Raw genomic sequence first — 139883 nt, 5'->3', positions numbered from 1 at the left:
TTAGTATCTAAACCTGAGGAACGTCCAATCGTTTCCGACATTTACTTGAAACTAATGACTTTCTGATCACTAGATGCAAAGTGTGCCCCTGAACAAACCTCTGACACCCGCCTTATCTCATGACGCAGTAGCAGATCAGGGATTGTTTTCTCTCTCTCTCGCTGTCTCTCTTTCTCTCTCTCTTCTCTCTCTCTCTTCTCCCCCTCTCTTTCTCTCTCTATCTGTCTCTCTCTCTCCCCCTCTCTCGCTCCCCTCTCCCTCTCTCTACCCCCTCTCTCTTTCTCTCTGTCTATTTCTCTCTCTCTCCCTCCCCTCTCTCTCCCTCTCTCTCTCTCTCCTCCCCCTCTCTCTCACTCTCTCCCCCCCCCCCTCTCTCTCTGTCTCTCGTTGGGAAGTCGTCGTACTGATTAAGGTATCTTACCTGAACTGAACATTTTTGACAAACTCTATCCCACTGGCCCTGTTTGCAGTAGGCGACTCAGTCAATAGGTGGAAAGCTGAAATCATCTGCTATCACAATATTATATTTCCTGCAACTGTCTGCGATCTCTCAACAGATGTGTTCCTTCTAATCCAGCGGACTTTTGGCTGGTCTACAATATAGTCCCACTGTCATGGTCATACATTTCTTGTTCCTCATTTCCTCATTTCCATTGGTGAAGGAAGAGCAGTATATGTAGTGTACTGTACATGGACTTCAGCCAGACATTTGATGCGGTTCCCCATACAAGGCTTATTGAGAAAGTACGGAGGCATGGGATCAAAGGGGACATTCCCTTGTGGATCCAGACCTACTTGCCCACAGATGGCAATGAACGGTTGTAGACGGGACATATTCTGCATGGAGGGCGGTGACCAGAATGGTTCCTCAGTGATCCGGTCTGGGACCCTTACTCTTCGTGATTTTTATAAATGACCTGGGAAAATAAGTGGGGGATGGGTGAGTAAATTTGGTGAAGACACAATGTTTAGTGGTGTTGTGAATAGTGTGGAGGGCTGTCACAGGTTACACCGGGACATTGATAGGATGTAAAACCAGGCTGAGAACTGGTAGATGGAGTTCAACTCAGGTAAGTGGTTCATTTTGGTAGGTCAAATATAATGGCAAAATATAACATTATTTGTAAGACCCTTGACAGTGTGGAGGATCAGAGGGATCTTCGGACACGAGTCCATAAGATGCTCAAAGCAGCTGCGCAGTTTCACTCTGGGGTTAAGAGGCCATACGGTGTATTTGCCTTCATCAAACATGGAAATGAATTTAGGAGTCGAGGGATAATGTTAGAGCTACATAGGGCACTAGTCAGACCCCACTTGGAGTATGTACTCATTTCTGGTCGCCTCACAACAGGAAGGATGCGGAGGCCATAGATAGGGTACAGAGGAGATCCACAAGGAAATTGCGATTGGGGATCATGCCTTATGAAAAGAGTTTAAGTTAAATTGGCCTTTTCTCCTTGGAGCGACGGAGGATGAGAGTTGACCTGTTAGCGGTGTATTAGATGATAAGAGACTTCGATCGTGTAGATAGTCAGAGGCTTTTACCCAGGGCTGAAATGGTTGCCACAAGAGGACACGTTTAAGTTGCTGTGGAGTAGGTATATAGGAGATGTCAGGGGTAGGTGTTTTACGCAGAGATTGGTGAGTACGTGGAATGGGCTGCCGGCAAAGGTGGTGGAGCGGATATATTAACATATTTTAAGTGATTTCGGATAGATACATGGAGCTTGGAAAAATAGAGGGCTTTGGGTAAGCCTAGTAATTTCTAAGGCAGGGAAATGTCGGGCACAACTTTGTGGGCCGAAGGGCCTGTATTGTGCTGTAAGTTTTCTATGTTTCTATATTTCCACCCATAAAGCTTCACTTAGACAAGTTGTCTTGTCTGTTCTGACTGTGTTTTGTGGTGACATTTGCTCATCACTGCAATGTCACCCCTGCTCCTTTAATTCTTCCGTTTTCTCACGTCTGAAAATAGGGAAACCCGAAATATCGTGCTGTCCTGCTTGCTCCTCCTACACCCAATTCTCAATAATGGCTGTAGAATCATATTCACTGTGTTGATTCATGCCCTGAGCTCAACTGCGCTTCTTAGAAGTTTCCTGCATTGAAATATTCGGAGATCAGGGGACCAGTCGCATGATGCACAACCTTTTGATTCCTGACTTGTTCTGAGGTCTTAACAGTATCTGTCTCCATATCGACTCCGCTATCTGCTCTCGATCTATGAATCCCTTCCCCGCTGCAAATCGAGTTCAACTACTCTCCCAAAAACTCTCATGCACAGTCCTGACAAAACTTCCCGCTAGGATATCAGCTCCACTCCAGTTTATGTGTAAACCGTCCTCCATCTCCTCTGTTGACATCCCACGTTCCTTGGAATAAACACATCGAATTTTGAAACCCTCCCACCTGCACCGTAGCTTGAGCCACGTGCTGAACTGTATGGTCTTCTTTGGTCTGGGCACACTGGGACGGGTGGTGGTCCTGTCCTTTAATTTAATAGCTAAATCCCTGACCTCACTCTGCAGAACCACCTCCCCATACATATCGATTTCATTGGAACATATATGGACCAGGAAGTCCAGCTGCTCACTCACCCACTTAAGAATCACAGAATCGTTTTGCAATTGCAGTTAAGCCTCTTTCTGTTGCACTTAAGTCAACTACATTATTTCAAGGTGTTAGGAGAGGGGTCACAGAACATTGCCATTGAAATCCTTTCAATTCACATCTGACCCTGTCGTGCGCTCCACCGTCAAAAATTTTAAATCAATTTCACTACCACTATACGTTCACATTAGTTCAGTTTTGGGTCCCATTCATAGAAACCATCTATTTCTTCCCTCCACACTCGATTCTGTTTTTAGACAATGGGGTTTGAACGGTCTTATGCGCATTAAAGATTTGTGCACTGATAATATATTTAATAATTTTGATAACCTGTGCAGTAAATATGGCCTTCCGTATAATCATTTTTTTCAATACCAGCAAGATTCTCCACTTTGTCAAGGAAAACTTAACTCCTTTCCTGATCTACCACCTGCTATGTTGTGGGACAAACTCACTCCCCGCTTTAATATTGAAGCTATAAAGCTTTAATAATAAAGCTCTGTACTATACTCTCAGCTGATGTCTTTGGGAGTTCAGGATCTGAACGAAACTACGACTGCCTGGGAGGATGACCTTGGTGTGGATCTGGCTGAGGGATATTGGGCAAAAGCACTGAATAAGGTTCATTCCTCGTCATCATGTGCTAGACTCGGGCTCATACAACTTAAAGTTTTACACTGTACATTTAAGTAAAGCCAGACGTGCTGACATATATCCTGGGACAGACGCTAGCTATGACAGGTGTTCCTTCTCTCCGCCTGGTTTAGTGCATGCATTTTGGTCTTGCTCTCGGCTTGATGGCTACTGGGCACTGGTTTTTAAAATTATCAGTGAGGTTTTGGGGTGACACTGAGACCTTGCCCGCTTATAGCTGTATTTGGTGTGGCAGATGATGTTTTGGGTTTAAATGCAAAGCAATCGGATATCATTTCACTTACATCGGTTTTGGCCCGCAGGAGAATCTTGCTGGTCTGGAAATCTGCCACTCCCCCATCTGCTGCTGCTTGGTTAGAGGACGGAATGGGGTTTTTTTCTGAAATTAGAAACGATTAAATTCACTCTGGGGGAGTCTGTGAAGAAGTTCTATTCGAAATGGGGACCTTCCTTGTCGTATTTTGGGAGTCTTAAGGAATTACCTACTAGTTGAGGGCATTTGATTGTACTTGGGAAGTTGCATCCCTTTTAACACGCATATGGTTTACCTCACAGGGTGGTTGATGAATTGTAATATGAGTGTATTCTGGATCATCTGAGATGTTGTAGATGTGTGTGGGATTTCGTCTTCAATTAATGTGGGGGTATGGCTGTGAAATGTCCGTACTTGTATTTGTGAAGTGTTGTATTGTAAATACATTAGCTGTCATTGTATGTTCCTGGAGGGCGGGTGAGGGGAGGTTTGTTCAGGGGTAAGATACAAAAGCAAAATGGAGGAAAATATAATCCATTATGTATTCTATATTGTACCGTTCCTTCAGTAAAATATATTATAAAGAAAGAATCATAGAGAACGGATGGTGTGCTGTGAAAAGAGAAAGGAAGGCGCGGACAGTGGCGCCACAGAAAGGGTGTTCAGTTTGCAGCCGTTGGAGCAGAACGTGTCAGGCACCATTTTCTTGCTCCCTGTCTTTGTTTGGAGTCTGTTTAAACGCCGAAATCCACTAAACCATGGCCAGGAATCACAGACAGAGCGAGAATCCCTCCATACAATCCCATCACACCCTCCTGGAAACATACACTGAGTAACGCTCTGTCCGCAACGATCCATCACACACCCCCGCGATCATACACAGAGTGAAACTCCCTCCATATTGTTTCAACACACACTCCGGTATCAGACACAGAGTGAAGCTCCGTCCACACCGTCCAAACACGCAGTTCCTGGGTCTGATAACCAGCGAATCCCCCTAAATATTATCCCATCACACTCCCGGGGTCGGACATGTGAAGTACCTCCCGGACCATCGCAGCACACCCTAACGGAGTCAGCAAAAGTACGAAACCCTCTCCCTCCTCCGTTCTCCCCACTCACCAATACCCAGATTTTCGGCTTTACAGTAGTCTTGAATTGTGTGTGTCTCTCGGAGATGGTGTGTGTCTGTGAGCGGATTCTGTGCTGCCGTTAGAGGAAGGAAGGGGAGGAGAGAGGAGGCCAGGGAAAGGGTGGTGAGAATGCAAACACTGACGCAAGTGGTGTGGAACACGTGACCGGCCTGTGCATGCAGAGTTGTGGAGAGATTCAGATCCTGGCGATCAATATCCATGGTACGGGGGGAGGTGAAACACCAGCCATTATCTCTCCCTCATACTCCGCACAATTGCCTGTGTCACAGAGTGGGAGGAGAGTGGAGGGACGACGTACTTGGGGTGCGTTTAGCGTGTGGAGTGTATCACGGAGACAGGGAGATGGGTACGTACGGGATGATAGAGACAGCGAAGTGTGCAGGAGAGTGTGTGGGTGACGGAGACGGGAGTGGTGTACTGCAATCTGTGTGACGGTGACTGGGAATAGTGTAGGAGTAGGGTGACGGAGTCGGGGAGTGGTTTTGCAGATGGAGGGTGTTATGCATATGGGGGGAGGTTTGTATTCGGGTTACAGTGCAGGGCCTGACTCTGTGTTGGTATCGTTGAGTGGTGAGATCCTGCTGTGGTGCAGAACCTGTCAGTGTGTCAGTGTCACGATGAGGGGCGTGTTCATGTCAGATGTGGGTTGTGTCGGTGACACCGAAACACATTCAGTGTCCCATTGAAGAACATCTCCGTGTCACAGTGAGGGTTGTGTGCCCCGTTCATAGCTTATGCAAACGGTACTGTCCCGCCTGCAATCAAGTCTCACTAATATCTGCCGTGTCAGGCTTAGAGACGTTGACCCCTGACCTGAGCGCATCTGCCCTTCAAACAATACTTCCTGCACTGAAGCGTACGCAACTCAGACCATGAGTCCCAGCAGGCTCAACCTTTTGCTTCTCGACTCAATTCCCGGGGTCAGACATTATTGCAGTTCCCTGCAGACGTCCCAGCACAAGCTCCCGGGCTCAGATACAGAGCGAATCTCCCTCCACACCATCCCCTCACACACTCACGGGGAAAGACACAAATTGAATCTCCCTCCAGACCGTCCCATCACACACTCCCGATGTCAGACACTGAGTGAACCTCCCCCAACACCGTCCCAGCACATACTCCCGGGCTCAGATACAGAGCGAATCTCCCTCCACACCGTCCCATCACACACCCACGGGGACAGGCACAGAGTGAATATCCGTCCACATTCCCATCACTCACTCCCCGGGGTCAGGCACCGAGTAAATCTCCATCCACATCGCCCATCACACGTTCCCGCGGTCAGACACAGAGTGAAGCTCCCTCCACACAGTCCCATCACACTCCTCCCTGGTTAAAAAGATATTTAAACTCCTTCCCTCCGTCTCTGTCCTACTCTCCTCTCGATGGAGACGGTGAATACGGTTTTACGATCTGCATTTTCTTTTAAATCTCGCTGTCGTCCATCCTGTCGAGGATCCACTGCGTCTTGAGCTCAGCGAGACAAACAACCACCAGATGAGCAGCTGATAAAGAGAGGAGCCGAGAGCAGGGGGAGGAACTGCTAGGGTAGAGGGGATTGAGGGTGTGAGAGGGGTTGGTCTGGAGAGATGAATGTTGCGGGGGGGGATGTAGTGAGAGTGGGGAGAAACAGAGGGAAGGGGAGTAACGGGAAGGTTAAGTTTTGGCGGGTAGAGAATCGTGAGTGACACGGGTCAGAAAGGGTATCACTGAATGAAGGGGTTGTCAAGAAGTGGGAGAGAATGGAGAGAGGGGTAGAAATGGAGAGGGTGGATTGTTGGAGAGTATTAATTTGGCCTCTCTCTCGAGCTCTCTCTTTATTTTCTTCCATTCCCTCTGTCGGGCGGATATGCTGCCTTTACTGTCCGAGTGGTTTACAACCAACACCCCATCGCCTGCCGCAACATTCTGTTCATTCAGGCTCTCTGTGCTCTAGAAACCACAGCCCCGGGACAAACCAGAAACACCCACCGAAGTAACCGAGTCACCGAGACTAGCAACAGATTGTCCTTTTCACACCGTGTAGAACTTATCAAAGAATGCAAATATTTAGATATTGAAGTTTACAGGAAACTAACACACGCTGCGCGGTGTCTGACATTTGACTCTCTTCACCCATTGGAACATAAGCTGGGGGTTGTCAGTATTTCAGAGAAGTATTGAAAGCGTGCGGCTACACTGACTGGGCCGGCATACAGACAGGAAAATAAAAATAAAAATAGCAGTGGCGTCGGCCCAGCAGACGGAGTTCAGCAGCTCTCTCAAAAAACCTCCATCACCTTGTGTCTAGTCACTTTCTCTCTCTGTCCCACATCACCCCTCACTATCCCCCTATTTCATCCAATGAAGGACTCTAACCCGAATCAATTTCACTCCTCTCTACAGCTCTATCCTTTTCCCTCTGCTCCCTCCATCTCCTCTGTCTTTCTATCTCACTGCCCTCCCCTCTAAGCCTTCTCTTTCTGTCTCCCCTCCCTCTCTACCGCACTTTCTCTCTTCCCACTCTCTCCCGCTCAGAGTGAAAGTTCACCGGACTGACATTTGACCGTACCGTTTCCATGAAAGGGGCTGCTCACTGGACAGTGGGGATTAGTTACATTCTCCACGCCAGATAAGGGGGGACGTGAAATGAAATGGGGGTGAGGGTAGTAGATAAAGTGGTGGTGGTGCCGGACATGTGCAGTAGCGGCTATGTGTGTGTCTGGATGAAAGAAAGAGACAGAGAGAGAGGGGTGGCGGGGAGGTGGAGAGAGAGCGCCTCGGCACCGACGGGACAAGCACGCCCGGGATTAGACATTAGTGCAGATCCCTCCACATCGTCCCATCACACACTTTCTAGGTCAGACACAGAGTGACTCTCCCTCCTCACCGTCCCATCACACACTCCCGGGATCAGACACTGAGTGAATCTCCCTCCACACCGTCCCATCACACAATCCGGGAGTCAGACACAGAGTGAATCACCCACCACAATGCCCCCTCACACACTCCCGGGGTCAGACACAGAGTGAATCTCCCTCCACACCGTCCCGTCACACACGAACGGCCTCTACTCACAAGACGGAGAGAAGCTGAGAAGCGAGAAATCGATATCCGGTGGAAGTGAGCAGAAATAACTCCAACCGTGTGCAGGGAGTTGAGCATGTGTCTGACCACGGGAGTGTATGATTGGACGATATAGAACATAGAACAGAAAACAACTCCGCTCATTACAGGCCCTTCGGCCTACAATGTTGTGCCGACACTTATAATCTGCCTCCGATATAAACCAACAACGTAAATTCCTCCATATAGCTGTTTATTAGTCTCTTAAATTTCATTAGTATAGCTACCTCCACCACTGACTCAGGCAGTGCAGTCCACGCACCAAGCAATCTCTGAGTAAAATACCTTCCTCTAATACACCCTTGATCTTAGCTCCCCTTACCTTAAACCTACGTCCTCTTGCAATAGTGGTGCCCTGTCCACTCTATCCATTTCTCTTAATATCTTGTATACCTCTAGCAGGTCTCCTCTCATCCTTCATCTCTCCAGAGATCAAACCCCTAGCTCCCTTAATCTCTGAACACAATCGATACTCTCTAAAGCAAGCAGCATACTGGTAAATCTCCTCTGTACCCTTTACAATGCTTCCACATCCTCCCTATAGGGAAGCGACCAGTTGTGCAATAACCCGCGACTCTGAAACTCTATCCCTCGACTTACGAAAGCTAACACTCTGGACATGTACCCGCAGATCCCTCTGCTCCTCCACACTACCAAGTATCCTGCCATTTACATTGTACACTGCCTTGGGGTTTGTCCTTCCAAAAGTGTACCACTTCACACTTCTCCGGGTTGATCTTCATCTACCAATTCTCAACCCACTTCTGCATCCTATCAATGTCTCTCTGCGACCTTCGGAAATCCTCTACACTGTCTACAACACCGCCAAACTTTGAAAGTATGCAATATAAAGCGAGAATATTGTCAGATCTTTCTCCTTTGATAATGACAATGATAATGATAGATAAAGAGGAATCGATTTATAGATGGAGATTTAATTTAATGTTATTAAATCATCAAGATTTTTGTGATTTCATGAAAAAGCCGATTCAGTTTTTTAGATACAAATTCACATTCAGTTGATTGTATATTCATATTGTGGGAAGCAATGAAGACATATTTAAGAGCCCAGATAATAAGATACACTTCTAAAATTAAGAAGGAATATTTGATAGAAATAGTTCAATTGGAAAAAGAGATTACAAAAATAGAAAAAGAATCTCAAAGATATATGACAGAAGTAAAATGAAGACAACTTGTTAACAAGAAGTTACATTATAATACACTTCAGACATATCGAACAGAAAAATCAATTATGAGAACTAAACAGAGATATTATGAACTAGGTGAAAGATCACATAAAGTTCTTGCTTGGCAGTTAAAAACAGACCAGATTTCTAAAACGATCAATGCAATTAGAACAACAGTAAATAAAATTACTGACAAATCTTTAGAAATTAATGAAACTTTTAAGTTTTTTTTATTCCGAACTGTATCAATCAGAATCACAAAATGATAATGTCAAGACAGAAAGATTTTTATCACAAATAACTCTTCCCAAATTGACCTCGGAAGAACAGAAGGGATTAGATATGCCTTTTTCATTAAAAGAGATCGAAGAAGCTCTAGGATTACTTCAAAGTAATAAATCCCCAGGAGAAGATGGTTTTCCGCTCGAATTTTACAAAAAGTTTAAAGAGTTACTAATTCCTCCTTTTATGGAGTTAATATTTCAAGCGGAAAGAACACATAAACTTCCAGAATCTTTTTTCGACAGCTATCTTAATAGTATTGCCAAAAAAAGATAGAGATCTTTTAAAGCCAACATCTTATAGACCTATTTCTTTGTTAAACACTGACTATAAAATAATAGCAAACATTTTATCTAGCAGATTATATAAATACTTACCAAAATTAATACATATGGATCAGACAGGAATTATCAAAAACAGACAATCGGCAGATAATGTAACCCGTTTACTTAGTATTATTCATTTGGCACAAACGAGGGAGGGAATGAGTGTGGCAGTTGCGTTAGATGCAGGAAAAGCATTTGATAGATTGGAATGGGATTTTTTTTAATTTAAGGTATTGGAAAAATATGGATTAGGAGTATCATTTATAAAATGGATTAAAACCTTAAATAATAAGCCCAAAGCTAAAGTAGTGACAAATGGTCAAATTTCAACACCATTTCAGTTAACAAGGTCAACTTGGCAAGGTTGTCCATTATCACCTGCTTTATTTGTGTTGGCGATAGAACCATGAGCTGAATTAATTAGAATGGACCCAGATATTAGGGGTTTCAGAGTTAACCAGGAGGAATACAAGATTAACTTATTTGCTGACGATATTCTGCTTTATTTAACAAACCCATTTAACTCGCTGCGTAAATTATCTTCTAGATTGGAAGAATATGGGAAAATGTCAGGCTACAAATTAAATTGGGATAAAAGTGAAATTCTACCTCTTACTAAAGAAGATTATAGTCAATGTCGATCAATAACTCAATTTAGATGGCCGATAAATGGTATAACATATTTGGGTATAAGGGTTGATAATGATATCAAGAACTTATATCATATAAAACTTATATGCCCTAGATTACAATACTTATTCCAAAATCTACCAATACAACTACCACAGAAGTTTTTTCAAGAGCTAAATAAATATGTGAGGAAGTTCCTTTGGAAAGGTAAGATGTCAAGAATATCGTTGGAAAAATTGACATGGAAATTTATCTAAGAGGGTTACAACTTCCAAACTTTGAGAATTATTATAAAGCAAATCAACTTAGATTTATTGCATCTTTTTTTTTGATCAAGATAAACCGGCATGGATTAGAATAGAACGGGATAAAATAGGAGAAAATACATCAGAGTATTTTATATATAAATGGGAATCTAAGTGGATACGGGAAAAGAAATAATCCCCTATATTAAAACATTTGATTGATGTATGGAATAAAATAAGTGTTGATGATGAGATAAGGAAATCTTTATCAGCAAAGAGACCTTTAATTCAAAATAAACTTATTCCTTTTACAATGGATAATCAACTTTTATACAACTGGTTTCAAATAGAGATTAGATATATAGGAGATTGTTTTGAAGGAGGTAAATTAATGTCATTTCATCAATTAAAGAATAAATACAAAATATCAACCAATACTCTTTTTTGTTATTTTCAATTAAGGACTTATTGAAGAGAAAAATTGGGTCAAACAATGTTATTGCCGAAATCTAATGAAATAAAAACTTTAATTCAAAAAGGAAAAATTAAAAACAATATTTTTTGTATTGATAGTTTGATTCAAAAACAAGCAATTAAACAAGGAATTCATAAGTCAAGATAAAAATGGGAAACTGACTTGAATATTAAAATTGAAGAAACAAATTAGTCAAGACTATGTCTTGATAGTATGACAAATACAACAAAGGTCCGGTTAAGATTAGTGCAATATAATTTTTTACATCAATTGTATATTACGCCACAAAAAATAAATAAATTACACCCAAATTTATCTGATCAATGTTTCCGATGTAATCAAGAAATTGGTACTTTTTTACATGCTACTTGGTCTTGTTCTAAAATTCAACCTTTTTGGACAAATTTGAGAGTTTTACTGGAACAAATTATTGGAACACAATTTCCACATAATTCAGCATTATTTCTAGTGTTAGGGTTCCTCCCTGCCTCTTACCACTCTCTTCCCTCCTTGCCAGTCTTCCCAAGGTGTTTCCTGCTCACCGACCATGCCACAGCAATCCCTACTCTCGCACCACCAACCCCCCCCCCCCCACCCACCACACAGCACTCCCTCCTCAGTTCCCCCAGTTTAAACCCGTCTCACGGTACTCCCACCACACAAAAAATCTCATGGTGTTCTCTGCACCGACCCCACCCAGAGCAACTCCCCATCCCGTTCCTCAGCCCTCCCTCTATACTGCCCCGCCTTTTGCTTAGCCTCTGCCCCGACCCTTCCCAGACCTCTCCCTCCTCACCGACCCTCCCACAGAGCTCGTATCTCATCCACTTTCGCATGAGATGCCTCTGACTTATTGTCTAACAGGGAATAAATAGGATTAATAATGCGCTTGCGATGAGATTTTTCGACAGGAAGAGACACATCAGCTGAACAGAGTCAAACCAACAAAGTGAAACTGACTTCCATTCGTCCGGACCCGGGGAACAGAGAGGGTCTTGAAATGAAGTTCCACATACGATACTTCAGGGTCATCTGTAGACAGAACAGTGAGAGTCAGAAACAGGGTGAGGCTTCCCCATACCGTCCCATCACACAATCCCGGGGTCAGACACAGGGTGAATCTCCCTCCACACCGTCCCATCGCACACTCCCGTGGTCAGACACAGAGTGAATCTCCCTCCACACTGTCCCATCGCACACTCCCGGGGTCAGACACAGAGTGAATCTCCCTCCACACCGTCCCATCACATACCCCTGGGGTCAGACACAGAGTGTATCTCCCCCCACACCGTCCCATCACACATTGCCGGGGTTAGACACAGAGTGAATCTCCCTCCACACCGATCCCATCACACACTCCCGGGGTCCGTCACAGTGTGAATCTCCCTCCACACCGTCCCATCACACTCTTCCCTGGTTAGAAAGAGATTGAAACTCTTTCTCTCCATCTCTGTCCTACTCACCTCTCGGTGTAGACGGTGAGTCCGGTTTTACGATCTGCATTTTCATGTAAGTCTCGCTGTCGTCCATCCTGTCGTGGATCCTCTGCGTCTCTGATCTCAGCAAGGGGAAGTAACCGTTGTCAGAGAAAGCCCGTGTCGACAAGTAGATCCGAGCGACACAACCACCGGATGAACAGCTGATAAGGAGAGGAGCCGAGAGCCGGGGGAGGAAGTGCTGGGGGAGTGAGAGGAGGGTGGTCTGGAGGGATGAGAATGGCTGGGGGGGGAAGTAGTGAGAGTGGGGAGAAACAGAGGGAGGGAGAGTGAGGGGATGGTTAGGGTTAGGCGGAGAGAGAATCGTGAGTGACGGGTCAGAAAGGGGTATCACTGAAAGAAGGGGAGGGCTAGAAGTAGAAGACAATGTAGAGAGAGGGGTAGAAATGGAGAGGGTGTATTGTTGGAGGGAATCAATTTGGCTTCTCTCTCGAGCACTCTCTTTTTTTCTATTCACTCTCTCGGGCGGATAAGTTGCATTTACTGTCCGAAAGGTTTAGAACTAACACCTCATCCCCTACCGCAACATCCTGTTTATTCAGACCTTCTGTGCATATATTTAGACATTGAAGTTTACAGGAAACCAACACACGCTGAGCGGTGTTTGAGGTTTGACTCTCTTCACCCATTGGAACATAAGTTGGGGGTTTTCAGTATTTCAGAGAAGTATTGAAAGCGTGCGGCTACACTGACCTGTCCGGCATACAGACAGCAAAAAATAAAAATAGCAGTGACGTCAGCCCCGCAGACGGAGTTCTGGAGCTCTCTCAAAAACCCTCCATCGCCTTCTGCCTATCATCTTCTCTCTCTCTGCGTCCCTCACTTTCCCCTCACTATCTCCCTATTTCTAACGCATGAATGCGTAAGCGATCTTGAAGTAAAGGAGCCATTAGGAGTTAGTGACCATAATATGATAAGTTTGTATCTGCAGTTTGAGAAGGATAAGGGCAGATCGGAGGTGTCAGTGTTGCAGTTGAACAAAGGAAACTATGGAGCCATGAGGGAGGAGCTGGCCAAAGTTAACTGGACGGATATCCAAGTAGAAATGACAGTGGAACAGCAATGGCAGGTATTCGTGGGAATAATGCACACGGTGCAAAATCAGTGCAGCCCCCGGAAAAGGAAGGGGGCAAAGGGGGGAAAGGGGGCCACAGTGATTGACAAAGGAAGTCAGAGATTGCATAGCATTAAAAAAAATAGTATGACAGAGCAAAGGCAAGGGGGAAGACAGATGACTGGGAAATGTTTAAGGAACAACAACACTTAACTAAAAAGGCAATACGGGGAGAAAAAAATGAGGTACGAACGCAAGCTAGCCAGGAATATAAAGGAGGATAGCAAAAGCTTTTTTAGGTATGTGAAGAGAAAGAAGATAGTTAAGAACAATATTGGGCCCTTGAAGAATGTATTGAGTGAAATTGTTATGGGAAACAGAGAAATGGCAGAATAATCTAATAAGTACTTTAGATCTGTCTTCACTAGGGAAGACACAAGCAATCTCCCAGATGTATGGATGGGCCAAGGACATACGGTAACAGAGGAAATGAAACAGATTGACATTCGGAATGAAACGGTGATGAGAAGACTGATAGGACTGAAGGCTATCAAATCCCCAGGTCTTGATGGTCTGCATCCTAGGGTAGTAAAGGAGGTGGCTCTGGAAATTGCGGATGCATTGGTAATCATTTTCCAATGTTCCTTAGATTCAGGATCAGTTCCTGAGGATTGGAGAATGGCTAATGTTATCCCACGTTTTAAGAAAGGAGTCAGGGAGAAAACAGAGAAATTTAGTCCTGTCAGCCTAACATCAGTAGTGGGGAAGATGCTAGAGTCTATTATTAAAGATGAAATAGTGGCATATCTAGATAGCAGTGATAGGATTGGGCCGAGCCAGCATGGATTTACCAAGGGCAAATCATGCTTGATTAATCTATTGTTTTTCGAGGATGTAACCAGGAAGTTAGACAAGAGAGATCCAGTGAATGTAGTGTACCTCGATTTTCAGAAGGCATTTGATAAGGTCCCACATAGGTGATTGTTGGGTAAAATCATGGCATTAGGGGGAAGATATTGGCATGGATAGAAAACTGGTTGGCAGATAGAAAGCAAAGGGTAACGGTGAATGGGTGTTTCTCGGAATGGCAGGTGGTGACTAGTGGGGTGCCACAGGGCTCGGTATTGGGACCACAGCTGTTTACGATTTGCATCAGCTATTTAGATGAAGGCATTGAGAATAACATCAACAAGTTTGCTGATGATACTAAGCTGGGTGGCAGTGTGACATGTGATGAGGATGTTAGGAGAATGCAGGGTGACTTGGATAGGCTGAGTGAGTTGGCAGATACTTGACAGATGAAGTTTAATGTGAATAAATGTGTGGTTATCCACTTTGGGAGTAAGAACAGGAAGGCAGATTATTATCTGAACGGTGTAGAGTTAGGTAAGGGAGAAATACAAAGAGATCTAGGAGTACTTGTTCATCAGTCACTGAAGGTGAATGAGCAACTGCAGCAGGCATTGAAGAAGGCTCATGGAATGTTGGCCTTTATTACAAATGGAATTGAGTACAAGAGCAAGGAAATCCTCTTGCATTTGTACAGAGCCCTGGTGAGACCACACCTGGAGTATTGTGTACAGTTTTGGTCTCCAGGGTTAAGGAAGGACATCCTGGCTGTAGAGGAAGTGCAGCGTAGATTCATAAGGTTAATTCCTGGGATGTCCGGACTGTCTTACGCAGAGGTTAGAGAGATTGGGCTTGTACACGCTGGAATTAAGGAGATTGTGAGGGGATCTGATTGAAACATATAAGATTATTAAGGGATTGGACAAGATAGAGGCAGGAAATATGTTCCAGATGCTGGGAGAGTCCAGTACCAGAGGGCATGGTTTGAGAATAAAAGGTAGTTCATTTAGGACAGAGTTAAGGAAAAACTTCTTCTCCCAGAGAGTTGTGGGGGTGTGGAATGCACTGCCTCGGAAGGTAGTGGAGGCCAGTTCTCTGGATGCTTCAAGAAGTAGCTAGATAGGTATTTTATGGATAGGGGAATCAAGGGATATGGGGACAAGGCAGAAACCGGGTATTGATAGTAGATGATCAGCCATGATCTCAGAAGGGCGGTGCAGACTCGAAGGGCCGAACGGTCAACTTCTGCACCTATAGTCTATTGCCTATTTTCTATTGAATGCCTCTAACCTGCTTCAATTTCGCTCCTCTCTCATCCTCTCTCAATTTTCCTCAACTCCCTCTCTCTCCTCCGCCTTTCTATCTCACTGCCCTCCTTACTAAGCCTTCTCTTTCTGTCTCCCCACCCTTTCTACCCCACCTTCTCCCTTCCCATTCTCTCCCGCTCATAGTGAAAGTTCAATGGACTGAAATGTGACCGGGCCGTCTCTACCGTTTCCGTGAATGGCACCGCGTCACTGGACAGTGGGGATTAGTTATTTCCTCCACAGTAAGTAAGCGGGGAGGTGAAACGAAATGGGGGCCTCGTAAATGGGGGTGAGGGTAGTGGATAAAGTGGTGGCGGTGTGGGAGGAGATGTGCAGTCGCGGCTGTGACTGTGTCTAGATAAGAGAGAGAGAGAGAGAGAGAGAGAGAGAGAGAGAGAGAGAGAGAGAGAGAGAGAGAGAGAGAGAGAGAGAGAGAGAGAGAGAGAGAGAGAGACTAGCCAAATTAGTAAGCGCTGTGACTGTGTTTTGAAATCTTGACTCTGTGTCTGATCCCGAGAAAGTGTTTTGGGAGAATGTGTTGGGTCTTCTCTGAATGGCTGCAAACTGGACTATTTGATGGGAGAAGGCATAAGGTGCTTCACTCTGTCTCTAACCCGCCGAGACTGTTTGATCAGACGGTTCGTAGGGATCTTTACTTTACACCTGACGCCTGGAATGTCTGATGGGCCGGTGTGAAAGGATGGATCGAAGCAAAATTGTTTTAACTCTGTTTCCAAGCTACTTGAAATAAATTCAAAAGAGCAAGAGTACTGTGTGATATATCCACACGAGAGTGAAGCACCTTCCACTCCATCCCATTTCATATATCGGGGGTCAGACACACAGAGAAGCTCCGTCCGCACCGTCCTACCATTCTCTTGGGCTCAGTCACAGATTGAATCTCCCTCCACACCGTCCCCTCACACAGTCCCGGGGTCAGTCACAGAGAGAATCTCTCTCCACACCGTCCCATCTCAGACTCCCGGGTCAGACACAGAGTGAATCTCCCTCCACACCGTCCCCTCACACAGTCCCGGGGTCAGTCACAGAGAGAATCTCTCTCCACACCGTCCCATCTCACACTCCCGGGGACAGACACAGAGTGAATCTCCCTCCACACCGTCCCCTCAGACAGTCCCGGGGTCAGTCACAGAGAGAATCTCTCTCCACACCGTCCCATCTCACACTCCCGGGGACAGACACAGAGTGAATCTCCCTCCACACCGTCCCATCACACACTCCCGGGGTCAGACACAGTGTGTATCTCCCTCCACACCGTCCCATCACACACTCCCGGGGCCAGACACAGGGTGAATATCCCTCCACACCATCCCATCACACACTCCCGGCGTCAGACATAGAGTGAATCTCCAACTACACCGTCCCATCACGCACTCCCGGGGTCAGACACAGAGTGAATCTCCGTCCAGACGGTTCCATTACACACACGCGGTGTCAGACCTTGAGCAACGTTTGCGCCACACTGTCTCGTCGCACATTCCAGGAGTCAGACACAGAGTGAATCTCCCTCCACTCCGTCCCATTACACACTTGCAGGCTCAGACCCGGAGTGAGACTCACCTGCGCAAGGTCCCACCAACCTCCCCGGGATTGAAAACATAGTGAAGCTCCGTATACTGAGTCCCAGCTCACCGTCCTGGGGTCAGACACAGAGTTAATCCGACGCTTCACAGTACGATTACTCCCAGCCTCTCACCAGTCAGCAGTTTTCCAGCGTTTTGTACAGTGTGAACAGTCTTCAATAGTGTGTCTGTCTCACCGGTAATAAGTGTGTGTGCGACCAGAGGCAGAACAGTGTATGGACGGGGAGCTGAGGGAGGGCTGAGAAGGGGTGTTGAGTTTGCAGTCAATGGGAGAAAGGGGGGAGAAACCAAACGACCGGCCGGTACTTAAAGAGACTAAGAGAAGCTGAGAACAGAGAGATCGATATCCAGTTTATAGTGCAGAATTAACACCAAAGGTGTGGAGGGACCTTGACCATGTGTTTGACCCCGGGAGTGTGAGATGGGACGGTGTGCAGGGAGCTACACCCTGTGTCTGACCCCGGGAGTGTGTGATGGGACAATGTGGAGGGAGGTACATAGAACACTACAGCACAGTAAAGGACCTTCAGCCCTCCATGTTATGCCGACCCATCTAATCCTTAAAAAAATTACTAAACCTATAATGAGGTGACCAGAATTGAACACAATACTCTACGTGCGATCTCACCAGAGATTTGTAGAGTTGCAACACGACCTCTCTACTCTGAACTCAATCCCCCTATTAATGAAGCCTAGCATCCCATAGGAACGATGTGGAAGCTATGGAGAGGGTGCACAGGAGATATACCAGGATGTTGTCTGGATTGGAGAAGGAGTCATATGAAGCAAGGTTAGCAGAGCTGGGACTTTTCTATTTGAAGCGTAGAAGAATAAGAGGGGACTTGATAGAGGTCTACAAGATTATGAGAGGCATAGATAGGGTGGATAGTCAGTACCTGTTTCCCAAGGAACCAACAGCAACCACAACAGGGGATATGTACAAAGTTAAGGTAGGGAAGTTTAGGGGTGACGTCAGGGGTAAGTTTTTTACACAAAGAGTTGTGAGTGCCTGGAATCACTTGCCAGGTATGTTGGTGGAGGCTGAAACATTATGGGTCGTTAAGGGTTTCTTGGACAGGCACATGGATAAAAGAAAAATGGAGGGTTATTGGGTAGTGTGGGTTTAGTACTTCTTAACTACCCTATCAACCTGTGCAGCGACCTTAAAGGATGTACGGATTTGAACCCGAAGGTGCCTTTGTTCATCCACATTCTTAATTAACTGACCATTAATCCTGTACTCAGTCTTCTGGTTTGTCCTTCCAAATTGCATCACCACACACTTGTCTGGATTGAACTCAATCCGTTATTTTTCTGCCCAACTCTGCAGATGTCTATATCCTCTAGTAACTTTCGACAACCTGCAGCTCCATCCACAACTCCTCCAACCTTCATGTCATCCGTAAACTTACTCACCCATCCCTCCACCTCTACATCCAGGTCATTTATAATAATCACAAATAGCAGGGGTCCAAGGACAGATCCCTGCGACACTCCACTAGTCATGGAGCTCCAGGCAGAATACTTTCCTTCCACAACCACATTCTGCTTTCTTCCTTTAAGCCATTTAAAAAAAAAATCCAAACAGCCAAGTTTCGACTTATCCTATGTTTCACGACTTTTTGGAATGGTTTCCCGTGAGGGACCTTGCCAAGCAACATCTTCTGTTTTTGAGATTGTGTGATGGAACGTCTTGCAGGGAGTTTCACTCTGTGACTGACCCTGGGAGTACGTGATTGGATTTTGTGGAGGAGATTCATTCTGTGTCTGACCCCGGGAGTGCATGATGGGGCGGTCTGCAGGGAACTACTCTGTGTGTCTGATCCCCAAAGTATGTGATGGAATGGACTGGAGGGAGCTTCACGCTTGTGTGGATATATCACAAATACCTTTTCCTCTTTTGAGTTTATTTCCTGACGCTTTCTGACAGAGTTGCAACAATGCTGCTTCGTCCTATTGTCTATTCTGGAAAACAGGAGCAATGAACAGTGAATCCATCTCTCCACACCGTCCATTACATCCGCCTGTACTCATACACAGAATGGGTATCCTTTCACACCTGCCCATCACACATTCATGACGCTACTTGTAAAGGGAAGATCCCTCGGATCCGTCCGATCACAGAGACTCGGCGGTTCAGAGACAGAGTGAAGCTCCATCTTCACTCTCCCATCAAATAGTCATGTTGACAGCCTTAAAGTGAATTTCCTGAAACACTCAACCAAAACACATTGTCGTGTTTGTACATGACTGGCCTGTACAAACAGAGAGGTAGAGCAGAAGACAACGGACAGATCGATAACTGTGGAAGTGATCAGAAATAATACCAACGGTGTCTTTGCTCTGTGTCTGACTCCAGGATGTATGATGGGACGGTGCGGAGGGAGATTCACTCTGTGTCTGAACCTGCGAGTGTGTGATGGGACAGTGTGGAGGGAGAGCCAATCTGTGACTGACCCCGAGAAAATATGATAGGACGGTATGGAGGGAGATTCTCTATGTGTCTGTCCCCCGAGGTATGACCTGGGATTGAGTGGAGGGGGATTCACTCCGGTGTGGATATATCCCACATTTCTGTTCCTCTTTTAAATTTATTTCAAGACGCTTTGGAACACGGTTAGAACAATCTTGCCCCGCCCACGGTTTGTTCTGAAAAATAGTACCAGTAAACTGTGAATGTGACTTCACAGCGTCAATTACATCAGAGGGTAATCAGGCACAGATTGGTAATCCTTTCACACATCCCCATCACGCATTCCAGGCATCAGGTCAAAAGTGAGGATCCCTCCAATCCGCCCAATCACACAGACTCGGAGGTTTGGAGTCAGAGTGAAGCTCCTCACGCACAATCACATCAAATAGTCCTGTTGGCAGACATACAGAGAAGTTCTTAACACATTCTCTAAAACACATTGCAGGGAATAGACACAGAGTCAAGATTTCAATCTACTGTCCCAGCACATACTAACTGCGCTAGATACAGAGTAAAGTTGCTTCCACACCGTCCCATCACAATCCTGCGGTAAGACCCAGAGTGAATCTCCCTCCGTACCGTCCCATCACACACTCCCGGGGTTAGAAACAGAGTAAAGTTGCTTCCACACCGTCCCATCACTCAATCCCGTGGTCAGACACGGAGTGAACCTCGCTCCACACCGTTCCATCACACAATTGCGGTGTCAGACCCTGAGTGAAACTTCCTCTACACCGTTCCATCACACGCTCCCGGGGCCAGACACAGGGTAAATCTTCCGCATTACCGACCGATAATACAGTAACGGATTGAGAAACAGAGCGAAACTCCCTCTTCACTCAATTTGTCCCCTCTCACCAATCACCAGTTTTTCAGGGTTGCTGTAGTCTCCAGCAGTGTGTCTGTCTCAGAGATAATAATTGCCTGTGAGACCAGAGATAGAACAGAGGAGGGTGGGGGAGTGGAAAGAGGGCTGTGGACAGGTGGTGAGTTTCCAGTCACTGGGAGGAAATGGTGTGAAACCACACGATGGGCCTCTACGCACTGAGACGGACATAAGCTGAGAAGCGAGAAATCGATATCCGGTGAAAGTGAGCAGAAATAACAAAATCGGTGTGGTGGGAGCTTGACCATGTGTCGGGCCCCGAGAGTGTGTGATGGGACGGTATAGAACATAGAACAGAAAACAACACCGCACATTACCGGCCCTTCGGCCCACAATGTTGTGACGACCCTTATACCATGCCTCCCATATAAACCTCCAATATACCTCTTAAATTTATCTAGTGTATGGGGCTACACCATTGAGTCAGGCAGTGCATTCCACGCACCAACCACTATCTGAGTAAAAAACACCTTCCTCTAATATCTCCCTTGAACTTCCCACCCCTTACCTTAAAGCCGTGTCCTCTTGTACTGAGCAGTGGTGCCCTGGGGAAGAGGCAATGACTGTCTACTTTATCTATTCATCTTAATATCTTATATTCCTCTATCATGTCTCCTCTCATCCTATATCTCTCCAGTGAATAAACCCCTACCTCCCTTAATCTCTGCTCATAATGCATTCTCTCTAAACCAGGCAGCATACTGGTAAATCTCCTCTGTACCCTTTCCAAAGCTTCCACATCCTTCCTATAGGGAAGCGACCAGAACTGGAATAACCCGCGACCCTTAAACTCTATACCTCGACTTATGAAAGCTAACACTCCACTGGATTTCGTAACTACCCTATCTACTGTGAGGCAACTTTCAGGGATCTCTGGACATTTGCCCCCGATCTCTCTGCTGCTCCACACTCCCAAGTATCCTGCCATTTACTTTGTATTCTTCCTTGAGGTTTGTCTTTCCAAAGTGTACCACCTCACACTTCTCCGGGTTGAACTCCATCTGTCAGTTCTCAGCCCACTTCTGCATCCTATAAATCTTTCTCTGAAACGTTCGGGAATCCTCTACAGTGTCCACTACACTACCAAATTTTGTGCCGTCTGCAAACTTGCCAACCCACCCTTCTACCCCCACATTGAGGTCATTAATAAACATCGCGAGAAGTAGAGATCCCCGAACAGATCCTTGTGGGACACCACTAGTCACAACCCTCCAATCTGAATGTACTCCCTCCACCATAACTTTCCGCCTTCTGCAGGCAAGCCAATTCTGAATCCATCTGGACAAACTTCCCTGGATCCCATGCCTTCTGACTTTCTGACTAAGCCTACCGTGTGGAAGCTTGTCAAACGCCTTACTAAAATCTATGTAGAACACTTCCCCTGCATAACCCTCATCTATATGCCTGGTCACCTCCTCAAAGAAATCTATCAGGCTTGCTAAGCACGAACTGGCCTTCACAAAGCCATGCTGACTGTCCCTGATCAGACCATGACTCTCTAAATGCCTATAGATCTTATCTCTAAGAATCTTTTCCAACAGCGTTCCCACCACAGACGTATGTTACACTGGTCTATAATTACCCGGACTATTGCTACTACCTTTTTTGAACATTCGCCTCTCTCCAATCCTCCGGTACCATTCCTGTGGCCAATGAGGACATAAAGATCCTAGCCAGAGGTTCAGCAATCTCTTCCCTCTCCTCGTGGAGCAGCCAGGAGAATATTCCGTCAGACCCCGGGGACTTATCCGTCTTAATGTATTTTAACAACTCCAACACCTCCTCTCCCTTAATATCAACATGCTCCAGAAAATCAACCTCAGTTATATCGCCCTCACAGTCATCAAGATCCCTCTCATTGGTGAATACCGAAGGGAAGTATTCATTCAGGACCTCGCTCACTTCCGCAGCCTTCATGCACATCTTCCCAGTTTTATCTCTAATCGGTTCTACCTTTACTCCTGTCATCCTTTTGTTCTTCACATAATTGTAGAATGCCTTGGGGTTTTCTTTTACCCTATTCGCCAAGGCCTTCTCATGACCCCTTCTTGCTCTTCTCAGCCCCTTCTTAAGCTCCTTTCTTGCTATCCTATATTCCTCAATAGACCCATCTAATCCTTGCTTCCTAAACCTCATGTATGCTGCCTTCTTCCACCTGACCAGATTTTCCACTTCACTTGTCACCTATGGTTCCCTCACCCTACCATTCTTTATTTTCCTCACCGGGGCAAATTTATCCCGAACATCCTGCAAGATATCCCTCAGCATCGATCACAAGTAGATTGTACGTTTCCCTGCTAAAACATCATCACAATTAACACCCGCGAGTTCTAGCCTCATAACTTGCCCTTACCCAATTAAACATTTTCCTGTCCTGCTTGATTCTATCCTTTTCCATCATAATGCTAAAGGTCGGGAAGCGGTGATCACTGTCGCCCAGATGCTCACCGCTAACAGATCTGTGACCTGACCCAGTTTATTACCTAATTCAAGATCTAGTATGGCATTCCCCCTAGTCGGCTTGTCAACATATTGTGACAGGAATCCATCCTGGACACACTTAACAAACTCTGCCCCATCTAAACCCTTGGAACTAATCAAGTGTCAATCAATATCCGGGAAGTTAAAGTCACCCATGATAACAACCCTGTTATTTTTGTACCTTTCCAAAATCTGCTTCCAATCTGTTCCTCGGTATCTCTGCTGCTACCCGGGAACCTATAGAATCCCCCCAGTAGAGTAATTGCTCCCTTCCTGTTCTTGACTTCCACCCAATACTGACTCAAAAGAGGATCCTGCTACATTACCCACCTTTTCTGCAGCTGTAATAGTATCCCTGACTAGTAGTGGCACCCCTCCTCCCCTTGCCCCCCCTCTCTATCCCTTTTAAAGCACTGAACTCCAGAAATATTGAGAATTCATTCCAGCCCTGGTGGCAGCCAAGGCTCCATAATGGCCACTACATCATAATTTCATGTATGTATCCAAGCTCTCAGTCCATCACCTTTGTTCCTGATGCTTCTTGCATTGAAGCACACAGACATTAGCACTTCTACCTTACTACCTTTATACCCTTTATTCTGCTGCTCTTCCCCCAAAGCCTCTATGGCTTTACTCCATGTACTTTTTTCTCTGCTCTATCGTTCCGGGTTCCAACCCCCTTGCAAATTAGTTTAAACTCTCCCGAAAAGCCATTTCTTCTTGGACTGATCAGTGGCGCCCCGGGGAAGAGGCGCTGACACCGCACTCTATCTATTCGTCGTAATATCTTTTATACCTCTATCGTGTCTTCTCTCATCCTCCTTCTCTCCAAAGAGTAACGTCCTAGCTCCCTTAATCTCCGATCATAATCCATACTCTCTAAACCAGGCGGCATCCTGGTAAATCTCTTCCGTACCTTTTCCAATGCTTCCACATCTTTCCTGTAGTGAGGCGACCAGAACTGGACACAGTACTCCAAGTGTGGCCAAGCCAGAGTTTTATAGAGTTGCATCATTACATCGCGTCTCTTAAACTCTATCCCACGACTTTTGAAAGCTCACACTACATAAGCTTTCTTAAATACGCTATCTACCTGTGAGACAACTTGCAGGGATCTGTGGACATGAACCTAAAGATCCCTCTGCCCCTCACACTACCAGGTATTCTGCCTCTTACATGTACTCTGCCTTAGAGTTTGTCCTTCCAAAGGGCAGCACCTCACACTTCTCCGGGTTGAACTCCTTCTGCCATTTCTCAACCCACTTCTGCATCCTATCAATGTCTCTCTGCAAACTTCGACAATCCGCAACACTATCTACAACACCACCAACCTTTGTGTAGTCTGCAAACTTGCCAACCCATCCTTCTACCCCCATATCCAGGTCGTTAATAAAATCACGAAAAGAAGACCTTCCTGAACCGATCCTTCTGGACACCACTAGTTGGAACCCTGTAATCCGCAAAGTGCTCTCTCCACCATGACACAATGCTTTCTGCAGGCAAGCCAATTCTGAATCCACCTGGCCAGTCTTCCCGGGATCCCATGCCTTCTGACGTCCTGAATAAGCCGTCCGCGGAACCTTCCGAAATGCCTTGCTAAAATCTATGGAGATCACATCCACTGCACCACCCTCAACTATATGCCTGGTCACCTCCTCAAGGAACACTATCGAGCATGTATGACACGATCTGCCCTTCACGAAGTCATGCAGACTGGCTCTGATCAGACCATGATTCCCTGAATGCCCATACGTCATATCTCTAAGGATATTTCCAACATCTTTCCCACCAATGACTTAATGTTCTATAATTACCGGCTTGTCCCGACGAGCATTTTGGACAAGGGGACAACATTCGCTTCCCTCCAATTCTCCGGTACCATTCCCGTTGGCAACGAGGACATAACGATCCTAGCCAGAGGCTCAGCAAACTCTTCCCTCGCATCGAGGCGCTGACTGGGGAATATTCATACCGGCCCCGTGGACGAATACGTCGCAATGTATTTTAACAAATCCAACATCTCCTGTCCGTTAATATCAACATGCTCCAGAATATTTACCTCGCTGATATTGTCCTCACCGTCATCTAGTTCCCTCTCATTGGTGGATACCGAAGAGAAAAGTTTATTGAAGGCCTCGCTCACTTCCACATACTCCAGACAGATCTTCCCACTTTTATCTCTAATCGGTCCTATTTTCACTCCTGTCATCCTTTTGTTCTTCACATTATTGAAGAATGCCTTGGGGTTTACCTTTACCCTACTCGCCAAGGCCTTTTAATTGTCCCCTTCCTGCTCTCCTCAGCCCATTCTTAAGCTCTTTTCTTGCTACACTATATTCCTCAATAGACCCATCTGATCCCTGCTTCCTAACCCTCATGTATACTACTTTCTACCACCTGACTAGATTCTCCACCTCACTTGTCAACCATGGTTCCTTCACCCTACCCAACTTAATAATCCGTGCCGGGAGAATTTTATCTCTAACATCTTGCAAGAGATACCTAAACATCGACCACAAGTCAATAGTACATTTCCCATTAAAAAAAATCATCCCAATTCACACCAGCAAGTTCTAGCATTATAGGCTCATAGTTTGCCGTTCCCCAATTAAACATTTTCCTGACTTCTCTGATTCCATGAGGGAAATGAAGGGAGATAAACTGTCTATCTGACCCCGGGAGTGTGTGATGGACGGAGTGAAAGGAGATGCACTCTTTGTCTGACCCCTGGAGTGTGTGATGGGACGGTGTGGAGGGAGATTCACTCTGTGTCTGACGCCGGGAGTGTGTGATGGGACGGTGTGGAGGGAGATTCACTCTGTGTCTGACCCCTGGAGTGTGTGATGGGACGGTATTGAGGGAGATTCACTCTGTGTCTGACCCCTGGAGTGTGTGTGATGGGACGGTGTGGAGGGAGATTCACTCTGTGTCTGACCCCGGGAGTGTGTGATGGGACGGTGTGGAGGGAGATTCACTCTGTGTCTGATCTCGGGAGTGTGTGATGGGACGGTGTGGAGGGAGATTCACTCTGTGTCTGACCACTGGAGTGTGTGATGGGACGGTGTGGAGGGAGATTCACTCTGTGTCTGACCCCTGGAGTGTGTGATGGGACGGTGTGGAGGGAGATTCACTCTTTGTCTGACCCCTGGAGTGCGTGATGGGACGGTGTGGAGGGAGATTCACTCTTTGTCTGACCCCTGGAGTGTGTGATGGGACGGTGTGGAGGGAGATTCACTCTTTGTCTGACCCCTGGAGTGTGTGATGGGACGGTGTGGAGGGAGATTCACTCTGTGTCTGACCCCGGGAGTGTGTGATGGGACGGTGGGGAGGGAGATTCACTCTGTGTCTGACCCCGGGAGTGTGTGATGGGACGGTGTGGAGGGAGATTCACTCTGTGTCTGACCCCGGGAGTGTGTGATGGGACGGTGTGGAGGGAGATTCACTTTGTGTCTGACCCCGGGAGTGTGTGATGGGACGGTGTGGAGGGAGATTCACTCTGTGTCTGACCCCGGGAGTCTGTGATGGGACGGTGTGGAGGGAGATTCACTTTGTGTCTGACCCCTGAAGTATGTGATGGGACGATGTGAAAGGAGCTTATCGGTGCGACTGACCCCGGGAGTCTGTGATGGGAGGGTGAGAGAGAGAGAGAGAGAGAGAGAGAGAGAGAGAGAGAGAGAGAGAGAGGAGAGAGAGAGAGAGAGAGAGAGAGAGAGAGAGAGAGAGAGAGAGAGAGAGAGAGAGAGAGAGAGAGAGAGAGAGAGAGAGAGAGAGAGAGAGAGAGAGAGAGAGAGAGATCGCCTCGGCACCGTCCGGACCAACACTCGCGGGATCAGATATCAGATATTAGTGCAGCTTCCCTGGTCAGACACAGTGTGAAGCTGCCTCCACTCTGTCTCTGCACGCAGTCCTGTGGTCAGACACAGTGTGAAGCTCACACTACACCCTCCCGTTAAAGAACACGGGGTCAGATACAAGATTGACTTTCCCTCCACACCGCTTCATTAACCACTACCGCGGACAGACACTGGTGTGAATCTCCCTCCACACCGTCCCATCACACACTCCCGGGGTGAGACACAGAGAGTGAGGCTCCCTGAACGCCGTCCCATCAGACAATTCTGGGGTCAGACCCAGCGTTAAACTCCCATCCTCGGTCTGTGCCCCACTCACATCTCGATGGAGACCGCGAGTCCGGTTTTGCGATCTGCACATTTATGGATGTCTCGCTGTCGTCCATCCTGTCGAGGATCCTCTGCTTCTCTGAGCTCAGCGAGTCAAACAAACACCAGATGAGCAACTGATAAAGAGAGGAGCCGAGAACAGGGAGGAGTTAGTTCCGCAGAGGAGAGAGTTGAGATTGTGAGAGTGATTGTCTGGACTGATGAGAGTGGCGGGGGTAAGAGTCGTAAGAGTGGGGAGATACAGAGTTAGGGGAACGTTAGGTCGGCGGAAAGGGAGACGTGGGATACTGGGGTCGAAAAAGGGGAGCGGAATGAAAGAAGGAGATGGCGAGAAGTGTGGATACACCAGGGTCAAAATAGAGAGGGTGGATTCCTGTAGAGAAATTAGGGGAGAGTGTGAGAAAATATAGGGCGAGCTGACTAGGGAAAGCAGAAGGAAAATAGAGAGAAAGACAGGGAAACGGACAGGGAGGGGTTGAAGGAACAGAGGGAGAGAGGAAGCGCTACAGAGAGGGAGGAAGCGTGCAGGGAAGGGAAGATTGAGCGTGATGGAAATAGCAGTTGGACGGATATAGAAAGAGAAGAAGGGAGAGAGAAAGGAATGGAAGGGGGGGAAGAGTGAGTGCTGATGAGTGAACATGGATGGAAAGATGGACTGATGTCTTGTCACTTATTCAGAGACTTTATTGTTAGATAAATTTGCAATGAATACCCCAGCCGCCAGTTGATTCCTGGTTTGAGTGACAGCACTCCCGTTGCTCTGCTTATCGCCGGGGTTTCAGACACTCTGTGCTCTGGTAACCACGGCCCCGAGACCACCAGCAACAGGTTCCGAAGAAACCGAGCCCCCTCCCTCCGAGAAGACGTCAGAACAACAGATTGCCGTTTTTAGACAGTTTTGTACTTATCTAAGAAGGCACATATTTAGATACTGAAGTTCACAGGAAACCAGCACACGCTGCGCGGTATCTCAGCTTTGACTCTCTTCACCCATTGGAACTTAATCTGGGGGTTGTCAGTATTTCAGAGAAGTATTGAAAGCGTGCGTCTGCAATGACTGGGACGGCATACAGAAAACAAAAAATAAAAATAGCAGCGACGACAGCCGAGTACGTGCAATGTAGCAGCTCTCTCAAAAAACTCTCCATCACCATCTGTCTATCATTTACTCTCTCTGCGTCCCTCAATCTCCCTTGACTATCTCCATGTTTCTCACCCATGAATGCCTCTAACCGCTTCAATTTTGCTCCTCCCTCCAGCTCACTTCATTTCCCCTCCACTTCCTCTCTGTCCACTGCCTTTCTATTTCACTGTCCTCCTCACTAAGACTTCTCTTTCGCGATCCCCTCCCTCTCTACGCCACTTTCTCTCTTCCCACTCTCTCCCGCTCACAGTGAACGTTACCGGTTTGAAATGTGACCGGGCCGTCGGTCCCGCCCGCTCCCTCTCTACCCCACTTTCTCTCTTCCCACTCTCTCCCGCTCACAGTGAACGTTACCGGTTTGAAATGTGACCGGGCTGTCTGTCCCGCTCCCCTCCCACTCTACGCCACTTTCCCTCTTCCCACTCTCTCCCGCTCACAGTGAACGTTACCGGTTTGAAATGTGACCTGGCCGTCAGTCCCGCTACAAGGAAAGGCGCCGCCTAATGACCAGCTGAGAGTAGTTACATCCACCACAGTAAGTAAAGGAGTTGGGTGAAAGGGGGGCTTTGGAAATGGTTGGGGTATAGTGTGCTTCCCGGTGTCAGACATGTCCTGCTCACTCCACACCGTCCCTTCATACAGTCCCGGGGTCAGACACAGAATGAATCTCCCTCCAACACCCCCCCCCCCCCCCTTAACACGCTCCCGGGGACAGACAGAGAGTGAATTTCCTTCCACACCGTCCCATCACACACTCCCGGGGTGAAACACAGAGTGAAACTCCCTCCACCCCGTCCAATCACACTCTCCACTGGTTCAGACACAGAGTGAATCTCCCTCCACACCGTCCCATCACACACTACCGGGATCGGACACAGAGTGAATGTCCCTCCACACCGCCCCATCACACACTACCGGGATCAGACACAGAGTGAATCTCCCTCCACACCGTCCCATCACACAATCCCGGGGTCAGACACAGAGTGAAGCTCCCTCCACACCGTCCCATCACACAATACTGGGATCAGACACAGAGTGAATCTCCCTCCACACCGTCCCGTCACACACTCCCGGGGTGAGACACAGAGAGTGAGGCTCCCTGAAAGCCGTCCCAACACAATTATGGGGTCAGACCCAGAGTTAAACTCCCTTCCTCGGTCTGTGCCCCACTCACATCTCGATGGAGACCGCGAGTCCGGTTTTGCGATCTGCACATTTATGGAAGTCTCGCTGTCGTCCATCTTGTCGAGGATCCTCTGCGTCCCTGTTCTCAGTGAGGCAAACAAACACCAGATGAGCAGCTGATAAAGAGAGGAGCCGAGAACAGGAGGAGGTAGTTCCGGAGAGGAGAGAGTTGAGGGTGTGAGAGTGATTGTCTGGACTGATGAGAGTGGCGGGGGTAAGAGTAGTAAGAGTGGGGAGATTCAGAGTTAGGGGAAGGTTAGTTCGGCGGAAAGGGAGACGCGGGATACTGGGGTCGAAAAGGGGGAGCGGAATGAAAGAAGGAGATGGCGAGAAGTGTGGATAGACCAGGGTCAAAATAGAGAGGGTGGACTCCTGCAGAGAAATTAGGGGAGAGTGTGAGAAAATATAGGGCGAACTGACTAGGGAAAGCAGAAGGAAAATAGAGAGAAAGACAGGGAAACGGACAGGGAGGGATTGAAGGAACAGAGGGGGAGAGGAAGCGCTACAGAGAGGGAGGAAGCGTGCAGGGAAGGGAAGATTAAGCGAGATGGAAATGGCAGTTGGACGGATATAGAAAGAGAAGAAGGGAGAGATAAAGGAATGGAAGGGGGAAGAGTGAATGCTGATGAGTGTACATGGATGGAAAGATGGACTGATGTCTTGTCACTTATTCAGAGACTTTATTGTTAGATAAACTTGCAATGAATACCCCAGCCTCCAGTTGATTCCTGGTTTGAGCGTCAGCACTCCCGTTGCTCTGCTTATCGCCGGGGCTTCAGACCCTCTGTGCTCTGGTAACCACGGCCCCGAGACCACCAGCAACACCCTCCGAAGTAAGCGAGCCCCCTCCCTCCGAGAAGACGTCAGAACAATAGATTGCCGTTTTTAGACTGTTTAGTACTTATCTAAGAAGGCACATATTTAGATATTGAAGTTCACAGGAAACCAGCACACGCTGCGCGGTGTCAGAGGTTTGACTCTCTTCACCCATTGGAACATAAGCTGGGGGTTGTCAGTATTTCAGAGAAGTGTTGAAAGCGTGCGTCTGCACTGACTGGGACGGCATACAGACAGCAAAAAATAAAAATAGCAGCGACGACAGCCCAGTACGTGCAATTCAGCACCTCTCTCAAAAAACTCTCCATCACCTTCTGTCTATCAATTTTTTTTCTCTGCGTCCCTCACTCTCCTCTCGCTATCCTCATATTTCTCTCCCATGAATGCCTCTAACCGGTTCAATTTTGCTCCTCCCTCCAGCTCTCTCCATTTCCCCCACTCCCCCTCTGTCCACTGCCTTTCTATCTCATTGTCCTCCTCACTAAGACTTCTCTTTCCCGCTCCCCTCCCTCTCTAGCCACTTTCTCTATACCCACTCTCTCCCGCTCACAGTGAACGTTACCGGTTTGAAATGCTCCAAGGAAAGGCGCCGCCTAATGACCAGCTGGGAGTAGTTACATCCACCACAGTAAGTAAAGGAGGTGGGTGAAAGGGGGGCTTTGGAAATGGTTGTGGGATAGTGTGCTTCCCGGGGTCAGACAGGTCCTACTCTCTCCACACCGTCCAATCACACACTCCCGGGGTCAGACAGGTCCTGCTCCCTCCACACCGTCCCTTCACACACTCCCGGGGTCAGACACAGAGTGAAACTCCTTCCACACCGTCCCATCACACACTCCCGGAGTCAGACACAAAGTGAATCTCCAACGACACCGTCCCATCACACACTCCAGGGGTCAGACACAGAGTGAATCTCCCTCCACACTGTCCCGTCAAACAATCCAGGGGTCAGACACATAGTGAATCTCCCCCCACACCGTCCCATCACACACTCCCGGGGTCAGACACAGAGTGAATCTCCCTCCACACCAACCATCGCAAACTCCTGGGGTCAGACACAGAGTGAATATCCCTAAACACCGTCCCATCACACACCCCCTGTGTGAGACACTGAGTGAATCTCCCTCCACAGCGCCCCATCACACACTCCCGGGGTCTGACGCCAATGAATTTCCCTCCACACTGTCTCGTCAAACAATCCCGGGGTCACACACAAAGTGAATCTCCCTCCACACCGTCCGATCACACACTCCCGGGGTCATACACAGAGTGAATATCCCTCCACACCGTCCCATCACACACTCCCGGAGTCAGACACAAAGTGAATCTCAATCGACACCGTCCCATCACACACTCCCGGGGTCAGACACCAGTGAATCTCCCTCCACACCGTCGCATCACAGACTACCGGAAGGTAGAAACAGACTGAATCTGCCTCCACCCCGTCCCATCACACTCTCCCGGGCTCAGACACCAGTGAAATTCCCTCCACTCCGTCCCATCACACACCCCCTGTGTGAGACACAGAGTGAATCTCCCTCCACACCGTCCCATCACACAATACTGGGATCAGACACAGAGTGAATCTCCCTCCACACCGTCCCATCACACACACCCGGGGTCAGACACAGAGTGAATCTCCCTCCACACCGTCCCGTCACACACTCCCGGGGTGAGACACAGAGAGTGAGGCTCCCTGAAAGCCGTCCCAACACAATTATGGGGTCAGACCCAGAGTTAAACTCCCTTCCTCGGTCTGTGCCCCACTCACATCTCGATGGAGACCGCGAGTCCGGTTTTGCGATCTGCACATTTATGGAAGTCTCGCTGTCGTCTATCTTGTCGAGGATCCTCTGCGTCCCTGTTCTCAGTGAGGCAAACAAACACCAGATGAGCATCTGATAAAGAGAGGAGCCGAGAACAGGAGGAGGTAGTTCCGGAGAGGAGAGAGTTGAGGGTGTGAGAGTGATTGTCTGGACTGATGAGAGTGGCGGGGGTAAGAGTAGTAAGAGTGGGGAGATACAGAGTTAGGGGAAGGTTAGTTCGGCGGAAAGGGAGACGTGGGATACTGGGGTCGAAAAGGGGGAGCGGAATGAAAGAAGGAGATGGCGAGAAGTGTGGATAGACCAGGGTCAAAATAGAGAGGGTGGACTCCTGCAGAGAAATTAGGGGAGAGTGTGAGAAAATATAGGACGAGCTGACTAGGGAAAGCAGAAGGAAAATAGAGAGAGAGACAGGGAAACGGACAGGGAGGGGTTGAAGGAACAGAGGGGGAGAGGAAGCGCTACAGAGAGGGAGGAAGCGTGCAGGGAAGGGAAGATTAAGCGAGATGGAAATGGCAGTTGGACGGATATAGAAAGAGAAGAAGGGAGAGATAAAGGAATGGAAGGGGGAAGAGTGAATGCTGATGAGTGTACATGGATGGAAAGATGGACTGATGTCTTGTCACTTATTCAGAGACTTTATTGTTAGATAAACTTGCAATGAATACCCCAGCCTCCAGTTGATTCCTGGTTTGAGCGTCAGCACTCCCGTTGCTCTGCTTATCGCCGGGGCTTCAGACCCTCTGTGCTCTGGTAACCACGGCCCCGAGACCACCAGCAACACCCTCCGAAGTAAGCGAGCCCCCTCCCTCCGAGAAGACTTCAGAACAATAGATTGCCGTTTTTAGACTGTTTAGTACTTATCTAAGAAGGCACATATTTAGATATTGAAGTTCACAGGAAACCAGCACACGCTGCGCGGTGTCAGAGGTTTGACTCTCTTCACCCATTGGAACATAAGCTGGGGGTTGTCAATATTTCAGAGAAGTGTTGAAAGCTTGCGTCTGCACTGACTGGGACGGCATACAGACAGCAAAAAATAAAAATAGCAGCGACGACAGCCCAGTACGTGCAATTCAGCACCTCTCTCAAAAAACTCTCCATCACCTTCTGTCTATCAATTTTTTTTCTCTGCGTCCCTCACTCTCCTCTCGCTATCCTCATATTTCTCTCCCATGAATGCCTCTAACCGGTTCAATTTTGCTCCTCCCTCCAGCTCTCTCCATTTCCCCCACTCCCCCTCTGTCCACTGCCTTTCTATCTCATTGTCCTCCTCACTAAGACTTCTCTTTCCCGCTCCCCTCCCTCTCTAGCCACTTTCTCTATACCCACTCTCTCCCGCTCACAGTGAACGTTACCGGTTTGAAATGCTCCAAGGAAAGGCGCCGCCTAATGACCAGCTGGGAGTAGTTACATCCACCACAGTAAGTAAAGGAGGTGGGTGAAAGGGGGGCTTTGGAAATGGTTGTGGGATAGTGTGCTTCCCGGGGTCAGACAGGTCCTACTCCCGCCACACCGTCCAATCACACACTCCCGGGGTCAGACAGGTCCTGCTCCCTCCACACCGTCCCTTCACACACTCCCGGGGTCAGACACAGAGTGAAACTCCTTCCACACCGTCCCATCACACACTCCCGGAGTCAGACACAAAGTGAATCTCCAACGACACCGTCCCATCACACACTCCAGGGGTCAGACACAGATTGAATCTCCCTCCACACTGTCCCGTCAAACAATCCAGGGGTCACACACAAAGTGAATGTCCCTCCACACCGTCCGATCACACACTCCCGGGGTCAGACACAAAGTGAATTTCCATCGACACGTCCCATCACACACTACCGGGGTCAGACACATAGTGAATCTCCCCCCACACCGTCCCATCACACACTCCCGGGGTCAGACACAGAGTGAATCTCCCTCCACACCAACCATCGCAAACTCCTGGGGTCAGACACAGAGTGAATATCCCTAAACACCGTCCCATCACACAATCCCGGGCTCAGACACCAGCGAATTTCCCTGTACACCGTCCCATCACACACCCCCTGTGTGAGACACTGAGTGAATCTCCCACCACAGCGCCCCATCACACACTCCCGGTGTCTGACGCCAATGAATTTCCCTCCACACTGTCTCGCCAAACAATCCCGGGGTCACACACAAAGTGAATCTCCCTCCACACCGTCCGATCACACACTCCCGGGGTCATACACAGAGTGAATATCCCTCCACACCGTCCCATCACACACTCCCGGAGTCAGACACAAAGTGAATCTCAATCGACACCGTCCCATCACACACTCCCGGGGTCAGACACCAGTGAATCTCCCTCCACACTGTCGCATCACAGACTACCGGAAGGTAGAAACAGACTGAATCTGCCTCCACCCCGTCCCATCACACTCTCCCGGGGTCAGACACCAGTGAAATTCCCTCCACTCCGTCCCATCACACACCCCCTGTGTGAGACACTGAGAGAATCTCCCTCCACACGCCCCATCACACACTCCCGGGGTCAGACACCAGTGAATCTCCCTCCACACCGCCCCATCACACACTACCGGGATCAGACACAGAGTGAATCTCCCTCCACACCGTCCCATCACACTCTCCCGGGGTCAGACACCAGTGAAATTCCCTCCACTCCGTCCCATCACACACCCCCTGTGTGAGACACTGAGTGAATCTCCCTCCACACGCCCCATCACACACTCCCGGGGTCAGACACAAGTGAATCTCCCTCCACACCGCCCCATCACACACTACCGGGATCAGACACAGAGTGAATCTCCCTCCACACCGTCCCATCACACAATCCCGGGGTCAGACACAGAGTGAAGCTCCCTCCACACCGTCCCATCACACAATACTGGGATCAGACACAGAGTGAATCTCCCTCCACACCGTCCCATCACACACTCCCGGGGTTAGACACAGAGTGAATCTCCCTCCACACCGTCCCGTCACACACTCCCGGGGTGAGACACAGAGAGTGAGTCTCACTGAAAGCCGTCCCAACACAATTATGGGGTCAGACCCAGAGTTAAACTCCCTTCCTCGGTCTGTGCCCCACTCACATCTCGATGGAGACTGCGAGTCCGGTTTTGCGATCTGCACATTTATGGAAGTCTCGCTGTCGTCCATCTTGTCGAGGATCCTCTGCGTCCCTGTTCTCAGTGAGGCAAACAAACACCAGATGAGCAGCTGATAAAGAGAGGAGCCGAGAACAGGAGGAGGTAGTTCCGGAGAGGAGAGAGTTGAGGGTGTGAGAGTGATTGTCTGGACTGATGAGAGTGGCGGGGGTAAGAGTAGTAAGAGTGGGGAGATTCAGAGTTAGGGGAAGGTTAGTTCGGCGGAAAGGGAGACGCGGGATACTGGGGTCGAAAAGGGGGAGCGGAATGAAAGAAGGAGATGGCGAGAAGTGTGGATAGACCAGGGTCAAAATAGAGAGGGTGGACTCCTGCAGAGAAATTAGGGGAGAGTGTGAGAAAATATAGGGCGAACTGACTAGGGAAAGCAGAAGGAAAATAGAGAGAAAGACAGGGAAACGGACAGGGAGGGGTTGAAGGAACAGAGGGGGAGAGGAAGCGCTACAGAGAGGGAGGAAGCGTGCAGGGAAGGGAAGATTAAGCGAGATGGAAATGGCAGTTGGACGGATATAGAAAGAGAAGAAGGGAGAGATAAAGGAATGGAAGGGGGGAAGAGTGAATGCTGATGAGTGAACATGGATGGAAAGATGGAGTGATGTCTTGTCACTTATTCAGAGCCTTTATTGTTAGATAAACTTGCAATGAATACCCCAGCCTCCAGTTGATTCCTGGTTTGAGCGTCAGCACTCCCGTTGCTCTGCTTATCGCCGGGGTTTCAGACACTCTGTGCTCTGGTAACCACGGCCCCGAGACCACCAGCAACAGGTTCCGAAGTAACCGAGCCCCCTCCCTCCGAGAAGACGTCAGAACAACAGATTGCCGTTTTTAGACTGTTTAGTACTTATCTAAGAAGGCACATATTTAGATACTGAAGTTCACAGGAAACCAGCACACGCTGCGCGGTATCTGAGCCTTGACTCACTTCACCCATTGGAACTTAATCTGGGGGTTGTCAGTATTTCAGAGAAGTATTGAAAGCGTGCGTCTGCAATGACTGGGACGGCATACAGAAAGCAAAAAATAAAAATAGCAGCGACGACAGCCCAGTACGTGCAATTCAGCAGCTCTCTCAAAAAACTCTCCATCACCATCTGTCTATCATTTTCTCTCTCTGCGTCCCTCAATCTCCCTTGACTATCTCCATGTTTCTCACCCATGAATGCCTCTAACCGCTTCAATTTTGCTCCTCCCTCCAGCTCACTTCATTTCCCCTCCACTTCCTCTCTGTCCACTGCCTTTCTATTTCACTGTCCTCCTCACTAAGACTTCTCTTTCGCGATCCCCTCCCTCTCTACACCACTTTCCCTCTTCCCACTCTCTCCCGCTCACAGTGAACGTTACCGGTTTGAAATGTGACCGGGCCGTCGGTCCCGCCCCCGCCCTCTCTACGCCACTTTCCCTCTTCCCACTCTCTCCCGCTCACAGTGAACGTTACCGGTTTGAAATGTGACCGGGCCGTCTGTCCAGCTCCCCTCCCTCTCTACCCCACTTTCTCTCTTCCCACTCTCTCTCCCGCTCACAGTGAACGTTACCGGTTTGAAATGTGACCTGGCCGTCAGTCCCGCTACAAGGAAAGGCGCCGCCTAATGACCAGCTGAGAGTAGTTACATCCACCACAGTAAGTAAAGGAGTTGGGTGAAAGGGGGGCTTTGGAAATGGTTGGGGTATAGTGTGCTTCCCGGTGTCAGACATGTCCTGCTCACTCCACACCGTCCCTTCATACAGTCCCGGGGTCAGACACAGAATGAATCTCCCTCCAACACCCCCCCCCCCCCTTAACACGCTCCCGGGGACAGACAGAGAGTGAATTTCCTTCCACACCGTCCCATCACACACTCCCAGGGTGAAACACAGAGTGAAACTCCCTCCACCCCGTCCAATCACACTCTCCACTGGTTCAGACACAGAGTGAATCTCCCTCCACACCGTCCCATCACACACTACCGGGATCGGACACAGAGTGAATGTCCCTCCACACCGCCCCATCACACACTACCGGGATCAGACACAGAGTGAATCTCCCTCCACACCGTCCCATCACACAATCCCGGGGTCAGACACAGAGTGAAGCTCCCTCCACACCGTCCCATCACACAATACTGGGATCAGACACAGAGTGAATCTCCCTCCACATCGTCCCATCACACACTCCCGGGGTCAGACACAGAGTGAATCTCCCTCCACACCGTCCCGTCACACACTCCCGGGGTGAGACACAGAGAGTGAGGCTCCCTGAAAGCCGTCCCAACACAATTATGGGGTCAGACCCAGAGTTAAACTCCCTTCCTCGGTCTGTGCCCCACTCACATCTCGATGGAGACCGCGAGTCCGGTTTTGCGATCTGCACATTTATGGAAGTCTCGCTGTCGTCCATCTTGTCGAGGATCCTCTGCGTCCCTGTTCTCAGTGAGGCAAACAAACACCAGATGAGCAGCTGATAAAGAGAGGAGCCGAGAACAGGAGGAGGTAGTTCCGGAGAGGAGAGAGTTGAGGGTGTGAGAGTGATTGTCTGGACTGATGAGAGTGGCGGGGGTAAGAGTAGTAAGAGTGGGGAGATACAGAGTTAGGGGAAGGTTAGTTCGGCGGAAAGGGAGACGTGGGATACTGGGGTCGAAAAGGGGGAGCGGAATGAAAGAAGGAGATGGCGAGAAGTGTGGATAGACCAGGGTCAAAATAGAGAGGGTGGACCCCTGCAGAGAAATTAGGGGAGAGTGTGAGAAAATATAGGGCGAGCTGACTAGGGATAGCAGAAGGAAAATAGAGAGAAAGACAGGGAAACGGACAGGGAGGGGTTGAAGGAACAGAGGGGGAGAGGAAGCGCTACAGAGAGGGAGGAAGCGTGCAGGGAAGGGAAGATTAAGCGAGATGGAAATGGCAGTTGGACGGATATAGAAAGAGAAGAAGGGAGAGATAAAGGAATGGAAGGGGGAAGAGTGAATGCTGATGAGTGTACATGGATGGAAAGATGGACTGATGTCTTGTCACTTATTCAGAGACTTTATTGTTAGATAAACTTGCAATGAATACCCCAGCCTCCAGTTGATTCCTGGTTTGAGCGTCAGCACTCCCGTTGCTCTGCTTATCGCCGGGGCTACAGACCCTCTGTGCTCTGGTAACCACGGCCCCGAGACCACCAGCAACACCCTCCGAAGTAAGCGAGCCCCCTCCCTCCGAGAAGACGTCAGAACAATAGATTGCCGTTTTTAGACTGTTTAGTACTTATCTAAGAAGGCACATATTTAGATATTGAAGTTCACAGGAAACCAGCACACGCTGCGCGGTGTCAGAGGTTTGACTCACTTCACCCATTGGAACATAAGCTGGGGGTTGTCAGTATTTCAGAGAAGTATTGAAAGCGTGCGTCTGCACTGACTGGGACGGCATACAGACAGCAAAAAATAAAAATAGCAGCGACGACAGCCCAGTACGTGCAATTCAGCACCTCTCTCAAAAAACTCTCCATCACCTTCTGTCTATCAATTTTTTTTCTCTGCGTCCCTCACTCTCCTCTCGCTATCCTCATATTTCTCTCACATGAATGCCTCTAACCGGTTCAATTTTGCTCCTCCCTCCAGCTCTCTCCATTTCCCCCACTCCCCCTCTGTCCACTGCCTTTCTATCTCATTGTCCTCCTCACTAAGACTTCTCTTTCCCGCTCCCCTCCCTCTCTAGCCACTTTCTCTATACCCACTCTCTCCCGCTCACAGTGAACGTTACCGGTTTGAAATGCTCCAAGGAAAGGCGCCGCCTAATGTCCAGCTAGGAGTAGTTACATCCACCACAGTAAGTAAAGGAGGTGGGTGAAAGGGGGGCTTTGGAAATGGTTGTGGGATAGTGTGCTTCCCGGGGTCAGACAGGTCCTACTCCCTCCACACCGTCCAATCACACACTCCCGGGGTCAGACAGGTCCTGCTCCCTCCACACCGTCCCTTCACACACTCCCGGGGTCAGACACAGAGTGAAACTCCTTCCACACCGTCCCATCACACACTACCGGAGTCAGACACAAAGTGAATCTCCAACGACACCGTCCCATCACACACTCCAGGGGTCAGACACAGAGTGAATCTCCCTCCACACTGTCCCGTCAAACAATCCAGGGGTCACACACAAAGTGAATGTCCCTCCACACCGTCCGATCACACACTCCCGGGGTCAGACACAAAGTGAATCTCCATCGACACGTCCCATCACACACTACCGGGGTCAGACACATAGTGAATCTCCCCCCACACCGTCCCATCACACACTCCCGCGGTCAGACACAGAGTGAATCTCCCTCCACACCAACCATCGCAAACTCCTGGGGTCAGACACAGAGTGAATATCCCTAAACACCGTCCCATCACACACCCCCTGTGTGAGACACTGAGTGAATCTCCCTCCACAGCGCCACATCACACACTCCCGGGGTCTGACGCCAATGAATTTCCCTCCACACTGTCTCGTCAAACAATCCCGGGGTCACACACAAAGTGAATCTCCCTCCACACCGTCCGATCACACACTCCCGGGGTCATACACAGAGTGAATATCCCTCCACACCGTCCCATCACACACTCCCGGAGTCAGACACAAAGTGAATCTCAATCGACACCGTCCCATCACACACTCCCGGGGTTAGACACCAGTGAATCTCCCTCCACACCGTCGCATCACAGACTACCGGAAGGTAGAAACAGACTGAATCTGCCTCCACCCCGTCCCATCACACTCTCCCGGGCTCAGACACCAGTGAAATTCCCTCCACTCCGTCCCATCACACACCCGCTGTGTGAGACACTGAGTGAATCTCCCTCCACACGCCCCATCACACACTCCCGGGGTCAGACACCAGTGAATCTCCCTACACACCGCCCCATCACACACTACCGGGATCAGACACAGAGTGAATCTCCCTCCACACCGTCCCATCACACAATCCCGGGGTCAGACACAGAGTGAAGCTCCCTCCACACCGTCCCATCACACAATACTGGGATCAGACACAGAGTGAATCTCCCTCCACATCGTCCCATCACACACTCCCGGGGTCAGACACAGAGTGAATCTCCCTCCACACCGTCCCGTCACACACTCCCGGGGTGAGACACAGAGAGTGAGGCTCCCTGAAAGCCGTCCCAACACAATTATGGGGTCAGACCCAGAGTTAAACTCCCTTCCTCGGTCTGTGCCCCACTCACATCTCGATGGAGACCGCGAGTCCGGTTTTGCGATCTGCACATTTATGGAAGTCTCGCTGTCGTCCATCTTGTCGAGGATCCTCTGCGTCCCTGTTCTCAGTGAGGCAAACAAACACCAGATGAGCAGCTGATAAAGAGAGGAGCCGAGAACAGGGGGAGTTAGTTCCGGAGAGGAGAGAGTTGAGGGTGTGGGAGTGATTGTCTGGACTGATGAGAGTGGCGGGGGTAAGAGTAGTAAGAGTGGGGAGATACAGAGTTAGGGGAAGGTTAGTTCGGCGGAAAGGGAGACGTGGGATACTGGGGTCGAAAAGGGGGAGCGGAATGAAAGAAGGAGATGGCGAGAAGTGTGGATAGACCAGGGTCAAAATAGAGAGGGTGGACTCCTGCAGAGAAATTAGGGGAGAGTGTGAGAAAATATAGGGCGAGCTGACTAGGGATAGCAGAAGGAAAATAGAGAGAAAGACAGGGAAACGGACAGGGAGGGGTTGAAGGAACAGAGGGGGAGAGGAAGCGCTACAGAGAGGGAGGAAGCGTGCAGGGAAGGGAAGATTAAGCGAGATGGAAATGGCAGTTGGACGGATATAGAAAGAGAAGAAGGGAGAGATAAAGGAATGGAAGGGGGGGAAGAGTGAATGCTGATGAGTGAACATGGATGGAAAGATGGACTGATGTCTTGTCACTTATTCAGAGACTTTATTGTTAGATAAACTTGCAATGAATACCCCAGCCTCCAGTTGATTCCTGGTTTGAGCGTCAGCACTCCCGTTGCTCTGCTTATCGCCGGGGCTTCAGACCCTCTGTGCTCTGGTAACCACGGCCCCGAGACCACCAGCAACACCCTCCGAAGTAAGCGAGCCCCCTCCCTCCGAGAAGACGTCAGAACAATAGATTGCCGTTTTTAGACTGTTTAGTACTTATCTAAGAAGGCACATATTTAGATATTGAAGTTCACAGGAAACCAGCACACGCTGCGCGGTGTCAGAGGTTTGACTCTCTTCACCCATTGGAACATAAGCTGGGGGTTGTCAGTATTTCAGAGAAGTATTGAAAGCGTGCGTCTGCAATGACTGGGACGGCATACAGACAGCAAAAAATAAAAATAGCAGCGACGACAGCCCAGTACGTGCAATTCAGCACCTCTCTCAAAAAACTCTCCATCACCTTCTGTCTATCATTTTTTTTCTCTGCGTCCCTCACTCTCCCCTCACTATCCTCATATTTCTCTCCCATGAATGCCTCTAACCGGTTCAATTTTCTCTTCCCTCCAGCTCTCTCCATTTCCCCCCACTCCCTCTCTGTCCACTGCCTTTCTATCTCACTGGCCTCCTCACTAACACTTCTCTTTCCCGCTCCCCTCCCTCTCTACCCCACTTTCCCACTTCCCACTCTCTCCCGCTCACAGTGAACGTTACCGGTTTGAAATGCTCCAAGGAAAGGCGCCGCCTAATGACCAGCTGGGAGTAGTTACATCCACCACAGTAAGTAAAGGAGGTGGGTGAAAGGGGGGCTTTGGAAATGGTTGTGGGATAGTGTGCTTCCCGGGGTCAGACAGGTCCTGCTCCCTCCACACCGTCCAATCACACACTTCCGGGGTCAGACAGGACCTGCTCCCTCCACACCGTCCCTTCACACACTCCCGGGGTCAGACACAGAGTGAATCTCCTTCCACACCGTCCCATCACACACTCCGGGAGTCAGACACAAAGTGAATCTCCCTCCTCACCGTCCCATTACAAACTCCCGGGGTCATACACAGAGTGAATATCCCTCCACACCGTCCCATCACACACTCCAGGGGTCATACACAGAGTGAATCTCCCTCCACACCGTCCCATCACAGACGACCGGAAGGTAGAAACAGACTGAATCTGCCTTCATCCCGTCCCATCACACTCTCCCGGGCTCAGACACCAGTGAATTTCCCTCCACACCGTCCCATCACACACCCACTGTGTGAGACACTGAGTGAATCTCCCTACACACCGCCCCATCACACACTCCCGGCGTCAGACACCAGTGAATCTCCCTCCACACCGACCCATCACACACTCCCGGGATCAGACACTGAGTGAATCTCCCTCCACACTGTCCCGACAAACAATCCACGGGTCACACACAAAGTGAAGCTCCCTCCACACCGTCCCATCACACACTCCCGGGGTCAGACACAAAGTGAATCTCCATCGACACGTCCCATCACACACTACCGGGGTCAGACACAGAGTGAATCTCCCTCCACACCGTCCCATCACACACTCCCGGGGTCAGACACAGAGTGAATCTCCCTCCACACAGTCCCATCACACACTCCTGGGGTCAGACACAGAGTAAATATCCCTCCACACAGTCCCATCACACAACCCCGGTGTCAGAGACAGAGTGAATCTCCCTCCAAACCGTCCCATCACACACTCCGGGGGACAGGCACAGAGTGAATCTCCCTCCACACCATTCCATCACACAATCCCGGCCTCAGACAACAGCGAATTTCCCTCCACACCGTGCCATCACACACCCCCTGTGTGAGACACTGAGTGAATCTCAATCCACACCGCCCCATCACACACTCCCGGGGTCAGACACCAGTGAATTTCCCTCCACACTGTCCCGTCAAACAATCCCGGGGTCACACACAAAGTGAATCTCCCTCCACACCGTCCGATCACACACTCCCGGGGTCAGACACAAAGTGAATCTCCATCGTCACGTCCGATCACATACTCCCGGGGTCAGAAACAGAGTAAATCACCCTCCGCAACGTCCCAGCACACGCTCCCGGGGTCAGACACAGAGTGAATCTCCCTCCACACCAACCATCTCACAACCCCGGTGTCAGAGACAGAGTGAATCTCCCTTCACACCGTCCCATCACACACACCGGGGGACAGACACAGAGTGAATCTCCCTCCACACCATCCCGTCACACAATCCCGCCTCCCGACACGGAGTTAAGCTCACTCCACACCGTCACATCATACTCTCCCGGTGACAGACACAGAGTTAAGCTAACCCGCAAACAGTCCCATCACGCGTTCCCGGAAGGTAGAAACAGACTGAATCTCGCTCCACACCGTCACATCACACACACCCGTGGTCAGACACAGACTGAATCTCTCTCCACACCGCCCCATCAAACAATCCCGGGGACACACACAAAGTGAATCTCCCTGCACACCGTCCCATCACGCACTCCCGGGGTCAGACACAAAGTGAATCTCCATCGACACCGTCCCATCACACACTCCCGGGGTCAGTCACAGAGTGAATCTCCCTCCGCACCGTCCCATCACACACTCCCGGGGTCAGACACAGAGGAAATCTCCCTCCACACCGTCCAAATACAGACACCCGTGGAGAGACACAGAGTGAATCTTCCTCCACAACGTCTCATCATACACTCCCGGGGTTGGACATAGAGTGAATCTCCCCCCACACTGTCCCATTACACACACGCTGGGTCAGACACAGAGTGAATCTCCCTTCACACCGTCACATCACGAACTCCCGGGGTCAGACACAGAGTGAATCTTCATCCACAACGTCGCATCACACACTCCCGGGGTCAGACAAGGTGTGAATCTCCCTCCACACCGACCCATCACACACTCCCGGGGTCAGACACAGAATGAGTCTCCCTCCACACCGTCCCATCACACACTCCCGGGGTCGGACACAGAGTGAATCTCCCTCCACACCGTCCAAATACAGACACCCGTGGTGAGACACAGTGTGAATCTTCCTCCACAACGTCAAATCACACATTCCCGGGGTCGGACCCAGAGTGAATCTCCCCCCACACTGTCCCATCACACACCCCCGGTGTCAGACAGACAGTGAATCTACATCCACACCGTCCCATCACACACTCCCGGGTCAGACACACAGTGAATGTACCTCCACACCGTCCCATTACAAGCTCCCGGGGTCAGACACAGAGTGAATCTCCCTCCACACCGTCCCATCACACACTCCCGGGGTCAGACACAGAGTGAGTCTCCCTCCACACCGTCCCATCACACACTCCCGGGGTCGGACACAGAGTGAATCTCCCTCCACACCGTCCCATAGCGGACATCCGCGGTCAGACACAGAGTCAATCTCTCTCCACACCGTCCAAATACAGACACCCGTGGTGAGACACAGTGTGAATCTTCCTCCACAACGTCAGATCACACATTCCCGGGTTCGGACACAGAGGGAATCTCCCCCCACACTGTCCCATCACACACTCCCGGGTCAGACACACAGTGAATCTACCTCCACACCGTCCCATTACAAGCACCCGGGGTCAGACACAGAGTGAATCTTCCTCAACAACGTCAGATCACACACTCCCGGGGTCGGACACAGAATGAATCTCCCCACACACTGTCCCATCACACACTCCCGGTGTCAGACACAGATTGAATCTCCCTCCACTCCGTCCCATCACACACACCCGGGGTCAGACACAGAGTGAATCTCCCTTCTCACCATCCCATCACACACTCCGTGGGTCAGACACAGAACGTTTCTCCCTCTACACTGTCCCATCACACACTCCCGGTGTCAGACACAAAGTTAATCTCACTCCACACCGTCCCATCACACAGTCCCGGGGTCAGACGCAGAGTGAAGCTCCCTCCACACTGTCACATCACACGCTCCCGGGGTCAGACAAAAGTGAATTTCCCTCCACACCGTCCCATCACACACTCCCTTGGTCAGATACAGAGTGAATCTCCCTCCACAGTGTGGGGATTCTCCCTCCGCCCCGTTCAGTCACACAGTACAGAGGTCAGACACATGGTGAAACCCCTTCTGCACCGTAAAATCATACACTCTCAGGGATAGACATAGAGTGAAGCTCCCTCCACAACTTCCAAACACACACTCCGGGGGTCTGTCACACTGAGAATCTCCCCACACACCGTCCCATCACACACTCCCAGGCTTAGACACTAACGGAATCTCACTCCGCCTCGTCCCATCGTACACGCCGGGGTTCAGACACGGGGTGAAGCTCCCTCCACAACTTTCCATGAAACATTACCGGGATCAGACACAGAGGGAATCTACCTCCACACCGACCGATCACACACTCCGCTGCTCAGGCACTGCTGCCTCCATAGCGTCGCATCATACACTCCCGGGGTTAGACCGGGAGTGAAGCTCCCTCCACACCGTCCCATGACACAATCCTGTGGTCAGATAAGCTTTGAAACTCTCTCCTTACCGTCTGAAAACGTGTTCCTGGGGTCAAACACATTTTGAATCTCCCTTCACGCCGTCCGTTACACACCACCGGTTTCAGACAGAGCGTTTAACTGTCTCCATTTGCCTCATGGAAAAGAGTAAAAACAGAGAGGACACAGAATTTTTTAAGAGGGGAACGACAGATTATGGGGCTATAAGGTTAGAACACGCGTGTGTGAAATGGGATGATGTTTCAGCAGGGGAATGTTCGATGGACATTTGTTCGAAATTTCGGCATCTGTTGCAGGATTTTAGGGTTAAATTTGTCCAGGTGAGGAAGATAAACAATGGTAGAGTGACGGAGCCATGGTGACCGGTGCGTTGGAGAAACTAATCAGGTGGAAGTAGGCAGCATACATGAGGTTTAGGAAGCAGGGGTCAGATGGGTCTATTGGGTAGCAAGAATGGAGCTTAATAAGGGGCTGAGGAATGCAAGAAGGGGTTATAAGAAAGCCTTGGCGAGTAGGGTAAAGGAGAACCCCAAGGCATTCTTCAATTATGTTTAAGAGTCGCGGGGTAATGATGCAGCTTTGTAAAACGCTGGTTTGGACACACTTGGATTACTGTGACCTGTTCTGCTCGCTTCCCTGTAGGGAGGATGTGGAAGCATTGGGAAGGGTACAGAGGAGATTGAGCAGTATGCTGCCTGGTTTAGAGAGTACGCATTATGATCAGAGTTTAAGGGAGCTAGGTCTTTACTCTCTGGAGAGATGAAGGATGAGAGGAGACCTGGTAGAGGTATGCAAGATATTTAGAGAAATAGATAGAGTGGACAGGGCACCACAATTCACTGCAAGAGGACATAGCTTTAAGGTAATGGGAGCAAAGTTCAAGGGGGTATTAGAGGAAGGTATTTTACTCAGAGATTGCTTGGTGCATGGACTGCACTGCCTGAGTCAGTGCTGGAGGCACATACACTAATGAAATTTAAGAGGCTAAGGACAGCTATATGGAGGAATTTACGTTGTTGGTAAATATGGGAGGCAGAGTATAAGTGTCGGCACAACATTGTGGGCCGAAGGGCTGTAATGAGCGGTGTTTTTTTTCTGTTCTATGTTCTATGTCGTCCAATCATACACTCCGTGGTCAGACACATGGTCAGCTCCCTGCACACCGCTAGAGTTGTTTCTGCTCACTTCCACCGGATATCGATTTCTCGCTACTCAGCTTCTCTGCGTCTCTGTGTGTACAGGTCGTTGGTGTGGTTTCACACCACTTCCTCCCAGTGACTGGAAACTCACCACCTGTCCGCAGCCCGCTCTCCCCTCCCCCTCCCTCCTCAGTTCTACCTCTGGTCTCACACACACTTATTATCGCTGAGACAGACACAATGTTGGAGTCTACAGGAACGGTGAAGTGCTGGTGATTGGTGAGAAGGAGTGAATAAGGAAAGAGGGAGATACGCTCTGTTTCTGAATCCGTTACAGTATTATCGGACTGCGAGGCGGCAGATTCACTCTGTGTCAGGCCCCCGGAGGAGGTGATGGGACACTGTTGAGTGAGTTGCATTCTGTGTCTGACCCTGGGAATGAGTGATAGGACAGTGTGGAGGGAGCTTCTCTCTGTGTCTAACACCGGGATTGTGTGACGGGACGGTGTGGAGGGAGTTTCACTCAGGGTCTGACACCGCAATTGTGTGATGGAACGGTGTGGAGGGAGATTCACTCTGTGTCTGACCCCGGGGAGTGAGTTATGGAACGGTGTGGAGGGAGCTTCACTCTGTGTCTGAACCCGCGAGTGAGTGATAGGTCGGGGTGTAGAGACCCTCTCTCTGTGTCTAATCCCGGGTGTATGCGATGGGACAGTGTGTTTGGAGCTTTTCTCTGTGTCTGACCCCGGGAGTGTGTGATGGGACGGTATTGAGGGAGATTCAGTCTGGGTCTGACTCCGGGAGTGGGTGACGTGTGGGTGTGGAGGAAGATTCACATTGTGTCTTACCCCGGGATTGTGTGATGGGACGGTGTGCAAGCAACTTTGCTCAGTGTCTGGCATAGTTAGTATGCGCTGGAACTGTTTTTTGGGATCTTGACTCTATGTCTTATCCCGGGAATGTGTTTTGGGAGAATGTTTCAGGAACTTCTCTGTATGTCTACCAACAGTATTATTTAATGGGATAGTGCAGGGGGAGCTTAACTCTGTCTCTTACCCGGCGAGTCTGTGTGATTGGGCATATTAGAGGGATCTTCACTTTTGACCTGATGCCTGGAATGCGCGATGGGCATGTGTGAAAGGATTAACATTCTCTGTCTGATTACCCGCGGATGTAATTGACGCTGTGAAGTCACACTCACGGTTTACTGGCACTATCTTTCAGAACAGACGATGGGGTGAAGCAACATTGTATTAAATCTGTTTAAAAGAGGAACAGAGATGTGTGATATATCCACACCAGAATGAATCTCCCACCAGTTCATCCCATTACATACCTCGGGGGTAAGAGACACAGAGAAGCATCCTCGTCACCATCATAACACATTTTCTCGTGGTCAGTCACAGATTAAGCCTTTCTCCACAGCGTCCCATCACACACTCCCGGGGTCAGACACAGAGTGAATCTCCCTCCACACCGTCCCATCATGCACTCCCGGAGTCAGACACAGGGTGTAGCTCCCTCCACACCGTCCAATCACGCACTCCTGGAGTTAGACACACGGTGTAACTCCCTCCACACCGTCCCATCACACACTCCCGGGATCAGACACAGAGTGAGTCTCCCTCCACACGGTCCCGGAGTCAGACACAGAGTGAATCTCCTTTCACACCGTCCCATCACACACTCCCGGGATAAGGCACTGCGAGAAGCTCCCTCCTCACCGTCACATCTCACACACTCACGGGATCAGTCACAGAGTTAATCTCCCTCCATACCGTCCCAACGCACATTCCCGGGGACAGACAGAGTGAATCTCCCTCCACACCGTCCAATCACACACTCACGGGATCAGACACAGAGTGGATCTCCCTCCACACCGTCCCATCACACACTCCCGGGGTCAGACACAGAGTGAATCTCCCTCCACACCGTCCCATTACACACTCCCGGGGTCAGACACAGAGTGAATCTCCCTCCACACGGTCCCATCACACACTCCCGGGGTCAGACACAGAGTGAATCCCCCTCCACACCGTCCCATCACACACTCCCGGGGTCAGACACAGAGCGAATCTCCCTCCTCACAGTCCCATTACACACTCCCGGGGTCAGACACAGAGTGAATCTCCCTCCACACCGTCCCATCACACACTCCCGGGGTCAGACACAGAGCGAATCTCTCTCCACACCGTCCCGTCACACACTCCCGGGGTCAGACACAGAGCGAATCTCCCTCCTCACAGTCCCATTACACACTCCCGGGGTCAGACACAGAGTGAATCTCCCTCCACACGGTCCCATCACACACTCCCGGGGTCAGACACAGAGTGAATCCCCCTCCACACCGTCCCATCACACACTCCCGGGGTCAGACACAGAGCGAATCTCCCTCCTCACAGTCCCATTACACACTCCCGGGGTCAGACACAGAGTGAATCTCCCTCCACACCGTCCCATCACACACTCCCGGGGTCAGACAGAGAGCGAATCTCTCTCCACACCGTCCCATCACACACTCCCGGGGTCAGACACAGAGCGAATCTCCCTCCTCACAGTCCCATTACACACTCCCGGGGTCAGACACAGAGTGAATCTCCCTCCACACCGTCCCATCACACACTCCCGGGGTCAGACACAGAGCGAATCTCTCTCCACACCTTCCCGTCACACACTCCCGGGGTCAGACACAGAGTGAATCTCCCTCCACACCATCCCATCACACACTCACGGGGTCAGACACAGAGTGAATCTCCCCCCACACTGTCCCATCACACACTCCCGGGGTCAGACACAGAGCGAATCTCTCTCCACACCGTCCCGTCACACACTCCCGGGGTCAGACACAGAGTGAATCTCCCTCCACACCATCCCATCACACACTCACGGGGTCAGACACAGAGTGAATCTCCCCCCACACTGTCCCATCACACACTCCCGTGGTCAGACACAGAGCGAATCTCCCTCCTCACAGTCCCATTACACACTCCCGGGGTCAGACACAGAGTGAATCTCCCCCCACACCGTCTCATCACACACTCCCTCCGACGACATACACCAGGGGTCAGAATCATGGTCAAGTTCCCTCTACACCTTTGGTGTTAATTCTGCACTCTTAAACTAGCTATCGATATTTATGTTCTCAGTTTCTCTCAGTCTCTTTATGTACCGGCCGGTCGTGTGGTTTCACAACGCTTTCTCCCAGTTTCTGCAAACTCAACACCCCGCACTCTATGTCTCTCATCAGGAGTGTGTGATGGGACGGTGTGGAGGGAGATTCACTCTGTGTCTGACCCTGGATGTGTGTGATGGGACGGTGTTGAGGGAGATTCACTCTGTGTCTGACACCAGGAGTGTGTGATGGGGACGGTCTGGAGGGGGATTCACTCTGTGTCTGCCCGCGGGTGTGTGTGATGGTACTTTGTGTAGGGAGATTCACACTGTGTCTCTGCCCGGGAGTGTGTGATGGGACGGTGTGGAGGGAGGTTCCCTCTGTGTCTGACCACGGTAGTGTGTGCTGGAACGTGTGGAGTGATCTGCACTAATGTCTGATCGGTCGGTGCCGAAGCTCTCTCTCTCTCTCTCTCTCTCTCTCTCTCTCTCTCTCTCTCTCTCATCTCTCTCTCTCTCTCTCTCTCTCTCTCTCTCTGTCTCATCCACACACACACATAGCCGCTACTGCACATCTCCTCCAGCACCCTTTTATCCACTACACTCACCCCCATTTCGTTTCACCTCCCCCCTTACGTACAGTGGAGTATGTAACTAATCCCCACTGTCCAGTGATCGGCGCATTTCATGGAAACGGTACTGATGGCCCGGTCAAATTTCAGTCCGGTGAACTTTCACTCTGAGCGGGAGAGAGTGGGAAGAGAGAAAGTGGGGTAGAGAGGGTGGGGAGACAGAAAGAGAAGGTTTAGTGTGGAGGCAGTGAGATAGAATGGCAGAGGAGAGAGAGAGAGTAGAGGAAAAAGGAGAGAGCCGGAGAGAGGAGAGAAATTGATGCGGGTTAGCGGCATTCATGGCAGTGAAATAGGGTGTTAGTGAGGGGAGATGAGGGACAGAGAGAGAAAGTGACAGACACTAGGTGTTGGAGGGTTTTTGAGGGAGCTGCTGAACTCCGTCTGTTGGTCTCACATCGCTGCTATTTTTATTTTTGCTGTCTGTATGACGGCCCAGTCAGTGTAGCCGCACGCTTTCAATACTTCTCTAAAATACTGACAACCCCCAGCTTATGTTCCAATGGGTGAAGAGAGTCAAATCTCTGACACCGCGCAGCGTGAGTTAGTTTCCAGTAAACTTCAATATCTAAATATTTGCATTTTTTGATTATTTCTACACGGTGTGAAAAGGGCAATCTGTTGCTAGTCTCGGTGGCTCGGTTACTTCGGTGGGTGTTTCTGGTTTGTCCCGGGGCCGTGGTTTCTAGAGCACAGAGGGCCTGAATAAACAGAATGTTGCAGTAGTCGATGAGGTGTTGGTTGTAAACCACTCGGACAGTAAATGCAACATATCCGCCCGAGAGTGGGAATAGAAGAAAAATAGAGAGAGCTCGAGGGAGAAACCAAATTGATTCCCTCCAACAATCCACCCTTTCCATTTCACCCTCTCTCTCTCCATTCTCTCCCACTTCTTGACCTCCCCTTCTTTCAGTGATACCCCTTTCTGACCACTGTCGCTCACGATTCTCTTTCCGCCAAACCTTAACCTTCCCTCTGTTTCTCCCCACTCTCACTACATCCCCGCCCCCGCAACTTTCATCTCTCCAGACCTCCCCCTCTCACACCCTCAATCTCCCTCTTCTCCAGCACTTCCTCCTCCACCTCTCGGCTCCTCCCTTTATCAGCTGCTCATCTGGTGTTTCTTTGTCTCGCTGAGCTCAGAGACGCAGAGGATCCTCGACAGGATGGACGACAGCGAGACTTACATGAAAATGCAGATCGTAAAACCGGACTCACCGTCTCCATCGAGAGGTGAGTAGGACAGAGATGGAGGGAAGCAGTTTCAATCTCTTTATAAGCAGGGAAGAGTGTTATGGGACGGTGTGGAGGGAGCTTCACTCTGTGCCTGACCCCGGGAAGTTAGTGATGGGAATGTGGAGGGAGATTCACTCTGTGTCTGAGCCCGGGAGTGTGCTGAGGACGGTGTGGAGTGAGAATCACTCTGTGTCTGACCCCGGGAGTGTGTGATGTCACGTCTCTCAGTGGGAGAGCATTTTGGATGAAGTGATCACAATTCTATCTCCTTTACGATAGCATTGTTGAGAAATAGGGTCGGCCACGTTAGAAAAGCTTTACTTGGAGTAAGGGGAAATATGAAGCTGTCTGGCGGGAATTTGGAAGCATTAATTGGTGACAGTTGTTCCAAAGGAAATGTACGGCAAATGTTCAGGGGTTCTTTACGCGGCATTCTGCAGAGGTACGTTCCAAAGAGACAGGGGAAGGATGACAGGGGACAGGAACCGTGGTGTACAAAGGCTGCTCAAGATCTCGTCAAGAAGAACAGAAAAGCTTACGGAAGGTTCAGAAAACTAGGTAATAGTATCCAAGTCTCTGAACGGAGCACAATACTCCAAGTGGTGCCTGATCAGGTTCCTATACAGCTGTAACATTACCTCTCGGTTATTGAATTCAATTTCACGGTTGATGAAGGCCAATGTACCGAGTGCCCTCTCAATGACAGAGTCAACATGCGCAACAGCTTTGAGTTTCCTTTCGTCTCTAAACCCAGGAATCACTCTGATAATGGTTACACTCTTGGCAGTGTGGAGGGTCAGAGGGATATTCGGGTCCAAATCCACAATTCTATTTCCCTTAAAATAGCATTAGAAAGGGATCGGGACAGACACGTTAGGAAAGCGTTTAATTGGAGTGAGGGGAATTATGAAGCTATCGGGCAGGAAAATGGAAACATTAATTGGTAACACTTGTTCTCAGGGAAATGTACGGCAGGAATGCGGCAAATGAATCCTTGTGCAAGATACCCTAAAGGTTATCCTCCAGGTTGAGTCGGTGATGCACAAGCGGAATGCAATGTCTGCAATCAGTTCTAGAGTTACAGAGTATAAGGGCAGTGATGTGATGTTGGGGCTCCATAAGACACTCGTGACACCACAGCTGGAGTATTGTGTGCCGTTCTGTGCTCCTTATTTTTAAAAGGATATTCTGACATTGCCCAAAGTTCAGAGAGATTCACGAGAATGATTCCAGGAATGAAAGGGTTACCGTATGAGGAACGTCTGGCAGCTCTTGGGCTGTATTCCCTGGAGTTCAGGAGAATGAGGGGAGAGCTCGTGGAAACATTCCGAATGTTAATAGTCCTGAACAGATTAGATATGGCAAAGTTATTTCCCATGGTAGGGGAGTCTAGGACAAGAGGGCACAAATTCAGGATTGAAGGATGTCCATTTAGAACGGAGATGCAGAGAAATTACTTTAGTCAGACGGTGGTAAATCTGTGGAAATTGTTGCCACGAGCGGCTGTGGAGGACAATTCACTGAGTGCATTTAAAGCAGAGACAGATAGGTTCATGATTAGCCAGGGCATCAAAGGGCATGGGGAGAAGGCAGGGGAGCGGGAAAGACCGGACGAATTGGATTAGACCATGACTGTATGACGGAGTAGACTCGATGGGCCGAATGGTTTGTATCTTGGCCGAATGCTTCCATATCTTACGGCCTTATAGTCATATTGTCTCTCTACAGCTGCTCCTGAACAGGACCCGAAACAGGACATCGGAAATAGACCGGAACCGTCAGATCTGCCTGCTCTGCCTAGTCATGTCCGCCCTCATCTTGATTGTGATCGGACTCTCGGTCCATGGTGAGTGGAACGGTCTCCGAGTGGAGTCAGACCATAAATAAAGAGAAAGGAATTAACTGTTATTGTAAAACACCCCAGTGGACACCGACACGCCCCTTACCATAAACCCAACCAATCTAAGCTTTCTGCGCTCAACTCTAATCTGTCTGTTCTTAAAGGAATGCACAGCGATCTCCGTCACCAGTTCACTGAGATGGAAACAAAGTACAGATCTGTCACGAAACCAAGGCTCACATCTGTGAATTGTTGACCAGCAAAAGAGGGTGAGACATCATCCCCCCTCTTTCACCCGCTCCTCATCACAGGGCAGGCATGGAGAGGAGGAAGCGTCACTCTGTGCTTGAATCGGGAGTGTGTGAAGAGGTGGTATGGAGGATGATCCACTCTGTGTTTGACCCAGTGACTGTGTGATGGGGCAGCTTGGAGGAAGTTTCACTCTATCACTGAATCCAGGAGAATGTGGTGGGAAGTTGTGGAGGTGGATTCACACTGTGTCTGAACACGGGATTGTGTGATGGGACATTGTAGGGGGACGTTCATTCTATGTGCAACCGGATTGTGTGATTGGATATTGTGGAGGGGGTCTGACCCCGTGACTGTGCCATGGGATGTTGCGGGCTAAACTTCGCTTTGTGTGAGAACACATGGGTTGTGAAGGGACGTTTCAGAGAGGGATCTAAATTGTCTTCTCTGACCGAGGGAGTGTGTGATGTGGCGGTGTGGAGGAAGCTTCAGTCTGTGCCTGACCACGTGAGTTTGTGATGAGACAGTGTGGAAGGAGTTACACCCAGAATGTGACCCCGGAAGAATGTGACAGGATGGTGTGCAGGACCCCGGAAGAATGTGACAGGATGGTGTGCAGGAAACTTCACTCCACGTCTGACCGTTGCAAGGTTTGCTGAAGCCATGGAGAAAGAGATTCACAGAGTGTCTGACCCCGGGAGTGCGTGATGGGACGGTGTGGAGGGAGATTCACTCTATGTCTGACCCCGGGAGTGTGTGATGGGACGGTGTGGAGGGAGATTCACTCTGTGTCTGACCCCGGGAGTGCGTGATGGGACGGTGTGGAGGGAGGTTCACTCTGCGTCTGACTCCGGGTGTGTGTGATGGGACGGTGTGGAGGGAGATTCAATGTGGGTCTGACCCCGTGAGTGTGTGAAAGGGCGGTGTGGGGGGTTATTCACTTTTTCTTGTACCTGATTTGCAGATCGAAAGTGTTCCCTGGACTGGATCAGAAATGAAGACCGTTGTTATTTCATGTCTACTTTGGAAACATCTTACGATGAAGCGAAGGAACGTTGTTCCAAATTTGATGCAAGACTGCTGAAAATAAATTCAAAACAAGAGGAGGTAATTGTCACATCGAGAGAGGCGATATTTAAAACCATCAAAAACTCCCTGGGTCAGACACAGAGTGAACCTCCCTCCACACCGTCCCATCACACACTCCCGGGGTCAGACACAGAGTGAATCTCCCTCCACTCCGTCCCATCACACACTCCCGGGGTCAGACACAGAGTGAAGATCCCTCCACACAGTCCAATCACACACTCCCGTGGTAAGAAACAGTGTGACTCTCCCTCCACACCGTCCCATGATAGCCTCCCGGTGTCAGACACACTGTGAAGCACCGTCCACGCTATCGAATCACCGACTCACGTGGTAAGACGCAGAGCGAAGCTACTTTCACACACTCCGATGTTCTGAGAGAGATTGAAGCTCCCACCACAGCTTCCCATGATACACTCCTGGGGTCAGTCAGAATAAAGCCGGATTCGCCCAATCCCATCATGCACTCTGGGGTTCAGACGCAGAGTAAAACTCTCTCGGCACCGTCCCATCTCGCTAACCCTGCGTCAGATACAGAGTGAAGCTCCATCCACACCGACCCTTCACACAATCCTGGGGTCAGGCACAGAGTGAAGTTTCCTCTTTCTCGTCCATCCCATTCCAGTTTTCTGGGTTCAGACATTGAGAGAGTCTCCTTATTAACATTAATTGACAAAGCTTAATTTCGCAGAATGTTGTTTCCAACGCCGTCGTCCATCCATTCAGAACGTACTGGATTGGAAAATGCGAAGACGGGTGAGTTCGGATTGTTCCTGGATTGGGACTGAGTCAGTACGATTAGTTTGGAGACACACCGGGGATGTGGGAAGTGAGGGGACAACGATCGTAGATTAGATTCTGACACAGGGCTGTGGAGGAGAGTGCGGAGCTGTGACATCAGTTTGGGGAGTGATACAGTCTGTGAGGAGAAAGTGGGTCAGGGGGATTATTTTAAGGACGGACACGGGCTCTGTGGAAAGGGCGATGCGGTGGGATTAGTTTGGTGATGGTCTCGGGCGTCCCCCAGGAGCTATTCCCACCCTGTTGAAAGTGTTTATCCTTCTTTGATAGGGACGAGGCTTCTAGCCTTATGTACAGGGATTACACGGAAACGTCCTTCTGCGTTAACTGCGACTCGCACGAATGGAGGGACCTTTGCAATCGTCAACACCGTTTCATCTGCGAGAAACGTCCACATTTGGACAAGGAACTCTGCTAAGAGTCCCCGGGTCCAACTTGAATCACATTACAATCCGCTTTCCTCCTCCCGTCTCTCTTCCCCACTCTTAACCACCTCATCCTCACATCCCCGCTTCACCCACTCTGTCACTCCCCCAGCCATTCTCCTCCACAACTCGCATACCCTTCCCCCCAACACTCTCCTACATTCCTCTTTCCCCATCAATCTCCTTTCCACAGAACCAAAGAACATAGAACCATAAAACCATCGAACGGTACAGCACAGTACAGACTCTTCAACCCTCTATGTTGAGCCGACCCATATAATCCTTAATAAAATTACTAAACCCTCACTACCCCATAACCCTCCATTTTTTTCATCCATGTGCCTGTCCGAGAGGCTCTTAAATACCCCTAATGTTTTAGACTCCTCCACCGTCCCTGGCAAGTCATTCCGGGCACTCATAACCCTCTGTGTAAAAAACCCTACCCCTCATGTCTCCCCTAAACTTCCGTCCCTTAATTTTGTACATATGCCCTCTGGTGTTCGCTATTGGCGCCCTGGGAATCAGGTACTGACTATCCACCCTATCTCTGCCTCTCAGAATCTTGCAGACCTCTATCAAGTCCCCTCTCATTCTGTTACGCTCCAAACAGAAAGGTCCCAGCTCTGCCAACCGTGCTTCATATGAATTGTTCTCCAAACCAGACAACATCTATACCTCTCATAATCTTGTAGAACTCTATCAAGTAATCTTTCCCGCAATCTCTCCCATCCTTCTCTCCCCCTGCAGCTTTCTTCACCCCTCCTTCTCTGTTATCCCTCTCCCTCCTCTCCTCCCACCCTCACCTCACTCCTGGGCACTCTGGTTCGCAGATTCCCCACCCTGGTGTAAACCACTGTGCGCATTCACTCTATCTATGCCCCTCGGGGTTTTCTACACCTCTAGAGTGTCACATTGCTCCCCAAAGAATAGACTTCTCACGCCAGTCCGATCTCCACAACTCAGCCACTCGAATCCGGGCAACATCCTCGTAAATCTCGCTCTGCACTCTTTCCAGCTCATCTTTCCTACAGCAGGGCGACCAGAATCGAGCACAGTGCTCCAAGTGTGGCCTCACCGATGTCCTATACAACTGCAATGTGACCTCCCGACTCCTGTACTCAGTGAAGACCAGCGTGCCACATGTCCTGTCTATCTGTATCGCGTGTTTACCACCGGAATCACCATCTGATTTATTGTCTGTGACTTATACAACCCGACGGTTGATCATTTGCACAATCAATACTGCGCAAAGATGTAAATTTAATGTAAGTTCCAAATATTAATAAACACAGCAAATAGGGAAATATCGAGGGTGCTCATGAGTTCAGGAAGCGTTTAGTAGCGTGATGGTGGAAGAGAAGTAACTTGTTTTAAATCGTTGACTGCGGGATGTCAGGCTCCTGTACCTCCTCCCCGATGGTAGGAGTGATGACAGGGCATTTCCCGGGAGGTGAGGGTCCTCAGTAATGGATGCGGTCCCTCTTCAATATGTCCTCGATGGAGGGCAGGGCCGAGGAAACTGTGTGACAGCCAGGAAGGGGTCAGCGGTTAAAGAGCCAGTGCATAGTACCCCTGTGGCTATCCCCCTGAAAAACAGGTAATTCACTTTTGGATACTGGCAGGGTTTGGGCAGAGGACCACCTAACAGAGGAAAGCGACGGTAGTTGGGTCTCTGTTAGTGAATCAGGATTTCTAAGTGTGAGGGTGAACAGCTAGAAGTCCTTTAACTGAAAACGTAGGATTGGAATCATACTTCACTCTGCGATGCAGAAGCATAAGTCACAGGTATCAGCACCACAATGGAATGAAGGGAATTCCAGAGGCATGAAAAGCTGGACACCATCGAAAACGATGAATAGAATAGTGTCTGATGCGATTGTGCCCCGGGGCGGTGGGGGTGTGGAGATGAAAAGACAGATAATATCTGAACCCTGATTGTGCGATTGGACGGAATCACTCAGGAAGAAATCTCTCGTGGAAAGGTGTGACGGGTGATTCACTCTGTGCCTGAACCCGGGAGTGTGTGATGGGATGGTGTGGAGGGAGATTCACTCTGTGTCTGACCCCGGGAGTGTGTGATGGGACGGTGTGGAGGGAGGTTCACTCTGTGTCTGACCCCGGGAGTGTGTGATGGGACGGTGTGGAGAGAGGTTCACTCTGTGTCTGACCCCAGGAGTGTGTGATGGGACGGTGTGGAGGGAGATTCACTCTGTGTTGACCCCGGGAGTGTGTGATGGGACGGTGTGGAGGGAGCTTCACTCTGTGTCTGATCCCGGGAGTGTGTGATAGGACGGTGTGGAGGGTGATTCACTCTGTGTCTGATCCCGGGAGTGTGTGATGGGACGGTGTGGAGGAAGATTCACTCTGTGTCTGACCCCGGGAGTGTGTGATGGGACGGTATGGAGGGAGGTTCACTCTGTGTCTGACCCCGGGAATGTGTGATGGGACAGTGTGTAGGGAGATTCACTCTGTGTCTCATCCCGGGAGTGTGTGATGGGACGGTGTGGAGGGAGATTCACTCTGTGTCTCATCCCGGGAGTGTGTGATGGGACGGTGTGGAGGGAGATTCACTCTGTGTCTGACCCCGGCAGTGTGTGATGGGACGGTGTGGAGGGGGGTTCACTCTGTGTCTGACCCCGGGGAGAGTGCGATGGGACGGTGTGGAGGGAGATTCACTCTGTGTCTGATCCCGGGAGTGTGTGATGGGACGGTGTGGAGGGAGATTCAATCTGTGTCTGACCCCGGGAGTGTGTGATAGGACGGTGTGGAGGGAGGTTCACTCTGTGTCTGACCCCAGGAATGTGTGATGGGACAGTGTGTAGGGAGATTCACTCTGTGTCTGATCCCGGGAGTGTGTGATGGGACGGTGTGGAGGGAGATTCACTCTGTGTCTGATCCCGGGAGTGTCTGATGGGACGGTGTGGAGGGAGATTCACTCTGTGTCTGACACCGGAGTGTGTGATGGGACGGTGTGGAGGGAGATTCACTCTGTGTCTGATCCCGGGAGTGTGTGATGGAACGTGTGGAGGGAGATTCACTCTGTGTCTGACACCGGGAGTGTGTGATGGGACGGTGTGGAGGGAGATTCACTCTGTGTCTGACCCCGGGAGTGTGTGATGGGACGGTGTGGAGGGAGATTCACTCTGTGTCTGATCCCGGGAGTGTGTGATGGGACGGTGTGGAGGGAGATTCACTCTGTGTCTGACACCGGGAGTGTGTGATGGGACGGTGTGGAGGGAGATTCACTCTGTGTCTGATCCCGGGAGTGTGTGATGGAACGTGTGGAGGGAGATTCACTCTGTGCCTGACACCGGGAGTGTGTGATGGGACGGTGTGGAGGGAGATTCACTCTGTGTCTGACCCCGGGAGTGTGTGATGGGACGGTGTGGAGGGAGATTCACTCTGTGTCTGACCCCGGGAGTGTGTGATGGGACATTGTGGAGGGAGATTCACTCTGTGTCTGATCCCGGGAGTGTGTGATGGGACCGTGTGGAGGGAGATTCACTCTGTGTCTGACCCCGGGAGTGTGTGATGGGACGGTGTGGAGGGAGATTCACTCTGTGTCTGACCCCGGGAGTGTGTGATGGGACGGTGTGTAGGGGGATTCACTCTGTGTCCTACCCGGGGGGGGGGGGGGGGTCGTGTGATGGGACGGTGTGGAAGAAGAATCACTTTGTGTCGGACCCCGGGAGTGCCTGTCCGGTCTGTGCCGAGGCGCTCGCTCTCCGCCTCCACCCTCCTGCACCTCCGCTCTCTCCCTCTCTCTCTCTCTCTCTCTCTTTCATCCAGCCACACACATATCCGCCAATGCACATCTCCTCCCGCACCACCACCCCTTTATCCATTATCCACGCCTCCATTTCATTTCACCTCCCCCCTAATTTATAGTGGTGAATGTAAGTAATCCCCACTGTCCAGTGTGTGGCGCCTTTCATGGAAACGGAACAGACGGTCCGGTCACATTTCAGTCCGGTGAACCTACACTGTGAGTGGGAGAGAATGGGAAGAGAGAAAGTGGGGTAGGGAGGGTGGGGAGACAGAAAGAGAAGGCTTAGTGAGGAGGGCCGTGAGATAGAAAGGCAGAGGAGAGAGAGGGTGTAGAGGAACAAGGAGAGAGCTGTACAGAGGAACGATTTTGATGCGGGTTAGAGGCCTTTATGGAGTGAAATAAGGGGATAGTGAGGGGAGATGAGGGACAGAGCGAGAATGTGACAGTCACAAGGTGTTGGAGGGTTTTTTAGGGAGCTGCTATACTCCTTCTGTTGGGCAGACGCCACTGCTATTTTTATTTTTCTTTTCCTGTCTGTATGCCGACCCAGTCAGTGTAGCCGCACGCTTTCAATACTTCTCTGAAATACTGAAAACCCCCAGCTTATGTTGCAACGGGTGAAGAGAGTCAATACTCAGGCACCGCTCAGCGGGTGTTTGTTTCCTGTAAACTTCAATATCTAAATATATGCATTCTTTGATAAGTTCTACACGGTGTGAAAAGGGCAATCTGTTGCTAGTGTCGGTGGCTCGGTTACTTCGGTGGTTTTTTCTGGTTTGTCCCGAGGCCGTGGTTTCTAGAGCACAGAGGGCCTGAATAAACAGAATGTTGCAGTAGGCGATGGGGTGTTGGTTGTAAACCACTCGGACAGGAAATGCAACACATCCGCCCGAGAGAGGGAATAGAAGAAAAAAAGAGAGAACTCGAGAGAGAAGCCAAATTGATTCCCTCCAACAATCCACCCTTTCCATTTCACCCTCTCTCTCTCCATTCTCTCCCACTTCTTGACCTCCCCTTCTTTCAGTGATACCCCTTTCTGACCACTGTCGCTCACGATTCTCTTTCCGCCAAACCTTAACCTTCCCTCTGTTTCTCCCCACTCTCACTACATCCCCGCCCCCGCAACTTTCATCTCTCCAGACCTCCCCCTCTCACACCCTCAATCTCCCTCTTCCCCAGCACTTCCTCCCCCTGTTCTCGGCTCCTCCCTTCATCAGCTGCTCATCTGATGTTTGTTTGTCTCGCTGAGCTCAGAGACGCCGAGGATCCTCGACAGGATGGACGACGGCGAGACTTACATGAAAATGCAGATCATAAAACCGGACTCACCGTCTCCATCGACAGGTGAGTAGGACAGAGATGGAGAGAAAGAGTTTCAATCTCTTTCTAACCAAGGACGAGTATGATGGGACGGTGTGGAGGGAGATTCACTCTGTGTCTGACCCCGGGAGTGTGTGATGGGACGGTGTGGAGGGAGATTCACTCTGTGTCTGACCCCGGGAGTGTGTGATGGGACGGTGTGGAGGGAGATTCACTCTGTGTCTGACCCCGGGAGTGTGTGATGGGACGGTGTGGAGGGAGATTTGCTCTGTGTCTGAACCCGGGAGTGTGTGATGGGACGGTGCGGAGGGAGATTCACTGTGTCTGACCCCGGGAGTGTGTGATGGGACGGTGTGGAGGGAGATTCACTCTGTGTCTGACCCCGGGAGTGTGTGATGGGACGGTGTGGAGGGAGATTCACTCTGTGTCTGACCCCGGGAGTGTGTGATGGGACGGTGTGGAGGGAGATTTGCTCTGTGTCTGACCCCGGGAGTGTGTGATGGGACGGTGTGGAGGGAGATTCACTCTGTGTCTGACCGCGGGAGTGAGCGATGCGACGGTGTGTTTGGAGAGATTGAGTCTGTGTGTGACCACGGGAGTATGTGATGGGAGTGTGGAGAGAGCTTCACTCTGTGTCTGACCCCGGGGAGTGAGTGATGGGAGTGTGAAGGGAGCCTCACTCTATGTCTGACACCGGGAGTGTGTGATGGGACGGAGTGGAGGGAGATTCACTCTGTGTCTTGCTCCGGGATTGTGTGATGGGAGTGTGGTGGGATATTCACTCTGTGCCTGAAACCGGGAAATTGCGATGGGATGGTGTGGAGGGAGATTCAGTCTGTGTTTCACCCCGGGGGAGTGTGATGGGACGGTGATGAGCGAGATCAGTCTGTGTCTGACTCCGGGAGTGTCTGATGGGACGGTGTGGGGGGAGCTTCACTCTGTGTTTGACCCCGGGAATGTGTGGAGGGAGCCTGACCCTGTTTCTGAATCTCACTGTTATGCCCCCAGATGAACCTGATGTATCGTATGTTGAACTTCATTTCAAGACCCTCTCTGTTCCCCAGGTCCGGACAAATGGAGGTCAGTTTAACTTTGTTGGTATGACTCTGTTCAGATGGTGTGTCTATTCCTGTCGAGAAATCTCCTGGCAAGCGCCCAGTTAATCCTAATGATTCCCTGTTAGACAATAAGTCAGAGGCTATGCATTCGAGACTTGATGAGATACGAGCTCTATGGGAGGGTGGGTGAGGGTGGGAGCGCTCTGGGAAGGGTCGGAGTGGAGGCAGAGCAACAGGCGGGGTGGTACAGAGGGAGGGCTGTGGAAAGGAATGAGAGACGGGCTCTATGGGAGGGTCGGTGAGGAAGGAGCGCTCTGGGAAGGGTCGGAGTGGAGGCAGAACAACAGGCGGGGTGGTACAGAGGGAGGGCTGTGGTAAGGAACGAGAGACGGGCTCAATGGGAGGGTCGGTGAGGAGGGGAGAGCGCTCTAGGAAGGGTCGGTGTGGAGGCAGAGCAACAGGCGGGGTGGTACAGAGGGAGGGCTGTGGAAAGGAATGAGAGACGGGATCTATGGGAGGGTCGGTGAGAAAGGAGCGCTCTGGGAAGGGTCGGAGTGGAGACAGAGCAACAGGCGGGGTTGTACAGAGGGAGGGCTGTGGAAAGGAATGAGAGACGGGCTCTAATGGAGGGTCGGTGAGGAAGGAGCGCTCTGGGAAGGGTCGGAGTGGAGACAGAGCAACAGGCGGGGTGGTACTGAGGGAGGGCTGTGGAAAGGAATGAGAGACGGGCTCTATGGGAGGGTGGGTGAGGAAGGAGAGCGCTCTGGGAAGGGTCGGGGTGGAGGCAGAGCAACAGGAGGGTTGTGCAGAGGGAGGGCTGTGGAAAGGAATGAGAGACGGGCTCTATGGGAGAGTCAGTGCGGAAGGAGAGCGCTCTGGGAAGTGTCTGGGTGGAGGCAGAGCAACAGGCGGGGTAGTACAGAGGGAGGGTTGTGGAAAGAAATGAGAGACGGGCTCTATGGGAGGGTCGGTGAGGAAGGAGCGCTCTGGAAAGGGTCGGGGTGGAGGCAGAGCAACAGGCGGGGTTGTACAGAGGGAGGGCTGTGGAAAGGAATGAGAGACGGGATCTATGGGAGGGTCGGTGAGGAGGGAGAGCGCTCTGGGAAGGGTCGGAGTGGAGGCAGAACAACAGGCGGGGTTGTACAGAGGGAGGGCTGTGGAAAGGAATGAGAGACGGGCTCTATGGGAGGGTCGGTGAGGAGGGAGAGCGCTCTGGGAAGGGTCGGAGTGGAGGCAGAACAACAGGCGGGGTTGTACAGAGGGAGGGCTGTGGAAAGGAATGAGAGACGGGCTCTATGGGAGGGTCGGTGAGGAGGGAGCGCTCTGGGAAGGGTCGGGGTGGAGGAAGAACAACAGGCGGGGTGGTAGAGAGGGAGGGCTGTGGAAAGGAATGAGAGACGGGCTCTATGGGAGGGTCGGTGAGGAGGGAAAGCGCTCTGGGAAGGGTCGGGGTGGAGGCAGAGCAACAGGCGGGGTGGTAGAGAGGGTGGGCTGTGGAACGGGATGAGGAGTTGCTCTGGTTGGTGTCGTTGCAGAGAACGCCATGAGATTTTTTTGTGTGGTGGGAGTACCGTGAGAGGGGGTTAAACTGGGGGCGCTGAGGAGGGAGAGCTGTGTGGTCGGGGGGGGGCGTGGTGCGAGAGCAGTGAGTGCTGTGGCATGGCCGGTGAGCAGGAAACACATTGGGATGAGTGGCGACGTGGGAGTTGAGTGGCAAGAGGCGGTGTGGAAGGTGAACTTTGTAAAATGTGTACAACACTCTCCCCTTTCTAACCTCATTCTCTCATCACTATCTCTCCTTTCACTCCGCTGCCTCCCTCTTTCTCCGCCATGTCTCACACTTCCAATCTCTCAGCCGTCTCTTTCCGCCTTCTATCTTCCTGTCTCTCTGTCCTCACCCGTCCCCCAATCTTTACGGGTCTCTCCTGCTTCTTTTTCTCTCTCTTTCATTCTTTCACTTTCTTCTCCAGACCGTCAGACCTCCATCTACTCTGAGTTGAAATTTGGGAAAGACAAACTTCTCGTCGATGAGGATGAGGATCCTCCCATTGCATCGGGACCCGGCGAGATGCGAGTCACTGCACAAACAGGTCAGAATTCACAGAAGCGGCGCCATTCTGAAGGCGTCACTTGTCAAGACTCCCAAGTGTCCAAGTATCTTGATTGTCTAATGTACCAAAGACGTGAACTCATAGACTAAATACCTTGGGTCCAAACCGGCTAATTCACCCTGATCTTACGTGAACGGTCAGAGAACAGAAAAGACATCAGTTAAAAGCGAGTTTCTGCTGCTGGTCATGTGTTTCCTTGTGAAGGAAGGTCGTGCCTTACGAGCCTAATTGAGTGTTTTGACGAGGAAACAAAGGAAATTGATGAGAGTAGGGCGTAGATGTGTTCTACATTTATTTAGTAAGGCATTGAGAAGGTCCCCACGAGAGACTCATCCAGAAAGTCATGAGACGTGGATCAGTGGAAGCTTGGCTGATTGGATAAAACATCGGCTTACAGGATGAACGCAGAGGGTAGTTGAGGAAGGAAAGAATTCTGCCTGGAGGAAGGTGACTAGTGGAGTGCCGCAGGGATCTGTCCTGGGACCCCTGCTATTTGTGCTTTTTATAAATGACCTGGATGTATAGGCGGAAGGATGGGTGAGTAAGTTTGCGGATGTCACGAAGATTGGAGGAGTTGTGGAAGGAACTGCAAGTTGTTGAAGGATACAAGAGGATATAGAGAGACTGAAGAGTTGGGCAGAAAGGTGTTAGATGGAGTTCAATCCGGGTAAATGTGAGGTGATGCATTTTGAAAGGACAAACCAGAAGACTGAGTACAGGATTAATGGTCAGTTACTTCAGAGTATGGATGTGCAAAGTGACCTTGGGGTTCAAATCCATACATCCATCAAGTTCTCTGCGCAGGTTGATGAGGTAGTTAAGGAGCCCTATGGGATGGAAGACTTCATTAATAGGGGGACTGAGTTCAAAAGTATAGAGGTCATGTTGGAACTCTACAAATCTCCGGTGAGACCGCACTTGGAGTATTGTGTTCAATTCTGGTCACCTCATTATAGGAAGGATGTGTAAGCTGCGGAGAGGGTGCAGAGGAGATTTACCAGGATGTTGCCTGGATTGGAGAACAAGTCATATGAAGCAAGGTTAGCAGAGCTGGGACTTTTCTCTTTGGAGTGTAGAAGAATGAGAGGGGACTTGAAAGAGGTGTACAAGATTATGAGAGGCATAGATAGGGTGGATAGTCAGTTCCTCTTTCCCATGGCACCAATAGAAACACCTGAGGGCAAGTGTACACAATTGAGGGAAAGAGGTTTAAGGGAGACATCGGGTGTAAGTTTTTTTTTTACACAGAGTGTTGTGAGTGCATGGAATGACTTGCCAGGAATGGTGTAGAGGCTCATACATTAGGGGTATTTAAGAGCCTCTTGTTCACGCACATGGATGAACGAAAAATAGAGGGTTACGGAGTAGTGTGGGTTTAGTACTTTTTTTAAAGGAATATGTGGGTCGGCGCAACAAAGAGGGGTGAAGTGCCGGTACTGTGCTGTAGGGTTCTGAGGTTGTATAGTTCTATGTTTCTATTACACATTCCCCGTTTCAGACACAGCGTGAATCTGCCTCTACACCGTCCCATCACACACTCCCGGGGTCAGACAGAGAGTGAATCTCCCACCACACCGTCACATCACACACTCCCGGGATCAGACAGAGAGAGAATCTCCCTCCACATCGTCCCTTCACACACTCCTGGTCTCTGTCACACTGTGAAGCTCCCTCGACACCTTCCCATCACACACTGCCGGGGTCAGACAGAGAGAGAATCTCCCTCCACATCGTCCCTTCAAACACTCCCGGGGTCAGACACAGAGTGAATCTCCCTCGACACCGTCCCATCACACACTCCAGGGGTCAGACACAGAGAGAATTTCCCTCCACATCGTCCCTTCACACACTCCCGGGGTCAGACACAGAGTGAATCTGCCTCCACACCGTCCCATCACACACTCCCGGGGTCAGACACAGAGAGAATCTCCCTCCACATCGTCCCTTCACACACTCCCGGGGTCAGATACAGAGTGAATCTCCCTCCACACCGTCCCATCACACCCCTCCGGGGTCAGACACAGAGTGATTCTCCATCCATTCCATCCCATCACACACTCCCGGGGTCAGACACAGAGTGAATCTCCCTCCGCACCGTCCCATCACACACTCCCGGGGTCAGACACAGAGTGAACCTTTACCGAGTGAAGTCTCAACTTGGATTCTGTCTATACTCCCCGTAGCGTCGTTAAAGCAGACAGCCAGCCTTTTACACCCGGATCACTTGCTATCGTAGGAAGATGCGAAGGCTCATTTCACCAGGCTCAAAGGCAGTTTCTACCCCGCTGTTATGAGACAATTGAACAGTCCACTGTTCCCAGTAGATGTGCTGCTGACCTCATAGTTTACCTCGCCCTTGCACCTTATTGTCTGCCTGAACCTCACCTTCTCAGTGACTGTAACACTTTACTCTGGATTCTGTTACTGTTTTACACTTTTCTACTCCAGTGCAGTGATCTGTATCTATGGCATTCCACTGGAACTCTCCTGTCTGTGATGTATATGTCAGGGTTGTGAGGAGGGAGGACAGTGGTTGACACGGTGAGGAGGGGGCACTGTATGAAACTTAAACCGCGCTCTCATTTTTCTAACCACACTCTCTCTCGTCCTTTCCCCCTCCTCCCCTCCCTCCCCTTCCCTCACCCCGACTCCTCTCCCTTTCACTCTCCTCACCCTCTCTCCCTTCCTCTATCACCCTGTCCCTCACACAAACTCTTTCCCCATTGACTCCCATTGTCCCCTGATCTTCGCACTTTCCTCTCACTGTCATCGCCTCCCGAACCACTCCCGTTCTTCCCACCTCTCTCTGTCCCTATATTTACCGCTCATCTCATCTTCATGCCTTCTGCTCCTCCCTATCTTCCCCTCTCCAATGATCTCCCCCTCGATTTTCCCCTCTCTCAAACCCTCTTCTCTCTCTTCCCCATCATTCTTCCTCTGTTCTCCGCACATTCTCCCTTCTCAATCTTTCGCTCTCTCTCTCTCACCTTCCACTCCCCTCTCACTGTTCCCGTCTTTCTGCCCTCACACCCGCACACTCTCCCCTCCCCCTCTGACTCTCATTCTCTCTCCCCTTTCTCACCTCTTTCTCTTTCCCCTTTGCTCTCGCCTTTTCCCGCCCATTGCCCCATCGCAATCTCCCGGTTCCTGTCTATCGATTTCGCTGCGTCTGCTCTCTATCCACTCTCTCTCCACTCTCTCTCCACACTCCCAAACTAATTGTGTCGCTCTTGCTCAGCCCTTCTCTCCCTCCCGCTTACCCCCTCTCTCTCTTCTGCTGTCTCTTCTCTCTCTCCGCGACTCTCTCCCCCATTCTCTACCGCTGTCTCCCTTCCTCTATCACCCTGTCCCTCACTCAAACTCTTTCCCCATTGTCTCCCATTGTCCCCTGATCTTCGCACTTTCCTCTCACTGTCATCGCCTCCCGAACCAATCCCGTTCTTCCCAACTCTCTCTGTCCCTATATTTACCGCTCATCTTCATGCCTTCTGCTCCTCCCTATCTTCCCCTCTCCAATAATCTCCCCTCGCTCTTTCCCCTCTCTCAAACCCTCTTCTCTCTCTTCCCCATCATTCTTCCTCTGTTCTCTGCCCATTCTCCCTTCTCAATCTGCTGTCTCTTCTCTCTCTCCGCGACTCTCTCCCCCATTCCCTACCGCTGTCTCATTCTCTCCCTTATCTGCATGTCCGACTCTCTCCCCCAGATTGTCTGACTTCCACCTACTCACAGCTGAACTTTCGGAGAGACGATCCCCACATCGATGAGGACGAGGATCCTCCCAAGGCCTCGGGGCCCGGACGGCTACCGGCTACTGCACAAACAGGTCAGTGTTCACAGTAGTGACGCCATTCTGGAAGCGTCAGGTGTCATTTGCCAAGTGTTTCCAATTTTTAAATCATCTGGTTGAAACTGTAGGTGGGTGAGTTGGTGAATTGCACCCGATGCGAAGAGTGTGTGATGGGGCGGTGTGGAGGGAGATTCTCTCTGTGTCTGACCCCGGGAGTCTGTGATGGGACGGTGTGGAGGGAGATTCACTCTGTGTCTGACCCCGGGTGTGTGTGATGGGACGGTGTGGAGGGAGATTCACTCTGTGTCTGACCGGGGTGTGTGTGATGGATTGTTGAGGATGCAGCGTCACTCAATGTATGAATCCAGGAGTGTGCCACGGGATTATATGGCTGGAGCCTCACTCTGTTTCTGACTCCCAGTCCTAGATATGAGGAGTTTTGGCGTTTAAACAGCCGCCAGTTTGTGGTAGGGAGCATGAAAATGATGACTCACCAGTTCTGCTCAGACTGCAATCTGAAACCATTTCTGTGACGTTTTCATTTCTGTAGAAAGAGCAGAGAGAGATTTGATCTCGTCGTCAGAAACAGAGAAAACCCCTGCACAATACAGGTCCCTCGGCCCACAGACCTGTGCCGAACATGTCCTCACCTGCTAAATTATCTCGGTTTACCCATTGCCCTCTATGGGAAGAGCAGGGTGTCTGGCAGATCAAGGAACTTGACGATGAATTAACAAACACGAGGAAACGCCACCACAGTGGGCACAGTCTGTGATCGAGACAAAGAACGTTCAAGTAACCCTGTCTCCTTGACCCACTCCGTCGTCTTAAAACTTCCAACTCTCACTCACCCCCTACCATCGTCACGGCACATCCCGTCTCAGGGACCCGCTGCATCCCTTAGAGAAATCCTATGCTCCGTCGACGCCACACTCACTACCCTCTCTGTGTTCAGAGGCAATTGAGGGAGTATGAGGGCGAGTTCTTGTCTGGTGTTACACCTTCCACCTTCCACCAGATATCTATCTCCAGGATCCGAGCCTCTTCACAACTCTGCATGCACAGGCCCGTGTACTGCTTCTCAACCACTTGCATCAATAGCTGCAAACTCATCCCCCTTTCCCTGGCCTCCTCTCTCCTCCCCTTCCTTCCTCTTCCCGCAGCACGCATCCGGTTTCACTGATAGAAACGGACACACACCATCCCCGAGAGACACACACAGTTCGAGACTACTGGAACAAGCGAAGTGCTGGGTATTGGTGAGCGGGGTGACCAGTGGAGAAAGGGAGGGAGGGAGGGAGATTCGCACTTTGACTGACTCCAGAAGAGGTTGACGAGATGGTGCGGGGTGTACCTCACATGTATGAGCCCGGGAATGTGATGGTATATTATTCAGGGAGCTTCACTGGTTGTCGGACCTCGGGGTGTGTGATGGGAAGGCGTGGAGGGAGATTCACTTTGTGTATACTCCCGGGATTTTGTGATTAGACAGTGAGGAGGGAGCTTCACGCAGTGTCTGATGCGTCGAGTGTTTGAAGGAACGGTGTGGAGGGAGATTCACTCTGCGTCTGACCCCTGGAGTGTGTGATGGGACGCTGAGGAGAGAGATTCACTCTGTGTCTGACCCCGGGAGTGTGTGATGTGACGGTGTGGAGGGAGATTCTCGCTGTTTCTGACCCCGGATGTGTGTGACGTGACGGTGTGGAGGGAGATTCACTCTGTGCCTGAAACAGGGAGCTTGCGAGGTGGCGGTGCCGAGGGCGATTCACTCTGTGTCTGACCCCGCGAGTGTGTGATGGGACAATGTGGTAAGGGAGATTCACTCTGTTTCTGACCTCGGATGTGTGTGACGTGACGGTGTGGAGGGAGATTCACTCTGTGTCTGACACCGGGAGTGTGTGATGGGACAGTGTGGAGGGATCTTCACTCTGTGTCTGACCCCGGGAGTGTGTGATGGGACCGTGTGGAGGGAAATTCACTCTGTGTCTGACCCCGTGAGTGTGTGATTGGTCGGTGTCGAAAGAGATTCACTCTGTGCCTGACCCCGGGAGTGTGTGATGGGGCGGTCTGGAGGGAGATTCACTCTGTGTCTAACCCCAGGGAGTGTGTGATGGGAAGGTGTGGAGTGCGATTCACTCTGTGACTGACCCAGGGATTGTGTGATGGGACGGTGTGGAGGGTATTCGCTCTGTATCTGAACCCGGGATTGTGTGATGGGACGGTGTGGAGGGTATTCACACTGTGTCTGAACCCGGGAGAGTGTGATGGGACGGTGTGGAGGGAGATTCACTCTGGTCTGACCGGGGTGTGTGTGATGAGACGGTGTGGGGGGAGATTCACTCTGCATCTGACCCCGGGAGTGTGTGATGGGACGGTGTGGAGTGCGATTCACTCTGTGACTGACCCAGGGATTGTGTGATGGGACGGTGTGGAGGGTATTCGCTCTGTGTCTGAACCCGGGATTGTGTGATGGGACGGTGTGGAGGGTATTCACACTGTGTCTGAACCCGGGAGAGTGTGATGGGACGGTGTGGAGGGAGATTCACTCTGGTCTGACCGGGGTGTGTGTGATGAGACGGTGTGGGGGGTGATTCACTCTGTATCTGACCCCGGGAGTGTGTGATGGGACGGTGTGGAGGGAGATTCACTCTGTGTCTGGCCCCGGGAGTGTGTGATGGGACGGTGTGGAGGGAGATTCACTCTGTGTCTGACCGGTGTGTGTGATGGGACGGTGTGGAGGGAGATTCACTCTGTGTCTGACCCCGGGAGTGTGTGATGGGACGGTGTGGAGGGAGATTCACTCTGTGTCTGACTCCGGGAGTGTGTGATGGGACGGTGTGGAGGGAGATTCACTCTGTGTCTGACCCCGGGAGAGTGTGATGGGACGGTGTGGAGGGAGATTCACTCTGTGTCTGACCGGGGTGTGTGTGATGGGACGGTGTGGAGGGAGATTCACTCTGTGTCTGACCCCGGGAGTGTGTGATGGGACGGTGTGGAGGGAGATTCACTCTGTGCCTGAAACAGGGAGCTTGCGAGGTGGCGGTGCCGAGGGCGATTCACTCTGTGTCTGACCCCGCGAGTGTGTGATGGGACAATGTGGTAAGGGAGATTCACTCTGTTTCTGACCTCGGATGTGTGTGACGTGACGGTGTGGAGGGAGATTCACTCTGTGTCTGAGCACTGGAGAGTGTGATCGGTCGGTGTAGAAGGAGATTCACTCTGTATCTGACACCGGGAGTGTGTGATGGGACAGTGTGGAGGGATCTTCACTCTGTGTCTGACCCCGGGAGTGTGTGATGGGACCGTGTGGAGGGAGATTCACTCTGTGTCTGACCCCGTGAGTGTGTGATTGGTCGGTGTCGAAAGAGATTCACTCTGTGCCTGACCCCGGGAGTGTGTGATGGGGCGGTCTGGAGGGAGATTCACTCTGTGTCTAACCCCAGGGAGTGTGTGATGGGAAGGTGTGTAGTGCGATTCACTCTGTGACTGACCCAGGGATTGTGTGATGGGACGGTGTGGAGGGTATTCGCTCTGTGTCTGAACCCGGGATTGTGTGATGGGACGGTGTGGAGGGTATTCACACTGTGTCTGAACCCGGGAGAGTGTGATGGGACGGTGTGGAGGGAGATTCACTCTGGTCTGACCGGGGTGTGTGTGATGAGACGGTGTGGGGGGAGATTCACTCTGCATCTGACCCCGGAGTGTGTGATGGGACGGTGTGGAGTGCGATTCACTCTGTGACTGACCCAGGGATTGTGTGATGGGACGGTGTGGAGGGTATTCGCTCTGTGTCTGAACCCGGGATTGTGTGATGGGACGGTGTGGAGGGTATTCACACTGTGTCTGAACCCGGGAGAGTGTGATGGGACGGTGTGGAGGGAGATTCACTCTGGTCTGACCTGGGTGTGTGTGATGAGACGGTGTGGGGGGAGATTCACTCTGTATCTGACCCCGGGAGTATGTGATGGGACGGTGTGGAGGGAGATTCACTCTGTGTCTGGCCCCGGGAGTGTGTGATGGGACGGTGTGGAGGGAGATTCACTCTGTGTCTGACCGGTGTGTGTGATGGGACGGTGTGGAGGGAGATTCACTCTGTGTCTGACCCCGGGAGTGTGTGATGGGATGGTGTGGAGGGAGATTCACTCTGTGTCTGACTCCGGGAGTGTGTGATGGGACGGTGTGGAGGGAGATTCACTCTGTGTCTGACCCCGGGAGAGTGTGATGGGACGGTGTGGAGGGAGATTCACTCTGTGTCTGACCGGGGTGTGTGTGATGGGACGGTGTGGAGGGAGATTCACTCTGTGTCTGACCCCGGGAGTGTGTGATGGGACGGTGTGGAGGGAGATTCACTCTGTGTCTGACCCCGGGAGTGTGTGATGGGACGGTGTGGAGGGAGATTCACTCTGTGTCTGACCCCGGGAGTGTGTGATGGGACGGTGTGGAGGGAGATTCACTCTGTGTCTGACCCCGGGAGTGTGTGATGGGACGGTGTGGAGGGAGATTCACTCTGTGTCTGACCCCGGGAGTGTGTGATGGGACGGTGTGGAGGGAGATTCTCTCTGTGTCTGAACCCGGGAGTGTGTGATGGGACGGTGTGGAGGGAGATTCTCTCTGTGTCTGACCCCGGGAGTGTGTGATGGGACGGTGTGGAGAGAGAGTCACTCTGGTCTGACCGGGGTGTGTGTGATGGATTGTTGAGGATGCAGCGTCACTCAATGTATGAATCCAGGAGTGTGCCACGGGATTATATGGCTGGAGCCTCACTCTGCTTCTGACTCACAGTCGTAGATATGAGGAGTTTTGGCGTTTAAACAGCCGCCAGTTTGTGGTAGGGAGCATGAAAATGGTGACTCACCAGTTCTGCTCAGACTGCAATCTGAAACCATTTCTGTGACGTTTTCATTTCTGTAGAAAGAGCAGAGAGACTTGATCTCATCGTCAGAAACAGAGAGAACCCCTGCACAATACAGGTCCCTCGGCCCACAGACCTGTCCCGAACATGTCCTTACCTGCGAAATTAGCTCGGTTTACCCATTGCCCTCTATGGGAAGAGCAGGGTGTCTGGCAGATCAAGGAATTTGACGATGAATTAACAAACACGAGGAAAAGCCACCACAGTGGGCACAGTCTGTGATCGGGACAAAGAACGTTCAAGTAACCCTGTCTCCTTGACCCACTCCGTCGTCTTAAAACTTCCAACTCTCACTCACCCCCTACCATCGTCACGGCACATCCCGTCTCAGGGACCCGCTGCATCCCTTAGAGAAATCCTATGCTCCGCCGACGCCACACTCACTACCCTCTCTGTGTTCAGAGGCAATTGAGGGAGTATGAGGGCGAGTTCTTGTCTGGTGTTACACCTTCCACCTTCCACCAGATATCTATCTCCAGGATCCGAGCCTCTTCACAACTCTGCATGCACAGGCCCGTGTACTGCTTCTCAACCACTTGCATCAATAGCTGCAAACTCATCCCCCTTTCCCTGGCCTCCTCTCTCCTCCCCTTCCTTCCTCTTCCCGCAGCACGCATCCGGTTTCACTGATAGAAACGGACACACACCATCCCCGAGAGACACACACAGTTCGAGACTACTGGAACAAGCGAAGTGCTGGGTATTGGTGAGCGGGGTGACCAGTGGAGAAAGGGAGGGAGGGAGGGAGATTCGCACTTTGACTGACTCCAGAAGAGGTTGACGAGATGGTGCGGGGTGTACCTCACATGTCTGAGCCCGGGAATGTGATGGTATATTATTCAGGGAGCTTCACTGGTTGTCGGACCTCGGGGTGTGTGATGGGACGGCGTGGAGGGAGATTCACTCTGTGTATACTCCCGGGATTTTGTGATTGGACAGTGAGGAGGGAGCTTCACGCAGTTTCTGATGCGTCGAGTGTTTGAAGGAACGGTGTGGAGGGAGATTCACTCTGCGTCTGACCCCTGGAGTGTGTGATGGGACGGTGAGGAGAGAGATTCACTCTGTGTCTGACCCCGGGAGTGTGTGATGTGACGGTGTGGAGGGAGATTCTCGCTGTTTCTGACCCCGGATGTGTGTGACGTGACGGTGTGGAGGGAGATTCACTCTGTGCCTGAAACAGGGAGCTTGCGAGGTGGCGGTGCCGAGGGCGATTCACTCTGTGTCTGACCCCGCGAGTGTGTGATGGGACAATGTGGTAAGGGAGATTCACTCTGTTTCTGACCTCGGATGTGTGTGACGTGACGGTGTGGAGGGAGATTCACTCTGTGTCTGAGCACTGGAGAGTGTGATTGGTCGGTGTAGAAGGAGATTCACTCTGTATCTGACACCGGGAGTATGTGATGGGACGGTGTGGAGGGATCTTCACTCTGTGTCTGACCCCGGGAGTGTGTGATGGGACCGTGTGGAGGGAGATTCACTCTGTGTCTGACCCCGTGAGTGTGTGATGGGACGGTGTGGAGGGAGATTCACTCTGTGTCTGACCCCGGGAGTGTGTGATGGGACGGTGCGGAGGGGGATTCACTCTGTGTCTGACCACAGGACTGTGTGATGGGACGGTGTGGAGGGAGATTCACTCTGTGTCTGACCCCGGGAGTGCGTGATGGGACGGTGCGGAGGGAGATTCACTCTGTGTCTGACCCCGGGAGTGCGTGATGGGACGGTGTGGAGGGAGATTCACTCTGTGGCTGACCCCGGGAGTGTGTGATGGGACGGTGTGGAGGGGGATTCACTCTGTGTCTGACCCCGGGAGTGTGTGATGGGGCGGTCTGGAGGGAGATTCACTCTGTGTCTGACCCCGGGAGTGTGTGATGGGACGGTGTGGAGGGAGATTCACTCTGTGTCTGACCACGGGAGTGTCTGATGGGGCGGTCTGGAGGGAGATTCACTCTGTGTCTGACCCCGGGAGTGTGTGATGGGGCGGTCTGGAGGGAGATTCACTCTGTGTCTAACCCCAGGGAGTGTGTGATGGGAAGGTGTGGAGTGCGATTCACTCTGTGACTGACCCAGGGATTGTGTGATGGGACGGTGTGGAGGGTATTCGCTCTGTGTCTGAACCCGGGATTGTGTGATGGGACGGTGTGGAGGGTATTCACACTGTGTCTGAACCCGGGAGAGTGTGATGGGACGGTGTGGAGGGAGATTCACTCTGGTCTGACCGGGGTGTGTGTGATGAGACGGTGTGGGGGGAGATTCACTCTGTGTCTGACCCCGGGAGTGTGTGACGTGACGGTGTGGAGGGAGATTCTCGCTGTTTCTGACCCCGGATGTGTGTGACGTGACGGTGTGGAGGGAGATTCACTCTGTGCCTGAAACAGGGAGCTTGCGAGGTGGCGGTGCCGAGGGCGATTCACTCTGTGTCTGACCCCGCGAGTGTGTGATGGGACAATCTGGTAAGGGAGATTCACTCTGTTTCTGACCTCGGATGTGTGTGACGTGACGGTGTGGAGAGAGATTCACTCTGTATCTGACCCCGGGAGTGTGTGATGGGACGGTGTGGAGGGAGATTCACTCTGGTCTGGCCCCGGGAGTGTGTGATGGGACGGTGTGGAGGGAGATTCACTCTGTATCTGACCCCGGGAGTGTGTGATGGGACGGTGTGGAGGGAGATTCACTCTGTGTCTGGCCCCGGGAGTGTGTGATGGGAAGGTGTGGAGGGAGATTCACTCTGTGTCTGACCGGTGTGTGTGATGGGGCGGTGTGGAGGGAGATTCACTCTGTGTCTGACCCCGGGAGTGTGTGATGGGATGCTGTGGAGGGAGATTCACTCTGTGTCTGACCCCGGGAGTGTGTGATGGGACCGTGTGGAGGGAGCTTCACTCTGTGTCTGACCCCGGGAGTGTGTGATGGGACGGTGTGGAGGGAGATTCACTCTGTGTCTGACTCCGGGAGTGTGTGATGGGACGGTGTGGAGGGAGATTCACTCTGTGTCTGACCGGGGTGTGTGTGATGGGACGGTGTGGAGGGAGATTCTCTCTGTGTCTGACCCCGGGAGTGTGTGATGGGACGGTGTGGAGGGAGATTCATTCTGTGTCTGACCCCGGGAGTGTGTGATGGGACGGTGTGGAGGGAGATTCACTCTGTGTCTGACCCCGGGAGTGTGTGATGGGACGGTGTGGAGGGAGATTCACTCTGTGTCTGACCCCGGGAGTGTGTGATGGGATGCTGTGGAGGGAGATTCACTCTGTGTCTGACCCCGGGAGTGTGTGATGGGACCGTGTGGAGGGAGCTTCACTCTGTGTCTGACCCCGGGAGTGTGTGATGGGACGGTGTGGAGGGAGATTCACTCTGTGTCTGACTCCGGGAGTGTGTGATGGGACGGTGTGGAGGGAGATTCACTCTGTGTCTGACCGGGGTGTGTGTGATGGGACGGTGTGGAGGGAGATTCTCTCTGTGTCTGACCCCGGGAGTGTGTGATGGGACGGTGTGGAGGGAGATTCATTCTGTGTCTGACCCCGGGAGTGTGTGATGGGACGGTGTGGAGGGAGATTCACTCTGTGTCTGACCCCGGGAGTGTGTGATGGGACGGTGTGGAGGGAGATTCTCTCTGTGTCTGAACCCGGGAGTGTGTGATGGGACGGTGTAGAGGGAGATTCTCTCTGTGTCTGAACCCGGGAGTGTGTGATGGGACGGTGTGGAGGGAGATTCACTCTGTGTCTGACCCCGGGAGTGTGTGATGGGACGGTGTGGAGGGAGATTCACTCTGTGTCTGACCCCGGGAGTGTGTGATGGGACGTTGTGGAGGGAGATTCTCTCTGTGTCTGAACCCGGGAGTGTGTGATGGGACGGTGTGGAGGGAGATTCTCTCTGTGTCTGACCCCGGGAGTGTGTGATGGGACGGTGTGGAGAGAGATTCACTCTGGTCTGACCGGGGTGTGTGTGATGGATTGTTGAGGATGCAGCGTCACTCAATGTATGAATCCAGGAGTGTGACACGGGATTATATGGCTGGAGCCTCACTCTGTTTCTGACTCACAGTCGTAGATATGAGGAGTTTTGGCGTTTAAACAGCCGCCAGTTTGTGGTAGGGAGCATGAAAATGGTGACTCACCAGTTCTGCTCAGACTGCAATCTGAAACCATTTCTGTGACGTTTTCATTTCTGTAGAAAGAGCAGAGAGACTTGATCTCATCGTCAGAAACCGAGAGAACCCCTGCACAATACAGGTCCCTCGGCCCACAGACCTGTCCCGAACATGTCCTGAACGGAGATTCACTTTGTGTCTAACCCCAGGGAGTGTGTTATGGGACGGTGTGGAGGGAGATTCACTCTTTGTCTGACTCCGGGAGTGTGTGATCCGACGGTGTGGAGGGAGCTTCACTCAGTCTCTGACCACGGGAGTGTGTGATGAAGTTGTGTGGAGGGAGATTCACTCTATGTCAGATGCCCGGACAGTGTGATTGGACGGTGTGGAGGGAGATTCTCGCTGTTTCTGACCCCGGATGTGTGTGACGTGACGGTGTGGAGGGAGATTCACTCTGTGCCTGAAACCGGGAGCTTGCGAGGTGGCGGTGCCGAGGGCGATTCACTCTGTGTCTGAACCCGGGAGTGTGTGATGTGACGGGGTGGAGGGAGATTCACTCTGTGTCTGAACCCGGGAGTGTGTGATGTGACGGTGTGGAGGGAGACGCACTCTGTGTCTGATCCCGGTAGTGTGTGATGGGACAATGTGGTAAGGGAGATTCACTCTGTTTCTGACCTCGGATGTGTGTGACGTGACGCTGTGGAGGGAGATTCACTCTGTGTCTGACACCGGGAGCTTGCGAGGTTGTGGTGCTGAGGGCGATTCACTCTGTGTCTGAGCTCTGGAGAGTGTGATTCGTCGGTGTAGAAGGAGATTCACTCTGTATCTGACCCCGGGAGTGTGTGATGGGACGGTGTGGATGGAGATTCACTCTGTGCCTGACCCCGGGAGTGTGTGAGGGGGCGGTGTGGAGGGAGATTCACTCTGTGTCTGACCCAGGGTTCGTGTGATTTGACGGGGTGGAGGGAGATTCAGTCTGTGTCTGATCCCGGTAGTGTGTGATGCGACGATGTGGAGGGAGATACAATTTGTGTCTGATCCCGGTAGTGTGTGATGGGACGATTTGGAGGGAGATTCACTCATGTCTGACGACTGGAGAGTGTGATTGGTCGGTGTAGAAGGTGATTCACTCTGTGTCTTACCCCGGGAGTGTGTGATGTGACTGTGTGGAGGGAGTTTCACTCTGGTCTGACCGGGATGTGTGTGATGGATTGCAGAGGATGGAGCGTCACTCAATTTATGATTCCAGGACTGTGCAATGGGATTATATGGTGGGAGCTTCACTCTGTTTCTGACTCACAGTCCGAGATCTGAGGATTGTCGCCTGTTAGAGATAGGGAGCATGAAAATGGTGACTCACCAGTTCTGCTCAGAGTGCAATCTAAAAACCCTTACCGTGGCCTCCACTCTCCTCCCTTTCCTCCCTGTTTTCTCAGAACCTCATTCCGTATCTATGATTCATAAATGTGTGAGCGAGTAGCCGGAGTTCCTGGTACATATTCGTACCAATAGCATTGTATGTATCGGAATATGGTGACACACAGTGAGTTCAGTGATTCAGTTATTAAATTAAAGGACATACCGCTACCCGTCCCTGAGAGGCCAGACACATGAAGACCTTACAGTTTAGCTTCTGGCTCAGAAGTAGGTGTATCTGTGAAGGCTTCAAAATTTGGGATCATTGCATATTTCCAATGAAAATTTGGGAGTTTCCGGGGAGTTGTTAAACTCCAGTTGCAGGGGGATGGGACTCGGAGTTCCAGAGCAGATAGCGGAGTCGACGTGCAGAGAGATATTGTAAACACCTCAGACAAAGTCTGGAATCAAACTGTGGAGAACGATGCTACTACTGTTCTGAGCTGCGTATTGTTGGAAGTCTTTTTTTAAGGGCGGGTGATCTCAGGGCATGAATTAACAAACTGAATTCTGATATTGTAGACATTAATGAGACTTGCTTGCAGGTGAAGCACGCCTGACAGCACGATATTTCGGGTTCCCTGTTTCCAGACGTCAAAAAGCGGAAGGAATTAAAGGAGGTGGGGTGACATTACAAGGCAGAGAAAATATCACCGCAGTGCCAAACACAAACCCTGGACACAAAGCACCGGAGCACGTACTGGACAGAAAGACAGCAAGCGGTTGTAGAATATCAGTAAAATACATTCAAACAAAATGTAGGTATTTCATATGGATTTTCATATGTTTCTCAAGCTAAAGGGAGAGTTGATATCTGGAGAGATAAACAGGGGAACCGATGCATTCCCCCCACCCCCACCCCACAGACAGAAATGTCTAATACCATGAAGTGCAAGGGGAAAGGGAGGATCTTTTCAGGTGAGGTGAGGGGCAAAGTTTTGTTTAAACAGACAGCGTGGGTGAGCTCGGGCGTGAGTAATTGGAGGGTGTGGACGGACATCAGACTTCATGTCTCACCCCGGGCGTGTGTGATGGGACATTGTTGAGTGAGTTTCATTCTTCTGGAATCCGAAACGGGATGGTGTGGCGGGAGTTTTTGACAGAATGGTGTGGTGGGAGATTCACTCAGTGTCAGTCCCCGGGAGTGTGTGACGGGGAAGTGTGGAGGGTGATTCACTCTGTGTCTGACCCGGGAGTGTGTGATGGGGCGGTGTGGAGGGAGATTCTCTCTGTGTCTGGCCCCGGGTGTGTGTGATTTGACGGAGTGGAGGGAGATTTAGTCTGTGTCTGATCCCGGTAGTGTGTGACGGGGAAGTGTGGAGGTAGATTCACTCTGTCTGACCCCAGGAGTGTCTGATGGGACGGGGTGGAGGGAGATTCACTCTGTGTCTTTCCCCGGGAGTGTGTGATGGGGAAGTGTGAAGGGAGATTCACTCTGTGTCTGTCCCCGGGAGTGTGTGATGCGACGGTGTGGATGGAGATTCACTCTGTATCTCACCCCGGGATTGTGTGATGGGACGGTGTGGAGGGAGATTCACTCTGTGTCTGACCCCGGGAGTGAGTGATGGGGAAGTGTGGAGGGAGATTCACTCTGTGTCTGTCTCCGGGAGTGTGTGATGCGACGGTGTGGATGGAGTTTCACTCTGTCTGACCCTGGGAGTATGTGTGATAGGACGGTGTGGAGGTAGATTCACTCTGTGTCTGACCACGGGAGTGTGTGATGCGACGGTGCGGATGGAGATTCACTCTGTCTGACCCCGGGAGTATGTGTGATAGGACGGTGTGGAGGGAGATTCACTCTGTGTCTGACCCCGGGAGTGTGTTATCGGACGGTGTGGAGGGAGATTCACTCTGTGTCTGTCCCCGGGATTGTGTGATGGGGAAGTGTGGAGGGAGATTCACTCTGTGTCTGACCCCGGGAGTGTGTGATCCGACGGTGTGGAGGGAGATTCTGTGTCTGTCCCCGGGAGTGTGTGATGGGGAAGTGTGGAGGGAGATTCACTCTGTGTCTGTCCCCGGGAGTGTGTGATGCGACGGTGTGGATGGAGATTCACTCTGTCTGACCCCGGGAGTATGTGTGATAGGACGGTGTGGAGGGAGGTTCACTCTGTGTCTGACCCGGGAGTGTGTGACGTGGAAGTGTGGAGGTAGATTCACTCTGTCTGACCCCAGGAGTGTCTGATGGGACGGGGTGGAGGGAGATGCACTCTGTGCCTGAAACCGGGAGCTTGCGAGGTGGCGGTGCCGATGGCGATTCACTCAGGGTCTGAACCCGGGAGTGTGTGATGTGACGGTGTGGAGGGAGACGCACTCTGTGTCTGATCCCGGTAGTGTGTGATGGGACGGTGTGGAGGGAGATTCACTCTGTGCCTGACCCCGGGAGTGTGTGAGGGGGCGGTGTGGAGGGAGATTCACTCTGTGTCTGACCCAGGGTGCGTGTGATTTGACGGGGTGGAGGGAGATTCAGTCTGTGTCTGATCCCGGTAGTGTGTGATGCGACGATGTGGAGGGAGATACACTCTGTGTCTGATCCCGGTAGTGTGTGATGGGACGATTTGGAGGGAGATTCACTCTGTGTCTGACGACTGGAGAGTGTGATTGGTCGGTGTAGAAGGTGATTCACTCTGTGTCTGACCCCGGGTGTGTGTGATGTGACTGTGTGGAGGGAGTTTCACTCTGGTCTGACCGGGATGTGTGTGATGGATTGCTGAGGATGGAGCGTCACTCAATTTATGATTCCAGGACTGTGCAATGGAATTATATGGTGGGAGCTTCACTCTGTTTCTGTCTCACAGTCCGAGATCTGAGGATTGTCGCCTGTTAGAGATAGGGAGCATGAAAATGGTGACTCACCAGTTCTGCTCAGACTGCAATCTAAAAACCCTTACCGTGACCTCCACTCTCCTCCCTTTCCTCCCTGTTTTCTCAGAACTGCATTCCGTATCTATGATTCATAAATGTGTGAGCGAGTAGCCGGAGTTCCTGGTACATATTCGTACCAATAGCATTGTATGTATCGGAATATGGTGACACACAGTGAGGTCAGTGATTCAGTTATTAAATTAAAGGACATACCGCTACCCGTCCCTGAGAGGCCAGACACATGAAGACCTTACAGTTTAGCTTCTGGCTCAGAAGTAGGTGTATTTGTGAAGGCTTCAAAATTTGGGATCATTGCATATTTCCAATGAAAATTTGTGAGTTTCCGGGGAGTTGTTAAACTCCAGTTGCAGGGGGATGGGACTCGGAGTTCCAGAGCAGTTAGCGGAGTCGACGTGCAGAGAGATATTGTAAACACCTCAGACAAAGTCTGGAATCAAACTGTGGAGAACGATGCTACTACTGTTCTGAGCTGCGTATTGTTGGAAGTCTTTTTTTAAGGGCGGGTGAGCTCAGGGCATGAATTAACAAACTGAATTCTGATATTGTAGACATTAATGAGACGTGCTTGCAGGAGGAGCACGCCTGACAGCACGATATTTCGGGTTCCCTGTTTCCAGACGTCAAAAAGCGGAAAGAATTAAAGGAGCTGGGGTGACATTACTAGGCTGAGAAAATATCACCGCAGTGCCAAACACAAACCCTGGACACAAAGCACCGGTAGCACGTACTGGACAGAAAGACAGCAAGCGGTTGTAGAATATCAGTAAAATACATTCAAACAAAATTTAGGTATTTCATATAGATTTTCATATGTTTCTCAAGCTAAAGGGAGAGTTGATATCTGGAGAGATAAACAGGGGAACCGATGCATTCCCCACCCCCCACCCCCCACCCCACAGACAGAAATGTGGAAGAGGATGTGTCCTCTTCCTCTTTTGGAAGAGGACAGCGAGGCTGAGAAGAAGTGCGGCGGCGGCCATTTTCAAATTGCTTCTCAGATCGGAGTTCTGAGAGGCGGGACTGCGCAGGCGCGTGAAGGAGGCCTGGGAAGGAGGGAAGATATAAAAAGGAGAGAAGGAGTGAGGCAGTTCTCTTTTGGAAGAGGACAGCGAGGCTGAGAAGAAGTGCGGCGGCGGCCATTTTCAAATTGCTTCTCAGATCGGAGTTCTGAGAGGCGGGACTGCGCAGGCGCGTGAAGGAGGCCTGGGAAGGAGGGAAGATATAAAAAGGAGAGAAGGAGTGAGGCAGTTCTCTTTTGGAAGAGGACAGCGAGGCTGAGAAGAAGTGCGGCGGCGGCCATTTTCAAATTGCTTCTCAGATCGGAGTTCTGAGAGGCGGGACTGCGCAGGCGCGTGAAGGAGGCCTGGGAAGGAGGGAAGATATAAAAAGGAGAGAAGGAGTGAGGCAGTTCTCTTTTGGAAGAGGACAGCGAGGCTGAGAAGAAGTGCGGCGGCGGCCATTTTCAAATTGCTTCTCAGATCGGAGTTCTGAGAGGCGGGACTGCGCAGGCGCGTGAAGGAGGCCTGGGAAGGAGGGAAGATATAAAAAGGAGAGAAGGAGTGAGGCAGTTCTCTTTTGGAAGAGGACAGCGAGGCTGAGAAGAAGTGCGGCGGCGGCCATTTTCAAATTGCTTCTCAGATCGGAGTTCTGAGAGGCGGGACTGCGCAGGCGCGTGAAGGAGGCCTGGGAAGGAGGGAAGATATAAAAAGAACGCAGCCTTAAGCAGCGGGCAGCTTCGTTTGCGGGCAGCGGAGTGAGCCGGGAGCAGAGTGTAGGGCTTGGGCTCAGAGGGCTTAGGCGGAAGAGGGCACAGTAGGCTTATCTTTTAGTTCTTGTTATTTTCAGTTATTCGGGAAGTATGAGTGTGAGGGCAGCTTGTTGTTCTCGGTGTCGGATGTGGGAGATTCTGGAGTCTCCGAGCCTCCCGGACGTCCACATCTGCGCCAGGTGCGCCGAACTGCAGCTCCTGAGGGACCGAATTAGGGAACTGGAGCTGCAGCTCGATGACCTTCGCCTGGTCAGGGAGAGTGAGGAGGTGATAGAGAGGAGTTACAGGCAGGTGGTCACTCCGGGGCCACGGGAGGCAGATAGGTGGGTCACGATCAGGAAGGGGAAGGGGCAGGTACTAGAGAGTACCCCAGTGGCTGTACCCCTTGACAATAAGTACTCATGTTTGAGTACTGTTGGGGGGGACAGCCTACCTGGAGGAAGTGACAGTGGCCGGGCCTCCGGCACAGAGGACGGCCCTGTAGCTCAGAAGGGTAGGGATAGAAGAAAGAGGACCATAGTAATAGGGGACTCGATAGTCAGGGGTTCAGACAGGCGGTTCTGTGGAGGTGATCGGGAGTCCCGGATGGTAGTTTGCCTCCCTGGTGCCAGGGTCCGGGACGTTTCTGATCGCGTCCAAGATATCCTGAAGTGGGAGGGTGAGGAGCCAGAGGTCGTGGTACATGTAGGTACCAATGACATAGGTAGGAAAGGGGAAGAGGTCCTGAAACGAGAGTATAGGGAGTTAGGAAGGCAGTTAAGAAGAAGGACCGCAAAGGTAGTAATCTCGGGATTACTGCCTGTACCACGCGACAGTGAGAGTAGGAATGGAATTAGGTGGAGGATGAATGCGTGGTTGAGGGATTGGAGCAGGGGGCAGGGATTCAAGTTTCTGGATCATTGGGACCTCTTCTGGGGCAGGCGTGACCTGTTCAAGAAGGACGGGTTACACTTGAATCCTGGGGGGACCAATATCCTAGCGGGGAGGTTTGCTAGGGCTACGGGGCAGACTTTAAACTAGTAAGATGGGGGGGCGGAAATCAATTTGAGGAAACTATGGGAGAGGAGGTTAGTTCACCAGTAGAGCAAGTAAGTAGACCGTGTGTGAGGGAGGACAGGCAGGTGATGGAGGAGGGATGCTCTCAGCCCGAAGTTGTAGGGGAGAAGAAAGAAAAGGATAATAAATTTGAATGCATTGCTAGGGATGAAAAGAGAGGAGGAGGTGGAGAGTATCTTAAATGTATCTATTTTAATGCTAGGAGCATTGTAAGAAAGGTGGATGAGCTTAAAGTGTGGATTGATACATGGAATTATGATGTTGTAGCTATTAGTGAAACATGGTTGCAGGAAGGGTGTGATTGGCAACTAAATATTCCTGGATTTAGTTGCTTCAGGTGTGATAGAGTAGGAGGGGCCAGAGGAGGAGGTGTTGCATTGCTTGTCCGAGAAAATCTTATGGCGGTGCTTTGGAAGGATAGATTACAGAGCTCCTCTAGGGAGGCTATTTGGGTGGAATTGAGGAATGGGAAAGGTGTAGTAACACTGATAGGAGTGTATTATAGGCCACCTAATGGGGAGCGTGAGTTGGAAGAGCAAATGTGTAAGGAGATAGCAGATATTTGTAGTAAACACAAGGTGGTGATTGTGGGAGATTTTAATTTTCCACACATAGATTGGGAAGCTCATTCTGTAAAAGGGCTGGATGGTTTAGAGTTTGTGAAATGTGTGCAGGATAACTTTTTGCAACAATACATAGAAGTACCGACTAGAGATGGGGCAGTGTTGGATCTCCTGTTAGGGAATGCGATAGGTCAGCTGACAGATGTATGTGTTGGGGAGCACTTCGGGTCCAGTGATCACAATAGCATTAGCTTCAATATAATTATGGAGAAGGACAGGACTGGACCTAGAGTTGAGATTTTTGATTGGAGAAAGGCTAACTTTGAGGAGATGCGCAGGGATTTAGAGAGAGTGGAATGGGTCAAGTTGTTTTATGGGAAGGATGTAATAGAGAAATGGAGGTCATTTAAGGGTGAAATTATGAGGGTACAGAATCTTTATGTTCCTGTTCGGTTGAAAGGAAAGATTAAAGGTTTGAAAGCGCCATGGTTTTCAAGGGATATTAGAAACTTGGTTCGAAAAAAGAGGGATGTCTACAATAGATATAGGCAGCATGGAGTAAAGGAATTGCTCGAGGAATATAAAGAATGTAAAAGGAAACTTAAGAAAGAGATTAGAAAAGCTAAAAGAAGTTACGAGTTTGGTTTGGCAAATAAGGTGGAAGTAAATCCGAAAGGCTTCTACAGTTATATTAAAAGCAAGAGGATAGTGAGGGATAAAATTGGTCCCTTAGAGAATCAGGGTGGTCAGCTATGTGTGGAGCCGAGGGAGATGGGAGAGATTTTGAACGATTTCTTCTCTTCGGTATTCACTAAGGAGAAGGATATCGAATGGTGTAAGGTGTGGGAAACAAGTAAGGAAGTTATGGAACCTATGACAATTAAAGAGGTGGAAGTACTGGCGCTTTTAAGAAATTTAAAAGTGGATAAATCTCCAGGTCCTGACCGGATATTCCCCAGGACCTTGAGGGAAGTTTGTGTAGAGATAGCAGGAGCTCTGACGGAGATCTTTCAGATGTCATTAGAAACAGGGATTGTGCCGGAGGATTGGCGTATTGCTCATGTGGTTCCATTGTTTAAAAAGGGTTCTAGAAGTAAGCCTGGCAATTATAGACCTGTCAGTTTGACATCAGTGGTGGGTAAATTAATGGAAAGTATTCTTAGAGATAGTATTTATAATTATCTGGATAGACAGGATCTGATTAGGAGTAGCCAGCATGGATTTGTGCGTGGAAGGTCATGTTTGACAAACCTTATTGAATTTTTTGAAGTAGTTACGAGGAATGTTGACGAGGGTAAGGCAGTGGATGTAGTCTATATGGACTTCAGCAAGGCCTTTGACAAAGTTCCACATGGAAGGTTAGTTAAGAAGGTTCAGTCGTTAGGTATTAGTGCTGGAGTAATAAAATGGATTCAACAGTGGCTAGATGGGAGATGCCAGAGAGTAGTGGTGGATAATTGTTTATCGGGATGGAGGCCGGTGACTAGCGGGGTGCCTCAGGGATCTGTTTTGGGCCCAATGTTGTTTGTAATATACATAAATGATCTGGATGATGGGGTGGTAAATTGGATTAGTAAGTATGCTGATGATACTAAGGTAGGAGGTGTTGTGGATAATGAGGTGGGTTTTCAAAGCTTGCAGGGAGATTTATGCCGGTTAGAAGAATGGGCTGAACGTTGGCAGATGGAGTTTAATGCTGAGAAGTGTGAGGTTCTACATTTTGGCAGGAATAATCCAAATAGAACATACAGGGTAAATGGTAGGGCATTGAGGAATGCAGTGGAACAGAGAGATCTAGGAATAACAGTGCATAGTTCCCTGAAGGTGGAGTCTCATGTAGATAGGGTGGTGAAGAAGGCTTTTGGAACGCTGGCCTTTATAAATCAGAGCATTGAGTACAGAAGTTGGGATGTAATGTTAAAATTGTACAAGGCATTGGTAAGGCCAAATTTGGAATATTGTGTACAGTTCTGGTCACCGAATTATAGGAAAGATATCAATAAATTAGAGAGAGTGCAGAGACGATTTACTAGGATGTTACCAGGGTTTCAGCACTTAAGTTACAGAGAAAGGTTGAACAAGTTAGGTCTCTATTCATTGGAGCGTAGAAGGTTGAGGGGGGATTTGATCGAGGTATTTAAAATGTTGAGAGGGATAGATAGAGTTGACGTGAATAGGCTGTTTCCATTGAGAGTAGGGGAGATTCAAACGAGAGGACATGATTTGAGAGTTAGGGGGCAAAAGTTTAAGGGAAACACGAGGGGGTATTTCTTTACTCAGAGAGTGATAGCTGTGTGGAATGAGCTTCCTGTAGAAGTAGTAGAGGCCAGATCAGTTGTGTCATTTAAGGTAAAATTGGATAGGTATATGGATAGGAAAGGAGTGGAGGGTTATGGGCTGAGTGCGGGTAGGTGGGACTAGGTGAGATTAAGAGTTCGGCACGGACTAGGAGGGCCGGAATGGCCTGTTTCCGTGCTGTGATTGTTATATGGTTAAAATGTCTAATACCATGAAGTGCAAGGGGAGAGGGAGGATATTTTCAGGAGAGGTGAGGGGCAATGTTTTGTTTAAACAAACAGCGTGGGTGAGCTCGGGCGTGAGTAATTGAAGGGTGTGGACGGACATCAGACTTCATGTCTCACGCCGGGCGAGTGTGATGGGACATTGTTGAGTGAGTTTCAGTCTTCTGGAATCCGAAACGGGATAGTGTGGCGAGAGTTTTTGACAGAATGGTGTGGTGGGAGATTCACTCTGTGTCTGACCCCGGGAGTGTGTGATGGGACGGTGTGGAGGGAAATTCACTCTGTGTCAGTCCCCGGGAGTGTGTGACGGGGAAGTGTGGAGGGTGATTCACTCTGTGTCTGACCCCAGGACTGTCTGATGGGACGGTGTGGAGGGAGATTCACTCTGTGTCTGTTCCCGGGAGTGTGTGATGGGGAAGTGTGAAGGGAGATTCACTCTGTGTCTGTCCCCGGGAGTGTGTGATGCGACGGTGTGGATGGAGATTCACTCTGTGTCTGACCCTGGGAGTGTGTGATGGGACGGTGCGGAGGGGGATTCACTCTGTGTCTGACCACAGGACTGTGTGATGGGACGGTGTGGAGGGAGATTCACTCTGTGTCTGACCCCGGGAGTGCGTGATGGGACGGTGCGGAGGGAGATTCACTCTGTGTCTGACCCCGGGAGTGCGTGATGGGACGGTGTGGAGGGAGATTCACTCTGTGGCTGACCCCGGGAGTGTGTGATGGGACGGTGTGGAGGGGGATTCACTCTGTGTCTGACCCCGGGAGTGTGTGATGGGGCGGTCTGGAGGGAGATTCACTCTGTGTCTGACCCCGGGAGTGTGTGATGGGACGGTGTGGAGGGAGATTCACTCTGTGTCTGACCACGGGAGTGTCTGATGGGGCGGTCTGGAGGGAGATTCACTCTGTGTCTGACCCCGGGAGTGTGTGATGGGGCGGTCTGGAGGGAGATTCACTCTGTGTCTAACCCCAGGGAGTGTGTGATGGGAAGGTGTGGAGTGCGATTCACTCTGTGACTGACCCAGGGATTGTGTGATGGGACGGTGTGGAGGGTATTCGCTCTGTGTCTGAACCCGGGATTGTGTGATGGGACGGTGTGGAGGGTATTCACACTGTGTCTGAACCCGGGAGAGTGTGATGGGACGGTGTGGAGGGAGATTCACTCTGGTCTGACCGGGGTGTGTGTGATGAGACGGTGTGGGGGGAGATTCACTCTGTGTCTGACCCCGGGAGTGTGTGATGTGACGGTGTGGAGGGAGATTCTCGCTGTTTCTGACCCCGGATGTGTGTGACGTGACGGTGTGGAGGGAGATTCACTCTGTGCCTGAAACAGGGAGCTTGCGAGGTGGCGGTGCCGAGGGCGATTCACTCTGTGTCTGACCCCGCGAGTGTGTGATGGGACAATCTGGTAAGGGAGATTCACTCTGTTTCTGACCTCGGATGTGTGTGACGTGACGGTGTGGAGAGAGATTCACTCTGTATCTGACCCCGGGAGTGTGTGATGGGACGGTGTGGAGGGAGATTCACTCTGGTCTGGCCCCGGGAGTGTGTGATGGGACGGTGTGGAGGGAGATTCACTCTGTATCTGACCCCGGGAGTGTGTGATGGGACGGTGTGGAGGGAGATTCACTCTGTGTCTGGCCCCGGGAGTGTGTGATGGGAAGGTGTGGAGGGAGATTCACTCTGTGTCTGACCGGTGTGTGTGATGGGGCGGTGTGGAGGGAGATTCACTCTGTGTCTGACCCCGGGAGTGTGTGATGGGATGGTGTGGAGGGAGATTCACTCTGTGTCTGACCCCGGGATTGTGTGATGGGACCGTGTGGAGGGAGCTTCACTCTGTGTCTGACCCCGGGAGTGTGTGATGGGACGGTGTGGAGGGAGATTCACTCTGTGTCTGACTCCGGGAGTGTGTGATGGGACGGTGTGGAGGGAGATTCACTCTGTGTCTGACCCCGGGAGAGTGTGATGGGACGGTGTGGAGGGAGATTCACTCTGTGTCTGACCGGGGTGTGTGTGATGGGACGGTGTGGAGGGAGATTCTCTCTGTGTCTGACCCCGGGAGTGTGTGATGGGACGGTGTGGAGGGAGATTCATTCTGTGTCTGACCCCGGGAGTGTGTGATGGGACGGTGTGGAGGGAGATTCACTCTGTGTCTGACCCCGGGAGTGTGTGATGGGACGGTGTGGAGGGAGATTCACTCTGTGTCTGAGCCCGGGAGTGTGTGATGGGACGGTGTGGAGGGAGATTCACTCTGTGTCTGACCCCGGGAGTGTGTGATGGGACGGTGTGGAGGGAGATCCACTCTGTGTCTGACCCCGGGAGTGTGTGATGGGACGGTGTGGAGGGAGATTCACTCTGTGTCTGACCCCGGGAGTGTGTGATGGGACGGTGTGGAGGGAGATTCTCTCTGTGTCTGAACCCGGGAGTGTGTGATGGGACGGTGTGGAGGGAGATTCTCTCTGTGTCTGAACCCGGGAGTGTGTGATGGGACGGTGTGGAGGGAGATTCACTCTGTGTCTGACCCCGGGAGTGTGTGATGGGACGGTGTGGAGGGAGATTCACTCTGTGTCTGACCCCGGGAGTGTGTGATGGGACGTTGTGGAGGGAGATTCTCTCTGTGTCTGAACCCGGGAGTGTGTGATGGGACGGTGTGGAGGGAGATTCTCTCTGTGTCTGACCCCGGGAGTGTGTGATGGGACGGTGTGGAGAGAGATTCACTCTGGTCTGACCGGGGTGTGTGTGATGGATTGTTGAGGATGCAGCGTCACTCAATGTATGAATCCAGGAGTGTGCCACGGGATTATATGGCTGGAGCCTCACTCTGTTTCTGACTCACAGTCGTAGATATGAGGAGTTTTGGCGTTTAAACAGCCGCCAGTTTGTGGTAGGGAGCATGAAAATGGTGACTCACCAGTTCTGCTCAGACTGCAATCTGAAACCATTTCTGTGACGTTTTCATTTCTGTAGAAAGAGCAGAGAGACTTGATCTCATCGTCAGAAACCGAGAGAACCCCTGCACACTACAGGTCCCTCGGCCCACAGACCTGTCCCGAACATGTCCTGAACGGAGATTCACTTTGTGTCTAACCCCAGGGAGTGTGTTATGGGACGGTGTGGAGGGAGATTCACTCTTTGTCTGACTCCGGGAGTGTGTGATCCGACGGTGTGGAGGGAGCTTCACTCAGTCTCTGACCACGGGAGTGTGTGATGAAATTGTGTGGAGGGAGATTCACTCTATGTCAGATGCCCGGACAGTGTGATTGGACGGTGTGGAGGGAGATTCTCGCTGTTTCTGACCCCGGATGTGTGTGACGTGACGGTGTGGAGGGAGATTCACTCTGTGCCTGAAACCGGGAGCTTGCGAGGTGGCGGTGCCGAGGGCGATTCACTCTGTGTCTGAACCCGGGAGTGTGTGATGTGACGGGGTGGAGGGAGATTCACTCTGTGTCTGATCCCGGGAGTGTGTGATGTGACGGTGTGGAGGGAGACGCACTCTGTGTCTGATCCCGGTAGTGTGTGATGGGACAATGTGGTAAGGGAGATTCACTCTGTTTCTGACCTCGGATGTGTGTGACGTGACGCTGTGGAGGGAGATTCACTCTGTGTCTGACACCGGGAGCTTGCGAGGTTGTGGTGCTGAGGGCGATTCACTCTGTGTCTGAGCTCTGGAGAGTGTGATTCGTCGGTGTAGAAGGAGATTCACTCTGTATCTGACCCCGGGAGTGTGTGATGGGACGGTGTGGATGGAGATTCACTCTGTGCCTGACCCCGGGAGTGTGTGAGGGGGCGGTGTGGAGGGAGATTCACTCTGTGTCTGACCCAGGGTTCGTGTGATTTGACGGGGTGGAGGGAGATTCAGTCTGTGTCTGATCCCGGTAGTGTGTGATGCGACGATGTGGAGGGAGATACAATTTGTGTCTGATCCCGGTAGTGTGTGATGGGACGATTTGGAGGGAGATTCACTCATGTCTGACGACTGGAGAGTGTGATTGGTCGGTGTAGAAGGTGATTCACTCTGTGTCTTACCCCGGGAGTGTGTGATGTGACTGTGTGGAGGGAGTTTCACTCTGGTCTGACCGGGATGTGTGTGATGGATTGCAGAGGATGGAGCGTCACTCAATTTATGATTCCAGGACTGTGCAATGGGATTATATGGTGGGAGCTTCACTCTGTTTCTGACTCACAGTCCGAGATCTGAGGATTGTCGCCTGTTAGAGATAGGGAGCATGAAAATGGTGACTCACCAGTTCTGCTCAGACTGCAATCTAAAAACCCTTACCGTGGCCTCCACTCTCCTCCCTTTCCTCCCTGTTTTCTCAGAACCTCATTCCGTATCTATGATTCATAAATGTGTGAGCGAGTAGCCGGAGTTCCTGGTACATATTCGTACCAATAGCATTGTATGTATCGGAATATGGTGACACACAGTGAGGTCAGTGATTCAGTTATTAAATTAAAGGACATACCGCTACCCGTCCCTGAGAGGCCAGACACATGAAGACCTTACAGTTTAGCTTCTGGCTCAGAAGTAGGTGTATCTGTGAAGGCTTCAAAATTTGGGATCATTGCATATTTCCAATGAAAATTTGGGAGTTTCCGGGGAGTTGTTAAACTCCAGTTGCAGGGGGATGGGACTCGGAGTTCCAGAGCAGATAGCGGAGTCGACGTGCAGAGAGATATTGTAAACACCTCAGACAAAGTCTGGAATCAAACTGTGGAGAACGATGCTACTACTGTTCTGAGCTGCGTATTGTTGGAAGTCTTTTTTTAAGGGCGGGTGATCTCAGGGCATGAATTAACAAACTGAATTCTGATATTGTAGACATTAATGAGACTTGCTTGCAGGTGAAGCACGCCTGACAGCACGATATTTCGGGTTCCCTGTTTCCAGACGTCAAAAAGCGGAAGGAATTAAAGGAGGTGGGGTGACATTACAAGGCAGAGAAAATATCACCGCAGTGCCAAACACAAACCCTGGACACAAAGCACCGGAGCACGTACTGGACAGAAAGACAGCAAGCGGTTGTAGAATATCAGTAAAATACATTCAAACAAAATGTAGGTATTTCATATGGATTTTCATATGTTTCTCAAGCTAAAGGGAGAGTTGATATCTGGAGAGATAAACAGGGGAACCGATGCATTCCCCCCACCCCCACCCCACAGACAGAAATGTCTAATACCATGAAGTGCAAGGGGAAAGGGAGGATCTTTTCAGGTGAGGTGAGGGGCAAAGTTTTGTTTAAACAGACAGCGTGGGTGAGCTCGGGCGTGAGTAATTGAAGGGTGTGGACGGACATCAGACTTCATGTCTCACCCCGGGCGTTTGTGATGGGACATTGTTGAGTGAGTTTCATTCTTCTGGAATCCGAAACGGGATGGTGTGGCGGGAGTTTTTGACAGAATGGTGTGGTGGGAGATTCACTCAGTGTCAGTCCCCGGGAGTGTGTGACGGGGAAGTGTGGAGGGTGATTCACTCTGTGTCTGACCCGGGAGTGTGTGATGGGGCGGTGTGGAGGGAGATTCTCTCTGTGTCTGGCCCCGGGTGTGTGTGATTTGACGGAGTGGAGGGAGATTTAGTCTGTGTCTGATCCCGGTAGTGTGTGACGGGGAAGTGTGGAGGTAGATTCACTCTGTCTGACCCCAGGAGTGTCTGATGGGACGGGGTGGAGGGAGATTCACTCTGTGTCTTTCCCCGGGAGTGTGTGATGGGGAAGTGTGAAGGGAGATTCACTCTGTGTCTGTCCCCGGGAGTGTGTGATGCGACGGTGTGGATGGAGATTCACTCTGTATCTCACCCCGGGATTGTGTGATGGGACGGTGTGGAGGGAGATTCACTCTGTGTCTGACCCCGGGAGTGAGTGATGGGGAAGTGTGGAGGGAGATTCATTCTGTGTCTGACCCCGGGAGTGTGTGATGGGACGGTGTGGAGGGAGATTCACTCTGTGTCTGACCCCGGGAGTGTGTGATGGGACGGTGTGGAGGGAGATTCACTCTGTGTCTGAGCCCGGGAGTGTGTGATGGGACGGTGTGGAGGGAGATTCACTCTGTGTCTGACCCCGGGAGTGTGTGATGGGACGGTGTGGAGGGAGATTCATTCTGTGTCTGACCCCGGGAGTGTGTGATGGGACGGTGTGGAGGGAGATTCACTCTGTGTCTGACCCCGGGAGTGTGTGATGGGACGGTGTGGAGGGAGATTCACTCTGTGTCTGAGCCCGGGAGTGTGTGATGGGACGGTGTGGAGGGAGATTCACTCTGTGTCTGACCCCGGGAGTGTGTGATGGGACGGTGTGGAGGGAGATCCACTCTGTGTCTGACCCCGGGAGTGTGTGATGGGACGGTGTGGAGGGAGATTCACTCTGTGTCTGACCCCGGGAGTGTGTGATGGGACGGTGTGGAGGGAGATTCTCTCTGTGTCTGAACCCGGGAGTGTGTGATGGGACGGTGTGGAGGGAGATTCTCTCTGTGTCTGAACCCGGGAGTGTGTGATGGGACGGTGTGGAGGGAGATTCACTCTGTGTCTGACCCCGGGAGTGTGTGATGGGACGGTGTGGAGGGAGATTCACTCTGTGTCTGACCCCGGGAGTGTGTGATGGGACGTTGTGGAGGGAGATTCTCTCTGTGTCTGAACCCGGGAGTGTGTGATGGGACGGTGTGGAGGGAGATTCTCTCTGTGTCTGACCCCGGGAGTGTGTGATGGGACGGTGTGGAGAGAGATTCACTCTGGTCTGACCGGGGTGTGTGTGATGGATTGTTGAGGATGCAGCGTCACTCAATGTATGAATCCAGGAGTGTGCCACGGGATTATATGGCTGGAGCCTCACTCTGTTTCTGACTCACAGTCGTAGATATGAGGAGTTTTGGCGTTTAAACAGCCGCCAGTTTGTGGTAGGGAGCATGAAAATGGTGACTCACCAGTTCTGCTCAGACTGCAATCTGAAACCATTTCTGTGACGTTTTCATTTCTGTAGAAAGAGCAGAGAGACTTGATCTCATCGTCAGAAACCGAGAGAACCCCTGCACACTACAGGTCCCTCGGCCCACAGACCTGTCCCGAACATGTCCTGAACGGAGATTCACTTTGTGTCTAACCCCAGGGAGTGTGTTATGGGACGGTGTGGAGGGAGATTCACTCTTTGTCTGACTCCGGGAGTGTGTGATCCGACGGTGTGGAGGGAGCTTCACTCAGTCTCTGACCACGGGAGTGTGTGATGAAATTGTGTGGAGGGAGATTCACTCTATGTCAGATGCCCGGACAGTGTGATTGGACGGTGTGGAGGGAGATTCTCGCTGTTTCTGACCCCGGATGTGTGTGACGTGACGGTGTGGAGGGAGATTCACTCTGTGCCTGAAACCGGGAGCTTGCGAGGTGGCGGTGCCGAGGGCGATTCACTCTGTGTCTGAACCCGGGAGTGTGTGATGTGACGGGGTGGAGGGAGATTCACTCTGTGTCTGATCCCGGGAGTGTGTGATGTGACGGTGTGGAGGGAGACGCACTCTGTGTCTGATCCCGGTAGTGTGTGATGGGACAATGTGGTAAGGGAGATTCACTCTGTTTCTGACCTCGGATGTGTGTGACGTGACGCTGTGGAGGGAGATTCACTCTGTGTCTGACACCGGGAGCTTGCGAGGTTGTGGTGCTGAGGGCGATTCACTCTGTGTCTGAGCTCTGGAGAGTGTGATTCGTCGGTGTAGAAGGAGATTCACTCTGTATCTGACCCCGGGAGTGTGTGATGGGACGGTGTGGATGGAGATTCACTCTGTGCCTGACCCCGGGAGTGTGTGAGGGGGCGGTGTGGAGGGAGATTCACTCTGTGTCTGACCCAGGGTTCGTGTGATTTGACGGGGTGGAGGGAGATTCAGTCTGTGTCTGATCCCGGTAGTGTGTGATGCGACGATGTGGAGGGAGATACAATTTGTGTCTGATCCCGGTAGTGTGTGATGGGACGATTTGGAGGGAGATTCACTCATGTCTGACGACTGGAGAGTGTGATTGGTCGGTGTAGAAGGTGATTCACTCTGTGTCTTACCCCGGGAGTGTGTGATGTGACTGTGTGGAGGGAGTTTCACTCTGGTCTGACCGGGATGTGTGTGATGGATTGCAGAGGATGGAGCGTCACTCAATTTATGATTCCAGGACTGTGCAATGGGATTATATGGTGGGAGCTTCACTCTGTTTCTGACTCACAGTCCGAGATCTGAGGATTGTCGCCTGTTAGAGATAGGGAGCATGAAAATGGTGACTCACCAGTTCTGCTCAGACTGCAATCTAAAAACCCTTACCGTGGCCTCCACTCTCCTCCCTTTCCTCCCTGTTTTCTCAGAACCTCATTCCGTATCTATGATTCATAAATGTGTGAGCGAGTAGCCGGAGTTCCTGGTACATATTCGTACCAATAGCATTGTATGTATCGGAATATGGTGACACACAGTGAGGTCAGTGATTCAGTTATTAAATTAAAGGACATACCGCTACCCGTCCCTGAGAGGCCAGACACATGAAGACCTTACAGTTTAGCTTCTGGCTCAGAAGTAGGTGTATCTGTGAAGGCTTCAAAATTTGGGATCATTGCATATTTCCAATGAAAATTTGGGAGTTTCCGGGGAGTTGTTAAACTCCAGTTGCAGGGGGATGGGACTCGGAGTTCCAGAGCAGATAGCGGAGTCGACGTGCAGAGAGATATTGTAAACACCTCAGACAAAGTCTGGAATCAAACTGTGGAGAACGATGCTACTACTGTTCTGAGCTGCGTATTGTTGGAAGTCTTTTTTTAAGGGCGGGTGATCTCAGGGCATGAATTAACAAACTGAATTCTGATATTGTAGACATTAATGAGACTTGCTTGCAGGTGAAGCACGCCTGACAGCACGATATTTCGGGTTCCCTGTTTCCAGACGTCAAAAAGCGGAAGGAATTAAAGGAGGTGGGGTGACATTACAAGGCAGAGAAAATATCACCGCAGTGCCAAACACAAACCCTGGACACAAAGCACCGGAGCACGTACTGGACAGAAAGACAGCAAGCGGTTGTAGAATATCAGTAAAATACATTCAAACAAAATGTAGGTATTTCATATGGATTTTCATATGTTTCTCAAGCTAAAGGGAGAGTTGATATCTGGAGAGATAAACAGGGGAACCGATGCATTCCCCCCACCCCCACCCCACAGACAGAAATGTCTAATACCATGAAGTGCAAGGGGAAAGGGAGGATCTTTTCAGGTGAGGTGAGGGGCAAAGTTTTGTTTAAACAGACAGCGTGGGTGAGCTCGGGCGTGAGTAATTGAAGGGTGTGGACGGACATCAGACTTCATGTCTCACCCCGGGCGTTTGTGATGGGACATTGTTGAGTGAGTTTCATTCTTCTGGAATCCGAAACGGGATGGTGTGGCGGGAGTTTTTGACAGAATGGTGTGGTGGGAGATTCACTCAGTGTCAGTCCCCGGGAGTGTGTGACGGGGAAGTGTGGAGGGTGATTCACTCTGTGTCTGACCCGGGAGTGTGTGATGGGGCGGTGTGGAGGGAGATTCTCTCTGTGTCTGGCCCCGGGTGTGTGTGATTTGACGGAGTGGAGGGAGATTTAGTCTGTGTCTGATCCCGGTAGTGTGTGACGGGGAAGTGTGGAGGTAGATTCACTCTGTCTGACCCCAGGAGTGTCTGATGGGACGGGGTGGAGGGAGATTCACTCTGTGTCTTTCCCCGGGAGTGTGTGATGGGGAAGTGTGAAGGGAGATTCACTCTGTGTCTGTCCCCGGGAGTGTGTGATGCGACGGTGTGGATGGAGATTCACTCTGTATCTCACCCCGGGATTGTGTGATGGGACGGTGTGGAGGGAGATTCACTCTGTGTCTGACCCCGGGAGTGAGTGATGGGGAAGTGTGGAGGGAGATTCACTCTGTGTCTGTCTCCGGGAGTGTGTGATGCGACGGTGTGGATGGAGTTTCACTCTGTCTGACCCTGGGAGTATGTGTGATAGGACGGTGTGGAGGGAGATTCACTCTGTGTCTGACCCCGGGAGTGTGTGATGCGACGGTGTGGATGGAGATTCACTCTGTCTGACCCCGGGAGTATGTGTGATAGGACGGTGTGGAGGGAGATTCACTCTGTGTCTGACCCCGGGAGTGTGTTATCGGACGGTGTGGAGGGAGATTCACTCTGTGTCTGACCCCGGGAGTGTGTGATCCGACGGTGTGGAGGGAGATTCTGTGTCTGTCCCCGGGAGTGTGTGATGGGGAAGTGTGGAGGGAGATTCACTCTGTGTCTGTCCCCGGGAGTGTGTGATGCGACGGTGTGGATGGAGATTCACTCTGTCTGACCCCGGGAGTATGTGTGATAGGACGGTGTGGAGGGAGGTTCACTCTGTGTCTGACCCGGGAGTGTGTGACGTGGAAGTGTGGAGGTAGATTCACTCTGTCTGACCCCAGGAGTGTCTGATGGGACGGGGTGGAGGGAGATGCACTCTGTGCCTGAAACCGGGAGCTTGCGAGGTGGCGGTGCCGATGGCGATTCACTCAGGGTCTGAACCCGGGAGTGTGTGATGTGACGGTGTGGAGGGAGACGCACTCTGTGTCTGATCCCGGTAGTGTGTGATGGGACGGTGTGGAGGGAGATTCACTCTGTGCCTGACCCCGGGAGTGTGTGAGGGGGCGGTGTGGAGGGAGATTCACTCTGTGTCTGACCCAGGGTGCGTGTGATTTGACGGGGTGGAGGGAGATTCAGTCTGTGTCTGATCCCGGTAGTGTGTGATGCGACGATGTGGAGGGAGATACACTCTGTGTCTGATCCCGGTAGTGTGTGATGGGACGATTTGGAGGGAGATTCACTCTGTGTCTGACGACTGGAGAGTGTGATTGGTCGGTGTAGAAGGTGATTCACTCTGTGTCTGACCCCGGGTGTGTGTGATGTGACTGTGTGGAGGGAGTTTCACTCTGGTCTGACCGGGATGTGTGTGATGGATTGCTGAGGATGGAGCGTCACTCAATTTATGATTCCAGGACTGTGCAATGGAATTATATGGTGGGAGCTTCACTCTGTTTCTGTCTCACAGTCCGAGATCTGAGGATTGTCGCCTGTTAGAGATAGGGAGCATGAAAATGGTGACTCACCAGTTCTGCTCAGACTGCAATCTAAAAACCCTTACCGTGACCTCCACTCTCCTCCCTTTCCTCCCTGTTTTCTCAGAACTGCATTCCGTATCTATGATTCATAAATGTGTGAGCGAGTAGCCGGAGTTCCTGGTACATATTCGTACCAATAGCATTGTATGTATCGGAATATGGTGACACACAGTGAGGTCAGTGATTCAGTTATTAAATTAAAGGACATACCGCTACCCGTCCCTGAGAGGCCAGACACATGAAGACCTTACAGTTTAGCTTCTGGCTCAGAAGTAGGTGTATTTGTGAAGGCTTCAAAATTTGGGATCATTGCATATTTCCAATGAAAATTTGTGAGTTTCCGGGGAGTTGTTAAACTCCAGTTGCAGGGGGATGGGACTCGGAGTTCCAGAGCAGTTAGCGGAGTCGACGTGCAGAGAGATATTGTAAACACCTCAGACAAAGTCTGGAATCAAACTGTGGAGAACGATGCTACTACTGTTCTGAGCTGCGTATTGTTGGAAGTCTTTTTTTAAGGGCGGGTGAGCTCAGGGCATGAATTAACAAACTGAATTCTGATATTGTAGACATTAATGAGACGTGCTTGCAGGAGGAGCACGCCTGACAGCACGATATTTCGGGTTCCCTGTTTCCAGACGTCAAAAAGCGGAAAGAATTAAAGGAGCTGGGGTGACATTACTAGGCTGAGAAAATATCACCGCAGTGCCAAACACAAACCCTGGACACAAAGCACCGGTAGCACGTACTGGACAGAAAGACAGCAAGCGGTTGTAGAATATCAGTAAAATACATTCAAACAAAATTTAGGTATTTCATATAGATTTTCATATGTTTCTCAAGCTAAAGGGAGAGTTGATATCTGGAGAGATAAACAGGGGAACCGATGCATTCCCCACCCCCCACCCCCCACCCCACAGACAGAAATGTCTAATACCATGAAGTGCAAGGGGAGAGGGAGGATATTTTCAGGAGAGGTGAGGGGCAATGTTTTGTTTAAACAAACAGCGTGGGTGAGCTCGGGCGTGAGTAATTGAAGGGTGTGGACGGACATCAGACTTCATGTCTCACGCCGGGCGAGTGTGATGGGACATTGTTGAGTGAGTTTCAGTCTTCTGGAATCCGAAACGGGATGGTGTGGCGAGAGTTTTTGACAGAATGGTGTGGTGGGAGATTCACTCTGTGTCTGACCCCGGGAGTGTGTGATGGGACGGTGTGGAGGGAAATTCACTCTGTGTCAGTCCCCGGGAGTGTGTGACGGGGAAGTGTGGAGGGTGATTCACTCTGTGTCTGACCCCAGGACTGTCTGATGGGACGGTGTGGAGGGAGATTCACTCTGTGTCTGTTCCCGGGAGTGTGTGATGGGGAAGTGTGAAGGGAGATTCACTCTGTGTCTGTCCCCGGGAGTGTGTGATGCGACGGTGTGGATGGAGATTCACTCTGTGTCTGACCCTGGGAGTGTGTGATGGGACGGTGTGGAGGGAGATTCACTCTGTGTCTGTCCCCGGGAGTGTGTGATGGGGAAGTGTGGAGGTAGATTCACTCTGTGTCTGTCCCCGGGAGTGTGTGATGGGACGGTGTGGAGGGAGATTCACTCTGTGTCTGACCCCGGGAGTGTATGATGGGACGGTGTGGAGGGAGATTAACACTGTGTCTGACCCCGGGAGTGTGTGATGGGACGGTGTGGAGGGAGATTCACTCTGTGTCTGACTCCGGGAGTGTGTGATCCGACGGTGTGGAGGGAGATTCTGTGTCTGTCCCCGGGAGTGTGTGATGGGGAACTGTGGAGGGAGATTCACTCTGTGTCTGTCCCCGGGAGTGTGTGATGCGACGGTGTGGATGGAGATTCACTCTGTCTGACCTCGGGAGTGTGTGATGGGACGGTGTGGAGGGAGATTCACTTTGTGTCTAACCTCAGGGAGTGTGTGATGGGACGGTGTAGGGGGAGATTCACTCTGTGTCTGACCTTGGAGGTTGTATGATAGGTCCGTGTGGAGGGAGCTTCACTCCATGAATGACCCCGAGAAGTGTGTGATCGGATGGGTTGGAGGGAGATCCACTCCGACCTTTCTCTCCTCTGCACCCTCCCATCGGAGGGAAGATAGGAAAGTATGTCTCACTAGGCTCCGTGACAGCTTCTGCACTACTCTTAACACACTATCGAACGGTGCACAACTCCAATTGCCATCCTGCACTGCAATTTCCCTGTAACCCGGACACATTATTCTGCATTCTGTTATTGTTTTACCCTGTTCTACTCCAATGAAGTGAACTGTATCTATGTGTGTGTCTGAGACCTTTCCTGTCTGTGATGACAATGCAGATGGCTGTGTTGGTACGTTTACAGATGATATGGAGATAGTTGGTGTTGTGGGTCGTGCAGAAGAACGGCAATGCTGCTACGGGGGGGGGGGGGGAGAGACAAAAGATTTGCAGGGGAAGGGAACCAGTGTGTTAGAGCAGATAGTGAGGAGGAGGAGGAGGAGGAGGAGGACGAAGGTCATGCGTGAACTGCAGGTACAGTGCATGGGGTAAAGCCAGTTCGAACATATAAAGAGGCTTTGAGAAACGAGGAACAGAATAAAGTGTGTAAAGGTAGTATGGTAGAAGGGCTAAAGTGCGGGTACTTCAATGCAAGAAGCTTCAGGAACAAATGAGATGAACTGAGACCTTGGATACAGAAACGTTCTATGGAAATGTGATTGATGTTTAGGGATCTGTTGCCAGATGTTAGGACTAGAAGTGTTTCGGTGAAGAAGATAAAGAAAGATAGGCTGACAGAACCATATTGCAGGATGTTAGGAATAAATTTGTCCCGGTTAGGAAGATAAAGCATGGTAGGGCGAAGGAACCATGCGTGACAAGTGAGATGGAGAATTGAGTCAGATGGTAGAAGGCAGCATACGTGAGGTCTAGGAAGCAATGATCAGATGGGTCCATTTGATTATAGAAAGGGTAGCAAGAAAGGAGCATAAGAGGGGACTGAGGAGAGCAAGAAGCAGGCATGAGAAGGCTTTCGCGAGTAGGGTAAATGAAACCCCTATGACATTCTTCAATTATGTGAAGAAGAAAAGGATGACAAGGGTGAAGGTAGCACCGATTAGAGATAACGTGGGAAGATCAGCTTGAAGGCTGTGGAAGTGACCGAGGTCCTCAATGAATACTTATCTTCGGTATTCACCAATGAGATGGAACTTGATGGCGATGAGGACAATATGAGTGAGGTTGAAGTTCTGGAGCGTGTTGATATTAAGCGAGAGGAGTGTTGGTGCTGTTAAAATACATTAGCACGGTTACGTTTCCGAGGCCTGACTGAATATTACCCAGCCTGCTCCACGAGGCGACGGAAGGGATTGCTGAGCCTGTGGCTGTGGTTTGATATGTCCTCTTTGTCCACCGGAACATTACCGGAGGATTGGAGTGAGGCGAATGTCGTCTGCTTGTTCAAAAAATGTAGTAGAAATAGTCCAGGTAAAAATACACCAGAGGGACTTAAGTCTGTGGTGGGAAAGCTGTTGGAAATGATTATTGATAGGATCGATGTGCATTTAGGGAATCATGGTGTTTGAGGAGGTGAACAGGCATATAGATAAGGTTTGTGCAGTGGATGTGATCTACATCGATTTTCGTATGGCATTTGATGAGGTTCCGCTTGGTCGGCTTATTCAGAAAGTCAGAAGGCATGGGATCCAGGAAAGTTTGGCCAGTTGGTTTCCGAGATGGCTTTCCTGCAGAGAGCAGAGGGTTCTGGTGGAGGGAGTACAATCCGATTGGAGTGTTGTGACTTATATTGTCCCACAAGGTTCGGCTCTGCGACCCCTCCTTTTTGTGATTCTCATTAACGACCTGGATGTTGGGGTAGAAGTGTGGGTTGGCAAGTTTGCAGACGACAGAATAGTTGGTGGTGCATTTTATAGTGTAGAGGATGGTCGATGATTGCAGAAACACATTGATAGGATGCAGAAGTGGGCTGAGAAGTGGAAGAAGGAGTTCAACCCGGAGAAGTGTGAGGTGGTACTGTTTTGGGAGGACAAACCCAAAGGCTGAGAACAAAGTAAATGACAGGATACTTGGGAATGTGGAGGAGCAGAGAGATCAGGGTGTAAATCTCCAGAGATCCCTGAAAGTTGACTCACAGGTAGATAGGGTAGTTACGAAATCCAGTGGAGTGTTAGCTTTCATAAGTCGAGGAATAGAGTTTAAGAGACGCGGGCTATTCCAGTTCTGGTCGCCTCACTATAGGAAGGATGTGGAAGCATTGGAAAGGGTACAGAGGAGATTTTCCCGGATGTTGCCTGGTGTAGAGAGTATTGCCTTGGGTTTTTCCTTAATGTTGTCCGTCAAGCTCTTCTTGTGGCCCCTTCTGTCTCTCCTACTTTCATTCTCAAGATCGCTCCTCCTCGACTTATAATCGTCTGGATCCCTGTAATCATCCAGTCGTTTGAACTTTTCATAAGCTATTCTTTTCTTCCCGACCAGACATTCATCAGCCTTTGCACGCCACCTGTCTTGTATCCTATCATCTTGCTCCTGTCTCATTGGAACGTACCCTGAACATGTGACACATTTCTGCCTCAGAACATCTGTTACAAATTCCTGCCTTATAACTTCATATATCTCTTACTTCAATTAAACGCATTCCTAACTTGTTTGTTCCTCTCCCTCTCCAGTACAAAGGTAAAGGAGATAGAATTGTGATAACTATCTCCCACTGATATGCGTGACATCTGACCAGGTTCATTTCTCAATACCAGATCATGTTCAGCCACTTCTCTTGGAGGTTAATCTACATATTGTGCCGGTAAACCTTCCTAACAGACCTAACAAAGTCCACCCCATCTAATCCCCTTGTTCTAGGGATATGCCAACCAATATTTGGGAAATTATAATCTCCTTCCACGACAGCTCTGTTATAATTAGATTTTTCCAGAATCGATCTCTCTATCTGTATCTTGATGCCCCTGTTACTATTGGGTGGTCCATAAAAAACATTCACCAGAGTTATGAACCCCTTCCTGCTTCTAACATCAGACACAGAGACTCAGTGGACAACCCCGCCATGCCTTCCTCCTTTTCTGCAGCCGTGACACTATCTCTGATCAGCAATGCCGCTCCCACAACCTCTTTTTCCTCCCTCTCTGCTTTCTGAAACATTTAAAGGCCGGCACTGTAAGCAGCCATTCCTGTCCTGGGACATCCAAGTCTCTGTAATGGCCATAACATTATCGCTCAAACTTCTGATTCGCGATCTAAGCTCATCCGGTTTTTTCACGATGCTTCTTCCATTAAAATAGACACATCTGAAACTATCAGTCTGAGCACATCCTTTCTCTATCACCTGCCTATCCTCTCTCTCGCGCTGTCTCCAAGCGTTCAATTTTTGTGAGCTGATCGCCCATTACTTCGTCTCTTCAGTTGGGTTTTCACCCCCTATCCATCCTAGTTTAAACTCTCCCCAGTAGCCTTAGCAAGCGTTCCCGCCAGTCTATTGGACCCCTCGGATTCAAGTGCAACCCGTCCTTTTTGTACAGGTCACGCCTGACCCAAAAGCGGTCCGAATGATCCAGAAATCTGAATACATGTCCCCTGCTCCAATCCCTCAGTTACGCAATTATCCTCCAGCTCATTCTATTCATATACTCACTTGTCCCGAGGCACAGACAGTAATCCCGAGATTATTACCTTTGGCGTCCTGTTTCTCAACTTCCTTCCTAACTCCCTGTTGTCTGTATTCAGGATCTCCTCCCTTTTCCTACCTGTGTCGTTGCTACCAATGTGTACCAGGACCTCAGGCTGTTCTCCATCACATGACAGGATATCATGGACGCGATCTGAAACATCCCGATCCCTAGCAACAGGGAGGCAATCTACCACGCGTGTATCTTTCCTGCGTCCACAGAATCGCCTATCTGACCTCATAACTATAGAGTCCCCAATCACTGCAGCCATCCTCTTCCTTTCCCTGCACTTCTGAGCCACAGCGCCAGACTCTGTGCCAGAGGCGCGGACATTGTTGCTTCTCCCAGGTAGGCTGTCCCCCCAAACAGTACTCAAACAGGAGCAATTATTACAACGGAGGACAGTCACTCGGGTACTCTCTCGTATCTGACTCCTGCCTTTCCCTCTCCTAACTGTTAGCTATTTATCTGTCTCCCGAGGACCCGGTGTGACTGCTTGCCTGCAAATCCCCTCTATCATCTCTTCACTCTCCCTGACCCGACGAAGGTCATGGAGCTGCATCTCTGCTTCCTTAACGCGGCCCCCAAGGAGCTGTAGCTCGACGCACCTGGTGCGGATGTGGCCGTCCGGGAGGCTGGGATTCTCCCGGACATCCCTCACCTGACACCCAGTAGAGAATACCGGCCTCACAGACATACTTCCTGTTCTATTAATCACAGGTAGCTCACCTCGCCTCGACCCGTTATCGCCGAAGCCCGAATGTACCAAAGCCCTACCGCTCTGTCTCAGATCACTCCTTTGATAACCGCTCCTCCGATGAACGCTCCGCTAGACACTGTCTCCCTTTTATGCCTGAAGCTTCGCTGCTGTCCAGCTGACGATTGCTGCTCCGGTTAGAGCCACTGACAGGCCACGTGCAATGGACTCACGCTCTCAAAACTCCCTTTTTTTAAAATAATCGCCGCTCTTTGTACAGCTCCGTTGACGCCGCCGATAGTACTTTCTCTACCGGTCTCTGGTCCTATTTCTCTCTCTCTCATTCTCTCTCAGACGGTCTGAACTCCACCTGCTCATTGCTGAAACTACCGAAAGGCGAACATCTCATGGAAGAGTATGAAGATCCTCCCATTGCCTCGGGACCCTCCGAAATGTCAGTGACCACAGAGGCAGGTCAGAGTTCACAATAATGACGTCACTCCGAAGGGGTCACGTGCTTTACGCAAAAGTGTTCATGTTCTAATGCATCTGCTTCGACCACTTCATCTGGCAGCTCGTCCAACAGACGGACCACTGGCTGGGTAAAAAAAAAAGTTGTCAATCTTGTTCCCAGTTGCATCATCTCCTGCTATCGCATTATCCCTGAGCGCGTTGGTCCTCGATTCTCCAAGCATAGAGAAAAATGACTCTGTGCGTTCACTTCGTCTGTGCCCCATGTAGTTTTATACAACTCCGTGAAGTCACCTCTGTGCTCCGAGGCATAACATCCCAAACTGCCTGACTTATTTCCATAATTCAGTCCCTGAACTATCCTTGTGCATCTCCTCTGCAATGTCTCTAGATCAGTGGCATCTTATCCAGAGGAGGACGACGGCAAGGGAACACTCTACTGACGTCCTGTACTATTCCAACGTGATCTCCCTAATCCGGTACTCATTGCCCTGACTGATGAAGGGCGGCTCGACAGACGCCTTCTTCACCGCCCTGTCTACCTGTGACTCCAGCTTCAGAGAACCGTGCACCTACACCCCTGGAATCCTCTGTTCTACAAATTTCCCCACGGTCCCTGAATACCTGCGACTCCACTTTCACGGAACAGTGTATCTATACCCCTGTGTCCTTCTGTCCTACAACACTCCCCAGGTTCCTGTCTACCTGTGACTCCACTTTCAGAGAACTGTGTATCTATACCCCTGTGTCCTTCTGTCCTACAACACTCCCCAGGGTCCCTGTCTACCTGTGACTCCACTTTCAGAGAACTGTGTATCCATACCCCTGTGTCCTTCTGTCCTACAACACTCCCCAGGGTCCCTGTCTACCTGTGACTCCACTTTCAGAGAACTGCGTATCCATACCCCTGTGTCCTTCTGTCCTACAACACTCCCCAGGGTCCCTGTCTACCTGTGACTTCACTTTCAGAGAACTGTGTATCCATACCCCTGTGTCCTTCTGTCCTACAACACTCCCCAGGGTCCCTGTCTACCTGTGACTCCACTTTCAGAGAACTGTGTATCTATACCCCTGGGTCCTTCTGTCCTAAAACACTCCCCATGGTCCCTGTCTACCTGTGACTTCACTTTCAGGGAACTGTGTACCTCCAGCCCTACGTTCTGTAACCTTTCCCAAGTTTCCTCCTGTTGACAGTGTCAGTCCTACCCTATTGCTTGTCCTGCTGAAATACGATAGTTCAAACTAAACTGCATGTGCTCCTGCTCTGCCGTCTTCCCCGGCGAATCGAGATCCCACTGTAAGAGATAACAGTTGTCACTGTTTAAAATGTCATCAACGTTAATGCCGTCTGCAAGCTCACCTTCCGTGTATTGTGTAATCTGCTACAAAGGTCACTAGTCCAACCACCGACCGCCCGTGAACACCGCTAGTGACGGGCTTCCAGTCTCAGAAATGATCTGCAACACTAAACCTTTTCTCCTATCGCCTCGCCAATTGTATACCGGATCAGCCATCCCTCCCTGCGTCGCACACCATCTCCCAGCGCGGTATACCATCTGGGGACTTGTTAAAACTGTGTACATTACATCCAGCACCTCGACCTGAACAGTCCTCTCAATCAAATTAGTCAGACAGATCTCCTTGGGTTCCACACCATCTCCAGACCAGTCTACCATCCGAACCTGTGTTAATAGCCTTGTTCAAGCCTCTGTCTGGTACATCTACTACCAATTCCTGGTCTGTCCTCCTCAGTTAAATCCGCCCGGCAAATCTACCTGGGTTTCGCGCCACCTGTCACCTCCTTCACCCTTCTCTCTCTTCTACTCTCCCTATCTTTCCCTCTCCCGCCCAGTCTCACCGCTCCATTCTTTCTCGTTGTTTTCTCTACATTCCACTCTCCCATCTTCCAGTTATCTGCCATCTGGGATTTTGATACGGGACCTGTCAAGAGTCCATTATAGCTATCAATGTGATCGTGTCAATCCTTCAAACCCCTCTGGGTCCCCACACCATTACACAGAGTAGTCTACCAAGTGAAAACAAATGTTTTATTTCTTCCCTGTTCACATTGTCTACTACCCTGTTCTCATGAAACGCCCTGGTTCCTCACTAAAAATATAATCTCTGCTCCGCCCATGATCGCTGGAAACTGCAGAGCGTTGTGGAAAGATCTGTGCCCAGCTCCCAAACCACCTTCCCCTCCATGAAATTTTTCTACACATATTGCTGTTTCGATAAAGCACCCTGCATCATCAAAGGTCCCCGGACATTCTGTGTTCTGAACCACCCATCGGAGGGAAAATGCGAAAGCATGTATCAGGAGGCTCAAGGACAGCTTCTACACTACAGTAATCAGACTATTGAACTGACCCCTAATAAGAGAAGATGTATTCTTGAACTCAAATCTTCCTCTTCGTGGCTCTTCAACCTTATACTGTGCCTGCACAGCAATTTCCCTGTAATTTTGATACTTTATTCTTCATTCTGTGATTGAGTAACCTTGTTCTGCTCCAATGAAGTGACCTGTATCTATGGATGTGGGTGGGATCTCTCCTGCTTGTGATGTATAACTGAAGTACTTCTAATTATCTGTATAGACAGTGTCTGATTAGCAAGATTCAACAAGGATTTGTGCGTGTAAGTTCATGTTTGATAAATAATATTGAATTTTTAGGAAAGGTTGCTAGGAAAGTTGACGAGGGTAAAGCAGTGGATGTTGTCTATATGGACTTCAGTAAGGCCTTTGACAACGTTCCACAGGGTAAGTTAGTTAGGAAGGTTCAATCGGTAGGTATTAATATTGAAGAAGTAAAATGGATTCCACAGTGGCTGGATGGGAGATACCATAAAGTAGTGGTGGATAACTGTTTGTCAGGTTGGAGGCCAGTGACCAGTGGTGTGCCTCAGGCATCTGTACTGGGTCCAATGCTGTTTGTCATTGCCATTAGTCATGTGGATGATGGTGTGGTAAATCGGATTAGTAAGTATGCAGATGATACTAAGATAGGTAGCGTTGTGGATAATGAAATTGCTTTTTCTAAGTTTGTACAGAAATTTAGGCCAGCTGGACGAGTGGGCTGAAAGATGGCAGATGGAGTTTAATAGTTAAGTGTGAGGTGCTACATTATGGTAGGACTAATAAAAATAGGACATACATGATAAATGGTAAGGCATTGAGGAATACAGTAGAACAGAGTGATCTTGGAATAATGGTGCATAGTTCCCTGAAAGTGAAATCTCATGTGGATAAGGTGGTGAAGAAAGCATTTTGTATGCTGGCCTTTATAAATCAAAGCATTGAGTATGGGATTTGGGATGTAATGTTAAAATTGTACAAGGCATTGGGAAGGGCCGAATTTTGAGTTTTATGTACAGTTCTGGTCACCGAATTATAGGAAAGATATCAATAAAACATAGATAGTACAGAGGAGATTTACGAGAATGTTATCTGGGTCTCAGCACCTAAGTTACAAGGAAAGGTTGATCATGTTAGGTGTTTATTCTTTGGAGCGTAGAAGGTTGAGGAGGGACTTGATAGAGGTACCTAAAATTAAGAGGGGGATAGAAAGAGTTGACGTGGTTAGGCGTTTTCCATTGAGAGTAGGGGTGATTCAAACAAGAGTTGAGACAGGGGGCAAAAGTTTAAGGGTAACATGAGCGGGGATTTCTTTACTCAGAGAGTGGTAGCTGTGTGGAACGAGCCTCCAGTAGAGGTGTGGAAGCAGGATCGGTATTGTTATTTAAAGTAAAATTGGATAGGTATATGTACGGGAAAGGAATGGAGAGTTATGGGCTGAGTGCAGGCCGGTGGGACTAGGTGAAAGTAAGCATTCGGCATGGACTAGAAGGGCCGAGATGGCCTGTTTCCGTGCTGTGATTGTTATATGATTATATATATGAACGATCTGGATGAAAATGTAGATGGGTGGTTTGGCATGTTTGTAGATGATAGGTTGATGGGTACTGTGGATCGCTTAGAGTATCTGCATTCAATTCCGTAGGACACGGATCAGTTTCTAATATGGGATGGAGGAATGGAAGATGGCGTTTAACCGGGACAAACGTAAAATGTTGTACCTTTGTAGGTGAAATGCTCAGATACAGCACAAGATAATAAAAGTTACAGAGTGTATCATTCCCAAATGTGAAATGTCTAACACCAGATTGAATCCATCCTGTAAAGCGTTGCCAGCAGAAAGGCCTGTCCCTGTGCTGTTCTGGCTGGTCTACGATGCAGGATGTTCGAAACACACAAAGCCGTGTTAAATGTCCAGGTTCTCACTGGTCTTGTCCACAGACAGCAGAGTTCCCAGAGTGGATCTGTGGGTAACACCACCAGTCACGGACGTCCAACGGCCTCTGGGTTCTGTGGACAAACCAGTACGGAAACTCAAATTCCAATTCACTGTGAATCCCAGTCATCACAATCTTGTGAATGGATCTCCCATGAGAGAGAACTTGTCAAAGGCCCGTCTGCAGTCATTTATTTATAACTCAATTGAAACGCGTGATCAGCCCGAGATCCCTTTCCCCGTCGACAGTTAAGAGTTCTGTCGTTAACTGCCTCCTGTCCCTTCACATTTATCTCCCCAAAGGAACATATCTCACACTTATCTGAGCTAAACTCCATTTGCCATTTCCCACCCAGATCTACAAATGATCCATATCCCACCGGTATGCCTTTGGACAGTGGGAGGAAACCAGAGCACCCGGAGGAAATCCAATAACTCATGGGGAGAAATTAGAAACTCCTTGCAGGTAGCGGCGGGAATTGAACCCATGTCGCTTGTACTGTAAAGCGCTGCGCTAACCATCACGTGCCCGTGCCGCCATTCTCCTTGCCAGCAGCCACAAAACAAAGAAAAACAATGGAGTCCACGAAGATCCCCACAACATGATAATCCCCACAAGTCCGTCATATATCCCATGTGTGAAAAAGGAACAAAGCGGGCAAACAACAATACAGCTACGGAAAATAATAAATCCGTGACACCCTCTCATAACTCTCTTTCGCACCACCCTCTCTCGCTCCTTTAGTCTCTTCCCCATCTCTCTCCCACTTTTTCTCCCCTCACTCCCTCTCTCTTCCCCACTCGTTCGCTGTCTCTCTCACACATCTCACTCAACATTTACTCAAAACGTCTCTTCTCGTTTTCTTTCCCCCATCTCTCACATTTTCCCCCATCGCTCCCCTCTCACTCTCACCATCTTCTCCTTCTGTTTATCTGAATGGTCTCTGCACAGGTCCGCGTAAACAGGAGCCGAACGAGAACATCGGAAATAGACCGGACCGTAAGATCTGCCTACTCTGCCTAGTTGCGTTCGTCCTCTTCGCGATAGTTTTCGGGCTCTGGATACATGGTGAGTCGAAAGGATTCCGGTTGGAGTCAGACCGTAAACTAACTGTATGGAATAAAACCTGAATGTAAAACGTCACAGTGACACGGACTCGCAGCTCAACGTGTACCTCACCACGTACCTCACCTTACCGCACGTACCGCGCCGTGACACTGACACGACCCTCACGGTGAAGCTGACATTACCTTCACCTTGACGGGGACACATCTCCCACCACGACACCGTTACGTCCACACCGTGACAACGACTCCCACCTCACCGTGATGCTGAAAATTAATAAACACTGAATCCAGACGGCCAATTCCCCGTGGATCCCCTGTATCATAATCCTCCGGATAAACGTCCCTGAGGGACCCAGTCAAACACCCACGGTTCCAACTTAATCGATCACGTTCGGTAGAGGTGACAAAATCTCTGGAATCAGAGAGACGCTGGTCAGCCCTGGGAAGTCAAGGGATTTGGACTCTCAGCGATGAGGCTCAATGCAACTGAGGTTGAGAGAGGGAGGAGTGATCGTGGAGGAAGGAGAGACCGCGGCTGCTTTAAAACCATTCTAGTTTAAAAACTCCCCAGTTACCTCAGCAAATCTCCCCGCCAGGAATTTGCCCTCCGAAGATTCAAGTGTAACCCGTCCTTTTTGTACAGGTCACACCTGCCCCCAAAAAGTTCCCAATGATTCAGAATGCTCAATCCCTGCCCCCTGTTCCAATCCTTCAACCACACATTTATCCGCCAACTCATTCCATTCCTACTTGTTACTACCTTTGCGGTCCTTCTTCTCAAGTCCCTTCCTAGCTCCCTATATTCTCCATTCAGGAACTCTTCCCTTTTCCTACCTATGTCATTGTTACTTATATGTACCACGGCATCTGGCTCATCACACTCCCAATTCTGGATATCATGGACGCGATCAGAAACATCCCCGACCCTGGCATCAGGGAAGCAAACTAACATTCGTGTCTACTGACTGCGTTCACAGAATCGCCTATCTGACTCCTTAACTATCGAGTCCCCTATTACTACTACCTTCCTCTTCTTTTCCCTAACCTTCAGAGCTACAGAGCCCTAATCTTTGGGCCGATGGCACTACAGAGCCGTACTCTTTGTGCCGTAATTTTTCCCCCAGGTAGGTTGACCCCCCCCCCAACAGTATTCAAACTGGAGTACTTATTGTCAAGGGGTACAGCCACTGGGGTACTCTCTAGTACCTGACTCCTCCCCTTCCCTCTCCAAACCATGGCCCACCTGTCTGCCTCCCGTGGCTCTGGAGTGACCACCTGCCTGTAACTCATCTCTATCATCTCCTCCCTCTCCCTGACCAGACGAAGTTTATGAATAAGCGGTTCCAGTTCCCTAACACGGTCCCCTAGGAGCTCCAGCTCTGCGCACCTGCCGCAGATGTGCACGTCCGGTAGACTAGGAGACTCCAGGACCTCCCACATCCGACCCGATAACAATAAGTTGCCTCTACACTCATAATTCCTCCTTTCCTTAAATAACAGGAAAATTTAAAAGCTAAACCTACCCTGCCTCGCCCGTTTCCGCCTAAGCCCGGTGATCCAAAGCCCTTAAGCCTTCACTCTGCTCCCGGCTCACTCCGCTGCCCGCAAAACGACGCTCCCCGCTGTATAAAGCTGTGTTCCTTTCAAATCTTCCCCGCTTCACTGCCCAATGACACACGCATGCGCAGTCCCGCCTCTCTTAACTCCGATGAGAAGAAGAAAAAATCAAAATGGCTCCCGCCGCACTCCCGTTCTGATCCTCAGACATCCTTCTCAAAATGTGGCAACTGACATGGGCTGTGGGAGAACAGTGCGATGTGGGAATCTTCAGGTGGTTGACACAGATCTTTAGGAAGAAGGCTAGGCATTGGGATTATTTTGGGCACTCGCACGGGAACTTGAGGTGAGAATGGGAAATGCAAGTATTTGGGGACTAGAACGGGGCCGTGGGGAGAGAGTGGAGCTATGGAGCTCTTCTGGGAACCGACCCAGGTTGTGGGACAGAGTGAGGCTGTGGGAGTACTTTGGGGCCTGGCACATGTCTGCGGGGAGAAAATGAGGGGGGGGGTGTACTTTGGGGACGGATACAGATCTGTGGGGAGAGAATGGTTCAGTGGGAGTACTCTGGGGACTGAGGCACGTCCATGGGGAGAGCATGAGAAGCGGGAAATGTTTTGGTGATTGACACAGTTCTCTAAGAAGAGGGATGAGCAGTGGGATTAATTCAGGGACCGGCACGGGTCTGTGGGGAGAGTCAGACAGTGAGTGTGGTTCGGACTGACACTGATCTGTGGGATGGGAGTGGTGAGTGTGAGTACTTAGGCAGAAAACACAGGTCTGTGTGGAGACAGTAAAGAAGTGGGAGTATTTTGTGAACTGCCATGGGGCCTTGGGAGACACTGGCACTGTGGGAATATTTTGGGGACTAACACGGGCCTGTAAGGAGAAGGTTGGGTACTGTTATTATTCTGGTCTCTGACACCGATCTGTGGGTAGATAGAGGGACAAGATATTACTTTGGTGACTGACACTAGGCTGCAGAGAGAGAGTGGGTCAGTGGAAGTATTCTTGAGACTGACACAGGGCTGCAGGGAGAGAGTGGGTCAGTGGAAGTATTCTGGAGACTGCCACAGGGCTGTGCTGGGAAAGCGGGGTTGTGGGAGAAGTTGGAGTGGCACAGCTCAATGGCGAGGGAGGGTATCAGTGGTTTTGGGGCCGATTGCTGGAGGTGCGTTGAAATTATTTACCCCTCTTTGACAGGGAAGTGGCTTCGAATGTGGCGTACCGGATGAGTGGTGGGGACCCCGAGTGCGGTGTATGTTCATATTACAGTGAGCTTAAACCTTGCAGTCAGGTTCGGTATCGCTTCATCTGTGAGAAGTCTGCAGCTTTGTGCCCGCATATTTCTGAAAAGATCCAGGATCTCTGTCAGCAACCAGTGGGACCAACTTGAATATAATGATAAAATCCTCTTTCTCCCCCATTTCTCTTAACCACTCACACTACACCTTCCGCCCCGCTACCCCTCACCCTTACCCTATTCTCCTCTTTCCTTCTATTGCAATCTTACTCACCATCTTGCCCTCTCCTTACCCTCGTCCGTATAAAGTCTCTCTCTCATCCCTCTCCACTCCCGCCTCCTCTGTTTCATCCTCATTTCCTCAGCCCACTTTCCTGCCTCCCTCTCCTGCAATTCCCCCTTCTGTTCCCGGTCTCTCCCTCGATTCTCTAATCGGTCTCTACCCACTATTTCCATCCCACTTTCTCGCTTTTATCTAACTCAACTCGCTCACCGCTTCTGTCTTTAGCTACTCTCACCTCAATCATGTGCGTTAATGTTCTCGATACCCCAGTCCTGGGGAAATAGAGTGCACGCATTCGCCTGATCTGTGTCCCTCGTGGTTTTGTACACCTCTGTAAGGTCACCGAAAAAAGTCTCAGAATTCCCAATCCCGCTCCATAACTCAGTCCCTCCTGTCCCGGCAGCATCCTCGGAAATCTCCCTCTGCAATCTTTCCAGTTCGTTGAGATTTTTCTTAGAGCAAGGCAAGCAGAACTGAACTCCATACTCCAAGTGCGGCCTGACCGACGTCATCTGCAACTGCAACGTGACCTCCGACCCCCGTACTCAGTGTCCTGACTGATGAAGGCCAGCGTGTCAAATGTCCTGTCCACCTGTATCGCATCTTTTCTAGCGGATTCACGGTCTGTTTTATTATCTGTGACTTAGACCACCTGAGAGTTGTTCTTTTGAAAGATCAGTAGGGCGCAAATATGTAAAATTAATGTAAAATTTAAAAAGCTAATAAATGCGGCAACATTGTTGAGATAGTGCTGACGTGTTCAAGAATATGCTGGCGGAGGGGAAGAAGGTGTTTCTGATTCATTGAGTTTTCAGTCTCCTGTTCGTCTTCAACCCTCCTTCCCAGCCGACCAGCCTCGTCACCGTCATCCACGACTTCCCCTACAGCCTTCCCAGTTATCGCCACCGCCAGCTTCTTCGACACACCCTGTCTCCATCACCCCTCCATCCCCTACACTCCGTGCCGTCTCCGTTATCTCCTCCTTCCCCAACTCCTCTCCCCGTCTCCCTGACACGTTCCTTTTTCTGCAGGTCCTCCACCGTTCCATCAAACCTCTCCCTCCTCTACACGTATCCATCTCTCTGTTCATATGGAATTATGTGGAGAAAGGGGGAGAGGTGACGTCTATTTTTACACCACCCACCCCCCTTCCACTGTACATCGATGACTCGGCTGTGAGCCTCTGCACTTTTCTCTGTGAATAGGCCGATCGTTTTGTTCGACAACACCTCATCCCAGTGATTGCTATCTCACCACCGCGTCCGTTCTCCCACCAAACCCCCACCCCCCTTCTTTCATTTCTCTCCTGTTCCCTGCACATCCTCTGATGAAACAAACACACGCACATTCTTCGAGCCGGCACACAATTCAAGACTTCAGGAACGGCGGAGTTCTGGGGATTAGAGAGAGGGAAAGAGCTTCTGAACACGGGAGTTTCTGAAGGGACCCGGGGCAGTGAGATTCAATTTGTGTCTGAACCCGGGTGTGTGCGATAGGACGGTCCGGAGAAACTGCCACCCAGTGTCTAACTTCAGGAGAGTGTGCTGCGACTGTGTGGAGGGATTTTCACTCTGTGTCTGACACTGGGAGTGTGTGATTTGACGGTACAGAGGGACCTTGAGTACTTCTTTGACCCCAGAATTGTGTGTTATGACGGTATGGAGGGAGATTCACTCTGAGACCGATCCGGGAGAGTATGATGAGAAGGTGTGGAGGGCGATTCTGTATGTGTTTGAACCCAGGAGTATTGAATGGGATGGTGTGCGGAGATTCTCACTCAGTGTTTGAACGTGTGTGTGTGTGTGTGTGTGTGTGTGTGTGTGTGTGTGTGTGTGTGTGTGTGTGTGTGTGTGTGTGTGAGTGTGTGTGTGTGTGTGTGTGTGTGTGTGAGTGTGTGTGTGTGTGTGTGAGTGTGTGTGTGTGTGTGTGTGTGTGTGTGTGAGTGTGTGTGTGTGTGTGTGTGTGTGTGAGTGTGTGTGTGTGATGAGCCAAATAAGAGGGAAGGAATGGCAGAAAATTCGATTTGAGTGGAAGTCAGAGGGTTTATCTCTTTGAATCTTCAAAGAGGAGAGCCTTGGGTGACTGACTGAAGGTAAAAAAAAAAAACTGTTGATGATTTGTTTTTAGTTTAATTATTGTTTCTTTCTTTATAATCGCACAGTCAGAGCAGGAGCAATGCCTGGCAGGAGAGTTGAATGCTCCTCTTACGAGATGTAAGAAAGTCTTCCAGCTGCACCTTCTATCACTTTGCGTTACAGAGACGGAACTGGAAATGGAGGAACTCAGGATCATTCGGGAAGCTGAGGGGTTGATAGGGAGGACATATAGAGAGGTATTAACACTCAAGGTGTAGGTTACAGGAAACTGGTTGACAAACAAGAGGATGTAAAGGGTTAAAAGCCGAAACCAGTGCAGAGACCCCTTGTGGACAACCAGCTCAATAACAGGCACAACACTTCAGATACTTCAGGATGGGAGGAGAGAGGTGCAAATGACCAAGCAGGGGAAAGTCTCACCGGTCAGGTCTCTGGCACTGACTATGTTTCTGTGGCTCAGAAAGGAATGGAGTGAGATGTGGTGAGCTGTATCGATAGAGTGTTCTTTGTTCCGGGAAGTGAAAAGAAGGTACTGTGGACGAGAACGAGATTCCTCGATGGTATGCGGTCGATATCCTCACCAGTTTATAGGTAGGAAAAGGGAGTCGGTTCTGCAAACTTATGTATGTGCAGCTGTGGCCAATATTATAAAGAACATTTAGTTCAAAATGTGGCTAAAATGTTAGGGTTGGAACTAGGTCTTCTGATGTCTGAATCACTGGGCTCTCTTCCTCGGAAAGTGCGACCGCTACAGACGAAATTCCTTGATCAACCCCACACCCCTCTTCCAACGTGATGAGTTCAAACCACTCTTTTCACCTCCTACTGAGCAGAGAACGTAAATCACTGACGGAACAGACCTATCGGCCAGCAAAGTTGTGATATACCAATTAATGGCAATCATTTCTGCCTGCCCAACGTCCATCTCCCTGCCTTCCGTGCACATCCACGTCCCTGGCAAAGAGCCGGTTGAACACCTCTCTCCCCAGTGTTTTTCAATGAACCACTAAAGCTGCCCATCACCCATGAACTCTTTCCACTTCATCACGACTAACAGAACCGAAACCGGGAACGTTGAGCTAACGCTCCTGCACGTCCTGCAACGTCGTTTCAGTAATGTCTACAATATCACAATTCCAGGCGTTGACCCCTGTCCTGAGCTCATCTTCCTTTCGTGCAATACTTCCCGTATTGAAACGCACGCAGCTCAGAACATGAGTCCCCGCAGGTTCGACCTTTTGTTTCCTGACTTTGCCTGATATCCCAAAAACCTCCCCACTATCTGTTAAAGCTTTCTGGGTTTCACCCCTCTGCAGCTCGAGTTGCGGTCCCCAGCCTCTTCCTCTTCTATCAAAAAACCTTCCCGCTGTGATATTAGTTCCACTGCAGTTCGGGTGTAAACTGAGAGAGTTGCTCGGGGCAGAGAAAATGAAGGAGCTGAGCAGCGTGGGGGTGGTGTGGCGCAGCCTCCAGTCTTCGGTATGTGCTGCCCCCTAGTGTTCTCTCGGCAGAAGACAAGCTATGTCCTGGTCTTCGGATTTCAGATTTCAGTGGTTGTTAGTGGATTTGAATCTGTCAGACTTGCATCTTCCTGGTTATTTGCACCCCTTTACCCCCACCCACAAGGAAACAAAGTGGTATGCCTGCTGTTGAGGGGTTTGCCCACAGGGGGCACTCTGCACTGGCCCTGTCTGGTTAATTCCTTTTACTCTCCTGACTATCACCCAGTTTCCCGTGAACTGCACATTGTGTCCAACTTCCTCCTAATATATTCTCCCCATCTCCTCCTCAGATTCCAGAATGATCCTGAGTTAGAAAACATAGAACAGAGAAAAATAGAAATCCTGCAGCACAATGCAGACCTTCGTGCCGAATATGCATTAACCTTAGAAATTACCTGGCGTTATCCATAGTTCTTTATTTTTTCCAAGTTCCATGCACCAGCCCAGAATCTCTTAAAATACCATATCGTTTCCGCCTCCACCACCGCCGCCGGCAGCCCATTCAGCGCACTCACTACTCTCGGCGTAAACAAAAACAACTTACCCCTGACTTCAACTTTATACCTGCTTCCAAGCACCGTAAAACAGTGCCCGCTCGTGTTAGCCATTTCGGCCCTGGGGAAAAAAAGCCTCTGACTATCCACACGATCAATGATTCTCAGCATCTAGTCCACATCTATCAGGTCACCTCTCATCCTCAGTCACTCCACAGAAAAAAGGCCGAGTTCACTCAACCTATTCTCATAAGGCATGCTCCCCAATCCAGACAACATCCTAGTTTCTATGGCTTTCTCATCCTTCCTGTAGTGAGGCGACCGGAACTGAGCACAGTACTCCAGGTGGGGTCAGACATGGGTCCTATAGAGCTGCAACATTACCTCTCGGCTCCTAAAGTCAATTCCACGGTTGATGAAGGCCCATGCACCGTATGCTTTCTTAACCACAGAATCAACATGCGCAGCATCCTTGAGTGTCAGATGGACGCGACACCAAGATCCATCCTGAAATCCACACCGGCAAGTTTTACCATTAATACTACATTCTGCCATCATATTTGACCGACCAAAATGAAGCACCTCACATTTATCTGGGTGGATCGCCATCTGCAACTGCTCCGCCCAGTTTTGCATCCCTTCAATGTCTCGTTGTCACCTGTGACAGCTTTCCATGCTATTCACAACATCCCCAGCCGCAGCGAGAAGGGAAATGCTGATTTCTCAGAGCGAAGGGAGTATTTCACTACTCGTGTTAAAGAGAGGCGAGACTGCGCAGGCGCGAGACGTCAGTCAGTCGAGTGCGAAAGCTTAAAAAAAAGAAGACCGCCATATCCAGCGGACAGCGTCGGAGCGGGCAGCGGAGTGAAAGGTAGACGAGTGATAGGGCTTTGGCTCAACGGGCTCAGCGGGTAAAGGGACGAAACGAGGTAGGAAGTATGTGTGCGAGGCCAGTTTCATGTGCTCAGTGTCGGATGTGGGGTGGGGGCGGGGGGGGGGGGGGTGGGGTCCTGGAGTCTGCAAGCCTCCCGGTCTTATCTATACCAGGTGTGCGAGCTGCAGATCCTGAGGGACTGAGTTAGAGAACTGCAGATGTAGCTCGATTACCTTCGCCTAGTAAGGGGGAGCGAGGAGGTGATAGATAGGAGTCATAGGCAGGTGGGCAAACCGTGACCAAGGGAGACAGACAAGTGTGTCGCAATCAGGAGGGGGAAGGGGAAGAGTCAGGTACTAGAGAGTACCCCTGAGCTGTACCCCTTGACAATAAATACTCCTGTTTGAGTACTGTGGGCCGGGGAGGGGGATCTGTGGGTGACAGCCTGACAGCAGGAAGCGGTAGTGGTCGTGCATCTGACAGAGCGTCAGGCCCTGTAGCTCAGAAGGGTGGGGAAGGGAAGAGGAAGGCAGAAGTGATACAGTACTCTGGGGGTCAGATAGACGATTTTGTGGACGCAGGAAAGAAACTCGGATGGTAGTTTTGTCCAGCTGCGGCCAGAGTCTCGGATGTTTCGGATCGCGTCGAAGATATCCTGCGGTGGGAGGGAGAACAGCCAGAGGTCGTTGTACATATCGGTGCCAATGACATAGGCAAGAAAAGGGAAGAGGTCCTGAAAGAAGACTACAGGGAGTTAGGAAGGAAGTTGAGAAGCAGAACCTCCAAATAGTAATCTCGAGATTACTGCCTGTGCCATGCGACAGTGAGTATAGGACTAGAATGAGGTGAAGGGTAAATGCGTGGCTGACGGATTGGAACAGGGGCAGGGATTTGGAATACTGGATTACAGCCATCTCTTTTGGGGCAGGTGTGACCTGCACAAAAAGGACATGTTTGCACTTGAGTTCCAGAGGGACAAATATCCTGGCAGGGAGGTTTGCTCGGGCTACTGGGGAGAGTTTAAACTAGAATTGTTGAGGGGTTGGAACCGAACTGAAAAGACTCGGGAAGAGGCATTTGGTTCAGAAATAGAGAAAACTTGTAGACAGAGCAAGAGAGAGGATAGGCAGGTGATAGAGAAGGGGCTTGCTCGGACCGAAAGCCTGCGATGTGTCTAATTTAATGCAAGGAGTGTTGGGAACAAAGCGGATGAGCTTAGAGCATGGATCAGCACGCCATGTGGATTCAGCACGTCTGGTCCCTGCCGTAGGGTTGCTGTCACTTTAACTTTAAGACTCAGAGAAGCAATTATTCCGTGCCACATTCCTTAATGGAAAGTCTGTAACTCAAGGCTTCAGCTGAGCACTCAGTGCTCAACCGTAAGACTTCCATTTCTAATACAAGTGTATGTGATGTCGTCTTCAGATTGGTTTTGTGCCGTCTTGTTTATTTCGACTCTGAGTCTTAGTTAATTCCAGATTTTACTCTGCATTTGCGTTGATCACCATCCATAGCTATCTCTTTCCGGAAGAGATCACAACTTTAGGACTTTGAAGAGATGTGGTATCTCATTGAAGATGATGAAATTTAAATGGATGTTCGGTGGCGAGCATTCTGTCATTTCGCATCGCCGCCAGGTGAGGGCGCTGAAACGTTCAGAATGGCAAGAAGTTGCAAAGCGTTCTGGACACAGCCAACACTCGACGGTCATCCAGCTCCTCGCCATCCAGTGCATTTTCAAAGGGCGATGCCTTGTGAATGCGGCATCGATCACTGAGGGGCCTCACCAGTCGAGGCAAGCCCGATGCTCGTTACTACAATCAGGGAGGAATCATAGGAGCTTGCATACGGAGGCATAAGGATTTAAGAACAACTTCTTCCCCCGTGCTATCATCTCTTTGAACGCATGAGCACAATATGACATTTTTGCTGGTTTTTTTTGCGCCATACTTTTGCTGTAAAACAACAATCGCAGATCGAATAAGTCACAGATCATAAAACATGCGATACGGGTGGACAGCACAATTGACACGCCAGGCTTCCCCAGTCTGGGCACTGAGTACAGGAACCTGGAGGTCACGTTGCAGTTGTACAAGACGTTGGTGAGGGTGCACTTGGAGAACTAAGTCATGCAGAGAGATCGGGGAGGGTTGGGACTTTTTGTCCTCGCAGTGCTGGGGTGAATTTTTGGAGTTGCAGAACACCAGGTGGGGGATAGACAGTGTGGATAAGGACAGACTTTTTACCCAGCGTGCGGAAAACCCGAACAAGAGGGCGAAGGATTGAACGGAGTAGTTAGAAACGTGAGAGACGGGAGGGGAGAGAGAGAGAGAGAGAGAGAGAGAGAGAGAGAGGAGAGAGAGGAGAGAGAGAGAGAGAGAGAGAGAGAGAGAGAGAGAGAGAGAGAGAGAGAGAGAGAGAGAGAGAGAGAGAGAGAGAGAGAGAGAGAGAGAGAGAGAGAGAGAGAGAGAGTTGTTTGTAAACTTCTGAACTTCGGCCCCACTGGAATTGTGATATGGTCAATTAAAAGTGCAATAATCTGTAAACAATTGTTAGAAGAATTATTCCTGTCATGCACAAAGTAAATGTTCTCAACATCGTGCCAAAACTGTAGTCTGCGAATATGAAATCTGTGGAGTGGTTAAACAATAAGTTTTAATGAGTTCACCCGAGGTGTATGTAAACTTCTAACATACTGGGAATGTGATGAAAGAAATAAAAGCTGACATAAATCACTATCTCCACCATTATTCTGACATTTCGCATTTTTAAAATAGAGTAGTGATCCTAACTGGCCTAAGACAGGGGATGTTTCCTTGGATTAAATGTCATGAATTGGGAAAAAGTGAGCATAAATGTATTTGGCTAAGGTGGAAGTTAACTTCTGACTTCAACGGTGTGCTTTGTGCCGTGTGTGACCGTTTGTTTTGTGCTTAGCAGCTTGATCCTGGCTGTATTCATGGGCATTTATGTGTGATAGAATTATAATTAAATAAATTGAGTTGAAACGAAATGAAATGAAACCGCCTCGTCGGTAGAGGTCGCACCTTCCGTGGAAGAGAGCACAGTGATTCAGATATGTGAACACCACTTTCCAACTATAACTCTTTAGCCACATGTTAAACTGAATGTTCATTATAATTTTGGGCACGCCTCACGTACATAAGTTTGCAGAACCGGCACCCTCTTCTTTCATATATACCGGTGCCTATAACATTGAAACATGGAAACATAGAAAACCTACAGCACAACACAGGCATTTCGGCCCACGAAGCTGTGCCGAACATTTTCTTTACCTTTGACCTACCTATGCTTTACCCATAGAGCTCTATTATACCAAACTCCTTGTGCCTATCCAGGAGTATCACAAAAGACCCAATCGTTTCCACGTTCACCACCGCCGCCGGCAGCCCATTCCACAAATTCACCATTCTTCACCGTTCTCTGTGTAAAATAAATGACCCTGATACCTCGTCTGTACCTATTTCCAAGCACCACAAAACAATGCTCTTTTGCCATTTCAGCCCTGGGAAAAAGCCTCTGTCTATCCACACGATCAATGCCTCTCATTACCTTGTACACATCCATCAGTTCACCACTCATCCTCCGTCGCTCCAAGGAGAAAAGGACGAGTTCACTCAAACTCTTAAGGCATGCTCCCCAATCCGGGCCACATCGTTGTAAATCTAGGACCAAAACCATCGAGAAATCTCGTTCTTATCCACAGTACCTCTTTTCTGTTTCCCTAATAAAAAGAGCACTCTATCGATAAAGCTCGCCACATCTCATCCCATTCCTTTCTGAGCCACAGAACAGTACTCAGTGCCAGAGACCTGACCGGTGACACTTTCCCCTGCTTGGTCATTTGCACCTCTCTCCTCCATTCCAAAAGTATCTAAGTGGTCTACCTGTTATTGTGCGGGTTGGCCACAAGGGGTCTCTGCACTGGCTCTGGCTGTTTAACCCCTTTCACCTTCCTGTCCGTCACCCAGTTTCCTGTATCCTACACCTTGGTTGTAAGTACCTCTCTATATATCCTCCGTATTACCCGCTCAACTTCCCGAATGATCTCGAGTACATCCAGTTCCAGTTCCAACTCTGTAACGCAGAGTGCTAGAAGGTTCAGCTGGATGACTTTCTTACAGGTGAAGTTGTCAGGGACTCTGGAGGTCTCCATGCCCTCCAACAAACCGCAAGGAAAGCAGTCAACTCTTCTGTCAGGCATGGTTACTGCTCGTTCTAACTGCAATTACAAACGAAACTATAAATAAATTGAAAAACACATTTGCCAACAGTTGTGTGCCTTCTCTCACGCGAGACTCTCCTCCTTCGAGCATGAAATGGATAAGCCCTCCATCTTTCATTTAAATACTGCTTACTCTGGCAATGGCTGCTGCGATTGCCTACCTCTTTACTCCGAGGTATGCCCCCTCTGCTCTGGTTCATCACACGGAAACAGATTCAAACAATGAACGAAATTCACCCCACACCGTCCCATCACCCAGACCCGGGGTCAGGCACAGATTGAAGCTCCCTCCCCCCGGTCCCGTCACACACTCCGGGATCAGAAGCTGCTTTCCTCTCACCACGCCCAGCACTCCGCCGTTCTAGCAGTCCTTCATTATGTGTCTGTCTCGGAGACTGTGCTTGTGTTTGTGTTCAGATGGTGAGCAGGGAAGAGCAGAGAAGTGGGAGAAGTTGAGAGGGGAGTGAGTAGGGACGTGGTGTTGAGACAATGGTCACTGGAAGAAAGTGGTGTGGAACCGCAAGACAGGCTTCTCCACACAGAGCAGTGAAAAGGATCAGAACCGAGAGATCGACATCCAGAGGTGTTGGGTGTTGCAACACCAGACGTCACCTCTTCCCCTTCCTCCCCAGAATTCCAGATGAACCGAGGGGTGTTGAGGAGCGAGAGGGTTGATGGAACCGTGGAGAGTGTAGGGGACGGAGCGGGTCAGGGAGACGGGGCGAGGAGATTGAAAGGAGGAGATAACGGAGACGACAAGGAGTGTAGGGGATAGAATGTTGATGGAGACGGGATTGGTCAAAGAAGATGGCGGTGATAAAAATGAATGTAGAGAAGATCGTTATCGGGTTTAGGGTATGAGGGTGTGGTAGTGTAACACCAGACGTCTCCTCTCCGTCATACTCCCAGAGAGGGAAGAGAGCGGAGGGACGACGTATTTTTTAGGGGATTGAGGAGGTAACGGAGCCAGGAAGGTGGGAGATACCGGAGAAAGGACGTGTGCGAGGCCAATGTGTCACGGAGACGTGGTAGCCTGTAACGGAGGGTAGGATGACTGAAAGTGAATTTGTTTTGGGTAAGGAGTGTGTGACAGAGACAGGGAGTAGTGCAGGAGAAGGAGAGGTTGACGAAGACGGGCTCGGGTTTAAGTGATGGGGTGGGTCAGGCGGACGGGGAGGGGTGTAGTGAATGTTGTGGATGGCCCAGACGGAGAATGTGTGCAGGGTAGGGGCTGAGTCCCGGAGACGGGGTAACTTCTAAGGGAGAAACAGGTAACGGTGACGGGAGTGGTGTAGTGGAGGGAATGTGTGACGGGGACGATGAGTAGTGAGGGAGAGGGAGTGTTTGACGGATTCGGGGAGGGGTTTTGTGGAGGGAGCTGGTTATTCACACAGCGAGGAAGTTTCCTAATTGCAGTGCAGGGCCTGTCAGTGTGTGGGAGTCACGATGAGGGGCGTGTTGGTATCACGACGAGGGTTGTGTCGGCGACACAGAAACACTGTAAGGGGTTTTTCAGTATCCCTCTGAAGATGGTGTCGGTGTGTGTCTTTTCCACGACCTTTGCCTTCAGCGTTCCCTCTGATTGCCGATAAATCGTCAAGTTCCTTGTTCTACCCAACACCCCTTCACTTCCCACCCGATGAGCTCAAATCACTCTGCTCTTTCTACAGAGCAGAGAAAGTAAATCACACAACAGAGCAGACCCTTCGGTCCAAGAGTTGTGATATACCAATTCTGAATTCCGTCTGCCGACACAACATCCGTCTCCCTCCATTCCCTGCACACCCACGTGCCTGTTAAAGAGGCACATAAACTCCTCTATGGATTTCCCTCCACCGCCAGCGCTGCCAGCAGCACGTTCCAAACACCAATCTCTGTGACAACAAAAACTTGCCAAACTCATCTCCCTTGAACATACCCTCTCTCACCTTAATGCAGGTCCTCTGTTATTAGAGATTTCCATCCTGGGGTTAAAAGATACACGCTATCTGGTCTGCTTGCGTCTCGTATTGTTATAAACCTCAAAAAGAAACTTAACTCGAGGTTACGCCCATCCTTTTCCATAACTACCTTGTATCTAATGGCACTACCATCACTAGATGCAAAGTGATCACCGACAGAAACTTTTATCCCCTGGCGTGTCCTGTTCGATAGGATGAGATCAACTATTGCACTCTCTAATTGGGACTTTCTATCTACTGATTAAGGAACGTTTCCTAACTGATTAAGAAAACTATCCCAGTGGTCCTTCCACAGTATGAGGCTCACAGTCAATATCAAGCATGTTAAACTCACCCGATGTCACAACCTAATGTCTCTTTCAACAGACTCCGAACTCTCCACAGGTTTGTTCCTCTAAATCCACAGGACTGTTCGGTGGTCGATAATGAAGCCCCATGAACGAGTTCATACACTTCTCATTCCTCACTTCCACCTTTAAAACCTCTGACTTCCACTCAAATCAAATTTACCTCCACTTCCCCTTTTATTTGGCTCATCACACACACACACACACACACACACACAGACACACACACACAGACACACCCACACACACACACACACACACACACACACACACACACACACACACACTCACACACACACACACACACACACACACACACACACACACACACACACACACACACACAAACAGTGAGTGAAAATCTCTGCACACCGCCCATCCAACACTCTGGGTTCAAGCACAGACTGAATATCCCTCTGCCCCTCATCATAGACTACCGGGGACTGAAACAGACTGTATCTCCCTCCGTACCGTCATAACACAGACTTCCGGGGTCAGACACTGTGTAAAGCTCCCTCCACACCATCCCATCACACACTCTCGTGTTCAGACACCGTGAAGCTCCTTCCACACTGATCTATCACATACTCCCGGGGTCAGGCACAGAGTGAAACTCCCTCCACACAGTCGCATCACGTGCTCCTGAAGTTAGACACTGGGTGACGCATTCTCCGGACCATCCTATCGCACACACCCGGGTTTAGAAACAAATTGCAACTTACACCCACTGGATCCCTTCCGAAACTCCGATATTCCGAACCTTCTTCCCGATCACCAATCCCCAGAACTCCGCCGTTCAGGTCGTCTTGAATCGTGTGCAGGCTCGGAGAATGTGCGTGTGTTTGTGTTCAGCGGGTGTTGCGGGAACAGGAGGGAATTGCAAGAGGGTGTGGTTTTGGTGGGAGACCGGGCGTGGTGATGAGATATCAGTCACTGGGATGAAGTTTCATCGAACCAAACGATCGGCCTGTTCTCACAGAACAGTGCAGAGGCTCAGAACCGTGAGATCGATATTCGGTGGAAGGGGGCTGGTGTAACATTAGACGTCACCTCATTCCGTCCTCCTCAGAATTCCATATGAACAGAGAGACGGAGACGTGTACAGGAGGGAGAGGGTTAATGGAACCGTGGAGGACTTGAAGGGCATGGAGCGGGTCAGAGAAACAGTGAGAGGAGTTGGGGAAGGAGGAGAGTACGGAGACGGCCGGAGTGTAGTGGACGGAGGGATGATGGAGACAGGGTGTGTGGAAGAAGATGAAGGTGGCGGAAACGGGGAGGGCTGTAGGGGACGTCGCGGCTGACTGTGACGAGGATGGTCGGCTGGGAAGGAGGGTTGATGACGGACAGGAGACTGAAAGCTCAATGAACCAGTAACACCTTCTTCCTCTCCGCCAGCATATTCTTGAACGTACCAGCACCACCTCCACATTTTTGGGGCATTTATTAGCTTTTCGCTTTTGACATTAATCTTACATATTTGCGCCCTACTGATTCTTCAAAAGAACAAATCTCAGGTGGTCTAAGTCACAGATAATAAAACAGACCGTGAATCCGGTGGAAAAGATGCGATACAGGTGGACAGGACATTTGACACGCTGGCCTTCATCAGTCATGACACTGAGTACCGGAGTCGGAGGTCACGTTGAAGTTGCAGATGACGTCGGTCAGGCCGCACTTGGAGTATGGAGTTCAGTTCTGCTTGCCTTGCTCTAAGAAAAATCTCAACGAACTGGAAAGATTGCAGAGGGAGATTTCCGAGGATGCTGCCGGGACAGGAGGGACCGAGTTATGGAGCGAGGATGGGAATTCTGTGACTTTTTTCGGTGACCTTACAGAGGTGTAGAAAACCACGAGGGGCACAGATAAGGCGAATGCGTGCACTCTATTTCCCCAGGACTGGGGTATCGAGAACATTAACGCACATGATTGAGGTGAGAGTAGCTACAGGCAGAAGCGGGGAGCGAGTTGGTTTAGATAAAAGGGACACAGTGCGATGGGGAGAGTGGGTAGAGAAGGAGTAGAGAATCGAGGGAGAGACCGGGAAGAGAAGGGGGAATTGGGGGAGAGGGAGGCAAGAAAGCAGGATGAGGAAAATGGGGATGAAACAGAGGAGGCGGGAATGGAGAGGGTTGAGAGAAAGACTTTACACGGACGAGGGTAAAGCGAGGGCAAGATGGTGAGTCAGATTGCCATAGACGAAAAGAGTAACGATAAGGGTAAGGGTGAGGGGCAACGGCGCGGAAAGAGTAGTGTGAGAGGTTGAGAAATGGGGGAGAAAGAGTGTTTTATCATGATATTCAATTCGTTCCCACTGGTCGTTGACAGAGATCCCGGATCTTTTCAGAAATATCCGGGCACAAAGGTGCAGACTTCTCACAGATGAAGAGCGTACGAACCTGATCGCAAGGTTTAAGCTCACTGTAATATGTACATACACCGCACTCGGGGTCTCCACCGGACATCCGGAACATGACATTCGAAGCCACCATCCTGTCAAAGAGGGGTAAACAATTTCAACGCACCTCCAGCAGTCAGTCCCCAAAACCACTGATAACTCCCTCGCCATTGACTTGTATCACCCCAACATCTCCCACAACCCCACTTTCCCAGCACAGCCCTGTGTCAGTCTCCAGAATACTGCCACTGACCCACTGTCTCCCTGCAACAGTGTGTCAGTCACCAAAGTAATCCCTTGCCCCACTCTCTACCCACAGATCGGTGTCAGTGTCCAGAATAATAACAGTACCCAACCTTCTTCTTACAGGCCCGTGTCAGTCCCAAAAATGTTCCCACAGCGCCAGTGCCCCCAATGCCCCGTGTCAGCCCTCAAGATGCTCCCACTTCTTCACTGTCTCCCCACAGGCCTGTGTTTCCTGCCTAAGTACTCACACTCACCACTCCCACCCCACAGATCAGTGTCAGTCCAAACTACACCCACAGCCTGACTCTCTCTCCACAGCCCAGTGCCGGTCTCTGAAATAATCCCACTGCTCAACCCTCTTCTTAGAGACCTGTGTCAATCACCAAAACATCTCCCGCTTCCCATGCTCTCCCCACGGACGTGTCTCAGTCCCCAGAGTACTCCCACCGAATCATTCTCTCCCCACAGATCTGTGACTGTCCCGAAAGCGCACCCAACCCTCATTCTCTTCCCACAGACATGTGCCAGGCCCCAAAGTGCTCCCACTGCCTCACTCTCTCCCCCAACCTGGGTCAGTTCCCAAAAGAGCTCCATAGCTCCACTCTAACCCCTAGGCCCCGTGATAGTCGCCAGAATAATCCCACTGCCTAGCCTTCTCCGTAAAGATCAGTGTCGACAATCAAAAGACTCCCACATCACACTCCCTTCCCACATCCCATGTCAGTTCCCACATTTGGAGAAGGAAGTCTGATGATCAGGACGGGAGCCATTTTGATTTTTTTCTTCTTCTCATCGGATTTAAGAGAGGCGGGACTGCGCAGGCGTGTGACGTCAGGCAGTGAAGCGGGGAAGATTTAAAAAGAACACAACCTGACACAGCGTGCAGCGTCATTTTCCCGGAGTGAGCCGGGAGCAGAGTGAAGGCTTAACGGCTTTGGCTCAATGGGATTAGGCGGAAACGGGCGAGGCAAGGTAGGTTTAGCTTTCAATTTTTCCTGTTATTCGAGGAAAGGGGGAATTATGAGTGTGAGGGCATCTTGTTGTTCGTGTCGGATGTGGGAGTTCCTGGAGACTCCTAGCCTCCCGGACGTACACATCTGCGTCAGGTGCGCCGAGCTGCAGCTCCTAAGGGACCGTGTTATGGAACTGGAGCTGTAGCTCGATTACCTTCGTCTGGTCAGGGAGAGGGAGGAGATGATAGAGATGAGTTACAGGCAGATGGACACACCGGAGCCACGGGAGGCTGACAGGTGGGTCACGGGTAGGAGAGGGAAGGGGAATAGTCAGGTAGTAGAGAGTTCTCCAGTGGCTGGATCCCTTGTCAATACGTACTCCAGTTTGAGTACTGTTGGCGGGGACGACATTTGCCATGCCACGGGCACAATGAGTCCGGCCCTGTAGGTCAGAAGGGTAGGGAAAGGAAGAGGAAGACAGTAGTAATAAGGTACTCGATAGGTAGCGGGTCAAATAGGCAATTCTGTGGACGCAGTCAGGAGACCCGGATGGTAGTTGGCCTCCCTGTTGCCAGGGTCCGGGATGTTTCTGATCTCGTCCGGGATATCCTGAAGTGGGAGGGTGAGGAACCAGAGGGCGTGGTACATACAGGTACCAATGACATACGTAGGGAAAGGGAAGTGGTCCTGAAAGGAGAATATAGGGAGACAGGAAGGGGGTTGAAAAGAAGGACCGCAAAGGTAGGAATCTCGGGATTACTGACTGTGCCACGCGACAGTGAGAGAAGGAATAGAATGAGGATGAGAATGAGGTGGAGGATAAATGCGTGGCTGAAGGATTGGAGCGGGGGGTAGTGATTGAAGTTTCTGGATTACTGGGACCTCTTTTGTGGCTGGTGTGACCTGTATAACATAGACGGGTTACACTTGAATCCTAAGGGGACAAATATCCTGGCGGGGATATTTGCTAAGGCTACTAGGGAGACTTTAAACTCGAATGGTTGGGGTTGGGAATCAATTTGAAGAGGCTAGGAGAGAGGAGGTTAGTTCATAAAAGAGAAAGCTAGTAGACAGTGTGTGGGGGAGGATAGGCAGGTGATAGAGAAGGGGTGCGCTCAGAACCAAGATGTAGGGGAGAAGGAAAAAAATAATAAAGGTGTTTGCACCGTTAGGGATAAGCAGAGAGGAAGAGGTGGAGAGTTTCTGAAATGCATCTATTTTAATGCTGGGAGCTTTGTAAGAAAGGTGAATGAGCTTAGACCATGGATTGATACCTGGAAATATGATGTTGCGGCAATTAGTGAAACATTGTTGCAGGAGGGTTGTGATTCGCAAATAAATATTCATGGATTTCGTTGCTTCAAGTGCGATAGAATCAGAGGGGCAAGAGGGGGAGGTGTTGCATTGCTTGTCGGAGAAAATATTACAGTGGTGGTTAGGCAGTATGATTAGTCGGCTCGTCTAGGGAGGGTATCTGGGTGGAATTGAGGAATGGGAAAGGTGTAGTAACATTTATAGACCACCTAATGGGGAGCGAGAATTGGAGGAGCAAATTTGTACGGAAATAGCATATATTTGCAGTAAGCACAAGGATGTGACTGTGGAAGATTTTAATTTTCCACACATAGTCTGGGAAGCCCATCCTGTAAAAAGTCTGGATGGTTTGGATTTTGTTGGCTGTATGCAGGATAGATTTTTTTGCCGCAATACAGAGAGGTATCAACAACAGATGGGGCGATGTTGGATCTGTTGTTAGGGAATGAGATAGGTTAGATGACGGAGGTATGTGTTGAGGAGCACTTCGGGTCCAGTAATCACAATACCATTAGTTTCAATATAATTATGGGGGAGGATAAGTCTGGACACTGGGTTGAGATTTTTGATTGGAGAAAGGATAACTTTGAGGAAATGCGAAAGGATATAGAAGGAGTGGATTGGGACAATTCAGTAATCACAATACCATTAGTTTCAATATAATTATGGGGGAGGATAAGTCTAGACACTGGGTTGAGATTTTTGATTGGAGAAAGGATAACTTTGAGGAAATGCGGAAGGATATAGAAGGAGTGGATTGGGACAATTTGTTTTATGGGAACGATGTATTAGAGAAATGGAGGTTATTTAAAGTTGAACATTTGAGGGTACAGAATCTTTATATTCCTGTTAGGTTGAAAGGAAAGGTTAAACGCTTAGAGAGCCATGGTTTTCAACTGATATTGGAAACTTGGTTCGGAAAAAGAAAGAGATCTACACTAAATATAGGCAACATGGTGCAAATGAGGTGTTCATTTATAAATATAAAGAATGTTAAAGAATCTTAAGAAATAAATTAGTAAGCTATAAGAAGATATGAGGTTGCTTTGGCACGTAAGCTGAAAATAAATCCAAAGGGTTTCTACAGTTATATTAATAGCAAAAGGATAGTGCAGGATGACAGTGGTCCCTTAGAGAATCAGAGTAGACAGCTATATGTGGAGCTGAAAGAGATGGGGGAGATTTTAAACAATTTCTTTTTATCGTTATTCACTGAGGAGAAGGATATTGAATTGTATAAGGTAAGGCAAACAAGTAGGGTAGTTATGGAAACTATGATGATTAAACTAGGGGAAGTACTGGAGTTTTCAAAGAATAAAAAAGTTGATAAGTCTCCGGCTCCTGACAAGATATTCCCTAGGACCTTGAGGGAAGTTAATGTAGAAATATCAGGGTCTCTGACAGAAATACTTCAAATGTCATGAGAAATGGTGATGGTGCCGAAGGATCAGCGTTTAGCTTTTTGGTTCCATTGTTTATAAATGGTTCTAAGAGTAAACCTGGCAACTATCGGCCTGCAAGTTTGACGTCACTGATGGGAAAATTGATGGAAAGTAGTCTTAGAGATGGTACATATAATTATCTGGATAAACAGGGTCTGATTAGGAGCAGTAAACATGGATTTGTGCGTGCAATATCATTTTTGGCAATTCTTATTGAGTTTTTTTGAAGAAGTTACTAGGAGAGTTAACGAGGGTAATTCAGTGGATGCTGTCTATATGGACTTCAGTAAGGCCTTTGATAAGGTTCCGCACGGAACGTTAGTTAGGAAGGATCAATCGTTCGGTATTAATATTGAAGTCGTAAAATGGATTCAGCAGTGGCTGGATGGGAGATACCAGAGAGTAGTGGTGGATAGCTGTTTGTCAGCTTGGAGGCCGGTGACTAGTGGTGTGCCTCTGGGCTCTGTACTGGGTCCAATGCTGTTTGTCATATCCATTAACCATCTGAATGGTGGGGTGGTAAATTGGATTAGTAAGTATGCAAATGATGCTAAGATAGGTGCCGTTGTGGATAATGAAGTAGGTTTTCAAAGCTTGCAGAGAGATTTAGGCCAGCAGGAAGAGTGTGCTGGAAGATGGCAGATTGAGTTTAATGTTGATAAGTCTGAGGTGCTACATTTTGGTAGGACTCATCAAAATAGGGCATACATGGTAAATGGTATGGCCTTGAAGAAAGCAGCACAACAGTGATCTAGGAATAATGGTGCATAATTCCCTGAAGGTGGAATTTCATGTAGATAGGGTAGTGAAGAAAGCGTCTGGTATGCTGGACTTGATAAATCAGAGCAATGATTATAGGAGTTGGGATGTTATGTCAAAATTGTACAAGGAATTGGTGAGGCCAAATTTGGAGTTTTATGTCCAGTTCTGTCACCGATTTATAGGAAAGAGGTCAACATAATAGATAGAGTACAGAGGAGAATTACTAGAATGTTACCTGAGTTTCAGCACCTAAGTTACAGATAAAGATTGAACAAATTAGGTCTTTATTCTTTGGAGCGTTGAAGGCTGAGGGGGGAATTGATAGAGGTATTTAAAATTGCGAGGGGGATAGATGGAGTTGACGTAGATAGGCTTTTTCCATTGAGCGTAGGAGAGATTCAAACAAGAGGACAGGAGTTGAGAGTTAAAAGGCAAAAGTTTAAGGGCAACACGAGTGGGAACTTTTTTACTCAGAGAGTGGTAGCTGTGTGGAACGAGCTTCCAGTAGAAGTAGTAGAGGCAGGTTCGATTTTGTCATTTAAAGTAAATCGGATAGGTATATGGACAGGAAAGGAATTGAGGGTTATGGGCTGAGTGCAGGTTGGTGGGACGAGGTGAGAGGTAGCTTTCGGTACGGACTAGAAGGGCCGGAATGTCCTGTTTGTTTCCGTGCTGAAATTGATATATAGTTATATGGTTATATTAATTTTACTGCAAACTCTCTCCCCACAGCACTTGTCAGTCCGCAAACTCATACCAATGTCCACTCCCTTTAGCAACCCGTGTCTGACCACAAACTTATCCCACTGCTCACAACCTTCCCGCAGCCTGTGCCAGTCCCCAAAATAAATCCACTGCCCACTCGCTTCTCGCAGCCTGTATCAATCCGACGACCCACTTTCTTTTCAGGAACTTGCAAGATCCCAAATCTCACCCGTCTTTGCATTTTCGAATCCAGTATGAACTACCTTGATCGCGGACAGCTTTGTCAACAAAGTTCTGTGAAATTAAGTTGCTATCATTAGTGATTGAATTCGAGCAAAATTTAAGGAGCGTCCCTATATGTCTGACCCCAGGAGAGTGGGAAGGGATGGTGTTGAAGGAGCTTAATTCTGTGTCTCAGCACAGAAGAATGTGATGGCACGGTGTGGAGGGAGCCTTATTCTGTGTCTGACCCCGGGAGTGTGTGATGGGACCTTATGGAGGGAGCCTCACTCTCTGCCCGAACACGGAAGTGCGTGATGTGACGGTGTCGAAGGAGCTTTACTCTGCGTCTGACCCCGGGAATGTATAATGGGACCGTGTGGAGGGAGCTCTATGTGTCTGACCACGTGAGTGTGTGATGTGACGGTGTGGAGGGAGCTTCACTCTGGTGTGGATATATCTTCTGTCGATCTGACACGTACCTCTTCTTCTGCTGAATTTATTTCAAGAAGTTTAGAATCAGAGTTCGAACAATACTGCTTCGCCTCATCGTAGGAAATGTTAAACGTGGATATAAAATAAGACCGGTTTTCATTTCTGATCCAGTTCTGGTAACACACTTGCTCTGGAAATTACGAACAAGGAACAGTGAATATCTCTGCCAAAGTCCATTACATCCGCTTTGCGTCAGACACAGAAAGAGGATCCCACCTCACCATCCCATCACACACAACTGGTCAAATTGTGAATGAAATACACTCCTCACCGGTCCCTTGACAAATTTGCTCTGGAAATTCCGAACAAGTAACAGCGATTCCCTTACATCCGTCCATTGCATCCATCTGAAAAGAGACATATAATAGGGATCCCTACACACCGTCCAATCACACAATCCTGGGGATAGATACAGAGCGAATCTCCCTCCACACCGTTCCAGCACACACTCCCGGAGGTCGGACACGGCATCACACACTTCCGCGGTCAGAAACAGAGTGAATCTGCCTCCATACCGAACCATCACACACTCCTGGGTTCACACAGAGCATGCAACTCCCTTCCACACCGTCGCATCACACACTCCCGGCTTCAGACATTGAGTGAAGCTCCCTCTTCCCCCGTCACATGGCATACTCCAGGGGTCAGACACTTCCTGAATCTCCCTCCACACTGTCCCATCACACATTTCCTGGATCAGACAGAGTGAACCTACCTACACACCGTCCCATCACACACTCCCGCGATCAGACATAGTGTGAAATTCCCTTCATACCGTACCATCACACATTCCTGGGATCTGACACATAGTGAATCTCCCTCCGCACAATCCCATCACACACTCCCGGGGATCGGACTGAATGTATCTCCCTCCACATTGCCCCTCCACACACTCCCGAGATCAGACTCGCAATGAAACTACCTCGGCACCGTCCCATCACAGGCATCTGGAGTCAGTTATAGAGTGAAGGTCCCTACAGGCCATCCAATCACACACTTCCTGACTGGTCAGGCACAAATTGAGGTTCTATCCACCATGTCCCGTCACACATTCTCGGGGACAGACGAAGAATGAAGCTCTTCTCTCACGGTCTCATTATACTCTCGGGGTGTCAGACACAGAGTCCTTCCACACTGTCTCATCACACACGACCGTTGTCAGCCTCAGACTGATGCTTTGTTCCCACACTTTCCCAACACTCCCGACCTCCGTGATTAGGTAGGAAATGGAACACTCTCTGCACCATCCCGCCGCATACTCCCATCGTCAGACACAGTGTTATCGTCACCAAGTGACATCAAATAACATAGGAGTCAGAGAACTAGCGAAGCTCCCTACATAACGTCCCGTCACACACTCCCGAGTCTAACACAGTGTAAATCTCCCTCCTTACGGCCTCCTTACATCAAACACCTCCTGGCGTGTCACAGAGTGAAGATCTCCCTCAACCGTCCCATCACGCTCAGCTGTGCTCACTCACAAAGCGAAGTACTGTCCACGCTCTCCCATGGCACGCTGACGGGTTCAGACTGACTCCACAACATCCAACCATACAATCCGGTGTCACATAGAATGAACGTCCGTCCGCACTGTCCCATCACACAGTCCGGAGTCAGGCACAGACGCTCTCTCTCTCTCTCTACGATCCCATTACAAATTCCGGGAGTCAGACACAGAGTGATGCTCCCTCCACACCGTCCCATCACACACTCCCGGATTCAGACACAGAGTGATGCTCCCTCCACACCGTCCCATCGCACACTCCCGGATTCAGACACAGGGTGATGCGCCCTCTGTTCCGTCCCATCTCTCACTCTGGGATTCAGACACAGACTGAAGCTGGCTCTCCACGGTTCCATCACACACTCTCGGATTCAGACACAGAGTGTAGCCCCAGCAGTACCGTCCGGTCACACACTCACGGAATGAAACTGAAACTCTTTCTACACCGTGCCAATACACACTCCAGGGGTCGGAAATAGGGTGAACCTCTCTGGACAATGTCCTAACACACAATACTGCGGTCAGACACATAGTGAAGCTTGTCCCATCAGACATTCCCGGAGTGTGACATGGAATGAAGCTGAAATGTTACGTCTCACAATCTCGTGGTCAGACACAGAGTGAATCCACCTCCACAACGTCCCATCAAACTCTCCTGGATTCAGTGACAGAGTGAAACTTCCTCCAAGCAGCCCCATCACCACTCACCGGGTCAAACACAGAGTGAATCACACTCCATACCATCTCTTCACACACTCCCGATGTCAAGCACGGAGCGACGCTTCCGCTCTCCATTATAGCCCTGTGATGCGGAGCGGGTGAAAGAGGGGGGTGATGCCTCACCTCTTCTGCTGGTCAACAATTCACAGAATTCACGGAGTTCGCTGTGCATTTGTTTAAGAACGGACAGATTAGAGTTGAGCCTAGAAATCTTGGATTGAAGGGTTGAGTTTAGCTCATGGTAGTTTCGGTGGCAGGTTTCCTCAGACTGACGAATCTGTGATACTGAGAGAGATGGTGAAGGATGTTTAGCGTTTACAGTGACACGTGAGTCAGCGTCACGCTACCGAACGGGTCACAGAGAGTGTTGTGTCAGTGTCACGGTGAAGGGTGTCACAGTGAAGGATGTGCTGGTGGCACAGTGAGAGGCGTCGGCGACACATTGAGGGACGTGTCTGTCTCACTCTGAGGGTTATGTCAATGTCCCGATGAAGGTTTTGTTATTACTACGGGGTTCTGCGTCAGTATCGTGCGAGCATGTCCGAGTTGCTGTGACTGGCGTGTCAGTGTCACTGTGAAAAGAGATTCTGTGCCCCGGCGGGAGGTGTGCCGGGTCACAATGAAGTGTATCTCGATGTCAAGGCAAGGAAAAATATGTCAGGATGAGGGTCCTGGTAGTGTCACGGTGAGTGGAGTATCTGTGTGGGACGCGCTGTTCTCTTAGAGCAGTGTATGTCTGTGTCACGGTGAGAGACATGTCATGGCCACGGTGTGTGCGAGAGGGTCACGCTGAGGTGTGTTTCGGTGTCACGGAGAGAACTCTGTCGGTGTCATTGTGAATTTAGGTGTCGGTATCACGTTCAGGGGTTTGTCTGTGTCAGGGTGAGGTACGGGTAATTGTCTCAGTGAGCGGTGCATTGGTGTTATGTTCAGGGGTGATACTATCTCGCTGAGGGGTGTTACAGTGACGTATGAGTCTTTGTCACGATGCGGTGTGGAGCGGATCACGTTGAGGAGCGTGAAGGTGTCACGGTGTACGGTACCTCAGTGTCACGGTGATGAGCGTGTCGGTGTCACTGTGAGCTGTGTTTCGGTGTCGCCTTAAGTAGTTTATCAGTGACACAGTCAGGGACATGTCGGTGTTACAGTGAGGGGTACGTTACGGCCAGTGTGTCTGCCGTGTGTGTCACGGCGATGTTCGTGTCAGTGTCGCGGTCAGGAGTGTATCTGCGTCTCGCTGAAGATCGAGACCGTGCTACGGTAAAAGCATTGTTGATGTTATGGTGAATGGCGTGTCGGTGTCAGGACGAGATTTGATTCAGTTACGGTAAAGGCCGTGTTCTTATCACGGTTAGGGGTGTGTCCGTGTAATGGTAATAGATTTTATTCGGGGTCACGGTGAGGGGCGTGTTGGTGTCACTGAGTGTTTTAAAATAACAATTCATTCCACTCTCTTTATTTACGGTCTGACTCCAGTCGGAGACCGTTCCACTCACCATGGATCGAGAGACCGGTCACTGTCACGATGAGAGCGGACGTAACTACACAGAGTAGGCAGATCTGACGGTACGGTCTATTTCCGATCTTCACTTTCGACTTCCGCTCTTGCGCAGCTGTAGAGAGACCATACGACCATAAAACCATAAGATATAGTGGCAGAAGTAGGCTATTCGGGCCATCGAGTCTGCTCCGCCATTCAATCATGGGCTGATCTAATACTTCTGGTCATCCCCACTCCTCTGCTTTCTTCCTATACCCTTTGAAACGCTGTTTCGTCAAGCACCTATCTATCTCTGCCTTGAATGCACCCAATGACTTGGCTTCCACAGCTGCTCGTGGTAACAAATTCCACAGATTTTCCACCCTCTGACTAAAGTAATTTCTCCTCATCTCAGTTCTAAAAGAACGCCCTTCAATTCTGAACGTGTGCCTTCTCGTCCTGGAATCCCTCACCACGGGAAGGAACATTTCCATATCTAGTGTTTTCAGGACTTTTATCATTCAGAATGTTTCTATGAGCTCCCCCCTCATTCTCCTGAACTCCAGGGAATACAGCCCAAGAGCTGCCTTATACGGTAACCCTTTCATTCCTAGAATCTTTCTCTTGAATCTTCTCTGAACTCTCTCGAATGCAACGAAGGGGAAATCATGCTTGAATAATCTTCCGCAATTTTTTAAGGATGTAACTATGAAAATGGACGAGGGAGAGCCAATGGATGTAGTGTACCTGGACTTTCTTAAAGACCCCACATAGGAGATGAGTAGGTAGAATTAGTGCACATGGCATTGCGGGTAGAGTACTAACGGATATAAAATTGGTTGGCAGACGGGAAGCAAAGAGTGGGAAAAAACGGGTCCTTTTCCCAATGGCAGGCAGTGATTAGTTGAGTACCTCAATGCTCGGTGCTGGGGCCGCAGCTATTTACAATACACATTAATGATTTAGATGAGGGCCTAAAAGTAACATTAGCAAATTGGCCGATGACACAAAGCTGGGTGGCAGAGTAAAATGTCAGGAATATGTTATGAGAATGCAGGGTGACTTTGACAGGTTGGGTGAGTGGACAGATGCATGGCAGATGCAGTTTAATGTGGATAAATGTGAGGTTATCCACTTTGGTGGCAGGAACAGGAAGGGATATTAATATCTGAAAGGTGTCAAGTTAGTAAAAGGGGATGTACAACGAGATCCAGGTGTTTTTGTACATAAATCACTGAAAGTAAGCATGCAGGTACACCAGGCAGTGAAGAAAGCTAATGGCATGTCGGCCTTCATAACAAAGGCAGTCGAGCATAGCAGCAGAGAGGTCCTTCTGCAGTTATATAGATCCCTGGTGCGACCACACCTGGAGCATTGTTTTCAGTTTTGGTCTCCAAATTTGAGGAAGGACATTCTTGCTATTGAGGGAGTGCAGCGTAGGTTCACGAGGTTAATTCCCGGGGTGGCGGGACTGTCATATGGTGAAAGATTGGAGCGACAGGGTTTGCATACACTGGAATTTAAAAGGATGAGAGGGGGTCTGATTGAAACATATAAGATTATTAAGAGATTGGATACGCTGGAGGCAGGAAACGTGTCCCCGATGTTCGTGGATTCCAGAATCTGAGGCCACAGTTTAAGAATGAGGGGTAGGCCATTTACAACAGAGTTAAGGAAAAAACATTTTTACACAGAGAGTTGAGGATCTATGGAATACTCTGCCTCAGAAGGCAGTGGAGGCCAATTCTTTGGATGCTTTCAAGAAAGAGTTAGATAAAGCTCTTAAAGATAGCGGAGTCAAGGGATATGGGGAGAAGGCATTAACGAGGTATTGATCGTAGATGATCAGAATTTACTTTCCCAAGTATAGATTGGCATCTCCCTAGAGCAAGGGGTTTAGATGAGGTGGAGTTTGTTAGGTTGTTCAGGAAGGTGTCTTCACACAATAGGTAGATAAGCCTACAAGAGAAGAGGCTGTACTTGATTTGGTATTGGGGAATCAACGTGGCCAGGTGTCAGAAATCTCAGTCGGAGAGTATTTTTGAGAGAGTAATCATAATTCTATCCCCTATACAATGGCACTGGAGAGAGACAGGAACAGGCAAGTTAGAAAAGCTTTAATTGGAGTAAGGGGAATAATGAGGCTAACAGGCAGGAAATTGGAAACTTAAGTTAGAAACAGATGATATTAGGGAACA

The 139883-nt window shown here is 50.2% G+C and overlaps 1 long non-coding RNA gene across 1 annotated transcript; it reads left to right on the top strand.

Moving 5' to 3' along the window:
- Positions 1-73860: 73860 nt before the first annotated feature.
- Positions 73861-110848, top strand: LOC140720071 (uncharacterized). Its single transcript, XR_012097091.1, has 3 exons — positions 73861-73944; positions 105371-105490; positions 110732-110848. It is a non-coding gene; the product is annotated as an uncharacterized lncRNA (long non-coding RNA).
- The last annotated feature ends 29035 nt before the right edge of the window (positions 110849-139883 follow it).

The sequence above is a fragment of the Hemitrygon akajei genome, unplaced genomic scaffold (genome assembly GCF_048418815.1).
Source record: "Hemitrygon akajei unplaced genomic scaffold, sHemAka1.3 Scf000035, whole genome shotgun sequence".
Classification (NCBI taxonomy): Eukaryota; Metazoa; Chordata; class Chondrichthyes; order Myliobatiformes; family Dasyatidae; genus Hemitrygon; species Hemitrygon akajei.
The sequence above is the reverse complement of the archived record's forward strand: the minus strand, read 5'-3'. Positions and strand labels throughout refer to the sequence as shown.